The sequence below is a fragment of the Syngnathus scovelli genome, chromosome 15 (genome assembly GCF_024217435.2).
Source record: "Syngnathus scovelli strain Florida chromosome 15, RoL_Ssco_1.2, whole genome shotgun sequence".
Classification (NCBI taxonomy): Eukaryota; Metazoa; Chordata; class Actinopteri; order Syngnathiformes; family Syngnathidae; genus Syngnathus; species Syngnathus scovelli.
The window spans coordinates 7132993-7271591 of record NC_090861.1 but is presented as its reverse complement, the minus strand read 5'-3'; the positions used below and the strand labels follow the sequence as shown (position 1 = coordinate 7271591).

The following is a 138599-nucleotide window of genomic DNA, read 5'->3' as shown; positions in this document are numbered from 1 at the left end:
TTTCCACATTCAACATGGGAGCGATGTAGACATATAATTTAGTGCTCAAGGTAGAATCTATGTTTGCATCTATGTTGCCGCTGTTTATGTATGGACCAGATACTGTCCTTCTCTACTGCACAATATATTGTTAATTTATTAACACAGACGTGTATGTGGCTTGCGTTTTTTTTTTCTTTTTCCCAATTTAATAGTCGTTTGCTACTGGTTTTATTTGATATTTGTTTTAGAGCCTATGAGCCTACACAGTTCAAGGAACTGGTTATCAGTGAAGTTGTACTGTATGTGTCGTTATGTGATTGCACGTGACTCTTGGCAGCATTAGGTTACTGAATGTCAGAGTGGTGTCACCTTCAGTGTTCTTGAGAACCAGAGTACTGTCATGTCCGCACACACTGCAGGAACACAGTCAGGGATATTTCGTGTTCATGCATGTGTTGTTGTTTTTTTTTATCTTAACAGAAATTGAACCAATGTATCAGAATCACAACTATTCACCACAATAGAACAGTAGCCTGGAGATAATTGGAATGAAGTTAGGTTAGGTGTCATGCTTATCTGTCATGCTTATCTCAGCCAAGGCAGGCCAGAACACAGTTTGATCATATTTGGGTGTGTCCTTGTGAAAGGCTCATCACCTTGACTAGCTAACCTTTTTTGTATGTAATTTTAATTATATATATATATATATATATATATATATATATATATATATATATATATATATATATATATATATATATATATATATATATATATATATATATATATATATATATAAAAGACATTTATGCAGCATTTCAGTGTATTCATTATTGATGTAATAACAATAATAATAGTAATAATATAAAATGGATGGATGGATAATAGTGATAATGAATTGGATTTATACAGAGCTCTTTTATTATGCCACAGAACGTGACAATGTTGAATTTTGTTACATCTGGCAATTCTGAACATATATTATTTTTCTATCTGACACTGCATTTTGTTTATAAATGTAAAATGACAGAATATATGTATGAACGTGTGACATTATCTTAATCTTATAATCTTGTAATCTTTTTCTATCTGATGCTGTGTATTTTATATCAGTGTAAAATGACAGAATATATCTATGAACGTATAACGTTAACAAAATGAGCAAGTGATTCATGTGCTGTACAATTCTATTCTCAATTTGACCTGCTGCTGTCGTGCCTGAGGTTTCAATTTCTATGGACCAAATATGGTTCCTCAGCCAACTATAGGCGACTGTTCTAATTTTAGTTTAAAATCTACTGGCTACAGATTCTAGCCAAAATTTAGTATTTTATTACCACAAACACGAAACGGCATTTCTTCAGGTGTCTTGAATTGTGAAGACAAAGCACACACTTTAAGTTGAATAGCACTTATATCGAAAACATGCTCAGACGTCTTTCCTTTCCACCTTTTTGGCTTTTTGGCTAATTATTATCTCAAAGGGTCGGAGGCCACACTATTATTATGAGTCCTCCAGACTTATGGTGTAATGCACAACTTTGACCACACGAGAGCAGCGTTGCAATGTTATAGAATCACACTCGTCAAAGGTAGACAAGACCTTATGAGCGTCTCAAATGCAGTGTAAATATTTTGGGGGATTTTGTGCAAACAAAAAGTGGACGCGAGATGTCATAATGGCGTAACATTCATTTAGGAGGTATTTGGCGTTCAAATGTCTCTCCATCCTTATAAAAGTAATCAGTGAAGTTTCACTGTATAGAAGCACACTCGTTTTTCAATGAGAGGTAGGCTAATACCGAGAAATACTTCAGATATGACTGAAATTTGCAGATATATAGAGGCTTTTGTTTTCCTTTGACCACACAGGATACATGTTTAAACAGCATTTCTGCTGTAATGGGTGCAATCTATTGCTGCGTTCAACCTTTAACTAACTCATCTGATCATATTCCAACTGGCTGCACAATCATTGTCTTCTTAGGTGAGCAAAATGAAAAATAAGTAGATATTTGCAGCAGTGCAATTCTCTTCGCGTGTCATTCCGTGATGACAGAAAGCACACCAATTCACAGTCTGGCTGCAGCAGTAGAAAAAGTGAAGATTTCACAGTCCCAATCCTGCTGCAAGCTGATATGAAAGCACCCCGTCTGCAGGGTGCACACTGGTCTCGCAGAGAGGCAGGCAGAACAAGGAACAGGTTTCATTAACGTTTAACCATTAACATCACCCACTAGAGTTGTGAAATACAGAGACCATGACAAATCTGTATTTCTAACAACTATTTACTTGAGGTTGGCCAGATTTCTTTTTTGTGTTTGCAGAAAGCTGGTGACAGTTTTTGGTACAATTTCAAAATGTTGATGTTTGTGTGTGTTCGTGTTATGTCCTTAAATCATGGGTTGAAATGAAATTCCAATTAACCATGACTAAAGCTCATTACGTTCGTAATTTGCACATTGGAACGAACAAAAGGTCGAAATGAAATTATTTTTAATTCGTACGTTCTCCTTTTAACCTTTAAAAAAATTAACAGGAAATTAATTAGTAAACGTTTTATTTTATTTCACACCCCTTTGCAAGCCTATTTCCATTCATGCATTTCTAGTTGGAAAAAGTTAAGCCTCACAATATATATGACATAAGGCTAGATAAAGACAGTATGTTTTTCAGGTCTACTCTCCCCTTCGCTGTCATTGAGCACCCACTTCTGTCCATCATGTCATGTCCGCGCGCACAGCTGTTGCCCCGGAGGAAACATTTGCAGCAGCTCTCGGGATTATTCCTCCTTTTCCAGGGGCCAATCACGTGACCCCTATAACAACAAGCGACTCGAGCTTCGCGTAGCCCCACTTCACTAAAAGGACAACTGTGGAGCCACACATATGAGCGCTTGTGAGCGGAGCAGAGGGACCTCTCTCGGACATTTCAATCAATTAAAGTGTGGACATAAGGGACGGAGATGGAGCAGCAAAGACCGCGAGAACTTGCGCGCCGCCACTAGTAGCGTGCACGGTCGCTACTCGCTTGGTTGCGTCCGCGGTGTTGCTGCTGTTGGCCAACTTTTGTGCATCTCTTACCTGGCCGCCCGATCGGTGAGAGTGCGCGTGCAAAGCGCATCCTCATCGTCATCTTCCTCATAGGACGGGAGCCTTGCATGTGGAAGCTCAGTGAGCAGCAGCCAGTTGACAGTCCTCTTCTTAAAAAGTGTCCGATGTCCGCGCACAGGATGATGTTCATCGGACTCCTGCTTCAGGTCTTCTCCCAAGGTAAGCACTTTCAGCTTTTGGACACCTTTAACACATTTGAGAAATTCACGTCTCTGGTAAATATTTGCCTTGCACTATGTGCGATGTTACTGTATTTAAATTGATTATTAGATGGATACAGATCCATCTAATTGCAACTAAGTTAAGTCATGAATCGATACGTCAATTTAAAACAGAGACAAGCTTGCAGTCATTGTTTAAAGCCATTAATAAAGTTTAAGATGGTGAAAGTGAGACATATCTATCTATCTATCTATCTATCTATCTATCTATCTATCTATCTATCTATCTATCTATCTATCTATCTATCTATCTATCTATCTATCTATCTATCTATCTAGGAATGAATGTTATATTTCTTCACAAAGGCACATTATGCAATCAATATCTGTTTTGGATCTGGCAACATGTTAAAAAATCATTTGAAGTGCATTAGAAAATTTGGCGACCGCGGAGTTAATATTAAAATTGCAATACTGTGCATTGTAAGTGCTTTTATGACAAGAGAGTAATTAAGAACTGCTGCTATCTGCATTCTTGTAAATGCATCATGTAAATGCGGTTGGTGAAAAAATGCTTTTAAGGGGGTTGGGTGGGGGTGGGTTAAAAGGGAAGCATTTGTCAAGAGTAAAATTGACTGTCTCACACATACAAACACAATTGGTCAAGAAAAATAAAGCCTATTTAATCACATCTAGCCTAGCTATTTATCTGTATTACAGCTACCACGTGCGCTACCATAACAGCCCAGGTTGGAGTGGAGCCTTTTCGCCTGACAAAATGCTCCCATTAAGCCCATTTGCAATTAATTTCCAAGGCAGCGTAGTGTACATGTGGATGACATCATGTTGCCACTCTTTCTTCTTTCTTTGGACATGTTCCAAAAGGGAATGATGATTGGGGCGGGGGGCGAAGTGGGAGGGGGCAGCATGTATTGATTGGACTGTGCCACATCATGGAGACATCTCACTTATCTGGTATTCCCCTTTAAGAGGAGGCTTTTCTTCCCATTAGCTCATGTGTAAATCAGTGACATGGTACATAACATGTGCATTAGATGGCAATTGCGGAGAGCATTTCATATGATGTCAGAAATTGCAATTAATGGCAGTAAAATAAGAGACTGCTTTATGACACGTCATCAGTGGGGCACTTGCCTTGATTAAATTGGAAAAATACACTGAGATGAAATGTAATTAAAAAAAACTGACTGCAATTTTTTTGGGGAGTTGAAGTAAATTTGGATGATCCTCTCCTGTGGCACCCTTCCTGAATGATCAAATCGATAAAATTGTGGCGGCTGAAAAGCAGGCCTCCAGTGGAGCATAAATGCTTGTTGATCTGCAAAATCCATACAAAAAAAATGATGTTATTTTGCTTTATGGCTCTTCGTTGCTCAAGGCGAGCAGACTCATTAACTTGATGAGGTTGTGTATGTGTGTATGTGTGTTGTCCTCAGGCTGTGTATCCACATACAATCTGATGGTCCACATATACATCTCATAACGCGACTTTATTGACCAGGTACAACTTGATGGACATGAGGTTTTTTTTATCACTTTTTGGATAATGTTGCGTGAAGCGCCTAATATAATTAGCCAGAAAGCATGTTTTATAACATATGCAACATTTTCTAGAACGTGTGTTACCGAGGTGAGCCAACAGGAAATTGGATTGATATTATGTTTGAAATCGAGAATTTTCCACTAATAGTCTTATGGTTAATGTAATTTAATCTTGTTTTAATAAATACATTTGTTGGAGGGCAAAATGCCACATAGAGGCTCTTTTGCTTAGTATTTAACTGTGATCTCTTTCGACGTAAATCCAAATCGTCAGCGACAGACTTTCACACCTACCTTAAAAAGAAATCACCTGATTTAAAATTTCCTCTATAGGTATTAGAGAAAAACAGTGGAAGAGAAGGAGCTGTGAAATCCCATTTCATGCAGTGTTATTTTTAGATTTGAATACATTTGGCCGTGTACAACTCTGTCACCTTAACAATGGCAGCGTGGCGCTTTAGAGCAAGCCTTTCCCAAAATGTCTGTCACCACTGACAAGCCACAGAGCCACGGGCGAAAGCTCGCCAAAGTTGTCATTAAAGTGTCTATTCAAGATCGGAGGAGGAGGAGGAGGATTGCACCTGTCTGTACACAGCAGATGCAGCCTTTGCTTTCTACCCTATGGAAACGGCGTTCCAATTTCAGCATTGTGGTGAGGCTGGTCAGCACGGAAATGCACTCAAAAGAGCTCTCCCGCTGTGTAATGCGAGTATTTCTTTTAGCCAGATTGAAAAGATGTTTTTTTTTGAAAGGATGCAAGTGTCAGGCAAATCAATCGGAAGCTAGTCATTGTTAAATGACATTAAAGCTAACGATGACCCCTGCACTGCAAAGCCCTTGTGGATTATTCACATGACCTGAAGCGTGAGATGGACTGTGGCTATTTTGGTTCTTCGTTTTAGTGGATGTTGATTGCGGTCTAACAATTTCCCAGAGCTCATTTCAGTCTGTGCAGTCTGCTCAAGTCGTATTATTTTTTTGAGGATTTAACACGAGACTTTTTTTTATCTTTCTGACAAGGCCGCCCACTGTTGTCGCTGTATTCTTCTTGTCTCTTTCCAAAGTGCGTGCCCGTAACTCGGTTGTGTTTTGGCCGACTGCGCACAAAGATTGAACTGGCTACACGCCCACTGGACATCACCAAGATGAGGGAAAATAAAAGAATGGCTCATCATTTCAGTCGTCTGATGTCGTAAAAAGATCATTTGGATTATAATGCTTCTAGCGAGAAAACTAAATTGCCAAAGGCAACTTTATGGATCACGAGGGCTATTTAATTGAAACGTTAAGTACACGCATACGAACAAATTTGAGAATTTTACTTTACTTACAACTATAGTTACCAAAGAAGCTAACAGTTAGCCTTCTCTAGGTTCACTATATTTCTATTCCCACAGTTTCCTACAATAGTCAATTCTACAGATTGAACAACTCACAGTGGTTCCGCTTCATCTGACACAGCAAAAAGACTTTTGTGGCCCAAAGTATCACACATTGATTCAAAATCTCCATCACCGCCAAGAAACCATATGGCACGTCACAGTTTGCCATTGTGAAGGAGCCTGAAATATTGACAAAGCCACAAGAGAAAACACACACGAGTGCCTGATGTGACACCTGAGGCAGGCCAGAGAAATGATGATGTGGCGCCGCATTCCGGGGTTCATCAAAACAAGACGTTGGTCCATGTAGTGCTCTTATGAGGCAATTGTTGATTCTGAGTGGTCTGCCGTCGCTGCTTTCGAAGCGGCTCTACTCTCCTTCACTCTGTTCATCGCATCTCTGCTGGAGCTGTCTCTGTGGGCTATGTGCATGAAAACTGATTAGAGCAGGTGCAACTACGTTCTACCTCGCAAAGACCCGCTAGCTCAGAAATACAATTTTCTTTGCTTGCAAAAATGAAGGACTAAATAGCAAGTAATTTCTCCATCAGAGATACCGACGGCGGGGAGAAAAAAAGATGTCTGCAGACTGCGGAGCCCTCTCAATTCTGTTGTTGTGCCACGGGCATCATCATCTTATATGGATGATGAAACTAAAATATATGATTGGAACATCTTTTGGTAAATATGTCCTGCTAGTGAGAAACCAAAAAAATCTGAATTCTCTCTCATCAGAAAATGGATGGAAGGATGGACAGTATGATGTACACATGCATTGTGATAAAGGTGAACTTATAGTGATGTAAACACAAGTTAAAACAAATCTTCAACATATTAATTTCAGTGTTTTGGCTCCACCTTAGTTTTTATGTCTTCAGCAATAATTTAAAGGCATGGCCGAAAACGGTGGACCAAAGCTCTGTTGCAGCATCGTGTTTAGCACTTCCCTTCCCTCCAGCGGAGACGCATTAATCATTAAAATTTTATACCCACATATACGCCAATGGAGGAGATTCAAAATAGACCTGGGATGATGACAAGCAAAAAAAATTATTTTGTCTCAACGACTGGAACGTTTTACAGGTCCATTTAAACTTTACAAGATTATTATCTGTATGAGAACCTTTTAAAGATGAAAAAATCTTGCAAAATTTACTAGAGCAGTATTGTGTTGATGTACCTTTATAATAGGCTGAGATGGGATGACGGAAGGCTAGTTCAAAGCGCTGATATTCATATTTGATATTTGGTAGAGGAAAAGCCTTGCACCTAAAGAAAATAGAAACTGGAATGTGGAGACATTAGGACACTCATGCAAATTAACATGAAGATGAGACTAAGTGGCCTCGCTGGCAGGATTTATGGGGTCATGGTGTCTCACTGGTTGGGGGTGTGGAGATGGGGTGGGCGGCAGCAATGGTGGCCCACCGCATGGGGTCAGTGGCTGAAAGACAAAAGTGGACACGATAGCTGACGGATGGCGATCACAAGATTGGACCCCCCCCCTAGATGAGATTGCTTGTTCCTGGCAGGCGGGTCAATTCCAGTATCTATGACTTTGACCTAATTGTCTCCAAAATCAATTTGGCCACAATGTCCTTCTCTCAGGTGTTATGTTAGAGGGCAGTCAGGCAATCCACAGCATTAAGAACCTCATTACATCCTCCTCTGTACACTGGGCTCACGCTGGGTCTTTGTTCTGTCAAGGCTGACGGCTCAAAACATCATAGAAAGCCTACAAAGGAAGCCCAATTCTAATACATTTTCAATTATATAGTGCTTGCAATACTCAAATACGCTAAATTAGATATTCAGAATAGCAATCTTTCTCCTCAGTTTTATAACTTTGAACTGTCTCAAAGTTTCTTTTGTCATGAGACACAGTAAGTACAGAATACATGAATGTATGTATATAAAAGTAGAACATGACTCATAACAATTCTTAACACATACTGTAAATATGTTTTGGGAACAAACTTTATTATTATACATTTTTTCTAACAAGGTACAAGTGTACATACTGTAAATATGTTTTTAGAACTCTTTTATTAGTATAACAGTTTTTCTATAACAAGGTACAACACTGTAAATATGTTTTTAGAACTCTTATTATTATAATTTTTTTTATATAAAAAGGTACAAGTGTACGCACTGCAATTGTGTGGGCACAACTTGCCTTCTACTGGCGTGTGGGCAAGTTTTGTGCCATAATTCCTCAATTTAGAAGTTTTAGTTTGACTTTAAAAATTTTTTTTAATTTGGAAAACAAATCCGCGATGTAGTGAAACCGCGATGAATGAACCGCGATGTAGCGAGGGATTACTGTAATTGTATATTCAGCGGGCCTTTCTCAGCACAGCACAGCAGCACTACACAATATCAACGGCTTGCTGTGCTTCACTAAGTGCAGTGCGAAAAGACCTTTATAATGAGAAAGGTAAGTCCCGACTTACTAAATACGGTTCCTTGCCTTAGAAAAGGCCAAACAGGTTTGCTCGTAATAATATGACTTTGTTCTCTTATGATGACTTTCAGTTCACATAATTTCAGCGTTGTCATTCGGTACACCCACTCAATCTAACAAGATCCAATTATCCAAGTGTAATACTCTCGACTGATTGACAACCTCACTATCGTAATTAACATTAAATTGCGTTTGTACTTTGCAGTGCTTTAGGACTGCACTGAATCATAATGAGTGCTGTTTGGTATTATTCCGAAAATGTAGACTCACTTGAAAATGACATAGAGAAAATAAGATGAGCTTTTATGATAAAAACACAATTTTAGATTCAGCTTGTGTGAGGATGCCCAAGGCAGTCGCCGCAGTCTTCGTGGCAAAGCATATGTTTAATTTTAAAAGACGTTGGAGGACAATGAGCTGATTGGTGGAGAAAGTGGGAAGAAAGGGCTGCATCAGCAAGGACCAAGAGCAGCCTTAATTATGGCTGATTAACCAACTGTGTCCTTCTTAAGGAAACAACTCTGTCCAGGGGCGAGTTCAGCGCACACAAGCCGGAATACACAATTAATTCATTCATTAATTCACCCGCGACTCTTAACACAAAGTGAAAAGCCTTCACACACACTCCAAAAAGGGATGGTGCCATGTTTTAATCCTTAATTCCTTGGGGAATAAATACATTTTAATTGTTGGCATGACATGGGAGTCAGTAATACGGTGATTGCAGAGAACTTGGACGTCTACTAGACCTATCTGCCATCTGCTCAGCCCATTCTTTTTTTTTTTTTTTTTACAGGATATGTCTTTTAATTTACTGTGTTGAACGACATCCAAAAGACACTTTTGGCAAGAAATTGGTCATAGCACATTGTACCCTGCTTTCCAGTGTGCCCTTTTTTCTTTGCAGGTCAATCACTGTTCTTACATTAACATTCCATTAACTGTACAGTAATGTGAGTACTTAGTTTTAATTTGGACGTTGGTCCATGAAGCCATGTGTCTCATTTGCTCAAACTACTGGAGCTCTGACATGTATTTATTATAGGTGGGCTTGCTTTTATTATTCACTTCATTACATTTAGATTTTACACCTTATTATGTGATTATTGCTGTTATATTGTTTTTATTTAAATAATGCTGACTGACATAAAAGCAAATAATGCCTCTGCCCACCCTTTCATTGACATAAGTTTAGATACACTAGAGGAGCTAGGGGGCCTCAAAACAATTTTCTTTTTTTTTTTTTACAACCCCCCCCCCCCCCAAAAAATGTTGAAAAATGCTGATGAAGATTTTTCCTATGGGGAACTGGTGGAAAAAAAAAACAACTGGAAAAATCTTAAAATACACAAAAGTTCATTATCTGCTCTTGCACCTGTGCATCCAAGCATATTTCAGGGGAGGTTAACTAATTTTGGGAAGAGTGTAGGAGTTTGATCAACAAGCACCTCTAACCACACAGCATCGTTTTAAAACAATGATCATGATGCCCCGTGAAGAATTTCTCAATTTTTGACGGGTAAGACAAATACTCCTCAAAGGCACCTTGTGCAGTTGTGTCCAGTGAGTGCCTTTCATCCTTCCCTCGCCTCCTCACTAGTGTGACTTCCATGCAGGAATTTCTTTCCGTCACACTCCCCGTCTCCCAGCAGACTTCCCACTCCTTCTCCACACTCTCCTCTCATCTCCAATTACTGGCCGGCATCGTGGATGGTCGGCCATCCATCCCACGCTTCTGAATGGCGAGAAGATGAATTGGCCACAGCCAATCACTTCCCAGCGAATGTTGGCGTGTGGCCTCCCATGAATGGTGTGAACCCTCATCATCTTTTCCGGCACACTCCGTATTAATCGCTCCAGTGAGAAATCAATAGAGTGTATTATGGCGCACATATCACCATAATTCATCCTCAGTTCTTCAAAGGCACACTGTTGCCTCAAGACTTATATTTTTATTTAATCAATGAGCACAACTCAGTACTACTTTATATGTATCAGATACACTGTGTGTTTTTATAGATTTAACACAGATGCTCCGTACACATAATGATCTAGGGATCCAACCATTTCGATAAGATAAGCGTTGCTTTTTACGAGCCCATGATGGTTTTGCCGCCTTGGCCCGTGGAGTCACGGCAGGAGCCGTGGCAGGTTTCCTGCAGCGGCAATAAAGCCTCGCCTCTGTTTATGATATATTTCATGCGTGAGTGAGACGTGGACCTCATGTGGCGTCTGAGATTACCAAATACGCGGCAGCAGAATGCGATGGCAGCTGCGCTTTGCCCCGCCAGTCGCCAGGAGCTTAATCAAAGTGTGTGACCAATCTTAACACAATGCTGTGTATTTGAGTGTGTGCGCGTGTAATCTATATGTTAATGTAAGTGAGCCTGCACGCGCCTGCGGACAAACACCCCTAGCCACACTTCTGTTAATAATAGATCTTTCTTTGCAGTTTATTTAAAAATAAGCTTTGGTTTCATTCATTTTATATCTGGATACCGTCTCATGCAGGGTTTTCCAAACACACCCAAACGACTAAACAGTAAAGTATTTGACTCCTCTGCGCATTTCAGGAAGATTTTTTTTTAGCTGTGAAACTAATGATCAAACCTGTCTGAGATTGATATCAGTGAGGTATAACAATTCTCGAGGCGTTGGTTAGTTTTCAGTTAATTCAGTTCATTCCCATATGCAGTTGGGCAAATATTTTGGAAATACTTTTGAAGGTTGCTGAACTGCAAACGGAAAGATTGGGCATGCGGCATCTGAGAGTTGGCTGTGTAACAACATCCTGTTTGACGCAGGCCAATGTTTCTAGCGCATGAATACGATGCTATTCGGCAAGTGACACACAAATAGGTATCTAATATGCACTCTAGGGAGTGACACGAGGAAGGCCTCTGAAGTCGAAGCGGAGGTGGAAAAGGAAAAAAAAAAGCTGGAGATTGGAGGATATCGTGTCGTGCGAGATGTGCGTTTCAAACCTGATAAGAATGTGCTCAAGTGTCAAAAGACAACGCTTCGATATTAGCTGCCTGTTCCAGAAGCTCAGATGGCCCCCCGAATGTCAATCAATCCAATGAGCCCACCCACTGCAGCGTTTTATGACCATATTGTGAATGAAGAACACTTGTGGGCTTTCAATTTAATCTTCCTTGCGGTTATTATAATGAGTAGTTCTCCGGTGTGTCCACGGAGAACCATTCATTTGATCTGTTGTCTTAATCACAATCTATTTAGCCCAACGACAAACAGAGGGACAATTAACCCGGCAGCTAAGACTCTTTCGCAAAGACAATGTATCACCGTGTCTCCATCAGGTAGCACACCGGTGTCGGCGTCCTTAGACTGTCTGCTTGCTGAGCAGGGCTGCACCCAGGAGCAGTCCTGCAATGTTCTCTACCGCGTTTTGGAATACTGCTCGGCTGAGGAGGCGGTGTCGCCGCTCGGCCCAGACGCCCGCACCGAATGCCTGGAGGCTCAAAACTCCTTGCAGCGCTATCGCCCCCTTCAAGTGTGCAAATGTCAGCGTGGATCTCGAAGGGAGGAACACTGCCTCAGGATCTACTGGACTGTGAGGTTTGGAGGTGGGATTTAAGATTTGCCATCTGTGTGCGTGTGTTTAATGCTTACTTACACTCACTGACCATGACAGTATGCACTTCTGCATAATGTAACAAGATCCAGCATTAAAAATTCTGCCTTTACAAAGTCAAGTGAGCAAAGATTAAGTGCATACTTTCATGGATACCTTAGATGTTCATTGAGCTAAAACGTGCCATGCAGCCCTAAACAAAAATGTCACAAAAAGTACACTGTAAATTAACTATTATTATTTTATTCATAAAAACACTTTTAAGTGCAAATCTTATGTGCAACCAACTAAAAGAAGACTCCACTTCTGTTTTTAGCATATGATGAGTATGAAGTGTCCCCTTACGAAGAACTGGAGTTCAGCCTGGTGAGAAACATTGAGATGTCACACATGGCCTCCATCATGGCAGGTACGGCCACAAACAGGAGAATGCATTCAGGATTTTTTACTTGGAGTGACAACTTTTCTTTGGCCCACCAGGTTCCTCCATGTCTGTAGATGGTCACAATCAGTGTCTCAAGGCAGCCCAGGACTGCGGCCTGTTTGAGAAATGCGGCTCACTGCGCTCCGAGTACGTAGTGGCGTGCACCAAGCGAGCGGCGGCCTCTGACAACAGTTGCAACCGTCAGAAATGTCACCGAGCCCTGCGGCGTTTCCTGGAGCGCGTCCCGGAGGAGTACAGCTTCGCCCTGCTCTTCTGCCCTTGCTCCGATACTCTGTGTGGGGAACGCCGCAGGAAAACCATCGTTCCATCTTGTTCCTACGAGGAGAACACCAAGGGGGAAGATCGAGGGGGGAAGCCCAATTGCCTCAGTCTGCAGAACTACTGCTCCAGGGACGAGTTGTGTAGGTGAGAAAGGTTGCATGTTCATTATAGAGCTAAGGAGCTGAATATTACTGTCAGTCAATCGGTGCAAAGAAGAAAGAGGAACTGGATACGTTTTCTAGAACATGCTACCCATGGGACTGCAGTGTTTGCTTTTCATTGTTAATGGGCAGCAGCAATAGTCATTTTCAGGTCGTGATGCAAAAATGCACTTATTTTATACGATAACGGCAATGTTGGATTGAGCATCTTACTCCACATCTGATGGAATAGTTTATGATCATCTGCAACCAAAGCAGAATGACTATATATCAGCACCCCAAAGGCATGCAACTTGAAAATTCACAAATTGTGTTTTTACGCGTGTGCGCCAGATCCCGCTTTGCTGATTTCCAACACAACTGTCAGCCAGCTCCTCTGTCTGCTTCTGGCTGCATGCGAGAAAGCAGAGCTATGTGCCTCAAGGCCTACGCCGGACTCATAGGTGAGTGAGTCAATGAAAGCGGAGAGAAAGTTGGGCGATGGAATCGTTTTGCGGGAAAAGCAGAATGTAGCGTGAAGGATTATTACAATTCATCAGCAGGTGTCTTGCAGTGATATTTGGCTTTTATAATCAGTTTTTTTTTTTCCTCCCAGAAAATGTCTCTTTACTCATTTCGCAAATTGTTATTGCTTTTAGATTTGCTGGATTGTTTGTCTGCAATAATTGTCTTTCAACATTTTGGCAAAATGTCCTCATAGGAAGAGAAGTCATAAAATACCCTCTACTTTATGCAGCAACAACAAAAAATACAAAGATTTGGCATTTCCAGCACTTATGTTGCTGCTGCTTTGGGATTCCTGTCAGAAATATATCCCATTTGTATTTCTACTGGCAACACATCAAAATGTCTTCCTTTCCCATTTTTCCTCCACTGTATCTTTCAAAAATATTTTTGACCCTGAGTGCGGATATCATCGCTCGTCTACTTCAGCAAAGGCATGGAGGATTAATCATATCCTAGAAAACCTAAAACTGATGTTTGCTGTCTTATGCAGGCACCATTATGACTCCCAACTATGTGAGCAACAGCAGTACAGAAGTGTCCCAGTGGTGCACATGTGACGGCAGCGGCAACGAATGGCAGGGCTGTCAGCGTATCCTGCACATGTTCAAAAACAACATTTGTCTGCGTAAGTGTCATTTGGTGGACTCAACAATGTCCCTTCTGGCTGTATCATCGGCTCTAGTTCAATATAAATCAGATCGTAACAAAGGTATTTTTATTTCTCTAAGAATACAGCCTTAACAAGCTCATGACAACTTCCAAAAATGTTTTTTTTTTTACTTCACTGCTAGGCTAGGGTCACTCGCAGTAATGCATAGATACAGTACAATTACGAAATTTTGTTAATAAAAAAACTTTTATGTTGCTAAGCTACTTTTGTCATTTTATTGTAGCTTGGCTTGCTACGTTTCTCCTTCAGCACAGCTACACTGATCGCCAGCCAATCACAGGCATGATCTATTATTTAGTTATTATCATTAGTGCATTGAAAGTTGTTCATAAAAAAAAAAGGAAGGTTTCTTGAGAATAAGAAAAGGAGAAAAAGTTCAATGCCTCAGTTAAATCACGGCTTTATAACCCTCACAGCGCAGTCATCACGTATTCAAATATAGGACAGAGTAGAGAAGTCAGAAGGATTTGGTGATGATGAATAATGAAGCATGCAAAGACACCCCCTGCTGACTCTGCCTCAGGTGCTGCTATCAGCTCCATGGGAATTTCCGTGGCACCCCCCACTGAGACCAGTCCTGTTCCAGCTCCCGAGCCCTCCCCAAGAGTCCGCGACGAGAAGGTTCACGCCGGCAACTCTCTTCCGGAATTTACCACCGTAAGTAAGCCCTCTCACTGCCTCACTGCATGAATGTTTAACCCACACTGCAAGCTCAGTGGAAGAGTGTAACTAAAACTAAAACGCTACCGCAACAGTGATTTGGGGCCTCTCTAACCCACTCCTGCCCTTTGTGGTCACAGCTTAGCTGAAGGATGTCTGCCACATCTCAACATTTAATATTCATGTATGCACACCCCTCCACTGTATATTCTCTTTCTTTTGCCATAATCCTCCCACTGCTGCAAAACCTGCCACAGGTGGGCTGCATTCAACATTCAATACACCTCGTTTATTTAATAATATTAAAAAGTTATTTTTTATTTTGATTTGACGTAGGTGAGCTGAACGTGTGCGATCTCGTGTTAGAGCATGTCCGGAGTGACTGACGATAGTTTGTTAGGGTCAGTGCAGCGCAATGACGGCCATATGTGCTAAGCATATGACTCTTTGCATGCATCAATTCACTTAATTAATCATTAGTGGGGGGTGAAAGTGCACATCGTCACTTTTGGGCCTCAAGAAAGCATCTTGACATAGGTCGACAGCTGGGTGAGTGACTCTCCATGGTGACAGCTGTTTCCTGCTCACATCACAGAGCAGCAAATGTGTTTACAGTGTACACACTATCGGCTTCATCCGCTACAGCTGCAAATAGAACCTTTTAAGTGGAGTGAGTGGCTACTGAGACCACCATTTCCATTAAATTGGGGACTTACAATATATGTATGTGTAATGTACTTGGCCCGCATCAAATCATATCTTTTGTTGAAAAATTCAAAACAATTATAAGTTGTTGTTTTTTTGTGATGTGCCAACGCAATAATTTGAAACTACAGCGTGCGTAAATGTTTTATTTGCTGCAGCCAACAATGCCTTACCTAACGTCTAACAATTGAAGTGAGATATCAACCTGTTGTTGTTCCACCTCGGCAACATCCAGAGATGGAAAAAATTGTATTTCGAGCTTGTTCACTCATCCATTCCGTTTTTATGATTGCAGTCTCAGTATTGCCAGGGGCCAATTTCGTTACATTTAATACAAATGTTCATTTGGGCTCAAGGATGAGCTGATTGTTTTCTGCTGTCAAGGTCGATGTGATGCCACAATGCGCCTTTCTGCCATTACCTGTAGATTCCTTTTACGCTAGGGAATTCATCAAAATTGGATGTTAACTTACTAATGGGAGGATATTATTTTAGTGGTGAAAAAGGTAAACTCATCCAAACCTATATCATTGATATGTTTGGATATTGCTGTCCACTGAAATTGATTTTATTTTAGCTGAAAACAAAATATTTTTTTACAACTTTTCTGGAGGTAAAATTCTAACAATATATGAACCAAGGTTATTATAGTTCCCGAATATGAATCTCAACAAAGATACATTACTTTTCTAATTTGAATTATTTCCATTTCTAGATTGAGACCAGTGAGGAAGTGGTGCAAGAGGAGGTTAAGAGTGAGGAATTTAACATCATCCCACCATATTCTGAGAAAGACTCCAACACTGAGTCAAGGGCCACAGAGAGGCAGCGAGGAGCTGCCAATTCAGTGGTGCCCGTCTTTCCACTCCTGTTGCTGTCTCTACTCATCCTGGACTGGGACTGTGGGACCATCTAAAATGTGCATCTTCTTCTCATTTTTCTGTCATTTCCAAATTCAAAACCCATGCCAACGCCCCGAGAGAAGTTGCCAGAATGAACTGCAAAAGCTTTCATTGAAAAAGAGAAAACTCCTGTTCCTTTTAAGAGTTAAAAGATATCAGTAGTGCAGCAGGATCTGTGTCTTAGCTCCAGAGCAGATAGTGCATGGCTGAACTGAGAAGTGCTGCTTGGGCAAACAGTCCATCCAGAGCCTGCTTCGCACTCAAAAGTACATCCCCTCTTTTAACAAGAAGCACATTGCCAAAGGCCACACTCAATGTACGTGCTCTCCAAGACAAAATCGCAGAAGCAGCCTGCTCTAGCGCATCCAGGGCAGCCGCATTTCTTATCCGCTCCCCCCGTCGGCTCTTCCTCTTCACACGAGGCTCTCATTAAGTTCGATCACTTTATCAGTCAATCGGAACTCTGCTTAAAAACCTAAACTTGGCACTGACTTGACTGAAAACAAATCACCGGTAACTCAACCGGTACGAAAAAGTAACCTCGCTTTTGCACTGCCATTTGATTAAATGTAAATATTGCGGTGTTGTTTTTTTTCATCATACGCTGCAGCGCTGATTTGGCTTTTTTCAACATTCACATTTTTGAACACATTCATTCCAGCAGGCTGCTTTACATTAACGATAAATAAATTTCTCCTTGGAGAATATTCCAAATATTCTGTCCTAGGCGTCATTTTCACCATCTTAAAAGATTGAAATTCTGCATATACACGTGCTTTAGTAAAATTATCTTTAGCAAAATTATATATTGTCACATGAAACAAAAATAGCTTATCTTTCAGACTAAAAAGTGCAGCGTTTATTAAGACGCATTGGGTTGTAAGGTGGGTTACTGCACAATGAGTGAAGCAAACCAGTCCAACAAATGAGTCAAACTTAATATTCAACATCCATTCATAAGGCGCACGTGATTATAAAACGAGTTATTGAGTTTAAATGAAAGGATTTCGAAGTGCACCTTATCGTCCGAAAAATACGGTGCTTTACACAACACTGTGGAAGTGCAACATCTTCTGTATGCGTGAGCAAGTGTGGCTTATTTTGAGAGGCGAGCTATCCAGGGGTGTCAAACTCATTTTTGTCGCGGGCCGCATTTTAGTCATAGTTTCCCTCAAAGGACGATTATGACTGTCAACGCTTTACATTATTTACAGTATAAGCTACACAGCAAACTGATGAATAACTAGCTTTGAAATCAGAGACTAGTCAAAACTGTTCAAATTGTTTAAAAAGATGAATGGTAATAAAAATTGCTAGCAATATTTCAATTTTTAAAAAGTGAAGACAATTTATAATTTTAGTAATGACACAAAGTCGATGCAAAATTTGTCTTCGCGGGCTACAAAAAATGAAGTGGCGGGCCGTATCTGCCCCCCCGGGCCTTGAGTTTGACACCTATGCCTTAGGCTGATCACCGGCGAATCGCAGGGCACATAAGGATAAAAAAAACAATCACATTACCATGCCACATTCCACACTGTTTTAGTTCTAAGGGTCCACTATATAGTAAGTCTTTGCTTTTGTACCATTGACAGTTGACTTTTGCATCTTTACAACATCATGTACCTTTTATTGCACTAGAAAACTTACCCCGGAGTCCGATAATTAGCCCTACGGGGTACATTAGAGTAGATGAAGGGTCATAAATGGACTCTTATTCCTCGGTGAGCTTGTGTTGAAAACAACAATGCATTAAGTGTTGCCCGTAAGCGGAGGAAAAAGAAATGGAGGTGACAAAAGCAAGGAGAGCCTAGTCAAGTCGGAACCATGCGCAAGAGATATTGCGTCTGTCCAACCTTTGGCGACTCTCGCAGCGAGCACCTCCAGTCACTTAAAATTATTCCGAGCAGGATGAGTAATGAGAGGGGGCAACGGCAATGAGATAAACGTCCAAGGCAGAAATGAGGAGGGGAAGAAAACGATTTAAAGCAATTATGGGACAATTCAAGAACAGTCAACATAGAAGGGGAATGTGGAGGACGGCTTAGGGGAAGGCGGGCAATTTACAGCTGTCATAGCCTCTCACCTTTTTTCATCCTGAGGAGATGTGTTTTTAGTGGCACTTTGCTGTCATGTCAGGCAGATGTTTGAGATGAAGATATGGAGATGGGGACAGACACCGGAGGCCGAAAAAGGCTGCTGGCTGCTCCGCTCATTGAGCAGCACATTGAGCCATTCTCTCTGCCTGGAATAACTTTTGCTGATCTTAATGATTTTTTTTCCTATGGCTCATTTTCTTGGGAAATTACACTGTTGCAGGGTTGTAGGTAAAGACAAGCATATGGGATTTTTTTTTTTTTAAATCATTATTTTGAGCAAAGTTAACGATGAGTTTTCACAAATAAGAGCTATAATTGGCTTTGGAAGGAAGGCATGCGCACACTATTACCAAGCATTAAGTGTTATTATTACCATCCTAATGACGGGTTTTGCAGAGCACTTAAACAGGCTGGACCTTTTCCAAAGATGTATCATAAAAATAGGTACATAAAAAAAAAAAGTTTGCTTGTTGTAAACGTCAGCGGAGCAGCACTGCTATACATTCTCATTTAATGTAAATATGATTGTATGTAATCACTTGAGGAGGCAGCATGGTCCAACACTTATTTCCCTTGTTTCCTCTGGGAGAGTTAATGATGGGTTACAGAAGCCATTCTTCAGTTTGACCATCGAGGGTAAAAGCTAACAGGCAAAAAATATATACAATATACCGGTATGTGGAATAGTGGCATTGCAAATTAGATTAAAATATATAACCTGCCCAGACATTCTAAGAATTAAAAGATGTGCTTAAAAAAAACACTTATTGTTTAAGTGTTGTAGCAATTCTGCTGCTAATTTGCCGTTCCGTGGCGCTGGCCTTAATGACTGAACATGTGTGTTTATGTCCTCACATTTCACCGTGTGTATTTGTAAGCTATGTAAAAAAAAAGAAAAGAAAAAATCATTTTACCCTAAAGTAGCTTGCATTTTTTGATGTAATCATGACTTTAATCGCATAGTCATTGTCGAGATCCGCCTGCAAAATGATGTTCAGAAATATGTGTTCAAAAACAACATATCGATTATGCCCCCCAAAAAATGACTATGATATGTTAAAGATAACAAAACAAGTGTATTTTTTTGTGACATAACAGAACTGTGTACCACTTTGTTAAAAGACGAATAAAAGCCACATTGGCAGCTTCTGTATCCAATAGAACATTATTGGATGGAAATGAAATGACTGCTGTGTATTTGCCAATGTTTTTTTTTATATATATATTTCTTTATAATCAAACACTCATTATTAAGATTTTCAAAATACCTTTTTAATTTGTATGTTAAAAATGTTCCTCTGACATTCTCAATTTTGGCTTTTTGTTGGCTGTAAGCTACAGTCATTCAACCTACAAAAATAAAATCATAAATAGTTAATTATAATATATGACTGATTTTTTTTTAAACTGAGCTAATGAAATAAATTGTGTTTTACAAGATACTTTGATCACAGACATGCATCTTTATAGAGTGTACTGTCCATGTAATCTATGTAACAACGTTGATCAAAAGATTTGCTTGTAATCTGCTTTCCTAGTCATGTCATATGCTCGTGTGGCCACTTGTTGCTAGGCAAAATTTGTGCCCTGCAGCCCGATGGAAAAACACACACAGATACGCACGCACACATTCTAATTTCATTGCCAGCTTGGGACCGAGAACAAAGAAAGCACAGCGAGAATCAGCAGGAACAGGAAGTCAGACACATACTAAGGGAAGCATGTCAAAAGAATATTATGTAGAGTATATTATGGGTTTCTTTAAAGTGAATGTATATTATTTAGACTGTCTGAATTCAATGTCTGTCTTATGGATCTGGTATGTGTCTACTTCTTGTTTGTATTAAGTTCCTCCAGTCATTTTGCTTCATAATTACCATAGTGACACAATCAATAAAAAAGTCTATACACCCCTGTTCAATGCCAGGTTTTTGTGATATTAAGAATTATTTGAGTTATAGGTCACATTAATGGTTAAAAAAAAGTTTTGAACGATTTATCTTGGCCTGACATACGAAAGTTCATTCTAACAGATGCACAGTTCGTATCACGATGAGCCAGCCGTGAAATGATCTTTGCCTGTTACAATTTCCCACCTGTCCTTTTTCTTGTTGGAGTCCCTGTGCTCGCAAGCTAATGAGTATTTCTTGCAGGGGCTTCACAGGTGTCATGTTCCCCAAAACAAGGTGTAAGTAGTCAAATGAACGGCGCTTGAATCTCGTTTAGCTGCCTCACACAACTTCACTGTCACACTGATATGGAACACTGACGCCCTCGACAGGAACATTTTTAATGATGTTTGCCGTAAATGTGAACGTCGTCTCCTATTAGGGTGAAAAGACAGGTGGTTACAATTTCTTTTGTTCAACTCTTGAACTTTTTTGTTTTAATGAGTTTTTTTTTTTTTTTTTTTTACTGTTGTTAATCTGTCTCTCTGATTGCGTCTGTTTTATTTCTTTTTTTTTTTTAGTCCTCATAAACCTTCCACATTTGTGTTTTCATTTCTTCTCTTTTTATGCACCAGCTTTTTGGGTTTATTATTGACTTTGGTTTTAATTACAAAACAAAATGAGAATGAACCCAACTCCAAAGCAAAATGCAGCAGGTTCATATTAAAACACTGATCAATGCGTGACTTGTCTTTGATCATGAGGTACTTCACTATAGAGTTTATTACCTTCACTTGCGCACGAACTGTGTGTCTCTGCCTTTAAAAGATAATGAAACTGTTTTGATTTGTTTTGACAGCTTGTTTTCTGTTAGAGGGTCAAATTCCAAGCACACTATTAGCACAGCAATAATAAATACATTGTTGACCGTGTCAGTCAAAGACTCTTATTGGAGCTCATTACAGTTTGGAGCTGTACTTTAATTTCTCCTAAATTACTTTGGAAAATACTCTCAAGGGTAATTTGCATTACAGTACTGCAAATGTAAGCAAAGTTAGCGGTAGTCATCATTTTCCCATCAAGGCTTCTTCATGAGTCATTATTTCGGTAAATTGCCGTGTCGTCAGAGGTGTTTGCTTCCACCCACTGCTTGCTCCCTTAAGAGAGCAAAACTTCTCACTTCTGTCCCCATGAAATGATTGACTAAAATGTGTATTATTAATTTATTTTTAAAATAATCTGTCTCAGTATTTAAAAAGATTTTTTTAACTATTCAAAAGCTAGGGCGGCTCGGTGGCGCACTGCGTAGCACGTCCGCCTCACAGTTAGGAGGGTGCGGGTTCGATTCCACCTCCGGCCCTCCCTGTGCGGAGTTTGCATGTTCTCCCCGAGCCCGCGTGGGTTTTCTCCGGGCACTCCGGTTTCCTCCCACATCCCAAAAACATGCTTGGTAGGCCGATTGATCACTCCAAATTGTCCCTAGGTGTGAGTGCGAGTGCGAATGGTTGTTTGTCTCTGTGTGCCCTGCGATTGGCTGGCATCCGGTTCAGGGTGTCCCCCGCCTACTGCCGGATGACGGCTGGGATAGGCTCCAGCACGCCCGCGACCCCCGTGGGGACTAAGCGGTTCAGAAAAATGGATATTCAAAAGCTTTTCATAACAATTTAACCTGCTGATATTTTCTTCGAGTTCATCCATTCAGATGTTTTTTTTCCCATCTCTGCTTTTATTATCTGCATGCAACTCCCACACTTTCCCGACTATAGACACAAGCATCACTTTGAATAAAGCCTCCGAGGCCCGAGTTCTACAGACCTTTATGACAGCTTTATAATTTCAAAGTCATCAATCTTGGTCTGGAAGAGGGTTTGGTTTTCAAGATGATGAGTGCAGTTTAATATTATTTGTTGCTTGGCACTGACAAATTGTTGCTTTCGTTCTCTTGTCTTGAAGCTATAAAAGGGGACGAAAAAAAGCAAAGTGAGTTTGTCTTGTTTGACAGGTTGCACGCAAACCGCTTCAATTCGACATGATCGTCATTACTCGGCTTGAATCAGCTGCTGGGCTTCTTTTTCCCCCGTTGACAAATGATTATATTTGACTTGACGAAAAGGTTGCGAGTGTAAAAATGGGTAATTATCGCAAAAGCCGATATCACAGTGACTTGCATCTTTTCCACTGTTCAAATGTCACTGAGCTTTTCTTCCACCTGTTCTGACATTTCTCTGTCCTCCACCCAGCTTGCTTGATTGTCACAATGAATAACATTAGGGATAATGCCCAAAGTCGCCGCTTCCTATTTGCTCCAATTTGACTGGTCTTGCAAAGCTGTCATAAAAGGGCTGCCAGACTGCATCTGACAAAATGGCAATTTGCACAATTTCCCCCAGACGGACACTAGCAGCCCCCACTGCAGCAATTGTGCATATAAACAATGCCCTGCAGTGCTACCTAGGCACCGCTCACACAAGAGTGATGCGCTATTGAAGGAGGGTGCGCAACGCCTGCCAGGCTGAATTACACTGCTGCCAACGTCTGCACATTTGGTAAAATGCAGATTTTGTTTTGGGGACACAGATTTATGTGAACATTTGTGCTCATCTCACCGTGAAAGTATTATATGATAATGCCATAAATTGGACAGTTTGACAATAGTACATTTCTAAGCTGAAGGCAATCTGATTTTATTGACCATATATAGGCAGGAGCTGTAATGACACGGGTCATTGAGCAAGTGGTGTTGTAGATTTTCACTGAGAATAAAGTTGGCTCTTCTCAAAGAGAAATTTTGAATTTCGTCTCTGGAGAGGGGGGGGGGAAATGATAGCTTCCAGCTTTGTTAGTCGGAGGAGGCAACAAAAGATAGTAGTAAGTGATGATGTAGAACACTTTAATTTAAAGACCTTTTCCAGGAAGGGATTTATATAAGCCATAAAACATAACGTGGCTGACAACAAATCCCATTCTGGCCTTCAGTTAGATTGCACCTCGACATGGCGAAAAATACGGCAGGAAAATCATTGGCTATATATAATATATTCAGTAAATATTCCCAATCAAATTGTGTTGGATCTCAGAAGCTCCACTTGCTATTCCTAAGCTTTGCTGTTTTTTCTGTCTTCTAGGCTGCTGTTGTGAAGAAGCAAGAGTGTGCCCTAAATTGTGTGCAATAGCATCACCTTAATCTTCTTCCAAAGCTCTGCAAGAATGCAACTGTGTGTTTCCACTCAATGAAAATTACAGTGTATATATTGAATGAGCCCAACTGTCAAACTTTGAATTTTTCAATTACTCTGGAATAACTTTATTCCCCCTGACGACACAAAACTCTTGCAAAGATCGTGCCGTAAAGAAATCCAATCAACTGAAAACACCCGAGCTATTTATTTTTGCTTAAACGGTTAAGCAAGCATTGTACCAAGGCTACACTTCACAACACATACACGTCAGCTTATCAAAAGTATTGACGAAATAAAAAAGCTCCATACTTTTTGCCTAATTGTTTGGAAAACACATCGACTTTTATCACACGTCGCTGGGTTATAACAGTACATCTGTCCTTAGATTCTGTATGAGGCAACTAGACTAGATGATGCCCTCCAGTTGTTATCCTCATTATGGAAGGCAGATGTCCATCTACAGATAAGCAGCATGTTGACCTCACTAAGATTTTTAACTGCTTCCTGGATGACGTGTTTGTGTGCTCGAACAAGACATTAACTATTCATAGACTTACCGTACGTTTAAGATCAATAACCTGTTAATAATCAAACTTGCAGCGCAAACCTTTAGCTACAATTATTTCTTGTTTGAATCATGCTGCCATGAATATTTGCGGCGCGCTGACCTCTGAACATTTATGGACTGTCGTATTTGTGTTTGTTGTTCCATCAGTTAGTGAGCAGATTGCTTCCCGGTTCATGAAGGAGTGACTCAAATGGTGACAATACTGCACCTTTTCTTTTTTTTTCCAGATTGTCCCTTTAGTAGACAAGAGACAGGACAAGCAGTGAGTATAATGAGAGATGCAATTTAATAAGGAAGGAGACGGATCAAATACAACCTGATGGCTGCTTCTGTTAAGTGTCTACCTAGTTTTCCTCAGGCGAGGTCAGATGCAGTGAACAGGCAGTTATCATCTGCCTCACGTAACTACCCCCCTTGCTGCTCACATCATCGTGGCAATATCACACAGAAAGAGACCCAATGTTTACTTTTTAATCCTAAAATATTAAATGAAATTTAAATTTAAATTTCTAAAAAGGTTATATGTGAAGATCAAAGCTTTAAAATTCCTGATGCCAAACGTCATCCTTTGGATCAACACCCAGAAAAGACGCAAAGCAAAGACATCAATTGAGGAGGAGATGAGTGTAAAGAACAAACAAAAAAAGAGATGAAATAAAAGCAAACTTTGACATGTCCTACTACAGACAAAAGTATTGGGTCACACCTCCCACTCCTATTTATTTCCGGTGTCACAAGTCAAGCCTTTCTACTGTGCAGAGGAATTAATGACATGTCAAGTCAAGTCAAGTCAAGTTTATTTATATAGCCCTAAATCACATGCAGTCTCGAAGGGCTTCACATATACAAAACAAAATGATAATTATTCTCAAAGCATCCCCTGATCTTAAACTCCCACGTCAAAATAATTCCAGAGGACTGGCCTGCCTATTAGCCTCCTAATGATTAGAAACAATCTTGTAACAACATCAACAATGATGCAACATGTCATTTTAAAATCAGCTCAGAGACAACATGTTGTCAGTCAGCACTACTAGCCACCGCTATTAGCAACCCAGAGTATTTTTGCATACCATATAGAAAATCTATTGCTAATCTGTATAATCCTGTAAATTCAGTTTTCCTTTGATGTGTGCTTTTTTCATAGTCTTCATTTTGTTGATATAAACAAAACACTGGCATGCATTGCCCACAAGACTGGTTGCCAGCCAATCACAGGTTTTGTCTGTCCACAGAACGTTTTCCCAGATGGAGTCTGGTTTGTCCAGGCACTCTTTGGCAACCATCACGGGTACTGTTGGCCACGACTGTATGAATGAGATGGTGGATTTTACTGCAGCTAGAAAGCAACCATTTAATTCAGTGTAAAAAAAAAAAAAAAAAAAAAAAAAGTTGCATTTAAATGTGCCCATCAAACTGTCTTGTCATCTGCTCAGCTATTGTTTCAGCATCAATGTGCAGACCAAATAGCTGTATTGGTGCACGAGGAGGACAGAAAGTGTGAGGAAAGCGACGGAGGAGGTGATGATGAAGTGTTTGATGTATGTCTTGAGAACAAGCGTGGCCTTAATGATAAAACACAGGCAATGAATAAGTTTGGCAGTGGACATAGCAAGCCTGTCAGCGTAAGCATAAAACTGTGATGGGTGAGAGCGTTGCACTGTTAAACCTTCACACGCCACGATGAACAGCTCCGAAGACACAGATGAGGGTTGAGAACATAAAACACAGTTGTAATTAAAGGTGCACTCAGTGATTGTTTTTTTGTCAAAGTCAGCAAATATCTGTTCACGTTGCGCTCGCGGTTCATTCACAGGTGTTTCCCCGTAAACTGCAAACAAAATGGATTGGCCCCAGGCAAATTGTCACTATTCCTTTTTCATGGCCTTCTATCAGAAGCAGCTAGCTGCAAATTCAGTGCGAGTCGATGCATTTGATACCTGGACCTTCAGTGGGAACCAAACATAACTTGTGTCACAAATATCATATGGAGCAGTCAATCTACCGTATTTTTCAAACAATAAGGTGAACCTATTTTTTTTATATCAATAATCGACAGTGCAGAATAGAAAAGAATCAAATTGCTCGTCTAAATGATGAAAATAGCACGTGTGGTGGTGCCATTGTTCTTTTTTTTTTTTTTTTTAATCCAGCTGCTCTTCGAAGAAGAATAGAAGGCACACTTTCAGGGCTTGTATGTATTCTCATGCCTGTCAAGCGCATGACAGCTGAACTGAGCTGAGCTGAGCTGGTTCCCTGGATGAGATTTTTTTATATTCCACCTTGAGTTTTAAGGTGCCTCTATTTGCACATTAGTATTTCACACTGCACACATATATATACACATGGTTCCCTTGAGTCACATTAGTTTGCTGGAGACCCCTTGTCATCATCTCTAGCCTGACCTTTACCCTGGCCTCTGCTTCACCTTTGGAAAATACTTCATACCCGAGAGTTAGCTGATTTACTTTACGGCCACTTGCTTGTTGGTCCCAAAAGAGAGGTGAAGCCCTGCGTGCTGATATATTACATGTCCTCGTAACATGAATTACACACGCACACAGGTGGAAACGTTACAATGCCATAAATGCCGGTCATAGGATGATGTCACCGCATGCTTTTATTCCCATCGGATCGACACGACCGCCATTTGTTACACACTCGCCTCTAAAAGCAAAATGGTATGCACATGCAAGGTCCCTAGCGTTGTGCCTTTTTATTCTTTTAAAGGGTCAGCTGAGGCCACCCGTGGGCTGATTTTTTTCCCTTTGATTCTAACAGGGAGAGTGTCCAAATGTTTGAGAGTAAACAGTCCAAGCGGGATGTGCTTTACACAAAGCTGTCCTCTCTATTGAAAGACGCACAATGGCAGAGGCGCTTTTGGAGACTTTTGCTTGGCCGGGAAATTATTCCACTTAATGGATTCATCTCTGCTCCCTTCTGCCGCCACAGATAGGATGGAGAGTACACTGCCAAATCTGCAGGAATGTGGAGAAATACGGCAGGATGAAGCAGTGCAAGAATGGGAGGGAGAGCCTAAGAGAGAGGAAGGAGAAGTGCAGATGGGATATCTCAAAGGTTAAGATGCAGCCACGAGCTTTAAAGCTGTAAATCCTCCTTTCTCTAAAAGATCGCTTTTTTCCCTTCATCTTCTTACGGTCCTCCTTTTCCAACCTCCCCAAATAAAACACACTCAACTGTTACATAAATGCCCAAACATCCTCCAGTGTAACACTGTACTTCTTGACAAAGTGGAGCCATTCTCACACTGGCGCACGGCTGAGCTACGTGTGTGCATGCGAGTTGGTGACATCAGTGGGCAGATCTTTTTGAAAAGCAACAATTCATTTGGGTTACTGTCCGTGATTCACAGCCTTCCAGCGCAATAGCAATCATAATGTATTCAACAATGCAACATTTGTAATGTAACCAGGTCAGCTCATTCACTCACAGGCCACAGCGGTAGCTATTTGCTAATCTACTCAAATGAGAGCTGATACAAGAACAGTATTAAAATAAAGTTGTATCTAGCTTGTGTATATTACAAAGTCTTGTAATGCATGACATTTTTGTCTTAATTTGCAGTTTCCTTTTAAATTACAAACGCTTTTTGGGTCCATTACAGGCTCTACAATTACTGGTTACTGACTCGCTAGCTACTACGGGTAAAAGTAGCGAATTGTGTAAAAATTATACTTTCTTGCTTCACTGGTTTCACCTGCGATGCAACTTTTATTAAGCCCTTCTCATTCATCATTAAAGTTTATAGAGTGTATTTTATTGTTTGAACAGATTCATTTTGCAAGGGTTTACTGCCTTTTACATGTGTGTGACATTACTTGTACAGTTAATGTATAATTCCAAGTGTTTTAATTTAACAACATTGGAGATCAAAAGTTTGTTTAAATCATACAACAGCATTAAATCCTGAATAGTTTGGTGCTCTGCTCAAGATTAGCCCGAAGAAGAGGACAGCTTTATAGAAATATTACTAAAAAACACTGTAAGCCAAATAAAATAATACATTTAATGATCTATAGAAAGTAATGCACATTTCTGTCAATATGGTATACTGTAACTTCAGCTGCGTAGGGAATTTCCGATACATCTTCTAAAACGTCGGTGGGACAAAAAATTATTTAGCATCCGGATATTAATGACATTTTGTTGGGGGTGAAAATCCTTCGGTGCCGAGGAGAGGCGAAGAGATCGGAGGAGTGTGGCGGGGTGATAGGACAGAAAACAGAAAAGGAAGAATAAATAGCAGGGATATCTTGCGTGCGTGAAACCAAACAGGCAATGGATCTAGACAGCCAGGCAGGTGGGTGAGAGCAGATAGAGGAGAGTTGGAGTGAGTGTATACAGATTAAGAGTCGTGTTAATGCTGACCCATAATCTCCTCCTCTGTAATTGAGGTCGTCTGCCGCGGGAGGCAGCAGGAGTTTGGACCATCTCTGTTTTGCTGAACTGAGAATGAGCAATCTCACACTGGAATATTGCTGCACTCTTGGACAGCGTATGGCGTTCCCAGACAAAAACACAGATTCCTGGTTCTTTTGTCCTTCTCCTCGTGACGTCACTCACGGCCAACAACGAGGCACTCTAAAGACCACAATGGCTTTTCCTTTTTGAACATTATCGGATATTATCATCGAGCACGTACAATGATGCACATTTAGATGCAAATCATTTTGCAGGGTCTTTAAGTAACATTTTAACATTTAATGACATACAAGTGAAGAAACAAACCTAATATGAAAAACTAAAACAAATCTAAATAATGTAATCACTCTAACTGAATTAAAACTACTCACCCTTTCCAAAACGCCGGGTAATATGCAATATGCAATGCAATCTGACCACGAGTGGCTGGAATAAAGATGTTGTATTAAGATCAGCATCTGATGGCTGAAATTCATTAGCGTAATGTCATTGCTATTTCATTGATTGAATTACTCGTAATATGCTGAGCGGCAGACCCTTCCCTATGTTCTATTTCTGCTTTAATGCTTATCATCTGCGGCGTCAACACAACAAGAAGAAAACCAAGAGAGGAACTTATATAATTCAATAAAATACAAGGAATGGGAGAAATACATTTGAAATGTTCAATGCAGCTTTTGCATTGAATCTCGTTTGACTTAGCATCAAATGTGAGTGAATAAACTGACTACAATTGCTTGGTGTAACCTCGACATTTGGTATCGAATAAGAATTTAGTGACAAGACTGAACTATGCAACGAAGCAACATTCCCTCCTGTGTGCAGAGATGAGAATCTCCAAAAGAATGAAGCCATCGATTGATAAAACTGTCACAGCAGTGCCAAGCCAGCCTGCCAGTCAACCATTGTGCTTTTTGTTTATCTCCATCCAAAATTCATTCAGCCCCTCTATATACGCTCAGGTCTTCTGTATCGCAGTGAAATCAATATTGTAATAACTGAAGAGGACAAAGCCTCATCATAATCAATATGAGCAATGTATGGTACTACGAAGAGGTAGACAGAGAGAAATCATTGTGCCCAAAAGCCGAGCTGAATGTTTCTGGCACCTCATTCATTACACTATTGAAGAATCCATCTGTCACAGCCACACAAGAGCACAGGGACACAGTAAGCCGTGATGCAAATACGTGTGCAGGCGGCTGCGCGCTGGAGGAAGACCCACACTGGGCTTGATACCTTTGCTTTGTGTAAACAAAACACACAAAGACTATAGTGACGGATAGGTAGGGAGGCTTGAAAGTAAACACAGTTCAAGCGGTGTCAGAGTCACTTGTCACATCACACGTTTTCATTTAGGAGGTCAATTCACACGCAGCGGCATTACGTTTACATTCAATGTTTCATCACCATTTGTTAGTTTGTTTGCAGGACAGGTCACACAAAAAAACATGACAGGCCTGATTTTGAGAGGGACTGCAAATAAAATGTATCTGAATTTTTATAATGTAAATTATGTGACACTCTTTGATGTATTTGGGTTTGCCTTTGTGATGTGATGGTAAAAGTGTAAGATTTATTTTATTTATTTCGTTTAAAAAAAAATCCAAATTTTCTAAAAAAAAACAAATGCTGAGAAAAAATCCAGGGAACTAAATATAGCACAACCAAATTGATAAGACAAGGGAAGTTGATTGGTTGCCTCAATGAACAGGGCTGATGAAGAGGATGTTAAAAAATTGACAGAGAAAACACAATAAAATGTGAAATAATACTGAATCAAATCCAAACAAAGTTGACAAAAACAGATTTCCTTTCGAGACTAACAACTCTCTGAGACTTTGTTTTATGCGAATATCTGCTGCCAGGACAGCGTTACAAATTCAAATATGTTCTCAATCGTCTGCATAAATAAAGGCTGGATGAGGAAAAAATAAAATGAACTTTGAGGCACATGTGTCAAGGGAGATGGGCCAAAGAGAGGGCCTTGTAGCTACAAAACAACGTTGGGTGCTTCTTTTTGTATCCAACACTTTCACACAGTTAAGGACCAAAGTTGTTTTTTCCTCTGGCGCTTTTTTTAAGTTTGAAATGAAATATTCACTGAGCATCATTATAGTCACCTGTCAGTGCTTGCGGCAATCACATCGTGCAGCAAAGTTTGGAATGTTTTGCATTGAAGAAAACGTGTTCCTTTTTTGTGTTTATCTTGTGACAGCAACATCAGTTTGCTGAAGCCCAGGGTAAAGAAAAAAATCTATAAACATTAGTGGTGGTAAAAACACTCCAACATGGTTTGAGATTCTGGGGACAAGTGGAGCATTTACTGACGATGTGATATTAATGTGGCTCGAGGATCTTCTCATTTCACCACACAACAATCAATATGTTGCTAAAAGTATAAATGAGCAAAATTACAAAACAGTGCATTATTTCAGGCACATAGTAACTCAAGAATGCTTGATGACATCCTCTGACTCGCAGCTCAGATTAGCTAAAGAGAATTTTATGAGACAACAGAAAACCACTACTGCCCATCATCTACATGGGCACATAGTATAATACGTCAACTAGATGGCTGACCTCTGAGGGACATCTTACCTAATGCAATATTGATCCCAAAAGGACAGTTTTTGAAATAGTGAGAAAATCGTCAGAAATGGATCCACTCTACCCAAGAGTAGGAACCGGACCCACATAGCTAGATGAGGACCCAATGAGACTATGATCACTGTTTGGGGCCAACTATTTGGACTTTAAATTCCTCTTTATTCTTTACGCTCTATTTTAATATGTTTGTAAAAAGATAGAATGGCAAGGGTACAATATGCTTTGTGAGGCATGCTAATATTTCTTGCGTTCATATTTGTTCTGGCTTCTATAATTTCTAACAAAAAGACAGCAACAAAGGGATGGTAATTTCAAGGTCCAAGGTGCGGAATTTGTAAGTAAAATGAGGAGCAAGCGAGGATATTTGTGAAGATAGTTGAGGTCATTTTGCAAATTCATGTCAGTAATGTTGTCTTTTCACGTCAGGGTCAATTCATCTTACTGAGAAAAGGGTAATTTCAACTTTCCAACTTTATCCAGAGATAAGTTCAAATATGGCCTTAGTAGATAGTAGTTACTCCTGCTGTCAAATGCGCCTCCGATGTGGTCATTACACCTCAAGTGAAGTGAGCTTGATGTGGGAGGAGCTGACTCCTCAGATGTTCAGAAGAGCAGACAGAAGCAAACACGTTTAAGAATAGCTCTTGGCTGGAAGTCCCATCAGTCGACTTGAAACTGGAGGCTAATAAGGATGCGCCGTTGGGAATTTGTGTGCATGACTGCTAAGCCGAAAGGCACGCTTTGATTAGCTGCCGGGTCCATGCAGTGAAAATCATAGCGCAGAGACCAGATGCAAACCTGAACCCGAGTGGATTAAAAATATTTAAGCTTACAAGTGCCGTTCTCTCTGAGTACACTCGGTGCATTTTAAGGTGAAAGCAATCCCAAAGCAAAACCCTTCTAACCAACAGCAATAATGTTTTGCTTCACTTTGAGACATTCTTGCAGAGATATGCGTTATTAATCAATATTAAATCCATGTATTTGTATTTTGTACATGCATGTTAGTGTTTTGTGTAGACTTTATACCTAGTTTGGTGTCATATTTTTTTCTTTCACTCTCTACAGAAATTTTTTAGGTTCGCCATTTAAAATTAATGACTTTATTTTGTATTTGTTTTTCCTTCTGAAATGCTGCCGCACCACCCTTTTTTGGGTTTTTTTGTTTTAGAAAACATTCAACAGACTACGAGGAGACATCCATTTGTTGCAGTGTTATTTTTAATCTATTTTGTGTATGCTGGGAACATTTTGATTGACGATTGCAAAATGACACTAGGAGCTCTCTGAGACATTAAATAATATTCAGATTATTTGTGTTTGCTCTCTAGTGTGTTTTACATTCTCAGCAAGGGACGCCTGCACGTTATGTATGTAAACAGCAACCTCTGGATGTTGGCGCTCTATATTATTGGGTGTCAACTGTGGAATGGTGTCAACAAAATTCCTCATCTGTTTATTATTGCTGCTTCAGTTCAACTTTTTTTCTCAATACTCTATTTTTGGTTGAGGACATTTGAACGGTTGTTTTTTTAAAAAAATGGATAATTTACCATTTTTTTCCCAGTGTAACAATCCACAAACCTCATTGACTTTCATACGCTTCACCTTTTAACTTTGTGACATTAAGATTGCAGGAGTTGGAGAATTATTTATGAAGGACAGAGTCTAAGAAGAGAAGAGATGATGCCGGTTTGGTGCACATTTCACACATATGTCGAAGCATGAGCAAACCACAGAAAGTTTTTGGCATTTTGAAAAATTATATTGTGATAATAAAACCATCCAGTATGCAACGTAATACTTATATTGTGTTAGAAATAATATAATACACTACCTTGATTCCTTTGTTGTCCAGCTTAAGTGTGTCTTGGTATGCTCTCAGAGGAGCAGTCTGGGAATTTCTCGACATATCCAATGCAGCTGTTAAACACGTCAGGAGACACAACCGGCCAGTCAAGGTCTGTGGAAACAAACGGAGCAGAAAAAAATGAATATGATTTTGATAGAGGTAATAAACCTGTTGGGTTGACTGTAATATAAAACAAATAAAGCACAGATAGAAAAAGGAAGGTAAAGAGAGGACTAGATTTAAGAAAAATGAAATCAACAGAAAAGTAAATTGAAAAATAAACCAACTGGAAAGATGAGGTAAAATCGGAAGACTTTGTTTCTGTAAACTTGAACTGAAAAGGGCCTTATTCTATGATGTAGGTTATTTCAGAGCCTCGGGGCTCTGACCCCCTTTTTTATTTCCAGGCCAGACAAAAAGAAGTCACATCAAGATACAAGACTCAAAAATCTGGCTACGGGAACCTTAAACATTCCAATAAATAAATACTCCAGGAAAGTCAAGTTATGAATGAAAATGATGCTCGTTTGAAAAATTGTCTAAAATTAAAAAAATAATAATAATTAAACATAAAACAATGAAATGCAGTAGTGTCTTCTGCATCCACATAGTGGAAAGAAAACATTCTAGAACACACGTTTTATATAAAGCACATCAGATATCAGGACTGCTGCATTCTTGTCTCATACTACGTCATATTTATATTCATTATGCATTCTTATTCATTAGAAAAAAAATCACTAGGAGTATATGAATACACAGCATTTTTTAAGTTACAAAAAAGAAATGGAAGTTAAAAGTGACATTAAGTCCAAGGTCAGATTGCAGCATTTCTGCCACGTTGGCAAATACAGTGATGAGCAAGTGAGGAGGGTAATAAAGGTCACTTTTTCACATCACTTGCACCTGCTTTGTTTGGTCTACTTTCTTCCTTTTCCCATCAGCATCAATTAATCTTAGTGAAGAAAAGGTAATTTGTTTTTTATTTCATGCACCCTTGCGTGTGTGATTTAAGGGTTCCTGACAGAGCGAGTGACAAGATGACAGTGTGGGGAAAGGAGCGCCGAGACCGTGGGAGATTAATCTCGACAGCTCCGCTTGGTATTGCTTGCGAGTCCTCTAATGCATAATGATTGTGGGGCTGTTTACTCCTTGAACTTTAATTGCCAAATCTGCTGTAGATGTGCCGTGATTTACAATGGGATCAAGACATAACAATGTCATATGACTACCTCGAGTGACATGAACGATAATCCCTGGGCGGCAGTTCATCAAAAAAAAAACTCAGGGTCTGTTACCTGAGCCGTAAAACGTCAAATGTGCCACATAGGTGGAGGGAAAAAAATAAATTTCCAACACGCAACAGGAAGGGACGCTGAGATTTGTGATGTTAAAATAAAAACAGAAACAGCAGAGCCAAGCAGCGTCGCCGCAGACAGATGGCAAACATCTCAAGGCAGTCCAAAATGAGAAGAAGAAATATGAGCGCCGGTACAGCAAAGAAAGATGATGCAATAAAGCGGAGACACAACAGAAAAAGGATGGACCTAGAAGGAAGTGATGGATGCGGAGAGGGCCAAATAAGCTCGAAGTCGGCGGGAATGTTTTGGAGCGAGAGAGAAAGAATGTTTGATGGCACGCTTGGCAACCATGCATTCACAGAAGATAGAGATAGAGACACGGTGCAATAGGAGATGAGAGGTGGAGACAGCCAAGTGGGTGGCTGGCCATCAGCGCACAAGCCCCGAGCAATGAAACATTGCGCCGGGATAATGAAGATGGTTCTGCTTGGTCACACTCCGCATTAGCCCAGAGTCAGGGCGACCCCAAAATGTCAACAAGTTAATAGACTGGGCATCAGTGACTCTTTCACACTGCTACTCCCCTCTCTCCAAACAGCAATTATTGGCCCCAAAAATTTGTGTGTAAAATATAAACAGATATCTCGACATGGAGTTTAAAAGCTTCGTGTGCGTGCTGCCAAACGATGATTGATTGTTGTGGCGTTTGTGGCCACTGGCATGGCGACACTTTTTGGTGGATAACAAACAAGAAAAACGCACACTGTGTACAATCATAATTTTTATATTACAAATATGGAAATGAAATGTAAACAAATTGAGCTGGGTGAGATTGAGCTCAATTACCTTCAGCTGATCAATTTTCTGATATCGGCTGAGAGGATTTCATATTTTTACCCTACATGAGTCAGGTGTTTATTAGTATTTTAATATTATTATTATTATTATTAACAATTATGTATATTAATTATTATATTATTATTATTATATTAATAATATTTACAGTTATTATTAACAATAATAATAATAAAAACTATAATAATATTATTTCCCCATGTTATTTAGTTTGGCTTTATCAAGTGATAATAACCAGCCTGCCTCGCTTATGCCGTGATCACAACATAAACACACTAATCAAGCCTTGACCATATGTTTAGATATTAATCAATGACAGTATATTCCAACGCGAGGGCAATGGAAGCAGGCAGCTTGCATATTACGTGCCATTGCAATAGTCAATAAAATGTCATAATCTATGACATGCACACTCGTCAACCCACTCAAGGCGCCGGCGTAAATCAAAACAAGAGCGAAAGCGAGGAGGTGCATAGATCATTAAAAAGGGAAAATAATGGCCCGTGGGTCCCTGTGGAGTCACGCTAAAGTTGCCTGCCTTTTGAGCCGTGTTGTCATCTCTGGAGCTGAGTCTCATTTCTCTCGTTGTTGGTTTTGTTGGATAAATGTGAATGTTCCTACTAACGTTACTATTTACATGTTGTATCACTAATGAGTATCGGTCATTAGCGTATTGACAAGTGACAAATGTGACCACAACCTCGGAAAGACTATTTGGGTTTGTATTTTCATCTCCGTGTACACAGCAGATTATATTCCTTTTCTTTTGATTGACTGTTGGTACACTTTGAAGAAGACTGAGTTTGTTGATCTACTCATCTTTTTGAAGGTGTTGTATAGTAGGCCTAAGGCGAGTCGTGCTCACTTAGAAGTTGCTCCGATTTTTTTGGGCTCTCCGGCAGACTAAACAAAAATGCACAGCGCACAATGAAGACGATTTAGAGTGTTGCATTCCAGTGGCGTTGTGATGAGCCAATTGGAACGTGGTCCTTTAACCCAAAACCTTGAAGCAATGAATTTTCAGTGGGAGTTCTGGTCGGATAAATCATTCTTTTGAATAAAGTCTGCCCTTTTATAGGATAGTCGTGGTCATCCTTTTTATGGTGTCAAGTTTACAAATATATACTGTGTTTGCTGTATGAATGTAAAGCTCAGTTAGGTTTGATGATAATGTAGTAAACATTTAAAGAGTCAGCCAAGAAGTCGTCAAGCATCTTATATCAGCAGCCCAATTAAGGGAGACTTTTTCAATTAAGACGGGTTTGACAGTCGAGAATGTTGACAGGCAGCCAGTGTGATACTCCAATGCTCATAATGCTTTGGCTTGTGCATAATTTTACATATCAACCATGATTATGTCATTTGCTATTTCAATCAGGCGACTCCAGCTGCCTGCTCTTTTATTCCAGCAGTCTGTCAAGGACTCCTTCAACAAAGGCGGACAAGATCTTGTCAATGGTAAGCTCGAAAGAAGACAAGAAAACTTAGGCAAAGTCCTCTCGATTGGCTCGAATCGTATATCTATTTAATCGGGAGGTGTCCTTTGGCATACCTTTGACTGGAGATGAGATCATTAAGGAAATGGATGGTTCATTTCATAATTGACATTTTTGCCATTTAAATTCAAGTTCTGTATCTCGGCCGCGGCAGCAGCATGTTTGGCATTCACTACAAAACAGACTTCACTTTCCTCTTCCTTTCACCTTTATTATACATTTTAACAAGTTTGCCGTTGATTTATTTGCAAGCTCTCACTCTGAGCTATTCTAAATCTTGAAAATATAATTGAAAGATAATTACATCAGCTTCATCAGGCTTGCGGCTCAGTTTGGCTCCAGTAATGTATTTATAGCTTGAGGTTATGTCCCGTGTTTTGCTGCGCATTAGAATGATATTGTAATTATATCACGGTTGCCTCATAAAATGACATCATATGTCTTCATCATGCGCCACACATGTAATGTTTCTTCATATACATATTGTTAACACGCAAATGCATTGTATGTAAAATTGTACTAAAAGCCAGAGTCAAATTAAAAAATATTTTCAAATATCCATGTTCATTATAAAGCCTTATTGACTCTTGTTAATAACGCAGTGGCATTTTATTATTATTTAAATGGTTGATAATGTCAAAAAGTTGTCTATATATCACCAGAATATAAATGTCACCTGTGAATATGCCGCACTGACTAAACCTACCAAGTGTTGTACTTTTCCTTTGTCGTGGCGCCCTCCTTGATTGACAGGCGACGTCCCTTCAACTCTTTAATTTAATCACTGTCTCCCGGTACATCGATAACCAGAGCCTGCAAAAGTCTAATGTACAATAATTAAATCAGGAATTAAAAGAAAGGCTGGGCCGTGTGCTGTTGTTTGAGCTTGGTTAACCACAATAGATTGTGACAGGAAATACACACGCAAAGAATTGACATCTCGCCTCTGTGAGTGTGAGGTATACCTTAGTGGCTATACTTAGAATTTAGCTCATGTGTTTAAAAATGTCAGTCAAAACTCTCTTTTTAACTTGCAAATGTAGATAAAAGTCACAAAGCGTTGAGTCTGTTTTGACATCAGCCCCCGACGGCTCTTTTGTCGTCATCCACTTGATTACTCTGCTTTCCTTTTTTAATTAACTGTGTTTAAAAGGCAACTGTGTTTAAAAGTAAATCAGAGAGACCAAAGGAGAGGTTTTTTGTGTTTTTTTTTTAAATTCTTCCAAACGAATATAGCTTCTTTCCCGTTGGAAGCTTTGTGTTTGGCATGTACAAGCATGAATAATGTGTGAAGCAGTCTGAATGGAAAGGATAAAACGTGGCACAATGGGGACTCAGTGATGTTTCGCTTTTCTTCAAGCCTTTATGTGATTTTCAGCGTGTTGCTTCTTTTGGGCCTTGATCTCAAACAGAGCAGCTCCACGTTATATCCTCGCACACTCGAGCGTCCATTGCGTGTCATCTTGGTGTCCGCAAGTTCATCAAAAGTGTCTCAAGCAAGAGGGAACAGTTTGGATTGCGGCCATGACGCGGTTGCGCGGTCCCCGTGGAGGCGGCGGGAACAGGCGGTGAGCATCAACGCTCGCCGTGAGACTCGAGTTTCGTGTTACCTCATGCGAGGTCGGGTCAACTGTTGCCTGTTGACAGGCCGCTCAGGGGGCAATTTGTGTGTGTGCTACATGTTAGCAAACAATAACAGCACTGGACATGGGAACCTTACACCAGAATGGAAAAACAGCATGCCATCTAATTCAACAAATCGGTTTAAGCAAAATGTTTTTTTTTTTACAGGAGGTTGTTTACCTTAAGTGCCTATTTCATCATCAACATACGGAAATTCACCCATGCAATGTGATTTAATTTTTTTACAAAAACTATGATTAGAATTATTTCAACCACAGTTGAGTATAAATCTTCTAGTAAATGCATTAAATTCCTTTTTACACCGCCATTTTCAACTTGTGTTCCTGCAAAGCTGCTTTTTCAAATCTCTCTTTATTTTGCTCTCGTAAAAAAAAATACTTCAATTAAAACAGGACCTAAAAAGGTGCCAATAGCTTCTATTCATTAGTGCATAAATGGAAAATGTGAACAAAGAGCAGAGGTCCTGATAGAAATTAACAAATTATCTGAATAAAAAGAAGACAACCATTTGTCTTTTAAAACACTGAATAATATATTTATATAGCTTTTGATGCAGTAAATTCTACAATTAGTTTTCCACCTTCTATGCCATCTATTGTGTGTCCTCTTTTCAAAAATATATTTTTTTATGCAAATAAAGTATTTGTATTTTGTCTTTTTTTTTGGTCATGTCATTTTTTTCTTAGTAAAATCTGTAGGTATGTAATCCGCTGAACATCATCCGTAAACAAAAGTATCCTGCTAACATGCGCATGCACAAAAATAAAGCTCAAGGATGTTTAAAATTTCAACAGTAATAGAGGTCTGTACTCCACTGAGTGATATTCTTTTCTACATCAACTTGCGGAATACCGCTATTATAATTTCTCGTAGTAGTCTGTACTCCTCAGAGATCTTTTAATTTAATTGCCGTTTTAACATGATGGTTTCAAACTGGTGCCACGAATCCTATAGCAGCTTATTGCAATGCAGAGAAAATCCTTATTACTCAAAGGAGAGGGATCTCACATTACAGGAGATAATAGCGCTGGTGTAAAAAGTGTATCGCTGACAGACATTTTCCATATGAATTAGTTGGCTTTATGCTCCCAGTGTCCCATGGACTTAAAGTGGAGCGCGGGGAAGGAATGGGGGTGTGGGGTAGGGGGAGGTCACGTAACATTAGATTCATTGTGTCTGCTCCTGCTCCTCTCAACACCTGTCTCAAAGGGCAAATTAATCCTGTAGCAAAACCATGGCAGCCCCCCCCTCCCCACCCCAACCACCCCCCTCCTGCAGTGCGTACAGACGAGACACATCTGTCTGTGCACTCACCCGCGGTCTGCCGTCTTTCCCGGTATACATCACACACCACCTTGACACCGGGGATGCCAATTGTCGGTTTCTATTTGTTGCCCCCCTTTCTCCCCATTTAACCGCAATCAAATATTATCTTTACCGGCAAAAGATGCAAGTAAAATGTCACACTACCCCACAGGAGACAACCTGTATTTGCTTTTTTCCCCCTCTTTTCTTTTGTAAGTAGGCCAGCAGAAATACAGTAGAATGGGCTGAACACAATGCCAGCCAACCTTCCGTTTTTTGAATTTTGAGTAAAAATGAAATTACATAATTGTTTCCATAATACAACCTTAATAAAGGCTCCATTGCTTTTACATAGCTTCATTTGTGGATAACTTGTAAGAATAGTTTTTTTATATACAGGTATTTATTATTGGCATAGATTATTTTTTTTCATGTTTTGATGGGGCAAGCTGAAAGTCGCAGAAACAACATTGTCTTGTTATACATTCTGCAGCACTTTACAAAGTAACTCCCACATTTATATTGTGCATTAAACAGCGATGAGAGGCATATAGCTGTAGTGGCATCCAAATAATGCACTAAAAGCTTGAGCACGAGTGAGGCCAGTGCTCAGGTGGTGGCTGGCCCTGATGAGTCGCGGCCATTGGCTCCTCTCCACTTCAGCGAAACAACATCAGCGACCAATCACACAACTCCGAACCGGGCCCTAAAGATTGAAACCCCGGGGACTGAGCATGTCTGCGAAGCGGCTTTTTCATGCTTACTTACACAAACGCAACAGATGTACATAAGTGCTTTGCTCACAAATGTGTTTCTTTTTATGGCCTCAGACATTTCGGCGGATATTTTCAAGTTACGATCACACCATATTGCCAAACAGCTGCAGAGCATCCGAGTTGTTTTTCTCACGCAGAATGGTTTGATGCAAATATGTTCGCCTCCATGTCACATTTCTGACAGATAAATTGAGCAGTCTATTTGGCTTTATTCCACACTTAGAGATCAGCTAGATAAAAAATCGTCTACACATGAGATTTATGATATGTATAGCACCAAAATGTGCACTCACGCTTACATCCAAACACAACAATACTGTGTGTTTCCTATTCAATTACGCAGCTGTTCTAAAATTCAGTCTCAGCACCTTCTCGCATTTTCTTTTCCACCGCTCATACCTGCGGGTTATACGCATATGCGTGGGATGTTTAAGTGCAGTATTAGAGAGGTAAAGAGAACAAAAAGTGTGCCTGTGTACAAGAATGAGAGCAAGAAATGGGAACAAGATGAGAACGAGTAAGTGAGGAAGGGCCGAGCGAAAGGGATGGTTTCTCTGGCCTGTCTCTGCACCTCTTTCAACCTGCTCAGTGAGCCGTGAGCTCGGCCTTGTAAACTGCAGTCTGACTTGATTACTTTGTCAGTCTTCTATGTAAGTGGCTTTTGCTTGCCGCGCGAAATGGGCAAACATGCCCGACAGAGAATAAGATGTGAGGTGAGGCGAGGGGAGAAGCTCAAATGAAATGAGAGGAAATTGTATTCTGAAATGCGGGTGAATAATGGAGCATTGCTGTCCATGTAAACTTTTCGAAAACGACGCAGAGTTTGCTGTATTCACCCTGTGTTGGCTATAGAGGGTGCTATAGTGGGGTTTAGAAAGATGTAGAACCAATATACATACAACAATTACTTTGCCATGCACTATCATAGCATTAATAGCTCTGGCCAGTGGAACTGAATTTTTTAGATTTGAAATGCATCCTCGATAGTCAGAGTGCTGGCCCTGGATGACATCAACATTTTTCCATCGTCAAAACTTGTTGCAGCAGATTTCAATTAGCAAAACACATCTGCACACATTAATGAGTAATGGGTATGTATTTGTCATGCAATGAGATAACTATTGATTCTAAACTGGTCTTGACGATACACATGGCACACTGTCTGCTAATTGTTTTTACTATTCCAGCATGCTATGGGGGGTGGTAAAGTCAGCACCCCAAAGAAGGCCCAGGTAGCAAATGTACTTGCCACCATCGGTATTCCTTGTATTCACAGTCTTGTTGTAAATTCTATCCACATCCAAAATGAGCAACTGTGACTCACTATTACTCCCTGAGGTACAAAATCGTGCCATCAGACATGGCAAGCATGGGCAGAATGCCGACTTCAGCATATTTGCCTGCAGCACAACACAATGAATAAAATAACAGGGAAAATGATTGGAAATAAAATACTTATAAATAGCCGCTTTACAGAGATCGGATACAAATCAATTTAGCCCAAAGCAAATGTGAAAATGGCCAAAAGATAAGAATATAATTGGTCACTTGACAACTCCATGTTTTCTCCTCACCTTTCAAGTAAATGGCACAATGCAAAGAACACGCAGTAAATGTGAAGCAATCTGCTCTTAGCTGGAGTTCAATTTTGTTGCTTGCACTCAAAGGGAATGCAGCGACACATTGCCACCCTGAGGCCAACTTTGGTATGAGACCGATGCTTACGTACTGGTGCACACACTTTTTCCATATACAGTAAAACATTAAATCTGAGACATAAGCGTTCTGAGGTTGGGGGTTGGATGGACTACAACATTTCCAGTATGGGGTTAACGGAAGACTCCTAATTGTGAATGAGTGTGAATGTGAGTGTGAATTGTTTGTCTATGTGTGCCCTGCAATTTTGCAATTGCTTCCTGCTCTGAGACGTTCAACATAAACATTGTGACTACAAGCTATTTCAGGAGTGGCCTTTAACTCCCACTAAAGCGCATTGTGCAGCTGTTCTGAGGGGATTTGCTGGCGATGTGCACCTGTGTGATTTGAAGCTTTTTATTTATTTTTAATATTGTGCTCCATGCTCCAAAAGTAGTTGTTTTCTTACCTCGATGCAAAGATGGAAATGCCAAACAAAACCCGTGATGCTCCTGATGTTGATAGACAGCAACATGATGAGCTCTGCTGCAGAGAACCAAGGCTATGTGGAGGCCAGTGACAGCAGCTGGACAGGTCATTAAAAAATACACATCTTGGTACAAGCAAGAGTTACAATGTGCCTGTTCTTGCAAAAGTCAGCGCTGAGTTATTGATCTCAAGTCACGGCAAGTGAATGTACATAATAGTGCAGGTACAAATCAGGGGTTTAGCAAACTTTGAAGTTGTGTTTTGCTCTTTATTTTCTTAAATAACTAAATTTAAATGAATGAAAAAAGCCCTGATGTTTTTTTTACTGGCATATACGGATGAAAACGAAGCATTGCCTTGTCTTTTTTAAGTGGACACACCACACATTTGTTATGAAATATTTGGCTTAAACAAGTGTTTAGCAGTGATTAGTGTGTGCATTGCATTCATTACCGTTCTGAGTGTGATCATCAGTGTGGGATATAGTCATAATATAATATAATAGTAGGAAAATAAACATTTTACCATGCATTAAAAGTAAAATATTCTTAAGAAATAAAAATAGTGGACACGCAGTGACAGGAAAGGGTGTGAGAAAGCGGAAGTGACGACATAACCGGGCGGAACAAACACCAGACGATGTCCACCAATGGCGATCGTTCTTTATCGAGTATGAACATGGCGGCGCTCCATAGTGAGTTTGGGGACCTAGTGCAAATCAAAAAGCAGCTCCTGTCCGTGACATGGCTATGTAAAGAAAGAGGACTTTTACATAGTGCCAAGTGGTAAGACTGATATTTTGTGACTGTCGGTGCGCTGGCGAATTGTTGCCTGCCCAACGCTACTGTGTTGTTGTTTACTTGACTGTTAGCTACTTTAGCATTTACTTTTTTTTTTCAACATCCTATATACATTACATATAAAATACGTCGTACAATCAATCCTACTACACAGAGTGTTGACTGAATTGCTTGCCTGTGAGGTGGAGAAGTGCACTAATCGCACGTTAAAGTACTTTAGCGATACAATCATTCGTTATTGTTGTAAATAAGTAATAATTTCCTAACAAATTAAGTAAAATTTGATAATTCCCCGTGGCATGCTATGTTTTCTGTCTGAATGATTTAGGGCTTCTGAGTTGGCCTTTGCGCTGGATCCTCTTCCCAAAGATGCAATGCCACTACCACATCCCTTTTCAGAGGTTTGTACAGTAAATACTTAATACCCCCAAGGCTTTAGTAGAAACCTATTAATAATACTTGAGAAAAGTAAAAATAACTTGCTTGTCTTGCACCTACAGGAGGACATACAAGACCTCGATGCACTCACGCTGGCCAAATCCTACTTTGATTTAAAAGAGTACGACCGTGCTGCCTACTTCTTAAAGGGCTGCACCAGCCAGAAGGCTTACTTTCTCTACATGTATTCACGTTATCTGGTAACACTGGCGTCAATGCTCACCCGGTTGACATTTTTACACAGCTGAACTGAAGGCATTCATTTTTTTGTTTGCAGTCTGGTGAGAAAAAGAAAGATGATGAGACAGTTGACAGCCTAGGTAAGGACTAAGAGAGAATGCAAGTGTTGAACTCTAAAGGCTAACATACCTGTTTTTAGGTCCCCTGGAGAAGGGTCAAGTGCGCAATGAAGCTTTGCGAGAACTAAGGGTGGAGCTGAGTAAGAAGCACAGCGCTGGAGAGTTGGATGGTTTTGCCTTATACTTGTAAGAAATAGTCTTAGACTTTTTTAACAGATGTAGGGTAAAGCAGTTTGTGAAATTATTTTGAAAAATTGATTAACTATCTTCGCCAGCAACTTAGTGACAGGCATAAGAAAACAAATCTCTTCCACTAGATGGCAGAAGGTACGTAATTAACATGTTGATCCACTCACTGTGAAATGGCAGATATGGAGTGGTGCTTCGGAAACTGGATCTTCTAAAAGAAGCGGTGGAGGTTTTCGTGGAGGCCATTCATGCACTTCCTCTTCACTGGGGGGCGTGGTTGGAGCTCAGCAACCTTGTCACCAACATTGACATGGTTCAAAGCTAACTTTTACACTATTCGTCCTGCCACAAGCTAAGTGCAAAACATCTAAAAATCCGTCATCTCGTCTTCTTGTAGCTAAAGTCTCTGTCTCTGGCTGACTGCTGGATGAAGGACTTCTTCTTGGCCCACATGCACACGGAACTGCAGATGATCAAGGAAGCGCTGCAGAAGTACCAGAACCTCATGGACGCCGGCTTTGCCAAGAGCACTTACATCATCTCGCAGATGGCCGTCGCCTACCACAACATTCGAGGTTATTTCAAGTTGTAAATATTTTCCTTTCCAGCATCTCTGAAACAACTCTCTCATGTTGGGCTACAGTTCTTTTGAGCATTCTTTCTTGGGTTGAATTATTTTGAAAAATAATCTAATGGAAGCTCTCCATTGGGGCTGCTTTTTTTTTTTAAACATTGACAATTACAGATATTGACCAGGCGGTGGCTCTGTTCAACAAGCTGAGAGAAAACGATCCCTATCGCATTGACAACATGGACACTTTCTCCAACCTGCTCTATGTCAAAGTGAGGCCTTTATAGGACTGAAGTGGAGGCCATTGTTTCAGTTTGTAAGAAGGTAAACATTTCTTTTGTGTGCTTCCACAGATAATGAAGCCAGAATTGAGTTATTTGGCCCACACGTTGGTGGAGATTGACAAGTACAGAGTGGAGACGTGCTGTGTCATTGGTAAGTATTTGTCACAATTGAGAAAACATCTCGGTTGTTTGCAAGTCAATATGATTTTTTTTTTTTAACTGGTTTGTTGTGGTAGGTAACTACTACAGCTTGCGCTCACAGCACGAAAAGGCGGCCCTCTATTTTCAGCGAGCCCTTAAACTAAACCCTCGCTGCCTGAGCGCCTGGACCCTCATGGGCCACGAGTACATGGAGATGAAGAATACGTCGGCCGCCATTCAAGCTTACAGGTCAGTCTTCGCGTGTGTTTTGGTGATCACATTTGGGTGAGTGTGAAAGTATTTTTGTCTCTATCAGACACGCCATTGAGGTGAACAAGCGGGACTATCGAGCCTGGTACGGCTTAGGTCAGACTTATGAGATACTCAAGATGCCCTTCTACTGTCTCTACTACTATCGAAAGGCTCATCAGCTCAGGTTTGTATCCGACTATAGTATAATGTTGAAAAAGAAATATCTCCATGACAGTAAAGATCTATTTTCTACTTGTTGCGGTTGCAGGCCCAATGATTCACGCATGTTGGTTGCACTGGGTGAAAGCTATGAAAAATTATCCCAGACCGCTGAAGCCAAGAAGGTAGTTTACCATATAAAGTACAGTTTTCTTTCCTTGCTTATGTACAAGAAGAAACGCATGTTTATGTTTTCGTTTTAGTGTTACTGGAGGGCGTACTCTGTTGGAGATGTAGAGAAGATGGCGTTACTCAAACTGGCAAAGTAGGTATCACTGACACTTGTTTTACATCTATAAATGTCAGTTTGTTATGATGCATTTATGTTTCCATTACATTGAGGTGGTGGGAAAATATATGTCTGTTTTAAATTTGAGATTAAAATTGCTCATTTGCTTTGCGGATGTAAGGTCAGAAGGGCTTCAAATTAACGGGTATATTAGAATTGTAGTACTAGAATAAATGATTAGTTATTGCCACTGCTATGAAGCTTAGCAGTTTTATCTAACAGTATTGTTAACATAAGGCAAAATGTGAACATTTGTTTCATTCAGGCTCCATGAACAGCTGAATGAAAATGATGAGGCAGCCCAGACTTACATGCTTTACACCCAAGATGTCTTCTCCTGTAGGGTACGTTGTTTTTTTTTTTTTTTTTAAAGTAAACTTCATGCTCTATTCACAGGTCTGTTGAAAGAAGAACCTTTATGGAAAGTTGAAGTTTGTGAAATAGCTGGTGCTCCAATAACTCTTTTTACAATTAATGTTATTCACGCAGGAACAGTTGGAGCATACTGAAGTCAGCTCAGCCCTCAAATACCTCGGCCAGCACTATTTCAAGAACAAACTGTACGACGAGGCGTCTCTCTGTGCCCAGCGCTGCTGTGACTACAATGATGTGAGCGTTATTGTGCAGATTTTTTTTGCAGTCTGGAAATGTAATTTTATGTCAGAGCGCGCTAATCCCATTCCATGTATACTTACAGGCACGAGAAGAAGGCAAAGCTCTCTTAAGGCAAATCTCTCAGGTGAGAGATCAAACGGAGACGCCGTCATGCGATCTGTTTGCGCCGCTCTCCAACAACACGACACCTGTTAGGAGACTGTCCCCACTCACTGTCATCTCCTTCACTCCCTAACGCTTGCTCCTGTTTAGGATTTGTGGCCTTTTTGCAAGGATTATTTAAACTGCATTAAGAAAAAAATGATGAGAAAAAGTTTAAGAGCGGAGATGCTGTTTAAAAAAAATGGATGTTACGTACTGTGTTGAAAATGTGCTGAAATATGAAAGAAACAAAACCACTTCTGTCACATTCAAGAACTTTTGAACAAACACAATAAACTTTGATACAATATGCTGTTACATAGCATATGAAGAACTTGTGAAAATTTTTGTTTAAACCCACACATCCCTTGGTAAATACACTTTTTTCAAAGTTTCATACTAGACTGAACATTTGAACTGTATTGGACATAAACCCAATAAAATAATAAAAGCACACGCATGCAAGATTTGCTCCCATCAAAGTAAACCGCTTCAGTACTTGCCACGTAGGCTGCGAAGAGCAGGGACGGGGCTCGGAGGCGGAGACTGCTGGCGTGACCTCAGGATCCGAGAGTAAGGAGTTAGCTTAGCATCAGTGGCATTGCGGGTGTTGTATTTCCGTGTTGGCGTGCAAGTGGGGAACAAAGAGTGGTAGAAGGCCTTCTTCTGGGGAGGCTTGTTCTCAGAGTTAGTGGCTGCCACGGTGCCACATCCTCGCTTCTTGCAAGAAGTCGGTGTGGCAAAGCCCAAGCGAGGTAGCTGGAGAGGCTGGGCTCCCTGAACCTGGGACTCGGCCTGCGCCTGAACCGGGGTCTCAGCCTTGCGCCTCAAGTCGGCCTTGACAAGTGTCAGACCGTTCTGCAGTTCCACCAGGATCTGGTCCTAAGAGGAAGTGAGTCAACAGGGTTACATGGGGCAGTGAAGTGTAGTCACCCAAAGGAGTCAGGACAGGAAACCCTCCACACGCTTGAGCACACAAAATTCAACCCATGATGGTGTTCCGTTAAATCAATTAGTTTTAAAGCTGGTTGTGCAAGGAAGATGTTAGTGAAATTAAGAGAGAGAGGGGGGGGAAAGAAAACAGAAATTACTTGGAGAACTCCTGAAAGCATAACATACAATTATTAAAAAAAAAAAAAAAAAAAAAGCGCATCAATACGGCCCTAATATTAATCTGGCTGCATTGTAAATATGTTGCTGCACCATTTGTGTTCCAGTGCTCAAAAATGTTTAATACTGCAATGTTGATGCTAATTGGCGTTAAGATAGCTCAAGGATAAGTTTGTTTAAAATATACAATGTGTAATTGTTTATATTTATTTAGTTTTACAGTAAACCTTAACTAGGCATAACTGTACTGTTTTCAAGACTGTTCCCTCTCACACACTTAACACATTTGAACATCTTTCTAAATATTCAAAATTTTAATACAATAAGAAAGGATAAAATATATTCAAAATGTGTCATAATAATCAAAGCAAAATAACTCATTCCACGTTTTAGGACTGACTTTCTGAAACATGTTTTTCAGCTACTAAAACAAAACAAAAATAGGCCCAACAGAAAAATCTGAACTGTGATTACTGTATTGATAATGTATTGTAAAAGAAAAAAATACCTGTTTTATTAGCGTTTCATCTGCCGCGGCCAAAGCCTGCCGCAGCCTTTCACCACTCGTGTTGCGGCAGCAGGCCCGTTCACCGGACTGCAGGTCTGAGCCGAGCTTCTGTAAATCTGAGCGCAGCTGACGTAGGTTCTGTTGGAATCAGATGCAAAAATTAATGTTGGCAGAGAACAACAGTGATGGTGGATTGAGCTGACGTGGCGGGGCTCCGAACCCTTTGTCCCTCTTCCAGCTTGCGGGCGGCAGCGTTGGTGCCCGCTGAGCCCGGTGCCTCGAGCTGGCTCTTCAGCCGCGACACCTCTGAAATAGCAAGCAGAGGATGGTCATTTGTTTACATGACGCAACATTGTTTTAGTGCTTGAATAATGTGTTCAAATAAAGTTTTTGTGAAAATCATCTGTTTGAAACCCACAAGGCTACTTCATGTTAAGTTGCTACGTAACCATTGGGAAATATGGAGAAGCTTGCGTAGTGCCGCTGTTGTCCCCGTGACCTGACTCAAACTAAATGCAAACACTAAAATTGTACAGTGTACGCTGCTTAGGTCAACTAGTCTATGGTGAGCACAATGAACCTACCCTCCGTCTTTGTGTGCAACAGAGCACGACACATTTGAAGCTCTTCCTGCAGTCGAGAGCTTTCTCTCTTGGAGCTGATGCGCTCGGACCGCCGAGGCCGCTCAGATTCTGTCTGGGGTGAAGAGCTGGGATCTGCCTCACTACTCATCTTCCTATCCAGGGCAGCAGACAATTCTTCAATCTGCTCATCACGCTCCTACGTCAGAGTACGGTGTTAATGAATTCCCACATTCGACACCTTTAGGTTAGAGATCCTCCCAGCGCAGGTTTACAACAGTCACCTTTAACTCTTTGCTGTAGAAACTCTTCAAATATTTCTGGAGGATTTGTATTTTGTCCTCGCAGCGCTTTTCAAGTAGATCCTTCTGTGCTTCTAAGCGCTCACTACGGGTCAGGAAGACAAGTTAAATTTAAACAAATAAATAAATAAATGGATGAATGAATGAATGCGGTGATGTCCTCAACACACCTGAAATCGGCCTGCATTGTGTCAATGACCTCCATCATCTCGGTGACAACCTGCTCCCTCACCTTAGCTTCTAGATGTTGTTTTTCATCAGTGTCCTGCAGCGCAGACATGGTTATTCACATTTGTTCAAATGGGATGCCTATATTGTAAAGTTGTATAATTACTTTATGTAGAAGTGAAAATAAGTATTGCCAACAATTCCCATCCACAGGACAGTTTTAAAGGCCAACCAACACAATCTACGTATATGCTCCAAACAAGCCAACCTTTACAAAGACAATGCTCAGTTTATATTACCTGTTGACACACATCCATAAGTAACGTGGCATAAAATGTCTAATGAATTGGCATGACTGTAAAGATTCAAAAGCGTCCCCCGACTTCATGCAATGCCTTACCAGTGCATTAAACACGGTGGTATCGACATCTTCACCATCGCACTCATCTTCTGCATCATTCTCATTGCCTTGCTCACGCAACAGGGATAGGATTTTGGCCACCCTGTTTTTTGAGGCGGGTGCATGAAGCAGCTAGAAGGGGGGGAAAAAAAAAAAAAAAAAAAAAAAAAAAGGGGGGGGGGGGGAGGTGGGTGTCAGTTTGGGTCTAATAAATAAAAAAATAAAAATGGTCCAAATGTAGATGGTTACTTGGGATGCAATAGCCGAGAACTTGAGAGCTTGGAGAGTTTCATCATATATGGAGGCACACGTGTTAATGTTGACCACCATGCTGGATGTTCCTCTGCCACAGAAGAAGCCCTGAAGCACCCGTGTCAGCTTGCTGTCTCTGAAGGGCACCACTTGAGGTGGTCGTGACCTGCAAATATTTTTCAATACATTCAATGCAAAAACAATGATGATATCTTTGATTCAACTAAAAAAAAAGGTCCTGACAGATGGCCGGTAACAATGTTAACTAAACTGATTCATACAGATTATAGTTGAGTGCATACTTGTTGGTCTGGTTGTGCCTCAGAGCAGCAATACAACGCCCGAGAGTAAGGAGGGAGGTGTTTATGTTGTTTGCTTCCTTCATCCGTTCGCCGCTGCGCTGCTCTTTACAGCGTTCCGACCCGGCTAGATCACACACCGTCAATCTATAAGGAGCCCACAAAAAAAACAGATGAGTAAAGCAACTAGACAAAAAGACTAATAAAAATACATTTAAAAAAGGCAATATTGGAGGACACCCAAAATGGTCTCAAGTGGTCCACTTACTCGCTGATGTGCATGTTCTGACCCGATTCTGCATCTGGGCGGATGTGCAGGACTCGAATGGAGAAAATGCAATGGCTGACAAAATGCGAGATGGGGTTAAATTCAAAACATCGATAACAGTAACACTTAAAAGAACTTGAAAGCTTCTTACCTACGGCTGGAGTTTTGGTTGAGATGTGTGCTGGCAAAACTTTGGTTACGCTGTCCGGTTCTCAGAATCTTCCAAGCTTCCTCTGCACTGCGGACCTGAACCCACGTGAGGCCTGACACAAACAGCGGACACAGTAAAGATTAATATACATTTTCAGAAAAATATGGAAATCCTACAGCAAACCTAACCACAACACTGGCACCACACTATCATGAGAGCCAAAAAGAACTCTCTTTATAATGCTCATCATCCCATTTGCATCGCTGTCAATTACCCTTCACATAGGGATTGCCGTGTTTGTCGTCGCTCAGACGCAGCGTGATCCTCTTTCTCGGCTGCAGAGAGGGGCTGCCGTCCAACAAGTCGTACAGGAACTCATTGTAGATCTCGTAGAAGGACACCCAGATGGAGAACTGCAGCCCTTTCTCAAGGTCGCCTCCACCGCTGTGTGAGAGGCCGTCGGGCTCCAAACAAACACTTTCGCAGTCTGCAGAACGAGCATGTAATGCTTGAAGCATTTACCTTAAACTATACTTGAGTATAATACTTCAAAATATTTCTTCATTACCTTCCATTTGGGTAGCAATGTGGCTGGTAGAAGAAAGTCCTCCAACGCCGCTGTCCCACGTTGTCGTGTTGCCACCTCCATAAGAATTCGGGTTCTCATCCTGTAACGCACAAAATGAATAATTTATATGTGCAGCTAATCAGTGACATACTGTACTTCCTGCACCGGGCAGTTGTATTTACCTCTTTGAGCAGGGTGTTTCTGCGTATTTCTTCCACCCTGACCTCAGAGGGCTCCAGATGTCTCACATCCTGGTACAAGACAGGCTTCAGGTCCATAGCACCATACAGACGACCTTGCAGTTTTTGAAATAGAGACACTAAAGCTCTGGGTAGGAGGCCTGCATCGCGGCCACTGCCTGCAAAGAAACAGTAAACATATTCCGTAACAGTTTAAGATTTATTCTCACTCCAATAAATAATAAATGTTGGAAATTTTGAGCTGAGTATAGCTCATAGCAAAACATCCTCTCACCTTGAATAGTGTAAGTTTTTCCAGAATTGGTGACACCGTATGTATAGAGAAGTCTGTTCTCTCCCTGGAGAACACTTTTGACCATCTCCTTCATGGTGCACTCATAAAAGTTTTGCTGCGTTGTCTCTGGTCCACAAATCTTATACAAACAGATCAACAGGACCATGTTATGGATCTTGTATTGGATCCTATTAGACGTGTACAAGAGCGTCCACGTCTGAGCGATGAATCAATTTAGTCCGGTTTACTTCTCACCTTGGTGAAAGTGAACTTGTGCATGCTTGGGGAGATGCCCCTCTCGGCGACCTTCATGTTTTGCGAGCAGCTGGGAGCTCTGAGTAGCAGAGTCTCTTCATCTTGTACTTCCACACATTCCTGAAGGAAGGGCACATTTAGAGAAGCACCACAGGCATAACTGAGAAATTAGATGGATCAAAAATTGGACCTGGTCCTCGCCCTTTTCTCTCTCGACCTCTGTGAGGGGTCGAATGCGAAGGAAAACTTTCACCCTCTCCGTGTCACTTTTGTCAACGCTTCCCTGCTTCATCACCGCAGGTTTCCAAGCCAATTCCTAAAAAAAGAATACATCAGGACTTATATCATGATTTATTTATTGTCACGAGCAGTTTGATAATTAACCTATTCAACAAGTTAGTAAACTGCATCGGGGTAAACTTTGCATTTAACCACTTAGATTGAAATCAAACCACACAATGAAAGCACCAAAGACAGCGTAAAAGACCTATGAAGATAATCCTTACGGGGCCCGGTGATATGAGAGAGAGCTCAGGCAGACGCGGCATGCCCGATCCTCTATAGTCGGCTGCTGTGGACTCAAACACAGCCATATCTTCCCCGTCATCAAAAGGGGACGTACAGGTCGAATACAAAAAAGCCGCCATTGACCTGTTACAAAGACAAAAATGTATATGTCAAGTTATATGGATGCAAAAATAGTGCCTGAACAATTGAGGGTCTGTCTTACCTGCTAACACACACATTGTAGAACACATTGCTCAACTATATACGTACATTGAAATTGTAACTAAACGTACTTGAGCAGTATGTAATTCATTACAAGGGTAGTATTCGTAAGGGTGTGTCAAGAGAGACAATTCTTTTGCAGTGTGGGTGTTGCTTGAGTTGTCCAACAGGAAGGATTTCTCCAACCTGTCCCACGTCGTGAGAAATAAATATTAAAAAGAAAATGCTACTTCCCCAAATTACAAAAAAATAGCTGAAATGTCAGTTTTTGTGTGTTGCCTCGGTAGCAACTTTCAGCTGGAGTTCCTACGTGTATGACAATAAGATACAAATATGGGAAATAAAATCGTCAAATCCTATGCAGGTGGGGAAAACATGGTTTAAAATATAATTTGATGCAATGCCACACCTAAGTAAGTTTTAGTTTGCATACTTATAGCTAAGTTGTCTTTGTTGTGAACTTACCTCGTTTGCAAAACGGACACTTGCTCTCCGAAGATTTGAAGCAGTCGCAACTGTAAAATCGTTAAATCCGGCAAGATTCAAAATGATCTTCAAGTATGAAAGATCACATCAACGTGAACATCACCTACCGAATTTTGGGAAAATCTAAACACTCAGTAATAAGATTGCCGTTCGATCTTCATTCAACGCCTTGGAAAAGCAGGAGGTAATGAAGGAACTTTGCGTTTGAATAAGGCACCAACTGTGTGGCCCCTCGTTGATTGGCTACTGATCATAAAGCTCTGCTCTGATTGGCTAATACGAATTATGTAGGTAGGGCCTATGAAACATTCCTTCCCAAACAAGTCACGTGTTACAAACGTTCCAGTCATATGTTGACAATGTTCTGCGTTTTAGTTGACCATACAAGACAGAAGACGCATTACGTGTAGACGAAACGCAGTTCATAATTGAGACAGACTATAAAATAATGTTTGTCGAGTGTGGCAAATTGGTCCACCTACAAATTATTAAAATAACCATGCTGTGCTGTATTTTGTGTTAGAGATAGCAGAACCTTAACTACAACGGCGTGTAGCTGTTTCATTCTAAAAATATACAAAATCTTGGGAGTAAGCCTCTCACAACCCGTACATGACTCATCCCAACTTTTTTATTTTTCACATCAAGTCAATTTTATTTTCACAATACAGTACGTTGCATGATTGTAAAACATTCTACAATATAAATGTTTATAGATTGAGAAAACAAAACGATTAAATAACCCACTGTCAGTTTAAATTGATACATCTTTAGTATTTGTAATCATACTGGCCTCGATCTATTGCTCATCCGTTGTTTGTATCAAGTCAACAAACCAAGAAAATGTGTGCAGGACCATCATCCACAAAGGTGACTCATTGAATGCTGAGTTGGTTGTGTGAATTTTGGAGCCTTTGCTTCTGCACGCTGTGCTGAACTCCATAAGCAAAGTAGATGATTAAACCTGTTTGACAGAAAAATAATCTGTTATGTTGACCATCTATTCTGATGAAGACTAAAGTCTATTGTAGTAGCACCGAACCATCCGTCCCCACACTATAACGTCTATGTGTGGTTAAAAGACATAAAAGATATCGACGAAAAATGAAAAAAATCAGTGTGGGGACAGTTTGGTGCTGCTACACTATCTTCACATACCTATGGCCATCCACACCATATAGCGTATCCATGTGTCTGATCCCAATTGAACCATTAAGTAAATATTGATCAAGGTGCTCAAGATAGGAAGCACCGGCACAAAAGGAACCTGTGTATGCAAAAGAACAGAAAACGGTGAGAGAGTAAAGCACAGTACCGTATTTTCCGGACAATAAGGGGCAACTAAAAACCTAAAATTTTCTCAAAAGCCGACAGTGTGCCTTATAGTCCGGTGCACCTTATATATGGACCAAATTCCTAAATTCAAACTGGCCCGAAGCATTGTGTCATGAAATCAATCATACGTGGCCCGCTGAAGACTATGAATCATGAATCATCTTTATTTTTATTATTATTTATAAAGTAATTTGTTGCGTCTAAAGTTGAAATAAAAAAAATAAAATGGAGAATGATTTGATTTGAATTAAAAATCTGACATGATGCATTAATGGTGCGCCTTATATGAGGACAAAGTTTTCATTCACTGAAGGTGCGCCTTATAGTTCAGTGCGCCTTATAGTTCGGAAAATACGGTAGTACTGAGAAGCTTTGCCTATCACAGAAAAGTTGGTTCACATGTTAATTTGAGCTGCAGTATCTGGAGGTCTAAAATGTATTTTGGCCTGAAAATTTCATGTTCACTGTGACTCACTAATTGAAACTATTATTGCACCATCTTTGTGATCTTAACTTGTATTGTGAAGTATTGTGATTCATGAAGATAACGTGCCATAAAAGCAGCACGTGTTGTGCTCTGCGGTTGTCTCCAGATGATGAGAACAACGAGGCTCAAAATCGCTGTGACTGCAACAACACAGAGCACGCTCCACCACTCCGAAGACTGCAGCGAGGTCGTAGCTTGGGATACGACGAGACTCAGGGTAATTGCTAAAAATACTGGGATGGGGAAAAAAATGTAAGCTGGAATAATGACAACAGAAAACAGTCATAAGCATCCTAAAAACAACAGAGTAAGATAATGGACTATAACTAGAAATAAATAGAACAGAACAAACACTCACTGATACAAACCGTCAAAACAGACACATTTTTTGATGTCCGTGCTGTGCATTGTGAATGAGGAAAAAAGAGTCCACTGACTGTAAATGGCTCTTCTTTGTTGTCAGCAGTGATGTCCACTTGGTATCTGTACAAGTGAGGACATACTATAAGCACAAATAGGATTTAATTCAATTACTCAAACAATTGAACTATACTGATTATAAAAGGTAACATTTTAGGTCATATAATCTTTTTGCATGGGGTCCCAAAAGTCACTTCCTTTTTCCCATTGCATTCCAGGAATCATTAGGGAAGAGGTGAGGCAAAGTCAAACAAACCTGAAAACACTCAAATTACCTTAAAATGAGAATACATATGGCAACAAGGGTGTAGGCAAACAGGGTTCCAATGGACATCATGTCAACCAGCGCCTTCAGGTCAAATAATAATGCCATGATGGCTGCAAAATCATGGGTACAAGAGAGTATATTAGAATATTAGGTCACACACTTGCGATTTTAGTTATTGTTGTCGTTGTTGTTACCCGCGACGACACCCGAAGCCAGAGTAGCAATGACAGGACTTTGTCTCTCACTCATTTTGCTGAGAAGGCTGAAGAGAAGGCCATCCCTTGCCATTGCAAAAAGCACTCGGGGCATAGGAAACATTGATCCCAAGAGGCTGGGGTGTAAATTAAAACTGGTTTGATCAAATAATAATAAAAAACATGATCGCCTCATAAACAGTGAGTTGAACTGGACTGTTCTGGCTGTCTTAAAAGATGTTTTCGACCCCCATCTGAGCAGGTTTCTTCAGTTCATGAAGCAAGGCCCACAGGCGGACCTAGGTTTTTTTTTCTTGGGGAGGCATCTCAGGGCGTCTGCAAAAATATATATAGGTATTTTTGTTTTTTACAAACCTCGAAGATTATTTAAAAAAATACTGATAAAGATTCATTATGTTCCGTATGAGGGACAGGTGGAAAAATTAGGGAAACACCCTAAAATCAATTGGCCTGGCTTGAAATATGCCCCAAGCCTAGTTCGGCTCAGTGCCCTGACCCCAACTCCCTCTTAGATTCGCCAGTGATTGAACCAGAACAGTCCAGCTCCAATCGATTCAATGCCCTAAGGATGAAATGACCTGGATGAAGTATAATATTCACTTATTGGCTGACAAAAGAAAACAGATGAACAACCAACTGGAGCAAAATTTAGACGATCGTTGTGTTCATACCTTGTTGACAGTGCACAGAGAGATCCCACTGCCACGGCGTACTTTGCAGGGTCCCAGCCCACATATGTAAAAGCCGCGGGCAGTGGGCTATGAACACTGAGCAAATAGTATGGCATCATTAAAGTAAGGGCAGCGGACACGCCAAAATAAGCCAGGAAGCAAATGAGAAGGGAGGCCACAATTCCAAGTGGGATTGACTTCTGGGGATTCTGAACCTCCTCTCCTAAAGAAACAAGAGAACACATTGAATTTTAATTTCACAAATGTGAAATTTTGCACCATACTATCATTTTACCTGTTGTTGCAATGCAGTCAAAGCCGACAAATGCGTAAAAGCAAGTCGCTGCTCCTGCCAATGTTCCATCAAAGCCAAAAGGGAGAAATCCACCATTTCCAAAAGTCATGGTTTCATTTAGTGATATGTTTCTGTAGCATAAAGAATGGAAGCCATGAATGTCATGTACAGAACATTATTAAACACAGGCGAGTAAACTAATAAATATAGTATTGTAACACAAGTGCAGCTACAATAGGTCCAACTATGGCGGGAAGACCTCTTACAAGATTTCTGAGTTTTGTCTCTGCTTTTATATTATGTCCAGTCATCCATGTAGTATTTTAGAGAAGCTGAAAAACAAGATGCATACCCATGTGAACTTTGTAGATATTCTTCATCAATGTACCAGTTGTTGAGATCTCCCTTTATGAAGCCAGTGAGAATAACAAAGAGCAACACTATAATATTGACTGCTGTAAAAATTTTGTTCACGATGGCAGACTCTTTAACACCGAATGCAAGAATACCTAGATGGAAAATCACACAGTCAAGAGAAATGTTTAAAGAGGTTTCCATCGATACTACGGTTAAAACATGCCTGCCAAGAGAATAATGAGGCCAGCTGCAAAGAAGTCTGGATAAGGAGCTAATCCTGGCATGTCCATGGCAGCCTGTTTTCCCAGTGAATTGGCAATGACATTTCCAATGAGGTCATCAAAAGTTCCACTCCATGCTCTGGCCACACTTGATGTTCCTAAATACAAATATTTTTCAAAATAGTTTCTTAGAAAAATCTCATAAACGTTAGAATAACCTTGCATTGTTAAGAATATTGTATATTTTGATTTTATCTCTGTGCAACATTGGGCTGAAAATACACTGACTTGTTATTTCGTAAACCATTTTATTTAAACCATTAGTACCATCGAGATGAGTTAAAAAAAATACAAAACTGGCTCATAAAACAAATTTTGAAGGTTCATTTTCTCATCGCCAAATATATGGATGGTTGATTGAACAGTACCATTGAGATGAATAAAAAATACACAACTGGTTCATGAAACAAATTTGAAGCTTCGTTTGCTCATCGCCAAATATATGGATGGTTGATTAACTGACTGACTATACTTACCAATGACATAAGACAGAAGAAGGTTCCAACCAGTGATAAAGGCCCATATCTCGCCCACTGTCACATAGGTGTAGAGGTAGGCAGAACCGGTCTTAGGAACCCGAGCTCCAAATTCAGCATAGCACAGTCCTGCAAAGACCGAGGCTATGGCCGCTATCAAGAAAGAGATGATGATACTGGGCCCGGCCACAGTTCTGGCCACCTCTCCGGACAGCACATACACGCCAGCCCCTAATGTGCTGCCCACTCCCAAAGCCACAAGGTCAAGGGTCGTCAGGCAGCGGCAGAAGTTGGACACCTCTCCCTCAGGCTCCAGAGGTTTCCTGCGTGATAAGCTCTGGAGAAATCGCAGGATCTTTGCACCAGACATCCTAGTGAACCACTATGATATAGGATGTATAAGATCATGAGAAACAAGTAAATAAACATTTAAAATACAAAACAAACTGACACAGCCCAGGACTGTGATGAAAAGTGTACAAATATCACATTGTTAGCACTGGCAGAGCTAAAGGGAGGGCCGTGGGGGCACTGCCACCCCCAGATAATTGACTTTTGGATATTTTGTGATTTTTGCAAAATCTTTTCCCCACATTTCTCTGCCCCTGCAGAACACATACTGAATCTTTATCAGCATTTTTTTAAAGACATTTTGGGATTTGTTAAAAAAAAAAAAAAAAGGTGGCCCACTTAAGAAAATAATCCTTGGCCCCGCTATATGGCTCCTCCTGAGAAAAAATCCCAGCTCTGATAGTAATTATTAGACTGAATAATAAATCGTCAGCCATTTGTGACAAAATAATTAGATGTACATGATTTTTTTAGATCAGAGTTGATCAATCAACCAAAGGGCCTGATCAAAAATTTACACACCCTTGAATGTTTTTCCTGACAGTAAATAGTCCACACATTTTGACACACACTAGTTCAAATGTATATTAACTTTACTTTAAACTTGATTTACTGTGATTAGTGCATAAATAGTGGAGCTCTTGAGAGACTGCACGATTAATCCAGCGTTGCACACGTCAAACCATGGTCAAAACAAAATAAGGGTAGTTTAGCAATTGGGAAAAAGGACAAAAAGACATCTGAAAAATGACAATCGGTAGTGGTCAAACTTAAGGTCAAGTATACCGACAAAATTTAATAGTACAATACTAGACGATCAATAGTAGACAATAGTAATGGAGAGAAATAATAGCATATCTAAATATTTTTACCCCCCAAAATATTCCCTTACCTTTGCAGGATGAGAGTGACTTTCAAAGTGGTTCAGACTACACCACTTGTGGGAATATGTCAAACCCTTGACTGTGAACTTTTCATTGCACATGTTTTTTTGATGCATGATGTTACATTTCAGACATATGTGTCATTTCTTAGAGCCCGGAGAAGATCAGAATTATTGGCATGTGTAACATTCAGCCATTTCATAACATAATACGATCCAATCATATAGGATGGGTTGCCTAGTATTTGTGTTCCGGGGATTACAAGTAGACATCGTTAAATGGAGTTGTTTAGAGGCTGTCAAATACAGTTTTTTTAGAGGCGTTGCCAAATTATTCCTGGCGGATAAATTTATACTTTAATAATTCTCATTGGGGAAATTTAAATGACTGCAAAGTATGGAAAATATTCTCATCAGATTACATCAAAATCTAACATAGGAAAACATTTTAAGCGAGTTTACTAAGAAAGCGCTGTTTAGATTCTCAGTGGACACTTCATTAGGAACACTCGCAATCTAATGAAATCCAATAAAATAACAAAAAACGTTTTTACGTTCAGTTTTGACACGGTCAACGAGCTATTACATTCAACAATATGAATATTATTCCATTTCCCATTTTGTGGCTTACACAGATCTTAAGAGTTCACCTCAAATATTAGGAACATAGCCAAGGCTCCCACACTATCCAGCGGCTAATTGTGCGGCACACAGAAGAGTAAGCCGTCGACTAAAATTGTTTTTAGCCGAGACATCTGCTCAGCAACAAATTGAGAGTGGATCATCAGAGCAGAAGGAACTCTGTTTGAGAACCTAATGATACAATCCGCAGGTTCTAGGGATTCACACTACTATGCTGTTATGCAGATGAGAATTGAACCCAAAATAACAAAAGGGGGGGAAATATATTGTTATTTAATACTATTATTGAAATCTTCTCAAAAGTGGCTGGATATGATGAGATGAGGAGGAGTGGAGGGTGAGGGGGCTTTATTAGCTGGAGGAAATGGACAAACCTTCTCTCTGTTAATCATTTATCAAGACCACAAAGTAGCCTCAAAAAGTAATTGCCCACTGAATTCATTCCACACTCAGGATATTCTGGTTAAACACCTTTAAATGACTCATTGCAATCCTTTGGCTGAATTTTGTTCCAGTGATCTCAAAGAGATTTGGGTAAGTTCATTTTGAGGATATTTTCCATGTCTAGCTATTTTTTTTTTTCATCTTTGTTTGGTTTTATAGAATACAATGTTAGTACAGTTATTCTGTGCTCTCTACGGAATTTTGATAAAGATTTGTCAAAGTCTTTTCAGACCTATAATAATATTTTCACATGTTAATTATGTATTTAAAAAAAGTAAATGGAAAACTTGATGGAACGTAAGAATGGAGAATGCCAGGAAGAAAACAAATTCAATATTGCACTCTATGCATTTTTATTTGTGTGTACATTATCCTTTTCAAAGTCAAAGTCTGCTTTATTGTAAATTTCTTCACATTTCAAGACACACAAAGAGATCAAAATTGCGTTTCCTACTATCCCCCGGTGACAAGATATATATATATATATATATATATATATATATATATATATATATATATATATATATATATAATATTATATTGGTCCACGTATTGTGTGTTTATGAATAATGCATCCATTCTTTCTCAATCTGAGTCTCTTACGCACTGGTGAGTTTTCATTGTGGTTGTTGTAATCTCTAACAATTGTCATATAAGTCAAAGTTATGTCGATTAATGATGTATTTACATTAGTATATTTGTGATTAGCCAAATTTGAGATGTGATTGTTGAGTTGAAAATCTTGGATAATAGCAACTGCTTATTGGTCCATCCATCCATCTTAAAGCAACATTAATTGCTGGTAAGAATTTTGAATTTGAATATAAGAGCTTTCAAAGGTAAAGCACAGTGTGCGGCAGCCGTTACTTCATTATCACATCTCTGCCCCAGCATTTTTCCAGCACTATTAGCGTGATGCAAGCGGGCCGCTTTTGGCTGCTCTCCTTGATGACTGGGTTGACTGGCCACAGCATAAGCCTGCAGGAAGGAGGCCCATTAGAGTGTGACTCCCCTTCTCAGATCAACACTTTTTTCTTTCTACTCTCCCCAGTGTGAACATGAACGTCACACGGCAACACGACCAGCAGAGATAAAACTATCGTGTCTTGACTGAAAAAAAGCAATAATCCCTCCCAGCAGAAAAGATGCCATTTGCTCCGTGTTATCTGCTGCTCCTGGGATGCACTTGTGTCATGTCCACCTACGGGCCTCATCAACGAGCACAGATGACTGGTGATATTTTGCTCGGAGGCCTTTTTCCCATTCACTTTGGGGTGGCGTCCAAAGACCAAGACCTGGCGGCGCGGCCTGAGTCTACACAATGCGTCAGGTGACCGAAACACATTAAATACACCTGAACAAGCGGAGTGCTTTATCAGAATCCTGTCTTTACAACGATAATACCGAGTTTTCAAAAGTGTCAATATGTGCATGATTGCGGTTGTACTGTTTGTCTGCACGGCTAACTCCGAGTTACTGTATGTTGTCTTCCAGATTTAATTTCCGTGGTTTCCGTTGGCTGCAGACCATGATTTTTGCAATTGAGGAGATTAACAACAGCAGCACTCTGCTACCAAACATCACATTGGGTTACAGGATCTTTGACACGTGCAACACTGTGTCAAAAGCACTAGAAGCCACTCTAAGTTTTGTGGCCCAAAATAAGATTGACTCGTTGAATTTGGATGAATTCTGCAACTGCACCGACCACATCCCATCTACTATCGCGGTTGTAGGAGCCGCTGGATCTGCTGTTTCCACAGCGGTGGCAAATCTATTGGGACTGTTTTATATTCCACAGGTAAATCTGTATATGTGTCCTGTAAAAGCCAACACATGTAAATGTAGATCTCTGTAGAACCAGGAAATAATTAGAATCTATAAATCCATCCATTCATCCAAGGCGTGAACTCTTATCTTTCAGATCAGCTATGCCTCATCTAGTCGCCTTCTAAGCAACAAGAACCAGTACAAGTCCTTCATGAGAACTATTCCTTCGGATGAGTACCAGGCTACGGCCATGGCGGAAGTAATTGAGTATTTCCAATGGAACTGGGTCATCGCTGTGGCCTCAGATGATGATTACGGGCGACCTAGCATAGAAAAGTTTGAGAAAGAAATGGAGGAGAGGGACATCTGCATTCATCTCAATGAACTCATCTCTCAGTATATGGAGGACCTCGAAATCCAAGCGCTGGCCGACAGGATTGAAAATTCTAGCGCTAAAGTCATCGTGGTGTTTGCTAGTGGTCCTGATATGGAGCCTCTCATCAAAGAGATGGTGAGAAGAAACATCACCAATCGCATTTGGATTGCCAGTGAAGCTTGGGCAAGCTCCTCTCTCATTGCTAAACCTGAATATCTTGACGTAGTGGCAGGCACCGTTGGTTTTGCCTTAAAGGCGGGACATATACCTGAGTTGAAAGAGTTCCTGCAACAAGTGCAACCAAAGAAAGATGGCCACAATGAATTTGTCAGGGAGTTTTGGGAGGAAACTTTTAACTGCTATCTGAAAGACAGTCCGAGACGCCAAGAAAGTGACAACGGTAGCACAAGTTTTAGGCCTTTGTGTACTGGTGAGGAAGACATCACCAGCGTGGAGACACCCTACCTGGACTACACTCACCTTCGTATCTCATACAATGTGTATGTGGCAGTTTACGCCATTGCACAGGCCCTGCAGAACATCTTAACCTGTACACCTGGGCATGGACTGTTTGCAAACAACTCTTGTGCAGATATAAAGAAAATGGAAGCGTGGCAGGTATAACGTTTTTCAACAAACAAAGATGCTAGATAAAGTACGTTTAGTTAAACGCAAATTTGTGCTGCAGGTACTCAAGCAAATCAGACATCTGAAATATACCAACAGTGCTGGAGGAAAGGTGAATTTTGACGAGAACTTTGATTTGGGGGCAAACTACACAATCATCAACTGGCACAGGTCCGCTGAAGATGGTTCTGTGGTTTTTGAGGAGGTTGGATACTATAATGTTTATTCAAAAAGGGGAGGCAAGTTAGTCATTGACAAGACAAAGATTCTCTGGAATGGATTCAGTTTGGAGGTAAGCACCAATGTAGTTAAATTAAACTTAGAACGGTTCGCTCCCGTCTGGAAAAGAAATTCCAGATCTGGTAGTGGAAACAGATCTATGGATGGGTGAATTTGTTGAGGTTTTGCAGTATTCCAGTTATGCTCAGCCTCTTCCACAACTGTTTCCAATCTACCAGGTGCCGTTCTCCAACTGTAGTGAGGAGTGCGAACCCGGCACCAGAAAGGGCATCATCGACAGTATGCCTACTTGTTGCTTTGAATGCAGTGAGTGCTCAGATGGAGAGTACAGCAACCACAAAGGTACGTTGCATTTGTGAAAAGTACTAAAGTGGTTCTAATGTTCATTTTATTTTCCACGCAGATGCCAGTATTTGCATCAAGTGTCCCAATAACTCTTGGTCCAGTGGGAACCACACCTCCTGCTTTTTAAAAGAAATAGAGTTTCTGTCCTGGACTGAACCATTTGGGATAGCGTTGGCCATATGCGCAGTACTGGGTGTCGTCTTGACAGCTTTTGTAATGGGAGTGTTTGTTAAATTCCGCAACACCCCAATAGTGAAGGCCACAAACCGAGAATTGTCTTACTTGTTGCTCTTCTCGCTTATTTGCTGTTTCTCCAGCTCACTCATCTTCATCGGACGGCCGCACGATTGGATGTGCCGTCTGCGTCAACCAGCTTTTGGTGTCAGTTTTGTTCTTTGCATTTCTTGCATCCTCGTTAAAACCAACAGAGTGCTTTTGGTCTTTGAGGCCAAGATCCCGACCAGTTTCCATCGTAAATGGTGGGGTTTGAACCTGCAGTTTCTTTTGGTCTTTCTCTTCACCTTTGTCCAAGTTATGATATGCGTGGTGTGGCTTTACAACGCTCCGCCTTCCAGCTACATGAACCATGACATCGATGAGATTATTTTCATCACCTGCAATGAGGGATCTGAGATGGCTCTTGCGTTTCTCATTGGCTACACGTGTCTTCTGGCGGCAATCTGTTTCTTCTTTGCATTCAAATCGCGCAAACTTCCAGAAAACTTCACCGAAGCCAAGTTCATTACTTTCAGCATGCTCATCTTTTTCATCGTTTGGATCTCCTTCATCCCCGCCTACTTTAGCACTTACGGCAAGTTTGTTTCAGCAGTGGAAGTCATCGCAATTCTGGCATCCAGCTTCGGGATGCTGGCCTGTATTTTCTTCAATAAGGTCTACATCATCCTATTCAAATCCTCCAGGAACACCATTGAGGAAGTCAGGTGCAGCACGGCAGCCCATGCCTTTAAAGTAGCCGCCAAAGCCACACTCAAACAAGGCACGGTGTCCAGAAAAAAGTCCGGTAGTAGTGGTGGATCATCTGCTTCATCGCCGTCGTCCTCCGTCAGTCTCAAGACTAACGGTAACGGTGGTGAGACGCCCTCTGGAAGGAAAAAGCCAAGAGTGAGCTTTGGCAGCGGGACCGTCATGTTGTCTTTAAGCTTTGAGGAGTCCAGAAGGGGTTCTTTAATGTGACGGCCTACCTTTTAGTTACATTTTTGGGGACTTTAAAAAGGAACTAAAAAACACGTCAGCTTGCCTAATAAACTAATTTACAGTATGTTCTGTTGACTTTCAGCATTGATTTGACTCGTATATGTTTGTTTATGTTCGCGAGATTACAATTTTTATTAGATCGGATTGGTCTGTTGGATAATATTTGTTTGTCACTTACAAAGCTTTGACGCAAAAAAAAAAAAATCCAAGTAACAGTAAACTTGCAGTCAAGGCTCCTAGAGAATTTGTTGGAAGAGTTTTAAAGAACTTTCTGTGCTTGCTTATCACAAGTGTGTGACAAGAGCAAACAGTGCAGCTGTCATGTCTCGCATGTAAATGCTATTCACACAACAGACTGAAATGATAGCCAGTCTTGACGTGCAGGAGGTATAGCCATCAGGTTGGAACATCTTTGTGGGTGGCACTATTTGTTAAAAAAAAAAAAAAAACACTGTGAAGTTTGATGGTTGCCTTTGTTATTTTTAATTTTTTTTTTGGACTTGGCTTTTTTACTACAGTAAAATGAATCATCGAACTAGAGAGCGCCGCCTAATTTATACCAAAGTATGCATTTAACCAGGTACCTGCAGCTTTAAAGAAGGGAAATCATCACCACTATCATCACCTAATGCAGGGGTTTCCAACTGGTTTTGTCCAAGGGACCACCATTATGACCAAAAAGAAACTCGGGGACCACTGCTTTGGCAGATTATTATTTTATTTTGCACCAAAGGAGGATAGACATATACAGGCAATTTAATATTATGTCTATTTTGGGAATCTCAGCCATATTCTACATAATTTGGATGGGTAAATGATTTACAAAATTAGCTGGAAAATAAATCAAGTCTAAATAATGAATACATTTTATTTTTAAAAATGTTACAATTATTTTCCATTTACAATTTCGCGGACCATTTGCAATACTGCCATGGACCACTAGAGGACCGCAGACCACCGGTTGACAATCCATGATCTAATGAACGTTTTCTCTAAAAATCTAACTTTTTTTTTTTGTAAGGAGGGCTAGGGGCTTTTGAGGATGACACGCTGAGATTTTTCAGATCAGAGTTGACCTTAAACAGGCTGAAAAGCAGCTGGACGACTAAAGACCCACTAAACAACAAATGGATGTCCAGCCGAGAACAGCATGGTGTTCACATCTGATCTACAGTGTGAAACGAGACTGAAAGACATTTCCGTTTGTCTCAGGCCTAGCAATTTATAGAAGCAGTGTTTAACGAATGGATTAGCTAAATATGCCATGACATCTTGATATAAATGACTTCACAAAGCAAACTACTAGTACACTACGTATTAGTTACTACATTAACTGAAAATGCCGCCCACGCTTCCAAATGAAAACATTAATGGTCATCCTGACATTTCAAAGTAAAAGCCGGAAATGCTTTTGTCATGAAAGCCCCACTTCGGACGTGCAAATATTTACGTTAACTTTACAAGTGGGAGCGACATGTTAGAATCGTTAAAGTGGCAACAACAACTCTCGTAAATATACGCAGACACCTGGAAACTAAGCATTAAGCAATGCTTTTGATTCTCCGTGGGCTTTCCATTAAAGCCTGCGTGCATATTCAGCTGATGTTGGCAAACTAGCGAAGTAGGAAGACGCTGCAGAGGAGGTAACAAACAGTTATGGAGATAATGACGTTTGATTTGTGTGCAAACATGGCAGAGCATCCGGGTGGAGGAGGATTTGTGAGAGGTGTCTAGTTGTACTTGTGTCGCTTTTCTCTTTGACGTGATTGCAAATGCAATGCACTGTACTGTAGTGGCCACTGTGCTATGCTGGGATGCTCGTGGAGCTAGCCAATGCTAGGTGGACTTACCAAAAAGAAGATGACTTCGAGGAAAAACAAGCATCATTGGATCATTTGAAGTAAGTAGTTGGAAGAAAACAAACTAGTTTGTATTGCATTATGTTTATGCATGTTCACCAGATTGTTGTGATTGTTATTGTTGAGTTTCTTCATCCATCCATCCATCCATCCATCTTCTTCCGCTTATCCGGGGTCGGGTCGCGGGGGCAGCAGCTTCAGGAGGGACTCCCAGACTTCCCTCTCCCCAGCCACTCATCCCGGGGGACCCCAAGGCGTTCCCAGGCCATCTGAGAGACAGTCTCTCCAGCACGTCCTGGGTCGTCCCCGGGGTCTCCTACCGGTGGGACATGCCCGGAACACCTCCCCAGGAAGGCGTCCAGGAGGCATCCTGATGAGATGCCCGAGCCGCCTCATCTGGCTCCTCTCAACGTGGAGGAGTAGCGACTCTACTCCGAGTCTCTCCCGGATGACCGAGCTTCTCACCCTATCTCTAAGGGAGAGCCCGGACATCCTGCGGTGAAAACTCATTTCGGCCGCTTGTATCCGGGATCTCGTTCTTTCGGTCACGACCCATAGCTCGTGACCATAGGTGAGGGTAGGAGCGTAAATCGACCGGTAAATCGAGAGCTTTGCCTTTTGGCTCAGCTCTCTCTTTACCACGACGGACCGGTACAGAGTCCGCATTACTGCTGACGCTGCACCGATCCGCCTGTTGATCTCGCGCTCAATCCTCCCCTCACTCGTGAACAAGACCCCAAGATACTTAAACTCCTCCACTTGGGGCAGGATCTCATCCCCGATCCGGAGAGGGCATTCCACCCTTTTCCGATCGAGGACCATGGACTCGGATTTGGAGGTGCTGACCCTCATTCCGACCGCTTCACACTCGGCTGCGAACCGCTCCAGTGAGAGCTGGAGATCAGGGCCTGAAGATGCCAACAGCACCACGTCGTCTGCAAAAACCAGAGACTGAATGAACATCTCCAAGTTGAAGAGCAGCCAAGTTGCAGAAGACTTATTCAAGGACCTCGAGAGTAAACTGACTGATAGAATGCACGATGAAGGAGCCAGCATAGAGGAGCAGTGGTCAACCTTTCGAGACGTCGTATACTCGACTGCCTCTTAACATATTGGACCTGCTACCCGGCGTAACCAAGACTGGTTTGATGAAAACGAGGAAGGGATACAGGCGCTGCTCATAAAGAAACAACAACTCCTTCGAGAGCATCAGAACGACCCATCCTCACGACCCAAGAACACAAAAATATCCAGGAGAAGCTACTCGTGATGCAGGACAACTGGTTCAGTAACAAGGCAGATGAAATGTTTGTAATGTAAAAATAAGTATTAGGGTGATATATTGCTCTTATTAAACCGCTGCACGTAATTGTGAATCAATTGCTGCTCCTTGTTTGAAACAAGTTCTACAAGGTTCTACCATATCAAGCAAGCTGTGTTTGTTTTGTTTTTTTGCATACAAACATGTTAGTTCTGTGTTCTAACATCTGGTCTCTCTCTGTTTTTCAGTTGACATCGATTAATCCTCCCAAAAACTACGTCTTCAGGCTACAACCATGGATGTTAACTCCAATATGGAACCACATGGTGGAAACTGTTAAACCAAGAGCATGCTTCATTGTCATGTGCTGACTGCTCCAGCTATGAAGGGCACCTTTTAAATTAGAAGAGCTACAACGTCATCACAGCCATGGGCTTTTGTTCGGCTGCTTGTTGCAAGTTGTCGCGCAGGGTGAAGTACCTTTTTTTACTGCTTCTCCCTCTTTCTGTGCTGGCATGGATTTGCCTATTCTCGGGTGGCAGTGTGAAATCTTTCACGGTTTTCTCGGCGGCAACACAAGCTCTCATTAAAAAAGAGAACACGCAGGACCTGGCAAACTTGGGGACATCGGTGGCGGTTCGCTTAATGACACCAACGCCGAGAACAGAATGTCCGAAGAAGTCGCCGCTTCTACGTGAGTTAACCTCCACGTTTGATTTGATGGATGGAGAAAAGATGTATAATTCTTAGAACAGATCCCAACAGTTCTCAAGCTCATCATTTTGTACAGATGTTCCTAATGAAGTGTGTGGATAGAAAATATTAAAAACTAGGTTCTAAAACTTTGGCACTGTCTCTGGGTGGATGATGCCAATTCTGATTCCTTAGAAGGAGCGGTGAAGCTGAACTTTGAGCCCTCTCTGAAAGTGAAAGACGTGGAGGGTGAGAACAAGCGAGTGGTGGAAGGCCGGTATCAGCCTTTGTCGTGCACGGCCAGACAGAGCGTGGCCATCCTCATTCCCCATCGCAACCGAGAGCGACATCTCCTCTACTTGCTGCACCACCTGCACCCCTTCCTGCAAAGGCAACAACTCCACTATGCTGTTTATGTCATCCAGCAGGTACTTAACAATTGCATTGTTTATGCTTTGTATGTGCATTCTTGTATCATATTCAAATTTACTTTTTTTTTTATTTTTTTTATAAAGGCCGGTGATGCCACTTTTAACCGTGCCAAACTACTGAATGTGGGTTACTTGGAAGCACTGAAAGACTACACTTGGGACTGTTTCATTTTCCATGATGTGGACTTGGTTCCTGAAAATGATCGCAATCTCTACGTCTGTGATTCACAACCCAAACATCTTGTAGTTGGCCGGAATGCCACGGGATACAAGTAAGTTCCTGAGAAAAGACTCGTTTCCTGTATGTGTGTATAAAACGGCCCACTCGTTTGTGGTGCTAGTCGATTATTGGAAATGTCCTGACATAATCCTAGATGACTCAAAATCAAAAATTAATGTGTTCCCTCCAACAGGCTGCACTATAAAGGCTACTTTGGAGGAGTCTCGGCCATGAGCAGAGAGCAATTTGGCAAAGTGAATGGATTTGCAAACACCTACTGGGGTTGGGGTGGAGAAGACGATGACCTACGCATTAGGTGAAAAAAAGAAAGGGATTTGGATTTTTTGTTTTTGGTAGGGGGAGATCCACACACAAATAAAAATCTTGTGCACTCTTAGGGTGGAGCTGCAAAAAATGAAGATTGTGCGACCACCCGCTGACATCGCACGCTACACGATGGTGTTCCACAAACGAGACAGCGGTAATGAAGTCAACAAAGACAGGTTGGTCATTTGTCGTGATCTTGTTCTGACACAAACCTCTCCTGAATTGATTATTTTTTCCTCCCCCTCCAATGCAGGATGAAGCTGTTAAGACGGACGCCACTAGTTTGGAAAAAAGATGGACTGAACAGCTGCAAATATCAGATATTATCAGTGGAGAGGTTGCCGCTCTACATCAATGTGACCGTAGACCTCGGGAAGCCATAGAACACATCGCCAAATGTTATCAAAGCAACACGTGAGCTTTAATGCTCTGCTCCACATTTCATTTAAGCACATATTGCTCACATATATCTATGGCCAAACGTCTAGCTGAGCTTCAATTGTATGGACACAAAAGACACGGTCTTGATATGATTGCAAGACTGAATAGATACTCAATCATCTTCAGTCAAAGTAGCCTCAAAAGTATTGGTAGTTGATTTGAAGATGAAATATAATGTATATTGTAATTACAATACTTTCTACACAGCTTTGAGGTGTGCCCTTACTCCATTATGTGTGAATTGGATATCATTCCAATTGTTGTGATTCAAGAAACATGTTTTGTAGTACAAATGTACTCAAGAATATGCAATAAGATGTGATGTTCAGCTGAATTATATGATTGTATCTATTTACACACAACTTATTTGTAATCATTTGCAATTGGAAGTTGTGAAAAAGAGTGACGTGGCCTTTTAGGATATTTGTTTTGCAATGACTGTCCTCAGATACTGATAATCTTGGTCATTTCTATTTTGGTTATCAAATGCCTTTTCCTTGAAGTTCTGCAATGTTCATCAGACTGAAAAGCTGGAATTTTGTATGCTAGTACTCCATTTTATTTTTTAAAAAGGACCTTCTCTTCTTGCTTTGCAGGAAAATGTAATGGGTGTGGGGGATCAATATCTAAATGTGATCAATAAAAATAGCATCTCATGATACAAGTAGTAGACTGCATGAGGGTTAGTAACGGGATTTTAACTGCACATATCAATTTTATTGTGGACTTAAACTGATGTGCAATGGCTTGGGTGTTACAATGTGCATGTTTTGTGACCATCAAAACTTTCCTCCATTCATAGATTGGTTGCAAAGTACTTAAATGACACTTTATGATGATTTTGGGCACATTGCCAACCCTGAAAGACTGATTTTGTGGCTACAGATATTTTGAAAAAAATGTCTAATAAACAATTATTTTCATAATGTCATATTGTTTGTGCTGTCATATTCGATGGTAAATAAGAGATGTTGAAATTAAAAAAATCGCTTTTTAGCTTGAAATGATTCCACTGAATGCAGTGTATAAATGTGGCCACTGGGGGGCAGAAGTAACAAAGTTGCATCCACAATATAATGATTGGCACTTGGATCCCCCTTAAAGCAGATAAGTGGAGTGGTCTCACACTGGAGAGATAAGAAATCACTGACACATAGACAACCACAAGCATTCCTGTCCAAGCAATATTTAGAATACGCATGAAATTCTACTTGCAATTTCCGAATCTTATTGCTGTGAAGTGACGGAATGTCTTCACATAGTTTCCACTATGTATCAGAAATGAATTATTACAGCGATATAATGTGCAGTGACCTCTACTAATGAAAATTGCTTGTTATTCCCTGCCAGTGACCTCTTGGCTATATTTTTTTTTTAACAGGGCAAAGAGAGAGCGGGATATCTGAGGCTTTGTATGGTGGACAGAATGATGTCATGTCCTCTTCCTATGGTGCAGAAAGAGTCTTTGTCTTGCAGAGGCCAGGCATGGTCATCAAGCTCACATGTGACACACTCAAGTGCATTTTCTAAAACAGGCCAATATGTGCCATGTGTAGAAAGCTGCACGAAGAAAGTAAAGAGAGCTATTAAAATGTCTGCCTTTTCTTTATAATAGTTATTGGGCATAATTGTTACAAATAGACGTTTTCTGATAAATGTTAATGATTTTAACAATGATTCTGTGTCACGTCAGGTGAAGTTTAAATTCTGTTAAGGTCTGCCGTGACGGTCGTTAGCTGAGCCTTAAGCACTGTGATGTCATTTTCAGTGGACAGTAAGTGGGAAAATGGCCGACCCCGGATAAATTCATATTCCACAAAAACAATATTAGTCAAAACGGTGTGTTTAGACATGCAACATATTACTGTTAAAATATTTTTTTTTACTTTGACTTTGAGGTTTGACTGTTCGTTGGGCTGGCTCAAGTGGCAACACAAATGAGTACCGACAGAGATTTGCTGCTTCACTTCTCATCATCATTGTGATTGGTAGTCTTATCTGAGCCAATGCCAATTGGTCTTAAGATATGACTTTTTGGAAAAGTTTAAGCATCCAGCAGAGAGACTTCAAACCTCAGAATATGGAATATGGGGTTGCGGGTGTGTCATTTTCCCTGTAAAACCACTTAGTCTGGACATACAAGGAGTCAATCACGACAACCACCACAATGCAGTGATGACATCCACTTAAGATGCCTGGAAGAGTGAAGGAAAGCGTTCAGCATTTAGTTGGAGTCCAGTTGGTCCAAGATGAAAAATGCATGTAACAAGAACCATGTGTCCATCTCCTAACCCTAACACCTCATGCACCCCACCCCCCATTTCCCCATCTGTGCCCTTCAAGTCCTCACTTGAGTCACCTCCCACTTCCCTCCTTCCTTCAGAACCCCTCTGTTTTTGTTTTCCAGCCTGGCCGCTTTGCACAGGAAATTGTATACACTGGGAGCATTCAGGAAGGCAGAGGGCAGCCGTCCCATATAAATCTGGCCAACGTGAAGGGAAAACTACAGATAAAACGAGGAAAGAAATCAAAGTTGGCTTTTGACCTTCACCTCCTTGATTGAACCTCAACATTTCTTCAAATGTGTGTCTCATGCCCGCCTCAAGTTCAGACATGGAACTCAAAAATCTTGAAGCGAAATCAAATTATAAATAGAATGTTCTTGAGATGATTGGCCTCCCTTGTATTGGTCGCTGCTCGCTACAGAGGAGCCAGTGAACGAGGAGGCTGTGGAATGAAGGAAAAGAGGAGGAGATAGAAAGGAGCAGAGAGGACTGGCCAGTGGAAGGGGGGAAAAAAATCCCAACAACAGGAAACAGAGCCATTCTAATGCACTTTCTGCAAGTCCTTCATAGATAAAGCGGCCGGTTGCCACGTCCCAGCAATCCAAAAGTGTCACCCTGTCATTCCTGTCAAGCAATGCTGCACTAAGAGTTGGAAAGTTTAAACAAGTGACGTCACTTCTCCTCTCAGCCTCCAGTCGTGCGAGCGCTCGCTCAAAATGTGAGCGGATGCAGCACATTTGGGACAAGATTGCCGGGGACTTCTACGCGGCTGCTTTTTGATCCGCAAGCTCACCCTTGCTCGGGGTCATATGGATTCAACGCTGCGTTTACAAGGAGCTGCTAATCATCTGGACCGTTAACTGGAACCACATGAAGAAAAAAGGGACCAAGCAGAAGTCCAAGACGAAAGGAAGTGAAAATGCGTTCGGCTGTGACCTGACGGAACATCTCCACAACTCAGGACAGGATGGTAACATTAATATTCTTCTCTTACAATAACCTGAACAATTAGGTCCAACATATTTGAAACATAGAAGTAATCAGACACATTAACTTGATGTCATCAAATGTGACAAACGTATGTGATTTGTGTTGTACATTTACTTGCCATTCATTCACCTATTGCCCGGAGTCACTGGCCATTTGTAAAGTTTGGGTGTGGCTGTGTGGCTCATTTTTTCTGGACTCAATTGCTTCCAGTGACGGGGAGAGTCCCTGTGACTCGTTGTCTGGGGCTCGCTGCTGCCGACAGGAAACTAAGAGAAAGGCACAAAGAGCAAGAGGGTCAATAATTTAAATATAGGACCTTTGTTGTTGAGATAATATTGCCATTATTTAAAATTTGTAAGATTTGTCATCAATTAAGGTTTGAGGAAGCAACGCATTATGTAAAAAAAAAGAAGGAAATGAAATGAACCCAAAAGTGAAGTTTGAAAGTAACTTGGTTGGGGGGGGGGGGGGGGTCATGTTCACAATGCGAGGCGGAGCATTCAGTCCAGGAAGTGAGGGAGGGGGTACGCCGACACCGACGTCCACCTCTGTCATAGATACACATACACTTTAAAAAAAAAAAAAATAGTGGGGGATAAAAAACACAATGACTCCATCTGGTTCAATAAAGAGAATATTATGAGAACGTCCCTATGGGATTGAATGAGGTGCAGTGTTGTGTAATCCTGCTTGTAGCAGGTAATACATAACAATGACTACAAGTATCCACAATCAAGCTCAAGACATGTTTTACTGTGTCTTCTCATTTAATTTTTAAATCTTTTAAATCTTCTCAACAATTATCTGAAGAGCACATTGGATTGCATTTTGTAAAGTTTTGGAATATATTTCGCAATAAACACCTCTTCATTACATATGTGCTATCTGTACAATTTTAAATAACAAACAATGGTAAACAACAAATATTGTGGCGACAACAAATCCGAAACCTAGAGCTACTCTAAAAACATATGCCAGTACAGTACTGTGCAAAAGTCTTCAACACTAGAATTATTTTAATACATAAGAGTCATATTGATATTAAAATTGTAAACAAAACACACAGTTAGAAGAGCCGTATCTTGGCCATCAATAAAATTGCCCAAAAACTTGGAAAGACTCTTTGGGGGTCTTCCATTAAAGACACCTAAATGTTCACATTTCAAGCAAATATAGTGGATGTCTGAGCAGCAGCTAAGAGCATCCCTGTGTTGACGTCTGGGTGGGGAAAAAGACAGAGGACAGAAATCAAGGCGGCGACACTGGTCAGCTTTTCACCGCAGGCACGCAACCAAGAGTCCAATCAAGTCAAACACATGTCAACATACTGGAAGACAAAGCATATCCCAAAATAACGTAGACTATCTTCACAGCAGGATACATGCAAGGGAGGGCGTAGTTCAAAGTCGGAATAGTCTGCCGGGCAGACGGAATACAAATTACATGGACGACAACGGTGTCTCTGTTTAGAAAAGCAAAAGATCACATCAAAAAAGGTTGTTGGACTTCAAAGTCCCAACTTAAGCAGACACGCTGAAGGTGATGCACTGTAAGCGAAGAAAGTTGTGTCGGGCCACTGGTAGCCGTTTTCTATTAGAGGAAATGTCGTAAGTAATACCCGCTACAAGGGTTGGGTGTGTCAACCTTCCTCTGAAACAAACAAACCATTTTTAACTTCCTGTCAAAGGCCACCTACAATCAGTAACCCAAGGGGAGAGAAAACAAGGCCCGTAGCATTCAAGGCAACATGTGCGCCCTTAGTTTGCCCATCACTTTGCACACCGGAACCACCATTGTCATTCACTCATTATCCATGTGCCAGAAAAGAAAACTAACATAAAACAATTTGTACACTTAAGTCCCTCAGGTGCTACAAAAATGTGCAGAGTTCATCGAGAAGCACGGGATCGTGCATGGGATCTACAGGTTATCAGGGGTCACCTCAAACATCCAACGGCTCAGGTATGTCGTCAGCTCATTTTAAATTTGACACATAAAATCAAGCTTGGGGGGGGGGGGGGGGGGGCATGCTTCTTGTTTTTCTCACATCACTGTAACATAAACAGTTGACTTGATCATGTCAAGCCATTTATCAACTTTGTGTGTGTGTGTGTGCGTGTGTGGATGTGTGTGCATGTGTGAGTGCAGACAGGAATTCAGCGCTGAGGCGTGCCCTGACCTTACAAAGGAAGTGTACCTCCAGGACATCCACTGTGTGGGTTCCTTATGCAAGCTGTACTTCAGGGAGCTCCCAAATCCTCTGCTCACATATGAGCTATACAGCAAGTTCACTGTAAGTTTGCCACTAAGCTCAGACACCATATACAGAGCAGTTTATTTATTACCAAATGATGTCTAAAATATTTTTCTACTCGGAACACATAAAATTTCAAAAGTGCAAGTAGAAAATGCACATGAATGACAAATTGATTTTCAAAGTAAATTTTCTCGTCGCCACATTTAACATGCATTTGTAAACTACTGTATAGGAACAGAAATAGTGATACGCACTATTGAATCGACGAAAGGTCCTGTAAAGTGTACATAAAATGTCTTCTAAATTTGACACAACACATAGAAGAGTTCTTGTTAACAACACTGCCAGATTATACAGTGTATATGAAATGAGGCTGCAAATCATAAAAAAAAAAAAGGTTCCACTCTCAAATGAGGCTGCAAATCATAAAAAAAAATTGTCTCCAGTCTCAAATGTGCGAAACGATCTAAAAACCTTTTTGGCTGACACATACACGTTTTTGAGCTCTGAAAATGTGCCTGCTTCATTAAACGGGGTGTTTAATTAGGCGCGACCGACAAGGTCAGGGTTGGGCTAGAGGCCTTGCAAAATCTAAAATCTTATGTACAGTGGGGGGAGCACCACTGGGAAAGGCCCTTTTCGCTCCACAAAGTAAAATATGCTTACATAAGCTTGACGTGGGAGAGCTCGAGAGGCGTGACCTCGACCCCATCTAACCTGGGATAAACGGCAATGGCGATTGTGGACCATTTATTTTTCTCCATGTATTGTTTGTTTTTAAAATATTGAAGAAAGTATTCCCAAAATGGGGGCGCCAATTCCAAACTTTCAAGTGTGCCAATACTTTTGTCCTTATCACAACTTTGATGGTCTATGTTTGATTTGGCATCATGAGTGCGATTCGTCATTTGAAGAGGATTTTCGACACTAACCTTCCTGGAAGCTTTTAGGGTATATATCTGTCATCATGTGCTTTACTATAACCTTTTTTTTCTTGGAACCTTGCCAGCAAAGACATATGAGACAGCGTAAAAGCAATTTATATTGGTCACACATGACTGACAAATCCAGAAAACGTGTTCAGGCTTCAGTCACATCGTTTTTGGCCGCACATGCTCCGGCAAAGGCTTGTTTACGTTCATGCAAGCGTCCAGGTCTCGCTAGGAGGGAGTTTACTTTGTTCTCACAGGCTCAGGAATTCGGTTCATATTCCAAATAAAGCAGTGAGTGGAATAAAAACATGACGCTTATTTTGCATGCAGGAAGTGGCCTCAGTATGCGGCGATCATGAAAGACTTGTACACATTCAAAAGATTGTCAAGCAACTGCCGACCCCTCACTTCAGGTGAACTATAACACTTTGTGCCTTTTATACATTTCGTGTTTTAATAGAATGAATGTTTCTCAACTGCCTTTAGGACTCTGGAGTACCTCACAAAGCATTTGGCCCGCCTCGCCACTTTGAGCGCCCAGACAAACATGCACACACGCAATCTGGCCTTGGTTTGGGCTCCTAATCTATTAAGGTGAGTTTGGCTCACAACCAGATTCTGACCTTTTCTTTTTTTTTTTTTGCAAGATCCAACGTGTGCTTTATTTTCACAGATCCAAAACAATAGAAGCCACATCTGGAAATGGAGACATGGCTTTCCAGGAGGTGCGAATACAACAGTCGGTGGTGGAGTTCATTCTTAACCACACGGAACAGATCTTCAACAGCGAATGCGTGCAAATCAAACCAAAAGAAGGTATGAAATTCATTGCAAACAGACTTAGAAATATTTTGCAGAATCATGACATATGGTACTTCAACAGCGCCAAGTTTGATGTGTGGGGAGAAGTATGCCACGCTCCCGATCAGCGGCCAAAGTGGGCCGATGAAACTGATGAGCCTGGAAGAAGCCCAAGCCCGTTCCTTAAGTCCAAACCATCCCGTGCATATAGAACGCCAACGAGAGAACAGTCTGCCTGACACCAGCGCGGCCACACTCTACCACACTGTCATAGACTTGGACAGCAAGTACGTCACACAATCACCAAAGGTCAGCATATGTGGTCAATTCAAACCAACCGGGTTAAGCAATAACTTTTTATCTTTTAGGAGAAAACTCTCTGGGAAGTCAAAGAAATGGAAATCCATCTTCAACTTGGGACGCTCCGTGGATTCCAAAGGAAAACTGAGCCGAAATGGAAGTGTGTTCATTAGAGCTCCAGGCTTAACGGGCAAGTATCATTTGACTGGAACAGCAATATGGATAGCTCGTCAAAGATTTCTAGCATCATCACCCAAAGCTGTCATTTAAAGAAAAAAAAGCCCAGCAGCATAGCCCAAAACAATGCACATATTGTAAACGACATTCCAAGAAATCTTCCTAACCAAGAAAAAAAAAAAAAAGCAGTCCCATGACAATCTGTCTCAAAACACCCACTACAAAGTTACAAAAGATTTGATTACAAATTTCTTCCACAGCTACAATTTTTGTCTTTTGGGTTTTAGACATCCACAGCGTCAAACTAAACGGGCCTTGAGTTTATTGCGCCACCTGGTGGATGATGCCAACTGGTTTAATCTACTGTAACTTCATTCCTTGGGGACACAAATACAACATCATACAAACATTAATTGGATCATTTTCTAATGAGCTCACTGCAGGTTGATAAAGAGCTCAGTAAGTTGTTTTTTATTTTTGATTCCTGTCATTCTCTTTGACTGTTTCCCCACAGAAAAGGGATCGCTTCGACCATCCAGAAGCATGGAGTCACTGTGCTCCTTGCCAACAGGTAAAGTCTTTGCCAAATAAGATGATCCCCTTGTGTGCAGAAAAATCTAAAACAACATTATTTTTGGTCCACATTCTGTTGTTTCCAGACGATGAAAGAACTGGAAAGAGTCCTTCAGAGGGACAAGGCAGCATTTTTGTTCCAGACGTAAAATCAAGAACACTGGGATCTGATTCACTTTATGACTTGAGTGAACGCGAGCAAAACTGGGAGTTTAAGGGGAAAAAATCTGGTGGAGCAACAGGCGGTTGGAACACCGGTTTGAGCCAAAAGAGCGGGTCATCAGGTGCTTCGGCAACCCCTCAGAGAACACTGCCAGAGCAGCTCAAGGTGTTCAAGGGAGATGAGCTGAGTGGCTACAAACCCACATCGCCTAAAAACAGGAGGATGCTCTACTCGGGTTCCTCCCACAACAACACCTCTCGACCTTCCTTTCCGGGAAGCTTCTTTCCGCTGGAGTCATCGCCGAGGCATCAGCGTAGAGCCGTCAACATCTCAGAGCCGTTCGCCGTGTCGGTACCGCTGCGTGTGTCAGCCGTCATCAGCTCAAACAGCACGCCGTGCAGAGGGCTCGCCAAGGACAGAATGGCTGCGGCGACCCTCAAACCCAGCAGAGAAACTTCAGAGCAGAACGGTGGTGGAAAAAGCAACATGTGTTCCCAAGTGGATCCTGACAAGAAAGATGGAACAGAGAAGAAAAAATCCTTAGAACTGGTCTCAAGTGTGCCACAAGCCAGGGAAGACACAAGTATTACTCCAGTGGAAGAACTTTCCGTTGCAAGTGAAGGCACAGCTTCAACGCACTCATGTGGGCAACAACTGGACATTCAAAACACCCCGCAACAGGTAAATCATCTCCTGCTAGTGTCGTCTTTCAAACGAGTATCTGACTGCAAAATATATTTTCTTTTCAATCCAGGATAAGGAGCTTCAAAACGCAGAAGAGCTTTGCTACGACGTCCGCCAAGAGCTGAAGATAACTGAAGCTGACCTGCTGGATAAGAGATCTGATTCTACTTTACCTTGCGTGAACAAAAGGTTAACCGTGGACGTAAAGTCCAAAAGAAGTCGCAGCTCTCCATCGCTGTCCGTGTTCTGTAAAGACCCGACTTCAAACGCCTCGCTCAATCATCAGTTTCACCCGCCCGGGGCTGAATCGACAAAGAAGCAGCCTTCAGAGTCAGACATCCACTTTTCGCTCTATAAAAATGATGTTTGGGTCAGTGAAAACAAAAAACCTGCCAGCCCCGTTTTGGAAGAAACAAACAAGAAGATGTCCCCAAAAAGTCTACCTGCGAACAAAGACGCAGCTCACATCCAACAGTGCCAGCTTACTTTAGAGGAAAGTGAAGTCAAAATTCTTCCAATTGATTCTCCAGGTGATGGCCAAATACAATGTGAGGAACACCAAAGTCCTGAAGGAGACCAAAAAGTCTCGTGTGACGCGGAGAAAATTCCCCAACTTATTTCAAGGTTTTCTATATGTTTGGAAGAAAGACCCAATTCTCTGGATCTTCCAATCCAGGAGGATGATGAAGCATGTGCAGGACACTCTGAGGAGCTGGACCTAGCGGAATCATGGGAGGACCTCAGTTCCAACAAGCAGTGGGTCACCAGTCCACTGCACTCACCTGATGTGGAGGAGTTGTTCAAACAGCAATTGTCGCTCAGCTCACAAGCGGTGACTTTGAACTCGGATGAGGAACGGACTTTATTTTCTTCATGCAGCGGCGACCAATCGAAAAGACCATCTCTGGCTGCCACCTGTACCATTCCCCAAATGTCCGGCAGCAAATGTGAATCTAAAATGACCTATGTGCCTTCGACCCAGGTCAGCAATGGAACGCAAGCTCCAACTGGGAAGTGCGGACCAAAAAAACAGAAATCATCGCAACACTTTTACAGACAGATGTCTTATGATTCAGCAGGATCGGAGAAAAGAGACGAACACATTTCCAAACACAGACCATACTCCCTCAATTTAGATTTCGGACCTCGGTGCATTCGAGACATTTCTAATCAGCAAAGCCGTCCTCCACATGAGTTCTCCTCTTGTTCGAGGAGTTTGTCTGGGAGTGTAAACAACGGGATGCTGTCCGAGTTGGACTTGTTCCTGAATGATCGGCAGGCACCTCTGCGACGAAATTCCGCCCCCGTCAGTGTGACATCAGTACGCACTGCCTTCATGATAAAGACGTGCCAGGCCAAAGCCGTCCCCGTTGTGCCTCCAAAGGTGCAATATAGTCAGATCCCTCCCTCCAGGAGAGACAGTGACATTGAGGAACAAGACAAGGCATCTCCTAAAACCAGTACAGAGAAAAGCCAGGCTGCACCTCTCCCGGTGATGACAGATCTGAAGGAGGAGCTGGAGAATAAAGAGCCCGTGCCTAAGCGCCAGTCACACCCAAAGGTTGAGAAACAAGCGGAGAACCCAAGGACGAGCACAGCAGAAGTACCCGTCATCGCCAGGCGACAAGCTCCGAGTCTTGAAGTGTTTGTTGACTGTCCGAGACCCAACAGAACCAACCTTCTACAAAGGCCGTCTTTTCGGAACCGCCAGAGACCGCAGAGTCTGATCCTGTTCAGCCCCCCTTTCCCCATCATGGATTACCCTTCATCGGGCGACGACGGCAAGCTTCTGTCATCCATCAAGAGCCTGAATGAGGAGGCAGCGGTGAAAGAGACATCAGGAGAGGGGATTGCTCTTCAAAGTAAAATGACCATTCCAAAAAGTGGTCAGAGACTAGAAACCTCAACCAGCTGCTTCTACCAGCCACAGAGGAGATCTATGATATTTGATAGCAGGAACCACAGACAGATTGAGTAATCGTGCAGACTGGATGAATGTAAATAACTGACTGAAATAGATATAAAGCACAGGTTTTTTTTGGGGGGGGGATGTTTTGATTAAATTAAGATTTCTCACAACAGTCATGAAGTATTTAAGAGAAATAAGAGTCACTGAGGCCTTGTGAGGCAACATCCGCCATTCAGATGAACTGAGTCTTTTTGAGCCCGTGTGCGGTGCTTCCGTCACTTTATCACAAATGCTTTAAAGAACAGATGACTGACAATCAAGCTTTTGATCAGCAATCGGTTAATTGCAGAATGATTTTATACTTGAAAACCAATGAAGGTTTGACTGGAGAAAGTTTATGGCGCAGAGTTACTGGAAAAAAAAAAGTCTTGCAGGTATACAGTTTGGTGTGAGTCATAGCAAAAACTGAACTTTTCCACTTGGTGGAAACTTGGCTTCGTATTGTAATGTAGCGACAACAATAACAGTAACACAATGCTGCAACAGTTTCATGTAAAGTTGCATCCAGGTAAAAAAAAAAAAAAAAACAAATCTTGAGCATTAAGGCTTCTGGATCAAAAGACGTGTGTAAAAACTGATAACGACGCTGTTTAACAGTTTACCTGCGCTAGCTTTGCAGGAACTATACTGCTGAAGATGTATCGTGACATGAAGTCAACTTTAAACATAAGGAAATAAAGTATAGTATACTATTAAGCTTTTGACTGTGATTAATATGATATTTAAAAGGAAATACATTTTCTTGGATCATTTTTTAATCGACAGAAAAAACTTTTTGTATACTTTTATATTTCTTTTTCTTTTTGACAAAGATGCTTTGTAAGGCGTATCAACCTGCGTGATGCTTTGGAGCAAAATCCACTGAGAGCATCGAGGAACAGTTTTGTTTGTTCTAACTGGGTTCTGTGTTTTATGTTGGTGTCCACACATCTTGGAAACATTATTCGACACAATGTGATGACCATTGTGATTTTTATGTCTTTTTTTTTCATTGTTGCATTGAAACCCCTCAGTAGGAAACATTTGCTACAACAAGGATTATGACAATAAATACTTCAAATGAAACTGTTTGCTTTTTTTGATTTCTTTGACTATATTACAGATTCTAATGAGAGGAGAAATTTTATAAAAGTGCAACAAAGCAGGACAGCAAAGAAGGGGCAGACTGTTTTTGAGTATTTCTAACTAATATTAACATTGTTCATCTCTGGGGTGGCTGTTCCTTTGGGGTATTGTGCATGGAGAGGAGCCAGATAATAAGCTGTGCTTATAGAAATAGTATTTGAGGGCCCCCTGAATCACATGGGCCCCTTTGAGAGAGTTCGAGCATATACACACAAGTGGCTTGTTTGTACCCTAGAAAAACATTCTTGCCTTGTACGTACAGTATTTCCAACACCAAAAAGAACCTATTTGCTCATTAAGTGTTGTGGTGGCTGCTCTTGCTTTGACGAGACATTAATCTATAGTGACATGTTGCCTTTTTTTTTTAAATGCCAGACCTGCAAGCTTCATTGTGGAAATGAACCAAATTTGTTTTTTTCTTTACCAGCAGGTGACGCTCACGCGCCAAATGCAGGCGACCAAAGCAACCCACTGCAAAAAGCAGTCCAGCTGGACGCGCATCGACGCTGAGTCTGTGTGTGAGCTGCAGGTGCACAAAGTGTAGTTCGACATATAAGGATAACTCGTAAAATAGGCGGCAAGTCGAATGCATTCACTGATTATCTTTAAAAAATACACGCACACACACAATTAAACAACAGCGTTTTCGTGCGTAAAATCTTTTGAAATTGATTTCCAATACGGGTTGTCTCCAACATCACAGCCTTGCGTGTAGATTTGCACCTGCGATATATTTTTCATCTTTAAGAGAGATAAATCCAAATTATTTATTGAACTATCAGGATAGAGTCAAATAAATAAATAAAGTCAATCAGCACCATATGGTTCCAGTATTTGCGCTAAATGATTTACTGCAGCAAAAAAAAAATGTGTTTACAAAGGACAGGCATCAGGCAAGTCTATAATATGGCGCTTGCAGAGGTCACTTCCATGTCCACGTCAGTTCATTATTAGTCGACCTCTGACACCGCTTCTATAAGCGGAGGCCGAATTAAAAAGGCGCATTCTGAGAACCCTGAAAAAGGCAAAGCAAAGCATGGTTGCGCGCGTTGAATATTCAATTAAGAAGGGGGGGGGGGGGCGTGAAGCGGTGTGCCAGGCCAGTCCTTCATCTTACATTACTGATTAGCTGTTAAACAGATTATATGCAGCTGAATGGGTTCAAATGTTGCAGCAAGAATGCAATGAGAAGTTCAAGGCGACAGTTTCCTTTTTTGACATGTTGGCAGGAGCTGCACCGTGAAAAAAAAAAAAAAAAAGACAACCGGCGGGGAAAGATGCACGCTTCGTGAAAAACATGCAAAACGGCAACAAGAGCAGCAAGTAGTCCAGTGTTAAAATAGACAAATCTTTATAAGTGTAATTTTCTTAAATAAACATTTTACACACAATATAGTGACTGTATTTGTTTATCCCTGCTGTATTGTTGTTAATAATAATAACAACAATAACAATAATAGAAGGCATATGTGAAAAAGTATTCTTTAAATCTTAAACAAAAACTGTATCATACTATACAACGATTATAACAATTACTCTTGCTGTGAAATAAAAAAAAAAATGGGTTGAGAGCCCGGAGCAGCTACTACTATTTATCTTTAAAATGAGGCCAACAAACAAGTTAAAACATTTTTTTTTTAAAGGGGACGCTAACGTTGTTTAGTTGGCACACTGGGTGCTCTATAGACTATTTACTTGGCTACAGAAGTTTTAAAGTAGTCGAGTGTGCAGCGCCTGCACAAGCAAGCCACGCTCTCATTGAGAAGCCACGTGTCCGTTTGCAAAGCCTCTCCAACTTAACCACCTCCTTTGTACCACTAACCCACATCGGCAGCGTCCCTCCACATAAAGGGATTTGCAATTTCAAGATATTTCAGCTTAAATGTTTTTGACAGTTCCCTCGCTTTTACCTCGGCTTGGTTATTTTAACTGTGCCAAATGGGTCACCTTGGGTTGCTGTCTGCGCGCAAAGGGCTTTTGCGCGCATTCAGCCTGAATTTTTTCCAACTTTCCTTGACGGGGAAACCAGCTGCTGGTCGTGAAAAGACGGCTTATTAATTGTCCTTTGTCATGCAGAATTGCTTGATTTCTAAAGAAACGTACAAAGGCTCTTTTTCAGGATTCAAGTATTTTGTTTCGTGCGTATTTTCAAACCATCGAATCAGCTGCAGCGCTGCGCCCGTCTACCAGACTCTCAGGTACTGACTGCCTGCTCCTTTTGTCCCCTTTTAATGCTGTTGTAAACCGGGCAGACTGATTTGTTACAAGCCGTTCTTTTAATCTGATAGATAAGAGACATGTCAAAGAAAAGCCGTAAATAAAAAATTAGCCGGGATAAAGACTGGGGCGAGTCTGCTAGATGGGCGCCTGTTGACTCAAGCGGCTCTCCAGCGTCAGGGGAGCCCTCTCGTCAGCCCCGTCGAGGTTACGTCCACAATCCCCTTTTATTCCCTTTTAAAAGACACCGTGGTCCTTTTTGCTTCAATGAATTGATCGGCACAAAATTAAGAATAAATAAATTAAGCATTTGGAGCACCGGGCGTATAAGCTCCCCCAGGGCGCATACCCCCGGGCTATTGAATGCAGAAAGGCAGCTTTACAGAGCACTTTTGGAGCAAAATGGGGGCTATATAGTGCAATTAACAAAATAGTCTAATCCCATATCTTAACAAATGCAAATATTGCTGTTTTGTTAAAATGCTTAAGTGAACCATTAAAGGGAAGTTTAAAAGCGAAACGTAACACCCAAAAGGGGACATTGATGCAAAATAGCAGGCTGTGTGCATGTGCACTTTGGAGACTTTTATTTTGTGCTCTTTAGAAATGTATACTATATGTTTACAATGAGGCAGATATAATTTAAAGTGTATTCAGTGTAATAAGATCAGTTTAAGGTCCAAACAGTAAAGCACAAAGCGGTTGGAACGGTGCGTAAAAGACGCTATTGACACCACGCGCACAGACTGCGAGAAGGGATGGTTTTTTTATTATTATTAAAATACATATTTATAAAATATTTTTAAACAACTTTATTTGAAACCTGATATTGACGTTTGAGAATGCACAATTTTACTATAAACAGGACATTTTATCCACATATTATTTTACGGTTTTTATTTTACGTACATAAAAACAGATGACGTCAATAAATAGCGATGTTTTATTCAAGATAACACTAAGTTGATGCTTTGCTGTGTTTATTCTCTTGAGACTTAAAGCCACCTGCATGTTCACAAAAGCGCACTAAACTTGACCACACTATGGTTGGAGTGCGTTAACAACACAACAATGCGGATCATGGACACCAAGCCGTGTCTCCTCATCTCATTTCATGCTAGATCGATATCTTAAACATATGCACACTAAATGATGCGGGTTGATTCACTCACAGTGACTATTAACTCAAGCAGTCACACGAGACTTATCGTTTCATCCGAAGACCACAAATGAATGAATGAGAGGCAGTGAAATCTGCTTTAAAGGTCCCCTCTCACGGGAAAAAACGCCAAAGAGATACATTTATTACCTCAGCAATAAAGACGACACAATATTTAATTTGTAGTTATGCATAAACATGTCAATGCCATTCACGTTGTATGCTGTACGATTTACGCACAATGCGAGATGGAATACGTCTTTGCACACCACGCTTTGTTGTAATATAGTACTAATTTCTTAATATGTGATACAAGTTTTATGAGACTAGTACTATTAGTGCAGTGCAAATCCAGTTGACTCACTCGGCACAGATTTACGCGCGCACGCACAGGCGCGCAAAAAGACCAAGACAACGCAACGCGTACGGCTCAGAAATATGATTTTATTTTTTAAATAAATAAATAAATTTCAAATGACATTGAATAATACATTTGAGACCGAGCTCATCTTGCATCCTGCAATACATCCCAAACCAGTATTCAAATACTGAAGGGAAAATGCTATGGGCTATTAATGTTATGTTATTTTCCCCTCATTCCCCGTTTACAAATACGCCTATATTTAGCAACAACAAATTGACCGCTTTCAGAAAAAAAAACTACATACAAAACGTACAACATGAATTATACAATTATTCAGGACAATTCCCTGGTTAAATATTCTCTTATGTACATAAGTATACAGTTTTTTTGGCTCATGTGTTTTTTTTTTTTATCGTCCAAATAGGAGCTCAGGGGGAGACGGACAAGTCCACATCATCCTTTTCGGAGAATGATGAAGGCGACACCGGCATGTCTTCCTCTTCTTCCTCCGAGCACCTGGCTGCCGACGAGCATTTGCAGCCGTTGGTGGCAGTCCGCGGTCCTCCAGATCCGCTCTTGCCCTCTTTTTTGTGCTTCACCCTGCGGTTCTGGAACCAGATCTTGACCTGCTTCTCGGACAGGTTGAGGTAGGTGGCGATCTCAATGCGCCTCAACCTGGACAGGTACATATTGGAGGTGAACTCCCGCTCCAGCTCCAAAAGTTGCGTGCTGGTGAAGGCCGTGCGCATGCGTTTGCTGCTCTGAAGTTTGCTGTTGCTGTTTTCTGTCAAATGTCAAACGAGATCGTCAGTACATAATGATAATAAAGGAGACAAAAACTTTAATAAATAAATACATGTTAAATAAGTGTGGACTCACCGATGGAAATGCAGTGGTACTGTCGCGGATCAGGGACCGTGTAGGCGGCCTGGTACATGGCGGCTCCGTGGCCGAGGTTGATGTTGGATGAGGTGTGCTGCCTGGACAGGGCCGTGTGGCAGTACTGCGAACCGAAAGCCGGGAAGGAGGCTTTGAGGAGCGGCAGCGCGGGCGGAGAAGGGTGTAGCTGCGAGGCGGCCATGCACAACGGGCAGAAGCACAGCAGCCCGGCCTTCCTGGAGTGGCAGGAGCCCGGCAGTCCGTGCGGGTGGTGGCCGGGCGAGTGCACCGCGTAAGGGAAAAGAGGCGAGCTGTTCTCGCTCCCCTTGTCGTTGGCCTCTCTTAAAATCAACGAATCCACCAAAAAAGACCTCGGCATGGTTGCGGCCGTGCAGATGAGTCGTGGGTGAGTTTTGTAGCCAGCGGCGAAGGACGTGGGAGCGTGCTCTCGCGCGGAAGGGTGGACAGCGAAGTGGTGCTGAAGGCGCGCCGGGAGCTCCTTAAATAGGCGCTGCGAAGCCGCTTCGGCCATGTGACGGTTACGCTGCAAGCGGCCGAGAGCTCTCAATAGGGTTTTGTGCTTTTCTCTCGGCATTCCCACTGCACGCTTCCCCATTATTTCACTTGTTAACTAAATGAACTGCATAATGTAGTCTATTCTTGTCAGCCCCACCCACGCCGCGAGAGGCGGCACTGCCCCATTCCGCCTTTTATCATCGCGCTTATTTTATCATAAAACACAGCTTGAATTGTCACATTTAGAAAAGCAGCAGTTGGATTCAATTTGTAAGTCTTGTAGGAATAGAAAGCAAACCCCCCAAAAAAAACTAGAGTGCAAAAATTACGCACGCTCCTCTGCCAAAAACAATCACGCACGCATTTGCCTTACTTTCACTTTTACTTTGTATACACACCTAACAGCTGCATATTAAGTTTATGCAAACCAATCTAGGGTTAATGTGTCATTTCTAGGCACAAAAAGGGACAAGTCATTGCCTGAAGGCAGTGCTGTTAAAGAGCAGTGATTAATTCCTTTGCTCGGGCCCCTGCCGAGTCAGGGGCGGGAGGGGTGGTGGTTTGGAAGAATATGTAAAAATAACCAGGTTTTCACTCGGCGGCCCTTATTGAATGTCATTGTGGAGGGTTTCAATGAGGGAGAAAGAGAGTCGAATTAAAGTGTGTGACAGCGGCGGATAGACGCAACAAAGGCGACTCTGTCATGGAGCAGCGCGGCCTCGCCTTGCGCTCTCATTCAATTAGCTAATAGGAAAACATTTTCTTTCACTTTAAGGCGCTCCGAACACGACTTTCAAAGACGTGCAAGTTCCCCCGGCACTAAAAAAGTTGGACAGTTTTAAAATCATTAACGTCACAAACACGGAGCATGCAGGAAGAGCCCCCCCTACACGTGGTTTCAAATAATTGTTTGGTTTTATAGGGTTACTTTTGGGCCATCCACTTTGAAACACATCGGGAAAATTGGTGTCTGTATGACCATTAAAAAAGAAGCTATATATGTGTTCAGTATCACATAATGTGCAATAAACCTTAGACCCGTAATTAGGGATCACTATTACAGTGAATTAGGAGCAGTTAAACCCGGAGATAAAATCTGATATCACAGAATACAAAAAAACGTCTTTTGGGGATTTTGCTCATTGATGAGACTGCCGATCTCGTTTTAGCTTTGATATTTAAAATAAAACGGTGCGCAATATTGTGGTCAATTATATTTTGAGATTACGATGGAAAGATAAAATGTGTCATTGATGCATTGTTATTAGACGCACTAATTCCCAAATGATGTACAGCAGTGGCCCCGTGGATATAAGAAAAGAGGTTCTGCGGGTCGTCACGCAGGGAGACTCATCCCAATTTGCAATCCCAACTGGAGACTGACAAATAGTTCTGACCTCCCTCTGGAGGCGGCAGGCCAGAAGTGCAAAGACTCTCATTCTAACAGTCTCAATAATCACTTGTTACTGACGGAAATAATCGTGCAAAAAGCCTACTCGCAGTAATATGTTTAAAAATATAAACCAATCAAATAATAACTGTCATGAGGCATGCAAGTCCACTTCAAGAATCCCACAAAGCTTAAATCAGCCGTTTAGAGAATCTTCACGTTAGTGAAAAGAGTGAGAAATAAACACTCAATCGAGTAAATTATTTATAAGATATTAAGTTGGAACAATTGCCATCACTCAAATTCCTCACTGATGCTAAGGCTGACCAGTGCCTGCTGTGCTGCAGGAGGAGATCATTTTCAAGGGCTTTTATGCAATTATACCCAAAGATCTCGTGCCCGCTGACATAAAGAGTGCAGTCTGTTTATGGAGATGTAGTCAATATCTCCTTTTCTTTTGGTATGAATAATTCATAGTTTAAGACACTGTTCCCCCTCACTTAATATGTACGCGCACTTAAACACCCACACATCTCTAATACAAATGATGGTTTTAGCTGACAGTGTAACAGGATTTAAGGTCCCAGTGGGGTTTGGGCCCGGCTGACGATGGGCGCTGTGACTGTCGACGTGACACAGAGGGCCGGCTGCCCCTCCTAATCTCCCCCTGAGGCAACATCGCAGAGTGCGGATCCGGCTGCACCTCTCTGGACGCACAAAGGCCCTGATTATCATTCATACGCTCAACAGAAACACCAGTCCAATAGATAACAGATGACACATAAGTACCGGCTGAATGGCGCAATATGTTTGGGTTGCCCGAGTCTATAGGGACCAATGAATCTTTAAACGAGAGGGCTTGTGTTGCGAGGCGGGGCGGGGGGTGGGGATGGGGCGGGGGCTCTACAGGTGAATGTGCTATGCTGGGAACTTGGTGGTTGGAACCCCAAAAAGGTTCGATAAATAGGAGGAATCGAAACGATCACATTATTTCAATCTGATTTGAAATGAGAATTCGATCAAGTAATATCAGGTGAGGCTGCTGCACTCGAAATGAGCAAATTCAGGAATTGTGACGATGGAATTGTGGATTTTTTTGGATTTGAAAATAAAATAAATAAAATAGGAAGTTTTTTCTTTAAATACTGCTCAATGTTTCGGGGAGAGTTGATTGAAAATTGGCAGCACAGATAATTTATTTTACCACAGTGCCTATTTCAATAAAGTTTGCTTGTTTGAAATTCTTTGAAATAAATTCCTCAGCACCGAGTTGTCGTGGAGCCTGTATGACAAGAATAAATGGGAGATAAATGCAAACCTGAACGTCTCGCCATCCTAATGAGCCAATTTACATCTAAATGTGACGACGTTATGGGAACTAAGAGGCTCAAGTTTTCCGTGACATGTTTAGACAGCTCGCCAACTAATACGACTATTTTTTCGTAACGTTTGTGATTCATTCGATTTTCCAAGACTTCGAGTTGTAAGCAATCAATGGAAAAATAAGAAACTGATAAATTAATTTCAGTCTAGTGTGAGGGGGGGGGGGGTCGTCTGCAGAGCCATGAGAGGTGTAAATATCTTTGGATTATTTCAAATTCCCTTTTGATGTCAATCCATTTGTTCTGCCATAGATATGTCTCAAACGTTCCCTTTGACCCCATTCATATAAAAGCCTTGAAAAAGTCTTCAAAGGGGTTTGTTACCCCGCGAAGGTCACGAGGCGATTACGTATGGCTGCCTCACATTTTTCCAAATCAGCAGACTTTTGGCCTCAAAATAACAGGTCAAACCAATGAATTTAATGAACTCTCCCAGACACAATGAAGGTTTCTTGCCATTTGAACCCCGGCAAAGGGATATGGGCAGTTCAGCAAGGCCTTTCAAAGACTCTGTACACAAATGTGAGGCGCTTGAGTGTCCACGTTGACAAGTTGTTCAAAGTCCTGGCGTTGTCACTGATAGCGCCTTCATCCACACTGCCCCCTTTTGTCCCACGTTTTGTGTCCTTTGCTGCACCATCAACCGTCCCCCGAGTACAAAAGCCCGAGGCGGCAAAGCGCCTTTTGCGATGTTCTGTTTGCCTTATTTCTCTCCGCCGAATGTCATGCGGCCGGCCGACACGCCGGAGACGTTATTGTGGGCAAAACAAAGAGGGATGATGGCGCCGAACAACTTTTGATGGCGACTCGCCGCTCCTCCCTCCTTTTCACTTGACTTTCCTGATCCTCCCCTCCATCCCTCCCCTCATTCACTTTCCTACTTTCCTTCATTGTCGCGTTTCTCGCTCTTTCCAATTTGGACTCTCTGACGCTTCCACGGAACACTCTTTCAAATGACAAAAGATCACAGGAACACAGGATGGGAGGACATTTCATCTAGGGCCCAAATTCCCACTACCGTGAGCTCGCTGGATGCAGCTGCGAGGCCGTTTTGTGAGAACAAACATCTTTAAGCATATGGTAGTTGTGTGTTCACTTAATTGAGTCAATTGGAGGCTCATGGGAAACCACAGAGGGGGGTAAGAGTCCGGGAGGAGAGAGGTCAGAGAGCAGGAAGAGCAATGCGGGAAAAGTACAAGGAAGAACGCATGAAAACACAATTTAGACATTTCCAGCTCTGTCTATGATTGAGATTTACTTTGGCGGAGTTTAAAACAACAAAACACACATAAGCGATTCAAGTTTAAAAGCCGTGAGCCTTCAGGGAAACAAACAAACTGTCTGCCTTGAAGAAAGTTTATGGTTTTCTCATTAATGACCTCCTGCGGTTTGCACTATTTCCTCCCCATTCATCTCACATTAGTTTCTTTTCAGGGGTCGCCTTTGTTTTGGAGCGGTCTTCAATTTTTGTCAGGGTGAAGCTGCTTGACTGCCAAGCCAAACTTTGACTTCTGAAATGCGGACAAAAGGTTTTCAAAACATTCCGTCAGAAAGTTTAAAAGGCATTCCGAGGCCGCTACTAAATGCATTGATTGTTTGTGATGTGTCGCTTCAACCAAACATAATAAAATAATAACAATAAAAAAAACGACTTTCATGGGCTACTATTTTTATTTTGAACTGACTGCAATGAATAATACATTCAGACAATAGTCTTTCAGACAGTCTTAGTATGATTTTTCAGATAATCCATTGTGATTTGGAATCTGCTTTTGTAAGATTTTTTTCTCTCCCCCACTGTGTTGTTGTATTCCCCCCTTATGACCCCCGTGACAGTTTTTTTTTTCTTTTAACTCTCCGCTTTTGACAGAACTGGGAATATATGGCTCCCACTCTCTCTCTCTCAAGAGTTATGACACAAGCGGTGTGAAAAAGAGATTTAGGCTAATTCAGCGTCTATAACCGAGCACATGCGTGAGAGTCGGTGTGATGACGGGTCACTGCCCATCTTGCCGGGTCCCCCTTGTTTTCTGCAGATGCGCTCTATTGGGGAGGCGACACGCGGCAGGGCGCTGCTGGGAGGTAGTTACTTTTTCATCATTACCATAGAAACCGACACACTGGCTCTCAGCTGGTCAAGGCCAGGGGTCCGCCGACTTTCACACTACTCTAACGCTACGGCAAAATCCAAAATGGATCTCAGCACTCTGAATAATCAGCATTTATGCTTGGTTCAAGGGCAAAATGAGCTGCCAGACAAAAAAAAAAAAAAAAAAACAGAGGACTCCTATTTATGATGAAAAACAGACAATTCAGTCATGTGATGCGGGCCACACAATGTGTTGTTTACATTAAGAATGGGCATAATTAATTGACCATTAAAAATTTAGAGGATGATTAATCATATCTTAACGCAAATGGGGCAAAGTGGATGCAAATAAGCTGCAACCAGCACAGTTGATTCACACTCGATTTGGCTATCAAAAATTCAGGATAGAGACTTTTCCTTCCCTTCATTGTCATCCCTTGACTGTGTGTAAAATACAGAAGAGTTTTACAACTAACTCACACAGTATGCTGTAGTTACATAGGGTAAAAAATATATGCCTGTGAGTATTTTTGAAATTGTCTGTCTACATATGTTGCTTCACTATTTGTGTCCAAATAGCCATTGATTATTAAGGCTATTACTCAGTGGAAATTTGAATTACGTATGTGTCGGCATTAAGCTAGCGGATATTCAAAGTGATGACGTAATGTTAAATACAAAACATGTAAATCCCGCTGTGATGCAGATGGCCCAGAATGGTACAGTTGTGGTGCATCCTCAACAACTTATGTAAACATTATGTACATGTTATAAGTAATAACTGAGCATTGTGAAAGGTCAGAGTTCACCATTGATCCTCTCACCCCTGGCAGGTGCAGCTCACAGGAGTGAGGGGAAGCGGCCCCCTCGTCTCTCCCACCTCTTCACGCTGCTCAGCGAGAGAAAGGGAGGAGTGTAAATGAGTGCACTCCAGAAAGCCATCACCTGCTCCCTCCACCCTCAAATCCCCACCGACTCGGCCAGACACAGATATGCTAGCACCCCAGTTCCAAATTTCAGAGTTGGACCAAGTGGAGAAAAAGAGACGGACAGGAAGAGGGAGGGCAAGGGAAGGAGCGAGGGAAGGCCAGTTGAAATGTTGGTTAACTATTCGCATCCACGCCGTGATTTTGTTTTGTCTGTTTTGTTGTTTTGAGTATCAACACATTCACGGGCGGCAAAATGTACATTTGTCATGGCCATAGAGGAAAGTGAATTGGGCTGGAAGGCGCATTGAGTTTGTGCGCACAGAAAGCCCAAGGGTGAGGTTGTGTATTGATGGGCGCCCCTCCCAGCTTCTCCCAGATTCCTCCTCTATTGTGATTTTGAGTGAATGTATCCTCTTGCTAAGGGCACTGGAATGTGTCTCCTCAACTCATGTGATGGATGGGGCCTTGTTTTGCACTCCTCCGCCCCTCCCTCCGAATCCCTCACTCTCCCCCAGCCTTTGACTCTTTCATCGCATCCTTTTATTCGGCGCCAATAAAAGTCAGCGATTCTTCATCGGCCGTTGTGCAGATCTGAGGGCGGCTGTTATTTTTCATCGGGAGTGTGTCACACATCACCATTCAGGACCTCAGTCACACAAATTCAAACACTGGCAAAGAGGCTGAAGCAGGTGGAGATACACCATCAATGAATTATTCAAATGAGACACTCTTCTATGTAGTGCTTTAAATTTCATTTAAATATTGGCTTGATAAGCGTCAGAGACGTTTATGGTGATTTTTGCATGATGACGGTGGATAACTGTTTTTTAATTATTTAAAGGTAATATAAAAGTAAAAGAGCCCTCCCAAAGAAAAAACTTGACTTCCACAACATTAAGTCATTTATTACATAGCATCATGAATGTTTGCAAAATATGTCACGACTCTCCCCCGTGATTTTCAAGGAAAACAACCGGATCAAGGTGTAAAGTAGGGAAACGATTTAAAATGTATTATTCATAATGTTATATAAGAAGCGCCAAACAGGAGTCAAATGAATCACCAGTTTCTGTGTTAAGCAACAATAACCCAAACCTCTCCAAACACAAAACTGTACAAGATAAACGTGTACATGTTTTAACCACTCTTGCTGAAACATCCTGAAGCCCAGGAAAATGTCAAAGGCATTACAGCGGACGAGAAAAAGGGCAGTAATGAATTTCAAGGAAAATGGTCATTAATGGTATTAAGATTACTCATGTTCCATGTAACAAATTATTGGAACTTTGACAAGCACGCCAAATTATCTCCTGGTGCTGACCAGGAGTGTGCTGAAGTCCTCTCTACCTGCTGAGGAAAGACCATTTCTGCTCATTTCACTATTTTTAACAATAGAACCAAGCCATTAAGACAAATTAATGTCATTATCAAGTCTCTATGAATATGACAAATACCGGCGTTTCGAGCAGCTTTAGAGGCTATTGACAATAATGAAATTCGCTGTAGAGGTACTGAAAAGAAACACTCCAAGTAATTATTTTCTAGTAGCTTGTTTGTCTGCAATCCGTTCATTTGCTTTCATCTCAATTATCGGACTCTGTGAGCATGTGGAGGCGCATAGTGCTCTGCGGCCCACGAAGCGAGGGCCCTAATTGGCCAATTACCGTTCTGTTTCTGGGCTTTTAGCACCGCTGGAGAGTGGAGGGAGACCGCGGTGCGTAAAACCATGAGGACCTTGCATGCACAAAACCACAAAAAACAAAACCACCGCCGCCCGAGATGGTGGCGCTTGGGAGCAGCGTGTACGAGGCACTAAAAACGTGGCAGCAGCCACGGGACAAAACAAACTCGCTGCATTAAATGCGCGACAATGAATTAGGTGTGTTGATGCAAACATGCCATTACACCACTGCCTATTCATATCACTGTGCATTCCACCGGCTTGAAACAACAAGTGCTAGTGGCACCTATAAATGGCCACTGCTGATAATCATAGTTCACTTTTACACGTTTAAGTGGTTTCAAGTTTTAGTAGAAACCTGCATGATTCAACGTTCATTTTTTTAAAGCAGCCAACAACCAAACAGACTGAGAGAAGAGCAGCCAAGAATAGAGGGAAACAAAATGTAAAAACAACAATGGCTCTTAGAATAGCATGGGCCAAGTCACAACCTTTCCACTCCAGTTCTGTAGGTGGCAGTAAAGTGTAACACAAAGTGAAAGACTATTCCCATGTTCTTTTTAATCACTGCCCCATCACCTGATGAGTCAAAAATTAAACATTCTTTTTTTTTTATTTCAATGCAATTACATCCAGTGCACTAAATAGCAAGACAATTGTATTTTGCTGGGCCATATAAAACATTTTCATATTTACAATTGTTTTGTTCACCACTGTTTTCAAAAACAGAAGCAGCATATGCATATAAAAGTTGGCACCCACTTTTCAACCACACCCCTCCCCCTCAGCAATTTTCATATTATCCCTGTGCCGTATGCTCTCCCCCTCACTTTAACATTCTGTCACGCGCTCCCTGGATCATGTAGCGGCTGTTAATTAAACCCTCTTTGGGATCATTTCCTTGCACAAGTGGCCTCAGTGCAGCACCCATTAGGCAGAAAGCTCTGTTATCTGAATTTCCAAATGTAGCTCAACATTTATTAAAGTGAAATTCATCCAGTAATTGCCCGCCTCGGCATGCCCCATGTCTCCCTCTTACCTCCAGGGCCACCTGCTCGGCGGCACCAACTATTTACCGGCACCACGCAGGGTAATTAGACCTCTGACCCAGTCCAATAAGAGCCAGGTAATTGCGCTAATAAAAAAAATTAACAGCAGCAACATGACGGTCATTATGTAAAAATACCCTGTAATGAAGCATTAGCCCTGATTCTATGCAGATTAAAAACAGCTAGCTACAGGTATTTAAGGTTCCAACGTGAGATTGTTTATTGTAGCTCAGTGAAAACGTAACATAAGAGTTTGTTAAAATAAATAAATAAATACACTCAACAAAGATATATATATATTTTTTTGTTAGTTTTATTGACACTCCTCAAAGGTCACTTAGTATTAGACAGTGGGAGGCCAGTGAAAGAAATGGTAATAATTCATCATTGTGTTGTTTGAGTTTTTTTGTGCTTGCAAAAATAAAATCAGCCCACTAGTAGGAAATGAAATAGTAAAGAAAAACCTTTTTTTCATTACTTACCTTCATGATAAATGATACATGTTGTTGAACGCCATTCATTGGTCACAGATAGCTAAAGACACCATTGAATTTAATGTTGTTGCAACTTTGCTTTCAACAATCTTTGTCATCAAAGTAGTAGATGAGGTACGAATTTGTCTTTCTACTGACACCCCCTGGCCAAAAATGCAACTGCAGCACCACTGCGAAGTCAAATTAGTCTGTTTTGGACTACAAAAGGGAGTAAAACACGAAGTAGTAGTGAGGTGTGCAGTCTAAAATTATTTAGCATTTATTTAGCTTTTTTTTTTAAACAAGACTTACAAGCTTGCTTGCATGACCAACTATGTTTTCTGAGACCTTCACCTGAACTATGCAGTCACTTATATCAATAGTTTTCCCAAATTATTTTCCAATATTGAATATCTACAACTTTGTTTAGTAATCCATATACATGTCAAGCTGTGTCATTGACATATGAAGGTAATTATACATAAAGAATGATACTCATGGTTCATTTAACATCCGTCCTGCCGTGCACCGCAGGGGCCCTGTCATTTATCAGTTCATTTGAAACTCATCACTCCATCACACAAGATCCTGCAAGCCCAGAACAGCATTGACTTAATGGCACAATCTTTTAATCATCAGTATTTTCCTCCTTGCAATGTCACAGAGGAACAGAGATTGAATAGGAAATTATTGCTAATGTCACTAATTGATCAACATGAGCTGATTCAAGTGTGGCCATTCCCTTCCCAAATTTAACTACTTTTTATGTGCTACTAATGGTACAATAAACATCTAATATAAGAGAAGACTATCAAGATTTTAACTTAATTTCTCAAAGCCTTTTAATTATTCTAAATCCCTTTGGAAAAAAGATTAAATGAAAACAAATAGGCGATGAATGTACAGTTTCTTCTTTAGGAATATAATTGTGAGGCGACAACATAGTTTCGTTTGTTTGGTTCAAAAGGCTGAATAGCAAGCTGGACTGTGGCCTCTCTTATTCCAGACAAGCTGAGTTGGTATTTACAGCATCACAGAGGAGCTGACCTTCACACCTCAAACCTCAATTTATTCAATGTTACTAAATCAAGCCGGCCCTACCAAACAAAGAACTGTTTGCTGTGAAAAGACACAAGTTTGTGTGGTTTGACACAACTTTTTGGGGGGGTTTGTTGTGACAAGGAAGCAACGTCCAATTAGTAGATGAGAAACATCGCCTCTATTGAATGCCCATTTGGAGATAATCAGTCAAGCGTGCAGTCATCCACCTGCTACTACTGAATTAAATTCTTCTTTTTTTTTCTCCTAAAAAGTTTAAATAGGTTTTCAAACATGCAGCATGGTGAAAAGCACCGACAGCATTTTGGACTTCTGGACTATTTGCGTTCCAACATTATGAGTTCCTCATCCTATAATAGGGGGAAAAAAAATACTATCCAAAATCTAACAACCTGGGAAATTGGAAATAATTGAAAACGAAAAATTTTAACATTTGACTTTAATTGATTAAAAGGCAGGCAACGCAAACGATTGATTTGAGAATGAGTGACCTCTGCTCAGGTCTGCTTAAAAATGTCACACTTAAGTTAAAGAAGAAAGTAAAGATTAGACCTTCTCAGTGTTGCATGGCATTAACCATATTTATCTTTTGCTGATCATCTGACTGTGAAATCTTTGGAAACGCTTATTCTAAAGACCACTGAGTAGACCTTTTCCGTTGGCATTTGTTTTTAAACTGCCTTAAGAAAAAGGCTTTTTATAGCTTATAATATCGGTTTTAAAAAAGCACACAAAACAAAGAACACTTGGAAAAAAAAAAAAAACATCATTTTAAAACATCTAAAATGAGGTAACAATAGCCTCATCCTCCAAGCCTCTAAAGGAGCTTTGCCTTTGATGGCAGCCTGAGCCAAACAATTCCATCAGACCCCCGTTCTCCTCGGTGAAGGCCGACAAAGGGCCATTGGTGAAAAGATCTGCAGTTGTGGCAAATAATAGAAAAGCAAATGTTGAGAAATGAGAGCTTAGAAGACTAACACATTTGATAGACTGTGTACGGATAGTATTAAGTGCCGTTCCCAGGAGAGCGCAGGAAAACAAAAGGGCAAGCGGAGAAGGCGATGGCGTGAGGTCAAATTGTGTCAGCCTGAGTTACGTGCAGATGACTGCACTGTGCTTGACCTGTGGAGCGAGTGTAGGTCCACGCGGGCGTTTTGAAAAAGCCCGATGGCATTCGAGTTCCTTGATGTCATTCTATCTCCAGTGGGCCATGTGCCGATAGTTGACAGCCTCCTGCTTTGACGACATTATTTTTCCTCAAAGCTGCCTATCAGTGAAAGCGTCCATAAAATGTCCACGTCTGTGAAAGGGCACATGTGCGATCCGGTGACAAATTAGGCTATTCATAAATTTGGAACAATGACAAGAATTTCTGCAGTTTGTGTCACGCTGGTGAGTGAGCTTAAGGTGATTTTTTTTTTTTTTTTTTCCCCAAACCCAAAAGCAACAATTTATTCTAAGGGCAAAGTAAAAGTCCCAATGTGCATTTTACAATGTAGTTTGTCCCAAATACATTGCATGCTTGTCCTTTCAACACACTAGCAAATAAATCTAATGATTTATTAATTGAATAGCTGCGCCTCGAGCTCAAGCGGTTGCATAGAAACATTTTAATAGCATGATATCCCCCTTGTGGAGAAAGTTGTGTACTACTGCTGATCCAATTTACTGACGTTCATGGGGAATTGCTTCAAAACTGAATTAAGCAAAGTTAAATTTAGGAAAGTGTTAATGTAGGAATCAATTATTTTAGTTGCCTGCAATGTTAAGAAAACAGTATGACACTTTAATTGTTCAACCAAGATAAACATATTTGTTTATGTGTTCAGTCACATACAGTATATGAAGTTTGACCAATATGCATTTTAACATCATATCATTAATTTAATGAATATGAAGTCCAATAGAAAATCGAAACTTTTTTTTATGGTAAAATGCGCAAGTTTGAATGGTCTCAGTAATAGATTCAAGTTAGCTGACCAAAGGTCAACTGAAGTTGCAAACAAATTTTTGCTCCTTCATATCTCTATTCGAAGTGGAATAATTGCACTCGCGTGCCTCATGAGAGTCACATTGATGGCGGTACGGCTGTTTGTTTTTTGGGGGGGGTGCACCTCTTTTGCAAAAAGACATTGTCCTTTTTTTTTTCTAAGCAACCAACGCACACGATGAGATTTCTGGGCACACACAGTCACACAGCTTTTAGACACTCATTAGCTCTTGCTAATACAATAAGTGTCACCTTCCATTACATGGTGCTGGCAAAGATATCAGGATTGGAAAGCCACCAAATCTCCACACAAGGGGTGCGGCAATCTCATGCTCAGTATTGTCTTTCGGCCACAATGTTGAATTGTTCTAGCTTGCGCCTTTACTAATGCTTCAAATATAAATACATATATAAAACTAAAGGTGTCAAAAAAATGCTCATAGAGGAAAAACTCTATCACGGAAGCAAGAGCACTGTCTAATGATGTGACATTCCTTCATAGTGGGGATCTTGATGTTAACTTTGCGGCTTGTTTGGGAGCGGGCAGCTGTTTAAGGAGCCGCCACACCACGCCCCACCCTATTCAAGTCCGCCGTCTCGCATATGAACAGCGCACGCAGCGTTGTTAAAAATCTTAATTAAGACTCCTAATTCTCCATGCTGTCGCCTGAGCCGAGCTGTGTGCTCACGTGAAAAGCTGTCTTTGGCATTCTGGTGTTGACATTTTTTTAGGATGTTTACAAAAAACTTGTATGTCTGACAAAATCAAGCAGGAGTATTTTATTATTTATATGAAGTTAATTGCTCGCACTTTGTAGACAGGTTTAAAAGTTACCCGTTTCCTGCCAAGACATATTTCATTGGTGAACAATATTTATATTTACCATATTTCACAGATTAGATGGAATTAAATCTCACTCCATAAAAAAAAGTAACATGAAGTGACATGACAAGTGTTTGTCAATGTCAGGATGATTTCTGGATGTAGTCTTGGGGCGACGAAAGAGCTCCCTGCGAGCGGTGGCAAAGGGCATGTGGTCCTCCGCAAACAACAGTGCCCTTAAAACGTCGAAAATGAGCGTGACGCGTGTTAAACAGGCGAAGCCCCCGCGACACTGACGTTTGACAAGATGATGGCCGTCGGCAATCATAATCAAATGAGTGAGCGGTTAACAGTCAGTGTTGAGGTATTTGTTTAAAATGATCAGCGTTAGAAGAGAGAAAGAATTCCCCGTCCATGTGACTTAGCACTACGTTGACCTCGGTCCTTCCTTCCTGACAAAAGGTGCCAGTGACTGCAAGTCGGGCATCATGGTAAACATGCCAAGGAGGTGCCCCCCTCCCCACCCCTGCTGCCCCCCGCTCCAGAACCATTTGGACCACAGGGAATGGGTTAATCACATTAGAGGCCCAGAAGAGAGATGGGAAGTAGACAGTACCGTGACAGCCGGGGTAGCACTGGCACGACTAATCCCGTTAGAGCGAGGAAAAAGGGGGACGCCATCGCGCCTACAAGGCTGAGAAAGAGAAAAACATTTTCCCAGGAATGAGTTCACCTGTATGGTAACTGGGAGAAGTTGGCCTGTTGATGCCTATTAGCTGAAACAATTGCACTTGGCACATCCAAATGTTTTTTTTCTCCCTTCATGCTGGGTACCACTTTATTGTCAGTGCTTGGAGGGAAAACAAAAAACAAAACAATCGGCAGCAGACAGTGGCATGAGATCCTCTTTCATGGCACGGCAAAAGCAGCCCCTTTCAAGTCTGTGCCACCGGCACCCCTAACAGTGAGAAGACGGGGAGGGGGCGTGCTGTAAGAAGGACAGGGCTTACTTCATCCGCCATTGTAAGTGCACCCGAGTTCAACCTTAATGTAAACCTTTGCAGGCAGGATATGAATAGGATGCTCTCTATAAAAATATATCCTGCTGAGTAATCCGGCAGATGGCCACAGCGGTGGACACGACAAGCGCGGCTGGCCACTGCAGGGGTGAACGGGGAATGTCCGATCAGCCGCCACTCTTCAGCTCGGGAGATACGGAATCAAGATTCCTAACTCCCTTTTGGCAAGGCTGGGAACCCGAGCCGTCACTTTGGATCCATCAAGTTTCTTCTTAATCTCACTCGCCATTTTTTTTTTCTCTTTCTCCCCATTTTTCGCATCGGCCCCTTTTGTTATGGGGATTAAACCGAGTGGTAAAACAGTGATTTAATGATCTTTCCATGGCTATGCGCACCACTTAAACCATGAGACAAACAAGCCAAGGCATTCTTAGAGTCACCCCCACTTAAGGCGGCTCAGTAACTGTGAAGGCTTTTCATGCAGTATTAAGCTGCGCCTGATTATTTTTCCCGCTGTCGTGTGATGTGCGGTGCGCCACTCTGGGAAAAATTCAACGTTTTGTCTTTTGTTGAGGCCCATTGTAAATAAGACAAGAAGACAACTGGAGCTTAATTACATTAGGAAAGCGCCATAAGGAGTACAATTTTGTATTTGAAATAAAACATTTTGAAATAAGCCTTGAGGCTTTTTTAAAAAGGTCTTTTAGAATGATTACCTCTATGGCAGGGCAAGCAAAACTGAACATTATTATCTTGAAAAAAGCAGAATATGTGGATATCATAACTATTGTCAAAGTGTTCATAATGCTTTGGCTGGGCATTATATAATGTTTATTTCCAGTACTTTTATGAAACTTGCAATTTTCTACCAAATATAAAAGCCTATCCAAAGAAATATTTCAGTGTATATTAATCTACAAATATATACATCATACTCTTAGTTTCAAAACATGGTAACGAAATTCTCCATAAAACATAATTCATATGAGAAATATTTGGCATTTAATTTCCTAGATACATGCAGGAAAACGCTAAACAGCTCATTTACATGTCATACCAACAATAGCCAGCAGATAGCGCTGTTGGGAAAGGAAAATTGAATTGCCAAAGATGATAACGGGGTGTATGTATTGTATTGGGGTTAAAACCACTGAGCTGGAGATTATTGCACCATCGAAAACACACAGATGACCCATAAGTGACATGCGACCTTCTCATATCATGACAACATCATAAAAATAATTCCTAAGAAAAAAGAATTGGTCTGATGAGTTTTTACAATGTAGGTATGCTGCTTTTATGAGATACAGTGAGACTTCAAACACAGAAACTCCTTTCTGGGACGCTGTGTAAAACAAATGGAAATAATATGCAGCAATAAGTTACACTTATCATACAAGTGTAAACATGACTTAACAGAATTATAATAAGGTGAAAATGAAATACAAATACAGTCCTTATACTTGGATTTCTCATCATCACTAATTTAGCAGTGTAAATTCCGTGCATGCGAAGTGAGGCTAAATATTTTTACGTGAAGATGTTATTGAGGCATGTGAGGCTTAACACTTTCATTTAGGAAAACAATTCCTAGATGTTTGTACTCACATCACTTTAACACAATGACGCTTTTGTAAATTAAAGGATTATCAAGGACACTTCTAATATTCCATTGATGGTTATGCAAGATTTCCTGCCTAATTTCATTATTAAACAACAGAGGGGTTCTGCAAATATCAACATACACAGAAATTAAAAACAAGACGAAATCAGAACAACATCCTTAATGTTGGATTAAATGATGTATTGATGGAATAAGCAGATTCCTCTTTGGAGGTTTAAGAGTCTGACGGTGTGCTACTTATAAAGATTTAAGCCTCCATATCTAGGTTACACTGCTCCCTCCCACAATCCAGATGATGCCATCTGTGATAAAGGAGCGATGCACGTGTTTGTGTGTGCATCTGTGTTTGTGTGTGCGTGTAATGCTTTCAAATCAAATAGTGAGTGTCTCCTTTCACTGTTAATCCAGGGGAGCTATTAACTGACGTGTAGGCTTCTGTTTATTTTGAACATTGGGTATAAGAGACAAAGTTGAGGGACTGGAGCTGACAGTCATTGTGATACTAGCAACAGGTGAATTCCACCTCTTGAAAAGATGCGAGATTAGAACACAAAAAGTACTATACAGTAATGGATACCAATATATGGGTGGGCTTTATAGATATTACTTACATTTTTTGCTTACAGTGGGGGGGGGGTAACTTAACTGTGAAGATGCTTTGTGCAATATTGACATGGCCTTGAACCTCGGCATCAATTTGCTGGTGCATGACAAGTACAAATGAATGTATAGTTTGAGAGGCAGAGTTAAATGCTCACCTGAACATGAAGATCTTGTTGCTTCAAGGTTATGACTTCCCTCATACTTGGTCCAAGGTGAGGTCTTGGACCTGGGAGAAGAAGAAAAAACCACACAGGATGTCAGAGGTCTACTAAGGGATTGGTCGATCCAGTAAATCTGCTGACTAAATCCTCTCATGTTGTGATTTAGACTGGGAGGTCATGTTGTCACACTGCATTCCGCCGTGCACGAATTTCTCCAACAGAGCTGGCACACAACTGCATTGAGGAATTTAAAATAAGTATATGTTGATTTTTTAAAACTTTATTTTAATGAAAACAATTGGTGTCCACTGCTCCGCCTGGCGCGTAAAAAACGAATATACTCAATTCTGACAACAGCGCAGGTACGTTTTTATTTATTTATTTTGTGCATTTAAAAAAATGTGTTTTGCGCTCCCACTGTTGCATTGTCGCACATGAATGTTTTGTAAGGAGTATTGGAAATAGTTACCCGTGGTATTTGGGTGCCGCACAGTTAATTTCGAATCGTTTTTGCGCACCTGAACGCAAATGGGTTGATATGCCCACAGCACGACGCGCAAGGAATTATGGGTTACGGTAAAAATAAAAATTGCAAGTGAGAATAAAATAAGTGGGAAAAAAAGAAACGTATTTGCTGGGTCACGTACCTTTCTGAATTGCGTATGCAGTAGTTATTTTTTATTTTATTATCATTATTATTTAGTCCTTTAAAAAATGTTGCCAAGCATGGCCCAAACGCATCCAAATTAAATTCTTACCCTGAATAGACATGCAACAATATGGACATTAAATAAATTCAAGCAGTGAATATACTGTAAATGTGGATTAAAAATTGGCATGCAATTATGACTTAACCTGCATCATAGACCTAATCCATTTGAAGAGGCACACAATATTCAAGAATAATAATATACAAGGTCAGATGAAGTAGTTTTATCTGTGAAAGGTAAGTTTTTGTGTTGTATGGTGCTCAATTAACACCAATTTGGTCTTGTCTTCCAGCAGGTGCCGTGGGCGAGGTGTGAGGAAGAGTGATGCCTTTGGTCAGGAGAACCATTGAGCCTCGGCACCTATGCCAAGGTGCAGTGCCCGACAGGATTGATAGCGAGCTGGAATGTGTCAACAACAACACCTTGTCTGCCATCATCCGTCAGCTCAGTAGTCTGAGTAAGATACTCTGATGTTCATGAACTGAATGATGCATACTACACTTGACAATGTCATACTCAAAGACAAATGCTGCAATGTGACATGCAAAGAGAAACATTAACAGGCTATTTTTGGAAACAAATTTACTCTCGGACATCTGGCTTGTCGCTGACACACACATCCGCATGTTCAATGTGTGTGTGATGCGATTTAGTCACATTATGAAGGGTTAGAGAGCTTACCGGCGAGCTAAGATGAAGAATAGATGGGAACACAAAGCCAGTCTAATTATAATACTCTGCCATTCTTAACATTTGCTTGAGAACGTATCACGTGGCACACCCGTAATCCAGACAAATTAATTGGATTTAGAAAAGCACACCAACAGTCGCCCAGTGAGTGTAGATTATAAAATGCATGGATACTGAATGATCTAAAATGAATGCTAGTATCCTAGCCACATTATCATCAACTAACAGATATTCTGAAAATTTTTGCTTGCAGGTAAACATGCAGAAAATGTATTTGGTGATCTTTTCAATGAAGCCAACACATTTTATGTACGTGCAAACTCACTCCAAGATCGCATTGACCGCTTGGCTATCAAGGTCACTCAGCTAGACTCCAGTGTGGAAGAAGGTCAGTTGTACCAACAATAAATGTAAAAAAAAAAAAAAGATTCCAATATGTTCACTACCATCCTCCTGTTTTGCAGTTTCTCTGCAGGCTATAAACCTGAGGAAGGCTTTTAAAAGCTCGACCAATCAGGACCAGCAGGTGTTGTCCAAAGGCAGCACACCGAGCTCGGTGACCGATATGTACGACAAAAGCGACCAGCCACCTCCTCTTCGAGACCTCACTGCTTTTAGGTATACGTCAAAGTTGGTTGGGAAACACTGATCTAGTTAACTTGTTTACAATCAAGATGAACACATTCTTTTTTTTTTTTTATTAGAGAGGACGGCACTGATGCCATGAAGTTCTATTCAGACCCGTCCTACTTTTTTGACTTGTGGAAGGAGAAAATGCTGCAAGATACAGAGGACAAGAGGAAAGAAAGGAGGAGGCAAAGGGTGAGAGGATGCACACACCATTTAATTGACACATATTCTTTATCCTCAGCAACAACTACTATTGCCGCAACTTACTGAGCAGTTGTCAATGCCCATGTTTTGCATGCATGCTCACGACTTTACCTTTCTTTCAGGAGCAGAAGCGATGCGTGGAGAGTAGCACCATCCAGCGCCAGGTGAAGAAGGTGAGGAAGGCTCGAAACCGCAGACAAGAATGGAACATGATGGCTTTCGACAAAGAGCTTCGACCGGATCACCGCCACCCCCAAACTCTGCGGCGTGGGGCATCTTCCGAAGGCTCACTCTCCCCAGAGGGCAGGTTTGTGCCATGAAAATGTGATAAAGGACCTTCAAATCCTCATTTAGTCTCTCGAAATTAACATCGCAACACAATTCACTTTCTGTCACCAGCACTTATTCAAACCGGAAATCATGTCTTTCACTTTATTCTTCTAAGGCCCGACCTTCCTGACTATCCGAGCCCACCTGTGCCATCACAGGGCGCTTCTAACTTCATCAAGTCGCATGGGAAGGTGCAGCCTTCTCCACCGCCAGAGCACGAATACCACAGCATTGACGTCAACTATAAGAAAACAACATTAGAAACTCAAGTCGCAGAGAAGATGAACTCTTCAATACGCCTGCCGGCAGATTATAAGTATGATTGGAAGATAACCACTGTTATGTAATTAAAGCTAGAATTTAACGTTGTTGTTTTAATGATACATAATCCATTTTGCTTTTCATTGTCAATCAGCTGCGCCCACCCTCCACCTACCCATGGCCCACCCATCCCATCAGCCCAGACAGCCTTTGGTTTCAGCCCCCCAGCAGTTCACAATGGAGCCACTACGCATGGTTACCCACTTCCACCTGTACCTCCTCCAGGACCTCCCCCAGGTCCCCCGCCACCACCTCTCCCTCCCCCAGCCTCATCACACCCCAGTGGAAGCATCAGAACTGAAATAAAACCACTGAGAGATGGGAGGAGTGATCTGTTATCTGCAATCCGCATGGGTGGGTACTGATCTGTGTCCATGGTCAGGAAATGTATGTATGGTTATGTGATTATAACATTTGCTTCTGGTCAATAGGCATCCAGTTGAAAAAAGTGCAAGAACAGCAAGAGCTGCAAAACAAGCATGACCCAGTCGGGAACGACGTGGCCACCATCCTGTCACGACGTATTGCGGTGGAGTACACCGATTCTGACGACGACTCAGAGCTGGATGACAATGAATGGTCCGACTGACTTCAGTGTGGTTTCATTTTGACCTTCTGTATTACAAGACGTGATGAAGAGGATGTGTGTTTGTATTTGCCATGACTTTCCTCACTTTGTTTTGTTGTTTCGTGACAAACAAGATCATGAAATTTCATGGGTACACCAATAATTATTTTTTTTATCACTTTTGTGCCACAATATAATGTATTGTTTTACGTATGACAGTCTAATATATGTCTATATTTATTTTGTTTTATGATAAAAATGCATCATGATGGTCTCTCTAACTTTATCCTGACTGTATCTCTCTTTTTCATTTTATTCAATCGCGCTAAAATGTTGCGTGGCAAGAGCAATAAAGCAATATGCAAGACTCCCCCCCCCCCCCCCCTCATTTTCATTGGATGTAACATTTTTGGTGAGTTTTTTTTTTTTTTTTACTGCAGTCTGTATGTCAATAGTTCAAACATACTTCAGTCCCTTGAAGTATATGGAGAAAGGAAGCCGTCAAAAAGATGTCTACATCATTAAAAAACGAAAAATTATGTAAATCTAATGTAATATTTGACATAAAGGTCATTGCTGCTCAATTTGGACCTCGACAGCTACCATCCGCAGTAGCATACGACTGGATGTAGTACATGTACAAACAGTCAAAACAATCAATAAAACAATACAGTATCGTGTCGAGCAACGTTTTACGTCAATAAAGAATGAATTGTTATTGTATTACTGCTTAGTTAAGATGAAGCTATCAATTATGTCCAATAGATGTCAGTAGCGTGCCTGCAGAATTGCATCGACCTGTGACTCGGAAACTGTGTCGCTCCAGTCGCCATGTTGGCTCCGAGACACGACTCACTCTTTGGAACCGAGGCTACTGCCGGAGCCACAATGGCGATGGTTTCTTCCGGTTTCTTCCTTATCTAGTGCAGGGCAGGTGATTAGCAGAGCTAAGCTTCTCTCTTCAGCCAATACGTGAGAGATAAAGCTGGATAACTGTACATACCTGCGAGGTAGGACATTACTAGTTGCATTAATATGACTTTTGTTAATGACGATTTTATATGTCTGTTTATAATGAGGTTGATGACGTTAGCATGTCGTTGCAAGGCAGTCAGCTGACTCGAACGTGTACACGAATCAGCTTTAGTTCGACTAACGATTTAACCCAGAAACACTTGATTCAGTTGTAATCAAAAGCACAACACACAAAATAGTATCGACGATCGTAATAGATGCTAATAAATGTTCTGCAGCCTCATCTGTGTTTGCGAGTGACCCTGTGCTGTCATTCATACTGCAGCATCGGGTCATGTGAGCTGGCCTGTTATTGACATTGGAGATGATGAAGTCTTTGCGCTTGTTTAAATGGCCCAACAGCGTGTGTGTAACACGTATGTCTCAATGGGTCTCTCTGAAGGTGAATTGTCAAGATGGATACCTCAAAACTTCCAAAGATCCAGGATGCCGAGCGAGAAAGCCAGTTCGGATATGTCCATGGAGTTTCTGGACCAGGTATTGTTTGGTCATCTTTTGGAAATAGATTCAAAATGCACAATGCTAATTCATCATTTTGCTTTTAAATATTATTAATAATAAATATATTAATAATAAATAATTAGGTTTTCAAAATCTAAGCTGGACCAAGCTAAACCCAAATCATAAACTAACCCTGTGTGCCTAATATTACATGATAAATACCTAACTATTGCATTGTGTTTGTTCATATTTGTTCTTTTCTTTCGCAGTGGTGACAGCTACAGCAATGGCGGGAGCCGCCATGTACGAGCTGGTCCGCGTAGGCCACAGCGAGCTGGTGGGAGAGATCATCCGTTTAGAAGGAGACATGGCCACCATCCAGGTCTATGAGGAGACTTGTATCCTGTTTTTCCACTCGGGTTGCTCCTCTGGAGTCAAACATTTAGGAGGCCATGCTCATTGAATGTTACTAAACTGTCATTTGGTACTCACTGTCTTTGGTGTTGCTTTCCTTGACTAAGCCCCATAGCTGGCGTGTCCGTGGGTGATCCAGTTCTTCGCACAGGTAAACCCCTCTCTGTGGAGTTGGGGCCAGGAGTCATGGGCTCCATCTTTGACGGGATCCAACGGCCACTGAAAGACATCAATGACCTCACACAAAGCATCTACATTCCAAGAGGAGTGAATATCGGCGCCTTGAACAGAGATATTAAATGGGAGTTTACTCCGTGCCAAAGTCTTCGGGTATGCTGTTAAGTGGATGTTCATGCTCAGTGGATCGGGAAACATCAATGTGTTCATAGTAAAACTTCATAAAGTGAAATTATAACAAAAAATATCTTATAGGTTGGCAGTCACGTTACAGGTGGCGACATCTACGGCATGGTGTTTGAGAACTCCCTAATAAAGCACAAACTGATGCTTCCGCCTCGCAGCAGAGGCACAGTCACGTACGTGGCGCCGACCGGAAACTACGACGTCTCTGTGAGTCTTGGACCCCAAACGTTTTGTTGTTGTTTCTGGTTCAATAGAAACTAATGCTTTTTGTCATTGATGTGTTCAGGATGTGGTTCTTGAACTGGATTTTGAAGGCATCAAGGAGAAGTTTACCATGGTGCAGGTGTGGCCGGTGCGACAAGTCCGCCCAGTCACAGAAAAACTGCCTGCCAATCATCCTCTGCTCACTGGTCAGAGAGTCCTGGATGCACTTTTTCCGTGAGGCTCTCCGAATATAATGTAAACATTTAGCTTTTGTGTTTTGAACAAAACTGATGGGAGTTCGATGCACTTTACAGATGCGTGCAAGGTGGCACCACAGCTATACCAGGTGCTTTTGGCTGTGGAAAGACTGTAATCTCCCAGTCCTTGTCCAAATATTCCAACAGTGATGTCATTGTTTATGTTGGATGTGGAGAGCGTGGGAATGAAATGTCGGAAGTGCTGCGAGATTTCCCAGAGGTCAGTGAAAGAATGTTACTTGATTTAATTAAAAGGTTGAATTGTAATCTTCAAGTGTTCACAATATTCAAACTGAAACCGGCCAACAGCTTACAATGGAAGTTGGTGGCAAAGTGGAGAGCATCATGAAGAGAACGGCGCTTGTTGCAAACACTTCCAACATGCCCGTGGCTGCCAGAGAAGCTTCAATCTATACAGGTACCAAAAAAAAAAAAATCCACTACTGTCCTTGATGAAGTGTGTCACTTAATTGATCTCATTCCAAACAGGGATCACACTATCTGAATACTTCCGAGATATGGGTTACAACGTGAGCATGATGGCCGACTCAACGTCGCGATGGGCCGAAGCGCTGAGAGAAATCTCTGGCCGGTTAGCTGAAATGCCTGCCGGTGAGTTCACAATGCATGTGACCGAGAAGATGCCATTTTGTGAACCGCGGCTTGGTGTCATCGTGTGTAGACAGCGGCTACCCGGCCTACCTGGGCGCTAGGCTCGCCTCCTTCTACGAGCGAGCGGGACGCGTAAAGTGTCTGGGGAATCCTGAGCGAGAAGGCAGTGTCAGCATCGTAGGAGCGTAAGAAGGTTTTTATTTTAACAAGATAGGCAATAAAATAACATACGTGACACATTGTTGGATTAATTTTTCCTAGTGTGTCGCCCCCTGGTGGAGACTTCTCAGACCCTGTCACATCAGCTACATTGGGCATTGTGCAGGTAAGTGGAGACTGCTATGCACGTATTCACGAGATAACCTTATCAACTATGACACTATCCCCCTACGTTTGTGTCCTTCCAGGTGTTCTGGGGGCTGGACAAGAAGTTAGCTCAGAGAAAACACTTCCCATCTGTCAACTGGTTGATTAGCTACAGCAAGTACACAAGGGCACTGGATGAATACTACGATAAACACTTCCCTGAGTTTGTGCCTCTTCGTACAAAAGCCAAGGAGATTCTCCAGGAGGAGGAAGACCTGGCTGAGATTGTACAGCTTGTAGGAAAGGTAAGGAAAGAGATGATTTTGAAAGCTCAAGCAGGGCACAATAAATCATCATGCCATCTTGGCTTATATTTTGTTTTCAGGCTTCTCTAGCCGAGACTGACAAGATCACGCTGGAAGTGGCCAAGCTCATTAAAGACGACTTCCTGCAGCAGAATGGTTACACCCCATACGACAGGTGATTGATGACAAAAGCATGTCAACAAAATATCATCTCACCCCACGTCTCCACCAATAGGTTCTGCCCCTTCTACAAAACGGTCGGCATCCTCTCAAACATGATCGCCTTTTACGACATGGCGCGGCACGCCGTAGAGTCCACGGCTCAGAGCGACAACAAAATCACTTGGGCCATGATCAGGGAACACCTAGGCGAGACCTTGTACAAGATCAGCTCGATGAAGTTTAAGGTATGGCTGATTGTGTCGACACACGGGGTGGAGCTAATGCATCAAACACTAACCAATTTTTTTTTCACATTTTTGTGCTATCACCAATGGATACACCAGGACCCAGTTAAGGATGGTGAAGCTAAGATAAAAGCAGACTACGCACAACTGCTGGAGGACATGCAGAATGCGTTCCGGACCTTAGAAGAATGAGTTAAGCACCTCCTCCTCAATTTCTCAAGCCCATGTTTGGTGGCGCAGTCTAGTGCAGATTAAACGGTCCTATTTCTGAATGTCACGTGAACTCCTTTGTGTTTACTCTCCCATGTAAACATTCCATCATGTGCACAGGTTTTACATTTCATCCTCTCCTGTAAAAAATGGAACAGTCAGTACGTATTTATTTATCAATCATAATGTTGCAGGTAAAATAATTTACTGGAAATATGCACATGACTAAAGGGACATTGTGTTGTCTGAAGGGAAGGCAAACTCATCGTGTACCTTTTATCCTCCAAAGTCTGATAATTATGTGATTGTGTGGACTATATACTTGATATTGTGTGTAAAATGTGAATGAATGGAGTCAATTAGAATTGTGCTGTAACAAAGCCGATGTTTATGTAAAGTCAAGTGTGTCTCATGAAATATAATAATAGCAATACATTCGAGTGTGTTTTATTTGTTGACTTTACACCTGCAAAAGCAGGAGATGCAAGAAGAGTAGAGAGTGGTCATTTCATTTGTATGACACTTTGCCCTTTTACGCTTCTAAATGTGGAAGTGGGAAAGAATCTGCTCAAGTGCAATGAGACGGTAGATGGCACACAAACTGTCAGGCAATTGAACGCCAACATAGTTGGTGACTGCAGTGGTACATAGAAATTGAAATATTCCAATTTGTAAATTTGTTACATTGCCTTTTATCCCCCACAAATAGCGGAACTTCATGACCCTAAATGAAGACCCAATTTCAACCCAGTGAAGACAAAGAAATTATCAAAAAAAAAAAAATGAGGTCATAGTTTTCCTGTGCATCCCCTCCCACACACACAAGCACATACTCATGACATCTTGCCTGTGCACTCGTCACACACTGGCTCGTTCAAATTGCGGCAGTAATTCCTCCAAAATAGATTAGAGGCGGCCTGTGTATCTCCAGTTCCGGCTTCCATCAAGACTAATGGAAGCACAAAGCCACAGGAGCAAGAGCAGCAGCTTTTGCACTGCATTGATTGAGTTCATCCAGACTCACACTCATACACATTAAAAAGGTTTAAGTGACCTCATAAGGCACGGGCCTTTAGCTCGTAATGCACGTGGCCCTTTTAGATGATCTGATATTCAGTGATAAATTGATAGAAAAATCAGGGCGGGTTCACCGCTGCTGTCCTGACATCACCTAAGGGCAACTTACAGTCCATAGCAGAGTGCTCATAAAAGTAAAAGCACCACTGCAAATCTGGTCTTCTCATTTTCTTGAGTCGCAAATTATTATAGTCGATTGCCATCTACGTATAGCGCTTCTATAAGGCTCAAGGGTCAAAGGTGAGTGGAAGCCTATTGACCCCTGACCTCAGAACTGTGACAAGGCTTTGCAGATGTGGTTGCACAAGTGTGCACACCCTATTTAGATTGGGACGTGGCTGTATTCTGAAGTAATCACATTCAGACTCATCTTGAATGGCCGTTGTGGTCCAGTGAAAATAATCACAGTGTTTTATATCATAAAGTGAGTGATGAGGGTCACACTACAATATTCTAATGAAGACATTTTTTTTTTCTATGGCCATTACAACGCTTGCAGATAATCTTATAGCAAGTGGAATGCAAAGACACAAATATCCAAACAACAAGTGGACCGGTCACAAAGTCTTCCAGAGTTTTCTGTGAGCAAGCGGCAAGGTCAGGTTGCTTGTGTTGGGGAGGAAATGTGATCCCAGAGGGTGGAGCTGCCCTGTGGATCATCACATCACTCCACTCCACTTCACTCCACGTCCATCTACTACACTGCCTGTCGTGTGGCTAATATTATATTATGCAGCCTTGTCCTGCAGCCAGGCCAGTGTGGAGCCACCGGGGCTGCTGACCATCTCAGAAACAAAGCTCCCTCAGCATATCAAAGTTTTTCCTTCCGGAAAAGGTAACTGCAGCAAAATTAGCTTACATTTGCTGAAGAACTTTTTGTTGCCGATGTGAAGAAGCAAGAGTAAGACTTGATGAGATGCTCGCACCGTGGGAAGGCTAAAGAGGGCGACCATCGCACGGAGGCACCACCGTTGAGCCGTGACAACTTTTCTTTTTCTTTAACACATACAACTGGTATATTTTTTTCTTCTTCATTCACTCACACAAGAGCCGGAGCAATAGCCGAGAGACGTTTTCACTCATTCTTGCTCAGAAGGGTTTGGGAATAAAAGGTAAGTTAAGAATTTGATAATATACGTATGTCTTTGTAAAGTTGGAAATTTTTTTTACAAGTCTGTAAAGATACTACTACAACTAATAATATTAATAATAATAATATTATAATAATTAATAATTATATAATTAGTTTGATTTGCTAAGGAATACATTCAGTGTCGAGCACCTGCACACTCTAGATATAAAAAAAGTATAAAAAATTCTACCAATACTGACGTAAGAATGCTAATTTTGATTAACACTTTGAAGCTGATAATATTCATCGTTCATGTTGAAATATGCAATACTAACGTACAATAGTTGGAAGTAACGGCAATAAAGTGCAATATTGAGTACTTGATTGGCCCAGATAGTTTGTGTCTCAATGGACATAATGGCCTTGTTTCAACAAATTACATTGAAAGCACCACAGGCTGATTATAGAAATTAATAATTTTTTAGACATCCCACAGGATCCAGATAATTAGCTTCTCATAACCACCTATTACTGTAAATATAATTTTACTTGCAAGACTTTGGTAACATTTTTTTTTCTCCTCAAGTGAGGGTTGTTTTGTGTATAGGTCAAAGCAAGCCACCATGAAATGGGATAAGTTGAAACCACCAGAACCTGATGATCCAATGTGTTGCTGCGAATGTGACGTATTCCAGTACGGATGTTGCTGTGACTGTGAAGATCTGGACGAGACCTTCAACAGGTATGGATGGAGATACATTTGTGTACCTAAACATCACAATGAAACCTGTCTATTGCTTTGTCTGTCCCTTCACTGATTTTGAAGATGGCTGAGAGCCAAGGCACCAAAAAGTGGTAGTGGTTGTCATTCATTTCTACTGGAGGCCTTGATTGACAACTTGGAGATCTCCCTGGTTCCTGCACTGGTTCTGCTGCCTCTCCTGATGCGTGTGGCGGCACTGCACTACCTTCTTGGTATCATCATCTTAAGCGCTCTGCCCGGCCTGGTGTTGTGGCTCTACTACGCCACCCACAAGAGGAAGAGACGCACGCTCTTCTTCCTTACCCTGGCGCTCTATTCTCTGGCCTACGCGTACTACCTCTTCATCACTGAGATTATACCTCGCGGAGACGTGAGTCAGACGCAGCTGTGTACCGTGACCGCCGGGATGATTTTGACTCTTGTCTCTCTGGTTCGGACCAAGAGAAGTCCGGGATTTGTTAGTGCTACACCACAAGAGGAGGACGATAAGGGGTCAGCACATCTCACTGGGGCTGTCCTGACAGAGGCATCATCCTCTTTCTCAAAACCAAGTGAAAAGTGGAGCAGGTGTCCCATGTGCAAGATAACACGACCTCCTCGGGCGGGACATTGTAGAACATGTGGAGTTTGTGTTCAACGTCTGGACCACCATTGTGTCTGGTGTGTGACTTGATAGTTCATTTACAACGGAAAACTGACTTATTTTTGTAGAATACGATGAATCCAAGATTTTTACTTTGTTGTAGGATAAACAGTTGTGTGGGTCAGAGTAACCACCGCAGCTTCCTGTTGACCCTGTGTGTGTTCCTGCTTACATCTTTGTATGGGATCAGTTTGGTGCTGCACAGCCTGTGTCCTCAACAATATCTAGTCAGCGCGCTCTTCTACTGCCCGGGTGTCTACTCTCAGGCCAGGTATGAACCACAAGATTTTTTTTTCCTAGTATTTTTATAGAATTGGTAAATTAAATATAATATAAATCAATATTTTTTTAAAAGGAATTAATGTCATTTCTGAGTTCTAAAATGAACAGGCACGTTCAAACAGAATCTAAGTGGTGCTAAAGTATCTGATGAGGGCTATTTTAGTGCAGCTTTTTTTTTTTTATTCAGTCACATATTTAAAATAAAATCCCCTCTCTAACATCAGTTCAACCCAAGGTGTGTTGATATTTGAGGGGCATATAGTTGCACCTTAATTTACTGATGGTTAATGAAAGGCACTTTAAATGCTAGCTGGGTGTGTGCTGAGTTTGAATGTGATTGCTTAATTCTGAACACAGCCTCCCGCCTATTTATAAGAGGGTGTGTGCATTTGTGCAACTATGTTATGTCGGGTTTTTTAATTTTGTTTTAAAGTCCCTTCTTTGTTTTTGTTGTGCAGGATTTAGGTTAACTGATTGTGGGGTATAAAAATTTATTAATTTATACTCATCTATTTTTTTCCTAATTTTTAACAGCTGCACATTTTTATGTCCCTCTTTGTCGGTGTGTGTAGCTCGGCGCTCTGCTTCACCTGTGCCTGGTACAGCGTGATAGTCACAGGCGGGCTGCTGTACCTACTGGTGGCACAGGTCGTGAATATCAGCTTCAATGTGACCGAGCGGGAGGCCCAGCTGGCCCTGAGGAACAAAACGGGCCAAAGTCGCCTTTGGGGGCTTGCCGTCGCTACGGGAACGTATTCACGAGGCTTCTACCAGAACTGGGTTGATTTTCTCATTATGGCCGACGCCTCCACGTGTCCTCGATCCGGCCCCCCTGACTTGGTCTAGTTTCACAACTCAACATTAACGTAGTTAAGCTTGTGTTTTTCAAAAAGGAAACGGTGCTTTTGTTTTGTTGTTTATGAATATTGAAACAAAACATGGATATTACATGCATCATGAGTGGAAAATTAAACTTGCATGTGCAAAATAAAAAGCTCACTTGTGACTGTTTGTGCAGTTTTGTGGTAAATACATACTTTTAATTATTAATATGGTAATGAAGGCCTGTCCATTGTGGGTATGATATTTTATGTGTTCTTTCTTGGAGTAAGTTGTTTAAATCAATACATAGTCTTCATGTAATGTTCAAGTCGATGGACTCAGCGTTTTTCTGGTTTCCCCGTCAATGCATCCCCATGTGAATAAATGTGGGCTTCTTGAGTTAAATTATTGCAATGGCTGCATAAGAAATTCCAAGTTGGTTTCCTGAACTCACTCAAAATAAAACTGAAGCATTCTTGTTAAATAATCTGGCAAAAAGTGACATTACATTGATTACATTCTTCCTCGGGGCTGATGATTTACCTGTTTAAACTGGCAAGGTATGTGAGGATGTAATGCAAATATCTCCCTGGGATGGGGAAAGCGCAATTTTGGCTTATGTTGCTTTTTATTTGGACGATATACTATAAATCACTATCAATGCTCATTTTTACAATCCTACTCAATAAATCCTGACAGAGCAGGACAAGTGAATACAGTAGATGATCCGATCCACCACATTGGCATTTGGTTTCTCATGTGTCAAGTTGTTTGTGTTGTAACTGCTGACAGCTGAATTTCATTCTGTCCCCTCTGCCGTGGAATACACCAGAGAGGACCCACTCTTTTGTTCTCCATTTTGAGTCCAACTAAGGGGATTATGAAATATGCAATGTGACACTCTCAAGGACATTTTGCTGAATCCTAAGCGTGATAGGGTCTAAAGTGTGGCTGCGGGAACATGTTTGGACTCATCCCAGCTCTCGTTTTTGGTAGGAGTGAGTGTGCTTGCAGGGGAGAGAAAGAGAGTCCTCCGCTATATAAAGAGATGTCAGGCAGGCAGAGCTTTTACCGTTGGACGTTCTCCTCTTTGTCGTCCGTTGCTTTCCGGCTGCTATGGTCTTATTGGTGACCGTCTTGGCGGTCGTGCTGACCTCCATCAGGGCCGAAGTCATACCCCCAGCTGACTTCAACGTCCAAGGGGTAAGACATATCGACTGGGTGGAAAGATGATTTTATGTCATTTTTTTAGCGTCTAGAATATTTTGCATGTCTCCGCAGATGGCAGGTAAGTGGTACCTGATCGGTTTCGCCACTAACGGCCAGTGGTTCGTCCAACACCGCGCCGGCATGAAAATGGGCACGGCCATGCTCAACCCAACTGCAGACGGTGACCTGGATATTTCATATGCCAGTCTAAAGTGAGAAAGACAGACTAATGTGGATTTTTGAAGTGCGAAAGGGTGACGCTGCTTACCATGTATCAGTTGCTCTTGTGCAGACCTGATGGAACATGTTGGAGAATGAACAACCTAGCCAAGAAGACCGACATGCCTGGAAAGTTCACATACACGAGTGAGTGTACACTATATTGACAAAATTGACTGTTCTCAAGTATTTAGTTTTTAAGCAGTAATACTCAAAATTTGAAGGACAGGCCTGCTTATGTGAATCCACATGCCAAGCAGTTACTCTGCCAGTTATCATATCTTTTCCATCCAAGCAGTTCTGCCTTCTTGAGATTTGTCCACTTGTGTCTTATCAGGTTGGGGCAACGAGAATGACATGCGCGTGGTGGATGTCAAGTATGACCAGTACGCCCTGACTCAAACTGTTAAGGCATCTGGAGATCATCCCACCGTTGTAAACAAGCTGTATGGTAATAATCTTGATTTTACACTTGGTCGGATTTAAAATATTCCGTTGGTCAAGAGTGGGAGACGAACCTGGTGGTTCCACAGGCCGCGGAGTGGATCTGAGCCAAGATCTGCAAGACAGGTTCAGGCAGTTCTCCCTGGAAAGTGGAATCCTAGCTGAAAACATTGCAATCCTCCCCCAAAATGGTACGATAAAGACAAACATTTCATTTTGTTTCAACATTTTGAAGGACATAACTGTTTTGCCCCGTTTAGGTGAGTGCACTGCTGCCTAGCTCCTTGCCAGCCTCATCTTAACCCATCAAGACATTTTATGCTAATAAAATTCAAAGAGCTAAAATACTTTGTTTTGTTTTATTTCCTTTTTTTAACAAATACGACACATCCAGAATGACACAGCCCACTTTCATCAAGTGTTTTAACATCTACACGCTTTATACAGATTTGTATACAAAACAATAATTTACGTCCCATAGAAGTCTAGTTACACATAACTATACAACAACTTGTAAATGAAATAAATATAAAAAACAAACCACAAGGGTGAGGGGGTAAATGTAAAAAGTACACCACAAGAACCTGTCTTCTGAAGTTGCTTCTACAAACATTTACATTTTTTTTCCCTTCTGGTAAGAGCATTGTGTGTTGTTGGAAAAAAATAGACAGTCCATTTACAGCTGGCAGCACCTCATAGTCGCCCCTCCACTACAGATACAAGTCACTATTTAGGCATTTTTTGTATTGGCTAAATATTGTCTGATTTCATCACTCACTGATCCACTATTTGTCGAATTTTCACTGATCGTGCGACTTTGAATACTAATCTCCGAATGATTGATTGTTTCTCATTTATGAGCCAAGGAGCGTTGGCTATTGGTCACAAAATGCAAGCCACCGTTCCAGCATCGGGAAACACAAATGCTTTAAGTCAGTCATACATAATTGGCACATACTTTTTGATAAAAGCCTTTACCTTTACCCAACTGTCAAGCGCTACAGCAAATATGCTCCTAATCCAGACTGCTCTAAGTACACTGGGACTCAGAGACGCACCTTACACACAGGTTTGGGGAAATGAAATGAGGACAGTTACAATTGCAGTCTGCAAAATGAAAAAGGGTATCAAAAAGAGACATTTGCACTATCCGCCATGCAACCTCCCCCCCCCCCCATCATGCAGTAAAAAGTGCAAGTCTACAGAGTTCTGCTGCTCACCGACATCATCAGTGTTATGTACATGTGTATACAAGCCAAGAGACAGGAGGCTGACAGTGTAAAAGATTACTACAGTGAACCCCCGCACAACGGTAAGACAATTTTAAAGCCATCCTTTGTGACTTTTATACCAAAGCCAAATATTATTTTATGTGTTGGTGCTTTGTGTGCATAAGCACCGGTTGTTTGCAATTGCTGTAACATCTATGCTAACACCTGTTTGGCTCATGCTAGGAACAAGATAGTGGAAATCCAGACGTGATTGACTGCTTTGGTGTTTAAAGTAAAACATTTTTTTTCTTCTTTTTTAATTGTCTGTGTTTTGCAGTAAACTTCTAATGTGATGTACCAGATACATCTTGAAACACAAGTGCTTTGCCTTATTTGGAGAACCACGCAAGCAAGTAGTTTCTGATTTCATGACAGTAATGTGTTGGTTAAAACAGGACCTTAAAAATATATATAAGGAAGGGGTAAAAGTTTCACCTCTTGAAACTGGAACATATCCATGATAAACGGGGGTTCACTGTAAACAAGAGGACAGGCTAAGTGCAGCAAACACTCCACATAGTTTCACGTGAGTGGTGCAGTGCTGAGGGTGTGATGGGCCGTCCTATTACTCTGCCTGGACCACATCTTTGTGGTGGCGCAAGATGTGCTGGTTCTTCTCCGACGGTCGTCGGAAGCCTTTCGAACAAATCTCGCAGCGGTGCGGGTAGTCCTTGGTGTGGATGGAAATCACGTGCCGCTTGAATCCCGACGCGTCACCCGTGCTGTAGTCGCAGTACTGACACTGGTAAATTCGGCGCTCTTTCTGTCCTTTGCCGATAACCACGGTCACGCTGCTCGCTAGGCTGGCTGCGCTCACTCTAGCGGGCGGGCCGGAAGCGGCTGCGGAGGCGCTAGGGGCAGACTTTTTAGGGGACGCAGCGGGAGAGTCTGTCTCTGTCCTCTTGGCCTCGCTCTTTTCAGGGGAGGCCTGTTGCTGTTCCTTGGTGTGGACAGACAAGATGTGGCGACTGAGGACAAAAGGGTCGGCGTTTTTGAAGTTGCAGTGTCGGCACTGGTGGACTTTCTTAGTGCGGTGGGCCACCGAGTGCTTCTTGAGTTCGGACGGCCGGTGGAAGCCTTTGCCGCAAACGGCGCATTTATGCGGGTAGTCCTTGGTGTGCACGGATATGATGTGCCGTTTCAGGTCGCTGGAATTGGAACTTTTGTGGTCACAGTGGGCACAATGGTGGGTCTTATTTTCCTCATGCGTAAGTCCGTGCTGGTTTAACTCCTCCTCCTCCGCAAACGTCTGGAAACAGCGCTCACACTTGTACGGCATCTCCTTGCTATGCTTCGTCTTGATGTGAGTCTTGAGGTTGGACGAGTCAGCTGACTTGTAATCGCAATATATGCAGGAGTAAGGCTTCTCGCCTGTATGCGTGCGCATGTGTTTCTTCAACTCGGAGGGGTGACGGAAACCTTTCCCACATTCCACGCAAATGTGCGGGAAGCTTTTACTGTGAACGGCCAACAAGTGTCGGTTGAGCAGTCCTTGCTCAGCTGTTTCATACTCACAGAACTTGCATTTGTGCGTCTTGGCGGCTGGCGGCGGAGGCGGCGGCTGCTGACTCTTGGCTTCCCGATGGTGGTGCTGCAGTCTGTGGGAGAACAGCGCTGCCTGCTGGTGGAACTCCTTGCCACACGCTTCGCACTCAAAAGGAGCCTTGGTGCTCAGGGCATGCACCTCCATGTGGTTATGCAAGCTGGCTTTCTTGTTGGTGGTGAAGTCACAGTCTGTGCACTGGTATTTTTTTCGCGTCAGAACCTCCTGGTGATGATTCTTTGTGTGCCGCTTTAGGAAGCCACGCGATTTGAACTTTTTGCCACAAAGCATGCAGGGATACACTGTCAGAGGTTGACCATAGGGACCGATGATGATGGCTGGGAGGGAGAAATAAGAGCAACATCATCCATTGATAGTTTTCTCCAGTGACAACAACAAAACATAATTGACTGAAATTTTACCAAGGCTAGCAGTCTAGGTTAATCTACTAAGTGTCCCATTATCTAGAGTAGACCACACGTGTGAAAAATACCTTGATGGCTAGGGAAAATACATTTGAATGGGCCTCTACATGAAAAGAATGTATACAATGAAGTGAAAGAAAAATCTACCCACACAGAAGTTTTAAAATTCGATTTTCAGTGTGTGACCATTTGTACCTGTTTGGACTTGTCGTGGTTCAGATCGCCGCTTGGTCTTGTTGCGCTGTCGGCCTATTTCATCAACACCGTCCGATTCGTCGATGTGCAGGAGTGCGCTTGCGGCTCCGTTACGGTTTTCACAGCTCTCACTATCCTCCACAACTGTGAGGACAAAGGAATTACTTCAATAAGATTAAATCTGACTTCCAGTATGATTCAACCAATTATAAAACCTGAGAAACCCCAAGCTGTCACCCATCTAAATGTTACAAATTTCTTTCACAAAAGCATAAAAGCAAGTTCATCACCTCACACAACTTCAGTCACACACACAAAAAAATATTGACATGTCAAAAATAGTATTTATGACTGTAAGTGAAGTTGCTGAGGCCTGTAAAGTTTGCAATTCAATTGCTTTAACTCACTCACCATGGTTTTCTTGGTGATGAGAATCGTCAACAGACATGTAAACCATTTTCTCTCGAAGTGTTTGGCCTGAATCAGTCAGTGCCACATTATCCATGTCCCCATCGCTGATGTCCACTGATTCTCCTGAAGAACAATTTTTGAAACAAAAAAAAAGCATGTAAAGCCTCTTGTTTGTTTCTGATATTTTGAGAACACCATGGGCGAATGCTTCAGTTAAAAATGCTTCTTACCCATGTCATCCTCCCCAGAGTCAGCTTTGAAGATGTAGACCTTTATCACCTCCTGTCCATCTTCATCCTTCTCCACTTCTTGGTCCTCCACTGCTCCCTGAACCGTTACCTCTGTCCCATCCTCTGACACCATTTTGCCAGCTTCGTCCACTAGTGAAGGGTGACAAAAAGGACTTATCTTCACAATCAATCACAGGAGGTGGTGACATTTACTCTTAGTGCTCCAACACAGTTGAAATTTTGGAAAATAAAAAAAAAAATAGCATCACAGTCAAGTGGTGATCATCAGTACAGCACAAATAAGGTAACTCACATGATATCATCAGATAATCGCCACAACTATCTTGGTCATCATCCTGCTGCTCGGGGTCGAGGCCATCTTCGGGGATGTCACCCATAGCGACGCCTTCCTCCTCACCATCCAAGGCCATCACGCAGGTTTCTACAGCGACATCTTCATCTTCATCGCAGTGCACATACTCAGATACCACATCCTCAACAGCATCCTGGATGACTAGCTCGTCTGGGGCAAACCTGTGCACCGCCATGCCTTCACCCTCGCCCTCTGACACCAACAAAGTCTCTTGAAGCTCCACAACAAACTCCTGCCCGCCGGCACCACCCTCATCTGGAAGAGGCAGGATTACCCAGTTAGCCAGATAAGCATGCAGACCATTTGCTTATTCAAAATAAAGATCCATAGGATTGAATGGCTCACTGTCATGCATGCGTCATCATCTTGGGTCAAACTTATCTGGCTAAACTAAGAATCCTGCTTCTTCAAATAACCCCAATAGTGTCTTCTTACTAGCTTAAACTTTTTGCACAATATAGACATGAATGGCTCATTACCCGATCCGTGTAATATTATTTTAGGCTCTTCAGAAGATATTGAAAGTCTGGTGACCTCCTCGTCCATTGTCCTTGCACTGCATTTGTTACTGGGGAGCTGAAAACAAATAAAAAACACTTAGGTCTTCCACACTACGAGTAACGGGATTTTTTCTTTCAGATTTTAATAAGTTAGCAATAAAGAATGTAATATGCATTATTCTTTGATGTCCCTTTTTCAAAGTTGGGAGCTAAAACAGCATGACTTAACATACACACAATTTCAGAGTTCTTTTAGCCCATCAAAACTCTTTACAAGCGAACGAGCACCACCTTCCTGTGTTACACTGTACATAATTTTTACATCCCCCCCCCCCCCCCCCCTTTCACAGAAAGGGATGCTGAAGGATGCTGGGGTACCATCCGCCGAAATTCAGGGAAAGAGATAAATATGGCGTTAAAGATGATGTGCAACAGAGGAGCCGTTAATTATCCTGTAAATATACACCAGCAAATCGAATCAACCAAAGAGACGAGACACGATACGATCAGCAAAGTAAAAATTAATAACTGCAGTGTTGCACTGGCCACCGACGAAGAACACATTTTCACACGTGAGACAGACTCTAAATGGATTTATGCAAAACAGTTACACAATAAAAGAGTAGGTTATGTAACAAAGAAGAAGCTCGGTCTACATGTCGTGAGCCGAACACACCTCTGCCACAGTTTGATCACACCAGTAGCATCCGCCATTTTGTTAGCTTCGTGTACAAACGAATGCTAATTTCACTCCCGTATGTAGACTAATCAAAGCAAAGAAAATAATTTTAACTGGGCTGCTGTTGAGAATTGTCGCGCGTTGAAAGAGTTGACACAATACGCGCGTGGCGGAAGTGATCATAATGCAAAATAAATCCGCTCCTTTTTTGAGCTAGCTAGTTAGCACGCTAGCTAAAACGATAGGCCTAAATTCCCGTTACAAATTGTGGCCTTTCTTTGGGCCTGGGCCTAAGAAGAAAAGGCCACACCGCTTCTTTTTGCGGCCTCTCGGTGGAAATTAATGAATAAATTAAAATGTCTCATGCATGCAGAAGAAGAATAAGCCTAATGAAAAAATACACAACACACACGAGCAAGTGCACATTTAGCATTGCAAGTGGCCGCCTTACGAGCAACAAGGAGCCCCGTACCAGATGCAGCAGGGATGGCCTCCGTCCGCTCCTCGGCTTACCAGGGCCGCTTGGTCACCCCCCCACTACCCCAGACTCGGGCTCGATTCAATCGGGTATTTGGCGTTATTTGGGCGGGCCGCAGAGGAGTCGAGAAGGAGGGGTCGGGGGATGTATCTGGAGCTCCACTCAAAGCAAGGCAGAGCGTCTGGAGCCTGATCTTGTCATGCTAGTAGCCCCCCGCTCCTCCAAGCTCCGAGGCCGCCGTCAGCGCGACACGTCACAGCCCGAGAGCTGCAGGAAAATGCGGAAGGGTTTGTGGTGGAAAGCACGCGGATAAGTAGCAAACGAAAACAGGCCATAAACCCGAGACGACCCCTCATTTGTTTCTGTTATATTAATTTGCAAAGACCACTGGGGAGAGTGACACTTGGGGCTCTTTGTTGTACACTTAGCCGTAGGATTAAGGGCTGCAGGCGAGTAGTTTTTACAAAATAGAGTCACACTACGGTCCCACTTTGGGCATTAAAGCGAAAACAACAAAAATAAACAAATACAAGCTGGACTAGTTTCCATCAAAACACTAACATCTATGTACTAGTTTTCACACACATTTTGATTTTGAACATTGGTTTTCAAACCTTTTGCACCAAGTAACACTTAAAAAAAACATTAGTACTAAGTACTAATGACCACCATTAAAATACAGTAGTGTAGCGGATAGTGTTGGTTCGGGAGTAAACGATTCGTTAAAAAGAACGATTCTTTTTAGTGAACGTGAGTGAACGTATCACTTCCTGAAGTTCTTTTTTCAGTTCATATGACTTCAACCAACATGCAATAACGTAACTTATCCCACACAGTAAGTGTCGGTGATGCGCATTGAAGCTGGTGCCACCTCGCCGCAAAACAAAACGAAGAAGAAAACTGACGTAGCTTCCTGTTCACGAACGAGTCAATTTCCCGCTCACGACCGAGTGAATGAGTGACTGATTGTTGCTTTGCCTTTCCCATTCAACAACGGATAAGCGTGTGTGTTTGGGGGCGAACGATTCTTTTGAATGAATCTTTTGAGTGAACTGATTCCAAAGATTCAGTTCATTTAAAAGAACTGGAATGCACGTCACTACTCATTGCTTCCTGTTAAGTAAGTGAACTGGTACTATTAGAGCGCCACCAGCGCGGTGGTGCAAACCGACATTACGCGTAAGAAAAACATTTTGTGCACTTTTCAAAATATAAAAAAATAAAAAGACTCAAATAGATGTTACTAGCATACTAGCGTGCGTTTGTCGTGCGTGTTGTTTAACGCTAGAGGGACATTACGCAACAACATTGCACACTCGGGGAACTAAGTCATCCAGCAAATGTTCATCGGATAATTGTTTTTCCATTGAGAGGACCTGTGAAACAACGCCGTTGCGTCCTGCCCAACCACGGTTTCCTCAAGCAGCTAAGAGCTCTGGACATCACATTGCAAGACCAGAAACTGAGACAACAAATGACAGAAGATTAATAGTCGTAATTAGGATTCTATTTAAAAATAATTTAATTTAATGAGTACGGTGAAGTAAACAACTTTTTAATGAAATGTCTTAATGCATTTCAAGTACATTGTTAGTAGCAAGGCAATGGAAAAAAGAAACACTGTTCAAGAAAAAGTGGGGGATATCCAACACTTTTTTTTATTTAATTGAGCCACATGAACATGAAAAGCTGAACAAAACAAAACCCTAAACACTAAGCAACTTGCCCTGAATATGAATTAAAACTGATTGCAGTGAAAGACCACAACTGAAACCAAAAAAACATCAGGTACGTGTAAGGAAATATACAGAACTATTATCATTAACTTAATCGTTAACTAATTCTAATTCATTACTAAAACTAAAATGTGAACTTCTCATTGTAGTAAAGGAAAGGAGTACAGCATTTCAATCAAAAGGTACATACTAGAATAGAATTGTCATTGATGCATAAACTCAGTCTGCTCAAATAGAAGGTGAGAACTTCATGGATCATTGCTCATCTCCTAAATTCACTTGGAATTCTCAATAGAGACTCTTTGGCAAGTGACTGAGCAGGCAACAGGGTTCTCGCCAGTGTGGATTCTTGTATGCCTTTTTAAGGTTCCCTTAATTGAAAATCTTTGGCCACAAACTGAGCATAAAAAAGGTTTCTCACCAGTGTGGATTCTTGTGTGCGTATTTAAATGCTGCCTCCGAGAAAATTTATGACCACAAACTGAGCATGAAAAAGGTTTCGCACCAGAGTGGATTCTTGTACGTCTTTTTGAAGTTCCCTTGTTAGAGAATTTCTGGCCACAAATTGAGGATGAAAAAGGTTTCTCACCAGTGTGGGTTCTTGTATGACCTTTTAAGGTTCCCCTCTCAGAGAATCTGAGGCCAAAAACTGAGCAGGCTACAGGGTTCTCGCCAGGGTGGATTCTTGTATGCCTTTTTAAGCTTCCCTTTAATGAAAATCTTTGGCCACAAACTAAACATAAAAAAGGTTTCTCACCAGTGTGGATTCTTGTGTGCGCATTTAAATGCTCCCTCCGAGAAAATTTTTGGCCACAAACCGAGCATGAAAAAGGTTTCTCACCAGAGTGGATTCTTGTATGCCTTTTTAAGGTTCCCTTTAATGAAAATCTTTGGCCACAAACTGAGCATGAAAAAGGTTTCTCACCAGTGTGGATTCTTGTGTGCGTATTTAAATGCTCCCTCCGAGAAAATTTTTGGCCACAAACTGAGCATGAAAAAGGTTTCTCACCAGAGTGGATTCTTGTATGTCTTTTTGAGGTTCCCTTGTCAGAGAATTTTTGGCCACAAATTGAGCATGAAAAAGGTTTCTCACCAGTGTGGGTTCTTGTATGACCTTTTAAGGTTCCCCTCTCAGAGAATCTGAGGCCACAAACTGAACAAGAAAAAGGTTTCTCACCAGTGTGGATTCTTGTATGTTTTGTTAGAGTTACCTTCATTGAAAACCTTTGGCCACAAACTGAGCATGAAAAAGGTTTCTCGCCAGTGTGGATTCTTGTATGACTTTTTAAGTTTCCCTTGTCAGAGAATTTTTGGCCACAAACTAAGCATGAAAAAGGTTTCTCACCAGTGTGGATTCTTGTGTGCCTTTTTAAGTTTCTCTTGTCAGAGAATTTTTGGTCACAAACTGAGCATGAAAAAGGTTTCTCGCCAGCGTGGATTTTCATGTGCCTTTTTAAATGTTTCCTCCAAGAGAATATTTGGCCACAATCTGAGCAGGAAAAGTTTTTCTTTCTTGTGTGCATTTTCATGTTGTTTTGAGAGTCATCATCATCATCACCATCATCATCATCATCATCAGCAGCAGCAACATGAGACGACACACCATCACTATCTTGACTTGAGCTGCAGCTTGGAGGCTCTGCCCCTTTGCTCACCTCATGTTGACCCTCATCTAAACTCTTCACAGGAACACCAGTCAATGGCATCTTGCAGGTATCCTCCTCCTCCTCCTTTTTAATGTCGCAGGAGTCTTCTCCCTTCTCTTTATTCCAAGGCTGTTCTGGCTCTTCCTCTTTTATGGTGCAAAGAAACTTCTGCTCCATTTTTTCATTGAAGTGATGGATGTCTTTGCCCACATCTTCCTCTTTAATGTGAGTGTGCTCTGGCTCCTGCTGCTTAGGACGAATAGCTTCATTGATGTCTGCAAAACAAGATAAACACATATTGAGAATGAAAGTTACAGTTGAAGAGAAAATGGCAAAATTAACACAAGGACTTCCTCAATCTGCCTGTCACATATGATATTGATAGAATTTTACTGAAAAGAAATACTGGAAGAGGATTCATAATAGAAAATAAACATGTTCTAACCTGCTCTGTGCAACATAACATAAGGCTGCAGCCAAAGATCTTCCAGTCGCCGACGACTACAGTCCTTTTCCTCCACGTACTTTGCTGTGGTCCTTGCATACATTTTCACACTGCAGCCACTGTCAGGTCTAAGTAGGAACATACATTAATTCACACACTGGCACAAAGAGGAGAAGACAACCAGTATTTGTTTTACTCGCTAGTAAAATGGTTGAATATCAATTTCAACTCGTGTTGTTTACAACGTGAACTTAAAGCGACCCAATACACTAAACGACATTTCATGTGGATCGGTCCTGTTTTTGCAAACGTGATTACGCGTTATCATTTGATAGAGTGCATGAAGGCATTGAGATTTAAAATCGGCGGCATGCCTGCTTGCCTGCAACCATCACTGCTAATCAGTATTACGCATGGTCCAGACAAGAACCAGCATGTAATGATGGCTCATTTGAGATCCAACATTCGTCGAGGACGCTGCTCAGAGTCGCCTTTCCAGCTCCTCGACATTAGACAGTTGTAAATCAACAATAATCCAGCTAAATATCATAAAGTTAGCACTGTGGTAGCTACCATGCTTAAAGCAGCGGGACGCACTTCTGTACTGTGACCAGGCAGTACTACAAATAAAGGTGCTACATGATAACTTAGGTCCATCGTCGTAACTTACCTCTTTCGTCGTTGCAGTTGTAATATGGCGAATGTTACTGATTCACCACGTAAGTTGCGTGTTTAACCGATCCAGTCGAATGGAAGACGATACCCTTTTGTTTGAGTGCTTGAAACTAGCGCGGTTTTGTTGTCGTCGCTTTACTTCCTGGTACGTAATGATGACGTAATTCGAGTGGGGTCTCGGGCGTCCTCTAGCGGAATACTGTGGGACGTTTTTATGTTGTTGTCTAGCAAACCAACCGTGTGCAAAAAAAAACATCTTGTGCACGCTTAAAAAAAAAAAATAATTCGAATAGATTTTAATAGCATACTAGCGTGCGTTTGTCGTGCGTGTTGTCGTGCACTCGTGTTAACTAGCCAGAAATCTTTCAGCCGCTTGATTGCTTGCCATTGAGGCTTCATTGTCAAAATTAGGTCTGGTATTTGATCTGTTTCATTATTTTGAGGTATCAAATAAAGTAATGACACGCTGTTTATGATAATTACCTTACTTGTGTCGTAAAATGTTGGGAATTACTCACATCTCATGGACTTCCATTTTTTAAAGTGTATCACATGAGGGTGGCGGGTCAGAGCTTGCTTTGCCAAAGGAAGTGTAAGGCGCTCCTTCCCTCCGTGAGCCTATGGGAGGTCCTTGGGCAAGACTAAGTACCCATTTAGCCCCCCTTGTCAGGGTCACGATGAAGCCACGAGAAGCAGGTGGTGGATGAAGTTTGAAGGCAGCCAGAGAGTATCTTTGTTACTGGTTTTAGACTTCGTCGTGCTGAGCAGAGGATACCCTTAGGTACAATGGTCAGGACAGCCGCCCAGTATGGGCACTGCTTGGACAGAAAGCAATTCCAACCTACTGTCTGTAAAATTGCAAAGAAAGCCATGGAAAGACATTCAATGCTTAAATCGAAGAACAGCGTGAATGGGGTTCTCAATAAGAACACTTCGCTCGGTAGGGGTTGCCATGATGGACAGGTGGCACCAGATCGTCATCAAGATACTGCCCAAAACCAACCAAAGAAACAACCAGTATATATAGGTACATGGAATGTGAGAAGTCTACACCAGAAAGGAAAGTTTGAAAATGTAAAGATGGAAATGAAAAGAATAGGGATTGACATCTTGGGACTTGCAGAGGTCAGATGGAAGGGAGCAGGAGAGTTTACTTCAGATGGCTACAAACTACTATACTCTGGAGGAGACCAACACCAGAGAGGTGTTGGAGTAATGCTCACACCCAATATGACAAAATCATTGAAAGGATACTGGCCAATATCAGACCGTATCATTGTGACCACTCTTAACAGCAAGCCTTTTGACATCAGCGTTATACAGGTATACGCACCAACAACTGACCATGATGACACAGAAGTTGAGTCATTCTACGAAGAGCTTGACAAAACATTGAAACAGCTGAAGACGTCCGATGTCAAGATTATAATGGGTGACTTCAATGCTAAAGTTGGAGCAAACTGAGTTGAAAACATCATTGGCCCACACGGACTCGGTCAAATGAATGATCGAGGGGAGCGATTGAGTGAATGGTGCTCAGAAAACAATTTCACAGTGACAAACACATGGTTCAAGAATCATCCAAGAAGGAAATGGATATGGATGAGCCCAGGAGACAGACAACGCAATCAGATCGACTACATCCTGATCCAGTGTCGCTTCCGTAATGCAATCCAATCAGCCAAATCCATGCCCGGCGCGGACTGCGGAAGTGACCATGTTCCTGTGGTAGCGAAAATGAAGGTGAAGCTCAAAGCTATCAAAAAGGCAAAAACATATCCAAGCTGCAACTTCAAATTATTGAAAACAGACAACAACCTCAGAACCAAATTTGCAGTTGAGGTAGAAAACAAATATAATGCTCTTGAAGCAATCACAGAAGAGGAGAGAAAATGGGAAAATCTGAAAGAAAGCATAAAAGAGGCTGCTAAAGAAAATATCCCATCCAAGCCAAAGAAAGAGCACAAAAAATGGATGACAAACGAGATCTTGGACCGCATGAACTCCAGACGCAAAGCGAAAAATGACCCTACAACATACAAATCCATTGACAAGGAAATAAAGAAAATGTGCAATGATGCTAACTTGGTTAAATGAACAGTGTAATGAAATAGAGAGAACATGCAGGACGGACAGCAAGTACATGCACAGCAAGATCAAGGACATTTCAGGCAAAAAGACAACATCCCAAAGCGGTTGCATAAAATCCAAAAATGGAAACATCCTGATGGAAAAAGCAGACATTCTCAACAGGTGGTCTGAGTATATTGAAGAATTGTTTGATGACGACAGAGAAGACCAACCAGAGAGTACCAAACCAATGGAAGGACCGCCAATCCTGGATACGGAAGTCGAAGAAGCAATTAAAACGATGAACAAAGGAAAGGCTGTAGGGCCCGATCAAATTCCCATAGAGGTGTATGAAGCCCTTGGAGAATGGGGAACACAGAAACTTACTTCACTGCTGAATGACATCTATGATACCGGGAACATTCCTGTTGACATGCTTCACTCCACATTTATCACACTCCCCAAAAAAACAGGAACAACTAATTGTGAAAGTCACAGAACGATAAGCCTCATGAGCCATACATTGAAACTCCTCCTGAAAATACTTCTGGTGAGGCTGAGAAATAAAATAAGACCAGAGATCTCAGAAGCACAATTTGGTTTTGTTGCTGATAAAGGAACAATAAATGCCATATTCACAATGACCATGATAATAGAAAGGTGTATAGAAATGCAAAATGATATCTACCTTTGCTTCATTGACTACTCTAAGGCCTTCGACAAAGTGAGGCATGTAGAACTTGGATATTGATGGCAAGGACCTTAGAATATTGAGCAACCTCTACTGGAAACAGACAGCCACAGTGAGAATAGATGGCGTGCATAGTGAAGAAACTCCAATCAGGCGGGGAGTGAGACAGGGATGTGTCCTATCCCCAGACCTCTTCAATTTATACAGTGAAATGATTCTAAGGAACATCGAAGACATGAGAGGAATATGTCTGGGCGGACACAATATCAACAATCTAAGATACGCTGACGATATTGTTCTAATGGCACAGTCAGAACAGACCCTCCAAGAGATACTGAATACTGTTGTGGAGGCAAGTGAAAGGAAAGGACTGGCTCTAAATATATCAAAAACGGAAAGCATGACAATCTCAAAAAAGCACCAACATGCAAACTACAAAGTGATGGCGCACAGGTAAAACAAGTCAACAAGTTCAAATATCTGGGCTGTTCCATTACATCAGACGGGAAATGCATATCAGAGGTACAAAAACACATTGCCATAGCGAAAGTCACATTTAAACAGCTGTCCCCAGTCATGACCAACAGAAACATCAAAACTACAACCAAATTCAGAATACTAAAGGCATATGTATGGTCGGTTCTCTTGTATGGATGCGAATACTGGACAATCGACAGCAGCATAAGGAAAAAACTAGAGGCAACAGAGATGTGGTTCCTCAGAAGAATTCTGAAGATATCATGGAAGGAAAAACGGACAAATCAGGAGGTCCTCGAAATGATGAATATGAAAAGATCATTCTTCAATACAGTACGAAAAAGACAGTTCTTTGGGCACACCTACAGAACAAAGGGAATAGAACATCTCAGCGCAACAGCAAAGATTGAGGGAAAGAGAAGCAGAGGACGCAAACGACAAATGTATGTGGACAGCCTCAATGAATGGGCAACTGATAAAGAGCTAACAAACAACCAGTTCATGAAAGCTTCGGATGACAGAAAAGAATGGAGGGCCATGGCCGTCAATGCCTGTTCCAGGCAAGACACTTGATGATGATGATGATCACATGACACGTGTCATCATTCGTCAACGTTTAATACCATTCGACACAATTCCATATGATTCGATATTTCACATGATTTCACATTGTTCAATGTCATTCTGTACAATTTACTCTCATTTTATTTCATGATTACAAGGCATTCCACATGCTTTCATATTTTGTCATTCAGCTTTTCTACATGAATTGCTTCATCTATTTTCTCTGCATAAAGAAAAGAATTTGCCTCACTTTTGGAGGATAGTTAAAATATTGTGCAGCTCAACTTTCTATTCCTCCTGTAGTTGTCTCATTTTGCTTCAGATATGGTGTCAGGCTCCTCCTTGATCGGTTAGCTTTTTCCATTGCAAAGAGCAGGGCTGAATCGCCACACAAGCGCAAGGGGGGGAAACATTTCTTTTGATCTCTGATTTGACAAATATGGGGGGCCAAAAACCTGAACATAAACATTAAAAGCTGAACAAAACTAAACCTTAAACATTAATGGAAACTAAGCACATTTCCCTGAATATGAATTAAAACTAATTACAGCTAAAATCCACAACTAAAAACAAAATAAACATAAACTATAATGAAAACTAAAAAACTATTATCATCCCAAGGCCAGTTGACTATACAGTAATCCCTCGTTTATCCCGGATAATTGGTTAAAAAAAAAAAAAAAACACCCACGAAAAGTGAAATCCCATAGTACGGTCACCAACAAGAAGTACTGGGCAGACTAACAAGTTAGCGGAAAGATACTAACTCGCGATCGTGCTAACGCACGAAAAAAGACTTCTAAAGGAATGTAAACGAACATTTGGAGAATACTACATTGTCTTAAAGGTTAGACATGTTTCCTTAATTTCAGTTTTATTTGGACTTTTAACTGTTTTTTTAATTTGGAAAGAAATCTGCAATGTAGTGAAGCCACGATAAACGAAACGTGAAGTAGCGAATGATCACTGTATTATCATCTGTCAGGTCTAAACACCATTAGACATTAATCCACACGCTGGAAACAAAGAGGAGAAGACAACCAGTATTCCTTTTGCTCGTGAGGAGAATTACGTAGAAGGCCCAGTTACAGTCCTCCACCAATTCTGAGCTCCTCTTCCGCTATCTCCTCTTTTTATTTTGGGTTGCCCTGGTTACAAGAGGCGTTGCTACACTAAAGGGAGGGGAGATTGTGGCTGTAGCAACGCTGATTAACTAGCTAACAATGTTGTGTGGTGCGAGGCCGCATGGCCTTGGCCGATTCGTGACCCCAGGAATGCAGAATCTGTTCTTAGGTGGTTGGCAGCCTCGTTCTCGGCTGCGATCTCCAAACCTGGATGCCGTGTCCCTGTAAAACAATGCTCTAGACTTTCTTGCTACGTTTCACACAATAATAATGATGAGTAAATAATCAGATACCTCTCGTGCATCCACTCCAACAAACGTTAAGTAGATGTGAGATAACTTGCATGAAGTCTACTTAACCAAACTTTGAGTAAATATGGGATAACTAAAAAACTGTCCCGGTCAACAACAATTTATGAATAGAAGCTACAAAGTATAAAAGAGAGAGAATTTCTCTTGAACTAAACAAAGAACAAAGGTGTTCTGTTCATAACTAGTGAGGGCCTCTCACAGATAAGAAAAGGAAGGGAGTATAAGAACTCCTTAAAGCTAGACAGATATGTTGGCTTGAGCGAAGATATGAGACCTCCGGTTCAGGCCAACCAGCGCTTCTGCAAAAACAATTATTCTAACATCATCGATGCAAAAACTCATGAAGTCTGCTCAAATAGAAGGTGAAAACGTCCCGGGTCATTGCTCATCTCCCCAACACACTCGGAATTCTTAATAGAGACTCTTTGGCAAGTATATGAGCAGGCAACAGGGTTCTCGCCAGCGTGGATTCTTGTACGACTTTTTAAGGTTCCCTGTAATGAAAATCTTTGGCCACAAACTGAGCATGAAAAAGGTTTCTCGACAGTGTGGATTCTTGTGTGGCTTTTTAAATGGTCCTTCCGAGTGAATTTTCGGCCACAAACTGAGCATGAAAAGGGTTTTTGTTGGGTCTAAATACGATTAGACATTAAATCACTCGCTGGAATGAAGAGGAGAAGACAACCAGAACAGGTTTACTCGCGAGGAGAACGATAGAGAAAGCAATCTCAGTTACAACCTCCATCACTTCTGAGTCCTTACTCCACGTGCCCCTCTTTTTAATGTTATGGTTGCCCTGGTTACAGAGGCGTTGCTACACTAAGGGAGGGGGGATTGTGTCTGTAGCAACGCTGATTAGCAAAAGAATGCAGTGTGGTGTGAATTAGCACTTCGTTGTTGGCTCTTGACCCTCCGCAGAGGCCGTCCCCAGCTGTCCTCCCTCAGTTGGCTGACTCTTCCTCGACCGGGGTCAAATACCCTGGAGCACGTTGATTGCGGCTTTGCTGTGGAACAAATGCAACTAGACCTTTGCTAACTTTATCTACTTGGTAATTAACACATAATAATAATAAGTAACTTGTCCTAAACATTTCAACACACATTAAACAAATGTGAGGTAACCGGTATGCAGTTCCTTAAACAAACATTGAGTAAATATGGGATAACTTTTATGCACCTACTTCTAACTGTATGTAACCCTTAACAAAGAAGAATAGGTCTGATAAACTACAATCTATGAACCAAACCTACATCTAAATGAAAAGGAATGAAGTTCCTGTGAATCAAACACAGAACATGTCACCTATGCAAATAAGCCCTGCTCATTGTTAGTGAAGGCCTCTTACGGGAACCAAAACACACAGACAACATAAGGACAGGAAGGATACAAATGGCTGACAGGAATCAAAAGACATCCCTATCACTAAAAAGGAAGAACCTAGATAAAAGGAAAGATAAACTCGTAAAGGCGAGGCCTCCAGGTCTGGCAGGCCAAAGCTTCACTTAAAATTATTCCAACAGTTTCTCACCAGTGTGGATTATTGTGTGATTTTTTAATTTTTTCCTGAAAGAGAATTTTTTGCCACAAACTGAGCATGAAAACGGTTTCTCGCCAGTGTGGATTCTTGTGTGCATTGTTAAATTTCCCTTAAGAGAGAATTTTTGGCCACAAACTGAGCATGAAAACGGTTTCTCGCCAGTGTGGATTCTTGTGTGCATTGTTAAACTTCCCTTCTGAGAGAATTTTTGGCCACAAACTGAGCATGAAAACGGTTTCTCACCAGTGTGGGTTCTTGTATGATCTTTTAAGGTTCCCTTCTCAGAGAATCTTTGGCCACAAACTGAGCATGAAAAAGGTTTCTCACCAGTGTGGATTTTTGTGTGGTTTTTTAAATGTGCCCTCTGAGAGAATTTTTGGCCACAATCTGAGCATGAAAAAGGTTTCTCGCCAGTGTGGATTCTTGTGTGCATTTTTAAGTTTCCCTTCATCGAGAATTTTTGGCCACAAACTGAGCATGAAAAAGGTTTCTCGCCAGTGTGGATTCTTGTGTGGTTTTTTAAATTTGCCCTCTGAGAGAATTTTTGGCCACAATCTGAGCATGAAAAAGGTTTCTCGCCAGAGTGGATTCTTGTATGACTTTTTAAGTTTCCCTTGTCAGAGAATCTTTGGCCACAAACTGAGCATGAAAAAGGTTTCTCGCCAGTGTGGATTCTTGTGTGCCCTTTTAAGTTTCCCTTCATCGAGAATTTTTGGCCACAAACTGAGCATGAAAAAGGTTTCTCGCCAGTGTGGATTCTTGTGTGCCTTTTTAAATGTTTCCTCCAAGAGAATTTTTGGCCACAATCTGAGCAGGAAAAGTTTTTCTTTCTTGTGTGCATTCTCATGTTATTTTGAGACTCATCATCATCAGCAGCAGCAGCAGGAACATGTGACGACACATCATCACTATCTGATGGTGGAGCTGCTTGTGATCCTCCACAGTGGTCTCCATCACCTTGACTTGAGCTGCAGCTTGGAGGCCCTGCCCCTTTGCTCACCTCATGTTGACCCTCATCTAAACTCTTCACTGGAACACCAGTCCATGGCATCTTGCAGGTATCCTCCTCCTCCTCCTTTATAATCTCGCATAAGTCTTCTCCCTCCTCTTTATTCCAAGGCCGCTCCGGTTCTTCCTCTTCTTTTATGGTGCAAAGAAATTTCTGCTCCATTTTTTCATTGAAGTGATGGACCTCTTTGCCCACATTTTCCTCTTTAATGTGAGTGTGATCTGGCTCCTGCTGCTTAGGACGAATAGCTTCATTGATGTCTGCAAAACAAGACAAACACATATTGAGAATGAAAGTTACAATTGAAGAGAAACTGGCAAAACTTACACAAGGACTTCCTCAATCTGCCTGTCACGCATGATTTTGATAGAATTTTACTGAAAAGAAACACTGGAAGAGGATTCATATTAGAAAATAGACGTGTTCTCACCTACTCTGCGCAACACAACATAAGGCTGCAGCCAAAGATCTTCCAGTCGTCGACGACTACAGTCCTTTTCCTCCACGTACTTTGCTGTGGTCCTTGCAGACATTTTCACACTGCAGCCACTGTCAGGTCTAAGTAGGAACAGACATTAATTCACACACTGAAACAAAGAGAAGACAACCAGTATTTGTTTTACTCGCCAGTGTTTTTGCAAACGTGATTACGCGTTACCATTTGATAGAGTGCATGAAGGCATTGAGATTTAAAAATCGGCGGCATGCCTGCCTGCCACCATCACTACTAATCAGTATTACGCATGATCCAGACAAGAACCAGCATGTAATGATGGCTCATTTGAGATCCAACATTCGTCGAGGACGCTGCTCAGAGTAGCCTTTCCAGCTCCTCGACTATAGACAGTTGTAAATCAACAATAATGCCAATAATCCAGCTAAATATCATAAAGTTAGCACTGTGGTAGCTACCATGCTAAAAGCAGCGGGCCGTACTGTGTACTGTGACCAGGCCGTACTACAAATGAAGGTGCTAACCTGATAACTTAGGTCAATCGCCGTAATGTTACTGATTGACCACGTAAGTTGCGTGTTTATCCGGTCCAGCCGAATGTAAGGCGGTACGCTTCTGTTTGAGTGCTTGGACCTAGCGCGGTTTTGTTGTTGTCGCTTTACTTCCTGGTATGAAATGATGACGTAATTTGAGTGAGTTCTCGGGCGCCCTCTAGCGGAATACCGTGGGACGTTTTTATGTTGTTGTCCAGCAAACAAACTAACATTGCGTGCAAAATAACATCTTGTGCACGTTTTCAAAAAAATAAAATAAAAAAAATAGCATACTAGCGTGTGTTTGTCGTGCGTGTTGTCTAACACTCGTGTTAACTAGTGTTAGGTTACGGATTGTAGTTATTGATCTGACTCCAAATTGCGATCAACACTTAACACATAAATTGCTATGTCCTAATCCACACACTGGCGCACCTAACAATTTTGCGAGTTCGTTCTGTCAAAGAGAAGACCAGTAGATCAATCAAATTTACCAATTGTTTATTCCTGACAAAGCGCACTAATACAGGCCTGGGTCCCGGGTCCCTCACACTAAAACTCGTGCGTTTTTGTGACCACCAAAAGACGA

General features: G+C 41.5%; 13 protein-coding genes, 2 long non-coding RNA genes and 1 pseudogene across 29 annotated transcripts; 8 read left to right on the top strand and 8 right to left on the bottom strand.

Annotated features, from left to right (window-relative positions):
• Positions 1–2784: 2784 nt before the first annotated feature.
• gfra3 (GDNF family receptor alpha 3) lies at positions 2785–20586 on the top strand. The gene is made up of 8 exons (XM_049741896.2): positions 2785–3254; positions 11986–12252; positions 12577–12669; positions 12741–13110; positions 13461–13570; positions 14125–14259; positions 14828–14961; positions 16385–20586. Exons 1-8 carry the CDS (start codon positions 3143–3145, stop codon positions 16583–16585), a joined length of 1422 nt encoding a protein of 473 aa, XP_049597853.1. The 5' UTR covers positions 2785–3142; the 3' UTR covers positions 16586–20586.
• LOC125981859 (uncharacterized) lies at positions 4720–43334 on the bottom strand. Its single transcript, XR_007486183.2, has 5 exons — positions 43166–43334; positions 42693–42809; positions 33197–33322; positions 7382–7645; positions 4720–6623 (listed from the first exon to the last, which is right to left on the bottom strand). It is a non-coding gene; the product is annotated as an uncharacterized lncRNA (long non-coding RNA).
• On the top strand, positions 43328–47284 carry cdc23 (CDC23 (cell division cycle 23, yeast, homolog)). The gene is made up of 16 exons (XM_049741895.1): positions 43328–43497; positions 43841–43913; positions 44013–44150; positions 44228–44270; positions 44330–44435; positions 44619–44751; positions 44836–45013; positions 45184–45281; positions 45363–45444; positions 45530–45683; positions 45751–45870; positions 45955–46030; positions 46109–46170; positions 46460–46538; positions 46684–46803; positions 46892–47284. Exons 1-16 carry the CDS (start codon positions 43352–43354, stop codon positions 47042–47044), a joined length of 1761 nt encoding a protein of 586 aa, XP_049597852.1. The 5' UTR covers positions 43328–43351; the 3' UTR covers positions 47045–47284.
• Positions 47209–53749, bottom strand: kif20a (kinesin family member 20A). Of its 3 annotated transcripts, XM_049741893.2 has the most exons (20): positions 53609–53749; positions 53481–53530; positions 52793–52937; positions 52477–52602; positions 52287–52406; positions 52032–52170; positions 51740–51915; positions 51558–51657; positions 51264–51476; positions 50990–51101; positions 50839–50913; positions 50574–50717; positions 50269–50437; positions 50020–50151; positions 49622–49716; positions 49434–49536; positions 49153–49348; positions 48789–48874; positions 48569–48706; positions 47209–47832 (listed from the first exon to the last, which is right to left on the bottom strand). In XM_049741893.2, exons 3-20 carry the CDS (start codon positions 52931–52933, stop codon positions 47443–47445), a joined length of 2655 nt encoding a protein of 884 aa, XP_049597850.1. In that variant the 5' UTR covers positions 52934–52937; positions 53481–53530; positions 53609–53749; the 3' UTR covers positions 47209–47442. The 3 variants fall into 3 exon arrangements, with proteins under 3 accessions (XP_049597850.1, XP_049597849.1, XP_049597851.1); XM_049741892.2 differs by having other exon boundaries at positions 53481–53722; XM_049741894.2 differs by lacking the exon at positions 47209–47832 and adding an exon at positions 47833–47974 and having other exon boundaries at positions 53481–53724.
• zgc:175280 (cationic amino acid transporter 2 family protein) lies at positions 53309–58752 on the bottom strand. Its single transcript, XM_049743435.1, is given in 13 exon segments — positions 53309–53321; positions 53481–53530; positions 54377–54465; positions 54660–54768; positions 55390–55556; positions 55682–55806; positions 56019–56121; positions 56206–56342; positions 56898–57120; positions 57193–57323; positions 57545–57701; positions 57773–57928; positions 58307–58752. Coding segments are annotated over 13 exon segments (1830 nt in total). The 5' UTR covers positions 58677–58752.
• Positions 58753–61703: 2951 nt separating this feature from the next.
• casr (calcium-sensing receptor) lies at positions 61704–65387 on the top strand. Of its 2 annotated transcripts, none has more exons than XM_049742135.1 (6): positions 61704–61956; positions 62121–62427; positions 62551–63390; positions 63461–63691; positions 63858–63981; positions 64043–65387. In XM_049742135.1, the coding sequence occupies exons 1-6, from the start codon at positions 61772–61774 to the stop codon at positions 65176–65178; spliced, it is 2823 nt and encodes a 940-aa protein (XP_049598092.1). In that variant the 5' UTR covers positions 61704–61771; the 3' UTR covers positions 65179–65387. The 2 variants fall into 2 exon arrangements, with proteins under 2 accessions (XP_049598092.1, XP_049598093.1); XM_049742136.1 differs by having other exon boundaries at positions 63828–63981.
• Positions 65388–66631: 1244 nt separating this feature from the next.
• On the top strand, positions 66632–71362 carry b4galt4 (UDP-Gal:betaGlcNAc beta 1,4- galactosyltransferase, polypeptide 4). The gene is made up of 8 exons (XM_049742134.2): positions 66632–66842; positions 66993–67099; positions 68568–69013; positions 69208–69440; positions 69528–69715; positions 69857–69979; positions 70062–70166; positions 70244–71362. The coding sequence occupies exons 3-8, from the start codon at positions 68749–68751 to the stop codon at positions 70371–70373; spliced, it is 1044 nt and encodes a 347-aa protein (XP_049598091.1). The 5' UTR covers positions 66632–66842; positions 66993–67099; positions 68568–68748; the 3' UTR covers positions 70374–71362.
• A 1838-nt stretch (positions 71363–73200) lies between these two features.
• On the top strand, positions 73201–82627 carry arhgap31 (Rho GTPase activating protein 31). The gene is made up of 11 exons (XM_049741805.1): positions 73201–73686; positions 75566–75668; positions 75855–75999; positions 77226–77308; positions 77382–77489; positions 77569–77711; positions 77779–77983; positions 78065–78186; positions 78688–78744; positions 78833–79590; positions 79664–82627. The coding sequence occupies exons 1-11, from the start codon at positions 73587–73589 to the stop codon at positions 81569–81571; spliced, it is 3732 nt and encodes a 1243-aa protein (XP_049597762.1). The 5' UTR covers positions 73201–73586; the 3' UTR covers positions 81572–82627.
• A 3860-nt stretch (positions 82628–86487) lies between these two features.
• Positions 86488–87914, bottom strand: gsx1 (GS homeobox 1). The gene is made up of 2 exons (XM_049741868.2): positions 87307–87914; positions 86488–87211 (listed from the first exon to the last, which is right to left on the bottom strand). The coding sequence occupies exons 1-2, from the start codon at positions 87899–87901 to the stop codon at positions 86856–86858; spliced, it is 951 nt and encodes a 316-aa protein (XP_049597825.1). The 5' UTR covers positions 87902–87914; the 3' UTR covers positions 86488–86855.
• Positions 87915–102685: 14771 nt separating this feature from the next.
• Positions 102686–104656, bottom strand: LOC125981845 (uncharacterized). The gene is made up of 3 exons (XR_007486179.2): positions 104564–104656; positions 104089–104159; positions 102686–103051 (listed from the first exon to the last, which is right to left on the bottom strand). It is a non-coding gene; the product is annotated as an uncharacterized lncRNA (long non-coding RNA).
• Positions 104256–108231, top strand: LOC125981823 (actin-binding protein WASF3-like). Of its 2 annotated transcripts, none has more exons than XM_049741851.2 (9): positions 104256–104456; positions 105100–105261; positions 105748–105882; positions 105959–106112; positions 106199–106316; positions 106451–106635; positions 106774–106974; positions 107074–107333; positions 107411–108231. In XM_049741851.2, exons 2-9 carry the CDS (start codon positions 105129–105131, stop codon positions 107566–107568), a joined length of 1344 nt encoding a protein of 447 aa, XP_049597808.1. In that variant the 5' UTR covers positions 104256–104456; positions 105100–105128; the 3' UTR covers positions 107569–108231. The 2 variants fall into 2 exon arrangements, with proteins under 2 accessions (XP_049597808.1, XP_049597807.1); XM_049741850.2 differs by having other exon boundaries at positions 104257–104456; positions 105097–105261.
• Positions 108232–108406: 175 nt separating this feature from the next.
• Positions 108407–112536, top strand: LOC125981818 (V-type proton ATPase catalytic subunit A). Its single transcript, XM_049741833.1, has 15 exons — positions 108407–108557; positions 108965–109059; positions 109293–109421; positions 109553–109767; positions 109870–110007; positions 110087–110238; positions 110319–110481; positions 110571–110679; positions 110751–110873; positions 110944–111058; positions 111135–111198; positions 111281–111484; positions 111565–111659; positions 111720–111891; positions 111991–112536. The coding sequence occupies exons 2-15, from the start codon at positions 108978–108980 to the stop codon at positions 112081–112083; spliced, it is 1854 nt and encodes a 617-aa protein (XP_049597790.1). The 5' UTR covers positions 108407–108557; positions 108965–108977; the 3' UTR covers positions 112084–112536.
• A 1349-nt stretch (positions 112537–113885) lies between these two features.
• Positions 113886–118979, top strand: LOC125981843 (palmitoyltransferase ZDHHC23-A). 2 transcript variants are annotated; one of them, XM_049741882.2, is made up of 10 exons: positions 113886–114290; positions 114837–114992; positions 115077–115673; positions 115760–115927; positions 116511–116750; positions 118020–118181; positions 118262–118335; positions 118526–118639; positions 118722–118823; positions 118893–118979. In XM_049741882.2, the coding sequence occupies exons 2-10, from the start codon at positions 114874–114876 to the stop codon at positions 118910–118912; spliced, it is 1596 nt and encodes a 531-aa protein (XP_049597839.1). In that variant the 5' UTR covers positions 113886–114290; positions 114837–114873; the 3' UTR covers positions 118913–118979. The 2 variants fall into 2 exon arrangements, with proteins under 2 accessions (XP_049597839.1, XP_068509229.1); XM_068653128.1 differs by lacking the exons at positions 113886–114290; positions 114837–114992; positions 115077–115673; positions 115760–115927; positions 116511–116750 and adding an exon at positions 117797–117963 and having other exon boundaries at positions 118042–118181.
• LOC125981817 (zinc finger Y-chromosomal protein) lies at positions 118978–125014 on the bottom strand. Of its 7 annotated transcripts, none has more exons than XM_049741829.2 (8): positions 124711–125013; positions 123560–123656; positions 123242–123335; positions 123021–123167; positions 122708–122857; positions 122478–122600; positions 122067–122210; positions 118978–121784 (listed from the first exon to the last, which is right to left on the bottom strand). In XM_049741829.2, the coding sequence occupies exons 3-8, from the start codon at positions 123333–123335 to the stop codon at positions 120469–120471; spliced, it is 1974 nt and encodes a 657-aa protein (XP_049597786.1). In that variant the 5' UTR covers positions 123560–123656; positions 124711–125013; the 3' UTR covers positions 118978–120468. The 7 variants fall into 7 exon arrangements, with proteins under 7 accessions (XP_049597786.1, XP_049597784.1, XP_049597787.1 ...); XM_049741827.2 differs by having other exon boundaries at positions 124732–125013; XM_049741830.2 differs by having other exon boundaries at positions 123021–123149; positions 124732–125013.
• Positions 125015–126927: 1913 nt separating this feature from the next.
• Positions 126928–129410, bottom strand: LOC125981844 (gastrula zinc finger protein XlCGF57.1-like; annotated as a pseudogene).
• Positions 129411–135165: 5755 nt separating this feature from the next.
• Positions 135166–138259, bottom strand: LOC125982608 (zinc finger protein OZF). Of its 4 annotated transcripts, XM_068653272.1 has the most exons (4): positions 138002–138177; positions 137454–137581; positions 137015–137283; positions 135166–135480 (listed from the first exon to the last, which is right to left on the bottom strand). In XM_068653272.1, the coding sequence occupies exons 2-4, from the start codon at positions 137554–137556 to the stop codon at positions 135418–135420; spliced, it is 435 nt and encodes a 144-aa protein (XP_068509373.1). In that variant the 5' UTR covers positions 137557–137581; positions 138002–138177; the 3' UTR covers positions 135166–135417. The 4 variants fall into 4 exon arrangements, with proteins under 4 accessions (XP_068509373.1, XP_068509370.1, XP_068509372.1 ...); XM_068653269.1 differs by having other exon boundaries at positions 135166–137283; positions 138002–138259; XM_068653271.1 differs by lacking the exon at positions 138002–138177 and having other exon boundaries at positions 135166–137283; positions 137458–137581.
• Between the last annotated feature and the right edge of the window lie 340 nt (positions 138260–138599).

Excerpts from the sequence above, each read along its gene's own strand:
- LOC125981823 (XM_049741851.2), top strand. The coding sequence starts at position 105,129 with ATGCCTTTGGTCAGGAGAACCATTGAGCCTCGGCACCTATGCCAAGGT. Across the intron at positions 106,636-106,773 it reads TCACTCTCCCCAGAGGGCAG|GCCCGACCTTCCTGACTATC; the intron begins GTTTGTGCCATG and ends TATTCTTCTAAG. Across the intron at positions 107,334-107,410 it reads GTTATCTGCAATCCGCATGG|GCATCCAGTTGAAAAAAGTG; the intron begins GTGGGTACTGAT and ends TCTGGTCAATAG.
- gfra3 (XM_049741896.2), top strand. The coding sequence starts at position 3,143 with ATGTGGAAGCTCAGTGAGCAGCAGCCAGTTGACAGTCCTCTTCTTAAA. Across the intron at positions 3,255-11,985 it reads GCTTCAGGTCTTCTCCCAAG|GTAGCACACCGGTGTCGGCG; the intron begins GTAAGCACTTTC and ends TGTCTCCATCAG. Across the intron at positions 14,962-16,384 it reads CTCTTCCGGAATTTACCACC|ATTGAGACCAGTGAGGAAGT; the intron begins GTAAGTAAGCCC and ends TTCCATTTCTAG.
- cdc23 (XM_049741895.1), top strand. The coding sequence starts at position 43,352 with ATGTCCACCAATGGCGATCGTTCTTTATCGAGTATGAACATGGCGGCG. Across the intron at positions 45,282-45,362 it reads CCAACCTGCTCTATGTCAAA|ATAATGAAGCCAGAATTGAG; the intron begins GTGAGGCCTTTA and ends GTGCTTCCACAG. Across the intron at positions 45,684-45,750 it reads GCCGCCATTCAAGCTTACAG|ACACGCCATTGAGGTGAACA; the intron begins GTCAGTCTTCGC and ends TGTCTCTATCAG.
- LOC125982608 (XM_068653269.1), bottom strand. The coding sequence starts at position 137,556 with ATGTCTGCAAGGACCACAGCAAAGTACGTGGAGGAAAAGGACTGTAGT. Across the intron at positions 137,284-137,453 it reads TGTTGTGTTGCGCAGAGTAG|ACATCAATGAAGCTATTCGT; the intron begins GTGAGAACACGT and ends CTTGTTTTGCAG.
- kif20a (XM_049741893.2), bottom strand. The coding sequence starts at position 52,933 with ATGGCGGCTTTTTTGTATTCGACCTGTACGTCCCCTTTTGATGACGGG. Across the intron at positions 52,171-52,286 it reads ACAAGTTCACTTTCACCAAG|ATTTGTGGACCAGAGACAAC; the intron begins GTGAGAAGTAAA and ends TGTTTGTATAAG. Across the intron at positions 47,833-48,568 it reads ATGAAACGCTAATAAAACAG|GACCAGATCCTGGTGGAACT; the intron begins GTATTTTTTTCT and ends ACTTCCTCTTAG.
- LOC125981818 (XM_049741833.1), top strand. The coding sequence starts at position 108,978 with ATGGATACCTCAAAACTTCCAAAGATCCAGGATGCCGAGCGAGAAAGC. Across the intron at positions 110,239-110,318 it reads GTCCTGGATGCACTTTTTCC|ATGCGTGCAAGGTGGCACCA; the intron begins GTGAGGCTCTCC and ends TGCACTTTACAG. Across the intron at positions 111,199-111,280 it reads CTACATTGGGCATTGTGCAG|GTGTTCTGGGGGCTGGACAA; the intron begins GTAAGTGGAGAC and ends GTGTCCTTCCAG.
- LOC125981843 (XM_049741882.2), top strand. The coding sequence starts at position 114,874 with ATGAAATGGGATAAGTTGAAACCACCAGAACCTGATGATCCAATGTGT. Across the intron at positions 118,336-118,525 it reads TGGAAAGTTCACATACACGA|GTTGGGGCAACGAGAATGAC; the intron begins GTGAGTGTACAC and ends GTGTCTTATCAG. Across the intron at positions 118,640-118,721 it reads CGTTGTAAACAAGCTGTATG|GCCGCGGAGTGGATCTGAGC; the intron begins GTAATAATCTTG and ends GTGGTTCCACAG.
- b4galt4 (XM_049742134.2), top strand. The coding sequence starts at position 68,749 with ATGGGCTTTTGTTCGGCTGCTTGTTGCAAGTTGTCGCGCAGGGTGAAG. Across the intron at positions 69,441-69,527 it reads CTGTTTATGTCATCCAGCAG|GCCGGTGATGCCACTTTTAA; the intron begins GTACTTAACAAT and ends TTTTTTATAAAG. Across the intron at positions 69,980-70,061 it reads GACGATGACCTACGCATTAG|GGTGGAGCTGCAAAAAATGA; the intron begins GTGAAAAAAAGA and ends GTGCACTCTTAG.
- arhgap31 (XM_049741805.1), top strand. The coding sequence starts at position 73,587 with ATGAAGAAAAAAGGGACCAAGCAGAAGTCCAAGACGAAAGGAAGTGAA. Across the intron at positions 75,669-75,854 it reads TCAAACATCCAACGGCTCAG|ACAGGAATTCAGCGCTGAGG; the intron begins GTATGTCGTCAG and ends GTGTGAGTGCAG. Across the intron at positions 78,187-78,687 it reads TAGAGCTCCAGGCTTAACGG|AAAAGGGATCGCTTCGACCA; the intron begins GCAAGTATCATT and ends GTTTCCCCACAG.
- casr (XM_049742136.1), top strand. The coding sequence starts at position 61,772 with ATGCCATTTGCTCCGTGTTATCTGCTGCTCCTGGGATGCACTTGTGTC. Across the intron at positions 63,391-63,460 it reads AGAAAATGGAAGCGTGGCAG|GTACTCAAGCAAATCAGACA; the intron begins GTATAACGTTTT and ends TTTGTGCTGCAG. Across the intron at positions 63,982-64,042 it reads AGAGTACAGCAACCACAAAG|ATGCCAGTATTTGCATCAAG; the intron begins GTACGTTGCATT and ends TTTTCCACGCAG.
- gsx1 (XM_049741868.2), bottom strand. The coding sequence starts at position 87,901 with ATGCCGAGAGAAAAGCACAAAACCCTATTGAGAGCTCTCGGCCGCTTG. Across the intron at positions 87,212-87,306 it reads GTACCACTGCATTTCCATCG|AAAACAGCAACAGCAAACTT; the intron begins GTGAGTCCACAC and ends GACATTTGACAG.
- LOC125981817 (XM_049741826.2), bottom strand. The coding sequence starts at position 123,626 with ATGGACGAGGAGGTCACCAGACTTTCAATATCTTCTGAAGAGCCTAAA. Across the intron at positions 123,336-123,559 it reads AATAATATTACACGGATCGG|ATGAGGGTGGTGCCGGCGGG; the intron begins GTAATGAGCCAT and ends TGCCTCTTCCAG. Across the intron at positions 121,785-122,066 it reads ACCACGACAAGTCCAAACAG|CCATCATCATCGGTCCCTAT; the intron begins GTACAAATGGTC and ends TCTCCCTCCCAG.